General features: G+C 33.1%; 7 protein-coding genes, 2 long non-coding RNA genes and 1 pseudogene across 18 annotated transcripts in view; 4 read left to right on the forward strand and 6 right to left on the reverse strand.

The window, feature by feature from the left end:
• Positions 1–310: 310 nt before the first annotated feature.
• LOC148623268 (uncharacterized) lies at positions 311–2339 on the reverse strand. The gene is made up of 3 exons (XR_015919402.1): positions 2251–2339; positions 966–1973; positions 311–451 (listed from the first exon to the last, which is right to left on the reverse strand). It is a non-coding gene; the product is annotated as an uncharacterized LOC148623268 (long non-coding RNA).
• On the forward strand, positions 1152–3419 carry LOC148623269 (DNA polymerase epsilon subunit 4-like). Its single transcript, XM_088564989.1, has 2 exons — positions 1152–1254; positions 2620–3419. Exon 2 carries the CDS (start codon positions 2692–2694, stop codon positions 3151–3153), a length of 462 nt encoding a protein of 153 aa, XP_088421115.1. The 5' UTR covers positions 1152–1254; positions 2620–2691; the 3' UTR covers positions 3154–3419.
• A 7671-nt stretch (positions 3420–11090) lies between these two features.
• Positions 11091–34872, reverse strand: LOC148623270 (molecular chaperone MKKS-like). Of its 5 annotated transcripts, XM_088564992.1 has the most exons (9): positions 34673–34840; positions 33800–33997; positions 33125–33261; positions 19139–19201; positions 18494–18695; positions 15062–15998; positions 14294–14466; positions 12158–12268; positions 11091–11556 (listed from the first exon to the last, which is right to left on the reverse strand). In XM_088564992.1, the coding sequence occupies exons 6-9, from the start codon at positions 15990–15992 to the stop codon at positions 11128–11130; spliced, it is 1644 nt and encodes a 547-aa protein (XP_088421118.1). In that variant the 5' UTR covers positions 15993–15998; positions 18494–18695; positions 19139–19201; positions 33125–33261; positions 33800–33997; positions 34673–34840; the 3' UTR covers positions 11091–11127. The 5 variants fall into 5 exon arrangements, with proteins under 5 accessions (XP_088421118.1, XP_088421120.1, XP_088421116.1 ...); XM_088564994.1 differs by lacking the exon at positions 33800–33997 and having other exon boundaries at positions 34758–34834; XM_088564990.1 differs by lacking the exons at positions 33125–33261; positions 33800–33997 and having other exon boundaries at positions 34758–34872.
• A 1139-nt stretch (positions 34873–36011) lies between these two features.
• Positions 36012–37269, reverse strand: LOC148623271 (uncharacterized). The gene is made up of 2 exons (XR_015919403.1): positions 37110–37269; positions 36012–36234 (listed from the first exon to the last, which is right to left on the reverse strand). It is a non-coding gene; the product is annotated as an uncharacterized LOC148623271 (long non-coding RNA).
• A 65-nt stretch (positions 37270–37334) lies between these two features.
• On the forward strand, positions 37335–67352 carry LOC148623272 (uncharacterized). 2 transcript variants are annotated; one of them, XM_088564999.1, is made up of 11 exons: positions 37335–37399; positions 40511–40600; positions 40789–40876; positions 42974–43057; positions 45641–45732; positions 45864–46030; positions 52166–53446; positions 55617–55701; positions 56086–56134; positions 62433–62533; positions 65639–67352. In XM_088564999.1, the coding sequence occupies exons 1-11, from the start codon at positions 37367–37369 to the stop codon at positions 65717–65719; spliced, it is 2151 nt and encodes a 716-aa protein (XP_088421125.1). In that variant the 5' UTR covers positions 37335–37366; the 3' UTR covers positions 65720–67352. The 2 variants fall into 2 exon arrangements, with proteins under 2 accessions (XP_088421125.1, XP_088421126.1); XM_088565000.1 differs by lacking the exon at positions 65639–67352 and adding an exon at positions 63833–65638.
• Positions 67353–70646: 3294 nt separating this feature from the next.
• On the reverse strand, positions 70647–74681 carry LOC148623273 (calmodulin-alpha-like). 2 transcript variants are annotated; one of them, XM_088565002.1, is made up of 6 exons: positions 74575–74681; positions 73288–73390; positions 72694–72724; positions 72150–72293; positions 71103–71345; positions 70647–70805 (listed from the first exon to the last, which is right to left on the reverse strand). In XM_088565002.1, the coding sequence occupies exons 2-6, from the start codon at positions 73288–73290 to the stop codon at positions 70777–70779; spliced, it is 450 nt and encodes a 149-aa protein (XP_088421128.1). In that variant the 5' UTR covers positions 73291–73390; positions 74575–74681; the 3' UTR covers positions 70647–70776. The 2 variants fall into 2 exon arrangements, with proteins under 2 accessions (XP_088421128.1, XP_088421129.1); XM_088565003.1 differs by lacking the exon at positions 74575–74681 and adding an exon at positions 73710–73732.
• Positions 74682–86539: 11858 nt separating this feature from the next.
• LOC148623274 (centrosomal protein 128-like) lies at positions 86540–120348 on the forward strand. Of its 3 annotated transcripts, XM_088565005.1 has the most exons (32): positions 86540–86662; positions 86889–87139; positions 87416–87483; positions 92884–92970; positions 93179–93256; positions 94789–94973; positions 95416–95488; positions 95759–95878; positions 96188–96277; positions 97372–97446; positions 97648–97765; positions 98174–98337; positions 100141–100406; positions 100787–100961; positions 101374–101493; positions 102575–102706; positions 102980–103054; positions 105133–105219; positions 105835–105894; positions 107212–107298; positions 107682–107779; positions 111634–111700; positions 111982–112047; positions 112653–112681; positions 113016–113085; positions 113431–113508; positions 113911–113961; positions 114273–114444; positions 114981–115030; positions 116525–116641; positions 117730–117837; positions 119254–120348. In XM_088565005.1, exons 3-32 carry the CDS (start codon positions 87445–87447, stop codon positions 119401–119403), a joined length of 3087 nt encoding a protein of 1028 aa, XP_088421131.1. In that variant the 5' UTR covers positions 86540–86662; positions 86889–87139; positions 87416–87444; the 3' UTR covers positions 119404–120348. The 3 variants fall into 3 exon arrangements, with proteins under 3 accessions (XP_088421131.1, XP_088421132.1, XP_088421133.1); XM_088565006.1 differs by lacking the exon at positions 111982–112047; XM_088565007.1 differs by lacking the exon at positions 102980–103054.
• Positions 120349–122315: 1967 nt separating this feature from the next.
• LOC148623275 (iron-sulfur cluster assembly 2 homolog, mitochondrial-like) lies at positions 122316–131958 on the reverse strand. The gene is made up of 4 exons (XM_088565008.1): positions 131856–131958; positions 127479–127554; positions 126634–126752; positions 122316–122552 (listed from the first exon to the last, which is right to left on the reverse strand). Exons 1-4 carry the CDS (start codon positions 131915–131917, stop codon positions 122378–122380), a joined length of 432 nt encoding a protein of 143 aa, XP_088421134.1. The 5' UTR covers positions 131918–131958; the 3' UTR covers positions 122316–122377.
• An 877-nt stretch (positions 131959–132835) lies between these two features.
• LOC148623276 (uncharacterized) lies at positions 132836–134518 on the reverse strand (annotated as a pseudogene).
• A 1854-nt stretch (positions 134519–136372) lies between these two features.
• The window catches only part of LOC148623277 (calcium-independent protein kinase C-like), a 38724-nt gene continuing 30917 nt past the window's right edge, over positions 136373–144179 (forward strand). The window contains exons 1-2 of one of the 2 annotated variants that reach the window (XM_088565010.1): positions 136373–136908; positions 137095–137158. In XM_088565010.1, coding sequence (XP_088421136.1) covers positions 136582–136908; positions 137095–137158 — 391 coding nt within the window. In that variant the 5' untranslated portion in view covers positions 136373–136581. The remainder of the gene's footprint in view (positions 136909–137094; positions 137159–144179) is intronic. The other variant, XM_088565009.1, reaches the window with a different exon arrangement.

Raw genomic sequence — 144179 nt, forward strand, 5'->3', positions numbered from 1 at the left:
AGTGAAATCACCACATGGATATCAATAATGGGCAAACCACATACCATTAAGCAATCTATAAAAAGGCCCCAAAACAAATAAAGTATAACTATTTACAAAAGACCATAATCAACTTAATCTACAGAAAACAATGAAGTAATTTTTTAGCTCAGTTGATAGAGTGACAGCTTGCAGTGCAAGGGATTCTAGGTTGTATTCCAGGATGGTACTGTCAAGAAGTATACATGGCTGATATTGTATACATGTATGAAAGTGACTTTTACTTTTGAAGCACAACACATTTAAACCTTGTACATTTGCATAAGAAATATGATTTTGAAAATATTTATTTTCAAACTTCAGCTTCATATCAGCTTTCATTACAGTGCAAGCAGAGATTTGAACAGCATTGAAGATCATCTAAATTATACATGTATGAATTCTTTTCGGTCATATATATGCCATGGATGACCTGGAAGTATAAAAATCAGTAATAAATATACATGTACGTAATACTCATATTAAAAGTTATTGTGATTCATGAATCCTGTATTGAAGTAGACCTCTAAGTAAACACTACATTATAAGGCTCATTGGATGTTTTTTTTTCTTCAAACAAAACATCCCATTATGCTAAAATATTATGTCTATATTACAACCTTCATGTAAGTGTCATGGGAACTATAGTGCTACATTTTAAGTGATAAACACATATGGCATCTATCTACATTACACATGTAGAAATAATACAAATACATTTCTAAAATAAATTGACTAATGAGAGTTTCTAGTGAACAATCAAAAGACTTTGAAAGTGGGGGTCCAAGCTATTAATTTTCTCATTTTTGCAAAAATTTTCCACATTACTTCCAACATTTCCCAACAAAAGAGGTGGTTCCTACCTTTGGAACACCCCAAATCAATATTAATTTTTTTTTCAAAAAAAAAGGCATAAAAATATTGTATACAGAACCTCAAATACCTACACAATCTATTATCTACTTCATTTGAACAGAGCTTCCTGTTATGTATGACTTGTCTGGTAACTTGTATCATTGGTAGGTGAACATGACGGCTGCATCCAAAATTTTCTGGAAAATATCAAAACATATTTCCTTTTAATCTGGAAAGAGATACTGAAAATCAACATGGATAGACTTTTATCATGCTGTGATGACTATGGTATAATTGTACATGTTCATGACAACATACTGTGCAAAAGAAATCTGATGACTGATAAAACTAGTTCCTTATCCTTAGTTACTGATATACAATGTAAGTCAACAGCTTGTATTTATGGATCTGTTAAAAAAGTAAAAAAAAAAAATAGCACGATAAACTTCTTAAAAAATTGAAAATTGTGTCATATACAAGGTCATACAAATGTATATGTTAATGTTTAGATTAATTTCCAAATCATACAATTCATGTAGTTTACTTCAAGTTATGTATGAAATTTTCTCATATGGCTTACATGTACAATACATTGGAACATTAAATATTGCTTTTGATTGCTCTTGGTCAACTGTTCAGCAATACTTGTTTCAGTGGAGTTTCCTTGACCTTGTACATGAATTTATTTTTGTTCTCAAAAATGAAATATGGGGTATTGTATACACAAATAACAGATTCTTGTAAGGTTTTGTATGTGTTACCCTCATCATGTTCAACAAGTTTGTATCATAGACTGTTTCATTTAAATGAAAATCAACAATCATTGACTCAACGACAACTCTTCATGTCTTAATAAAAATGTTTGTATGGACTATGGAACATGTATACAGTACACATGTAAGGCTTAAGAAAGTTTCTTGTGTACCACATCTCCTGTAATTTGAACTGCGCTCATTTACTGGCAACAACACATGATTTAGACAAATTATAATAAACAAATACATGGTATATGATAAACACTTAAGTTATTTATCATAATTCTTCATTATTGTAACTGTGTTCGAGCTAAATAAAATATTTGTATTTTCATCATGGCGGCACTGTAAACAATAATGAATGCATATCATTAATGTTCGTTCATTTTGCTAATCAATTTTTTGATATATAAAAATATAAAAACAAGAAAATATAGCAAACAATTGAAATAAAAACAAACTGCCATGGTCGAAATGAAAAAATATACTCAAATAAAACATTAATTTAGCGACAAATATGCCGAAGTTCATAAGCAAGCTGCTGATAAAAAACACAATGGAGAAAATTTTCTCAAACTACGATTTTCAGGTTCATTTGTATTCACCTGAATGTGTCACTTACATTTTGGTGGAATATATGTCCATATGTGAGTACACGAAACTCAAATTCAGGCGACCCCCCCCCCTAATGTGACAGCATGGTTTTTCACAAAATACCGTTCGGAAGTCTGATTTTAGTTCAAAGGTCATGTAAAAGTCCGAAAATTCTGAACTCTTGTTTCCATGGGCTGCCAGTGGGTGAAACAAAGGTTATTTTCTAGACCGGATATAAAATGCTGTAGTCTAACTTATTCGATCTCGGATATTGAAAAAAAATCCGAATTTCATGTTTCTGTATTATAACAACAGAAATTTCTCTTTGATTTAAAACTTAAATGGAGATGAAATGTTAAGCGCAATATTTCCTTTTTATTAACTTGTTGACACCAAGGTCGAGCTGTACTTAGTTCTAGTCCGGATTTAGACACATTCGCCTACGACATTTGTTCCGAATTTAACAACCATGGCGGGAGAAGTAGGATCAGCTGGGGAGGATTTGTCAGCCAAAATATCACTGATCGAAGTTGAAAATTCAATTGACACTGAATACAAGCATAATGACAATATTGGTACCGAAGAGATCGCAGACAATGCACACATAGAGGAGGAGAGTCACGAACCTGATTTCCCTGAAGGCACAGAGAATGCGGAAAAAAGGTCAAAATTACCATGTAATGATCGAATTATACAGCTTCCACTATCCAGGATCAAAGTTATTATGAAAACTGACCCAGATGTAACATTAGCAAGCCAAGAAGCAGTTGTTGCTATTGCAAAAGCAACGGAACTTTTTATTGCCGGACTTTCAAAAGATGCTGTTACAAGTACACTGAACAGTAAACGAAAAACACTACAGAGGAAAGATCTAGATTCGGTCATTGATACTCGTGATGGCTATGAATTCTTAGAGGGGGCATTAGAGTAATGTTAGAAAAATGTAAGATTTGTGATTAAAGGTAAATGATCACATTGATATGAATTTCAGAAGGATGCATAATTCTATGCTTAAACAATTATATTTGTAATTCTCTTCAACATTTGAATTGTACAAAGCTTCGTACTCACTGTGACAGTAATTATTTTGTGCACCTGTGGTCGTTATTTGTAGATCCAAGTGTACTTAATTGGTATGATGTATTCTAGTGGATTTTTAGTCCACACAAGTTAGTGAAAAATAAAGAATGAAAATCATTTGGTATATACATGTTTATTGATCTATGCATGTTTGATTTGCAATAATTTTTCAATGTATCATTTTCAGCTCACCTGCTATTGCCTTCACTTGGTGTCCTTTGTCATTGTTTGCATATGAATAAACATTTCCTCTGAAACTACAGTACTTGACTAATGGAAACATAACTTGATATGAATACCCATGTAAGAGTAATTGCCCATTTTTTGTTATTTTTACCATTTTTGGGTACTTGCATGTAAATGTGTAAATGAGAACTACATTGTTTATACAAGATGATGTATATCAGTTAGATTTAAGGCATTTTTAAAATGCACTATTTTAAAGAAGGCAAGAAAATTATGAAAAATCGGAAAGGAATTGAAATATCATTTTTATTAATTTTTATTAGTTTTTCTTGGGAGGAGGGGGTGCTATTTCCTTCATATTTTTTTTTCAGCTCACCTGGACCAAAGGTCCCAGTGAGTTACACAATGTATGCCATCACTTTGCTTCAATCAATTCAGTGTTGACCTTGAACTTATCACATTTTGTTCAACTACATGAAAACCCCTTAATCAATTTCAACGAAACTTGGTAGAAATGACATATTTAAAAGCTTTACTTTAAAGTTCCATTTGATCAAACAAGGTGGCCACCAGAGGCTCTCTAAGCATCTGATTGGCCAATTTCTAAGATCAACACTTCAAGATCTGATTGTGCAACCACAGGTGTCAATGTTTTGAAATTTGATAGGGTTTACTATCTCAATGCCCACTGAAACTACATTTTTTGTGGCTCAGGTAGCTGCAGCCCCTCAAAATGCCATAAAACCTATGGGAAACATGTTTTGGCCTCCACCATGTCCATTTTTTGTATGTCTCCAATGGTGACCAAACTTACCCAGTGTAATATGATATTTTGACCCTTGCGAAATATTGACCCTGAAGTTAAAATATCATATATCTTAAAAAATTTTTAGGTTAATTTTTTGAAATTCTACTAGAGTGGGTGCAATGTAGATATATTTTGTGGTGAAATTGGGGAGACATTAAAGTTTCAACCAAAAACCGCATTAATCTACCCCTGACAACCCACGCTTTGCTAATTGCAATGGGGGCGCACACCTACCACACCCGGCCTGAATCCGTCCCAGAGGGGGTTAAATTATGGCAGTAGGGGGTTAATTTATCGCATGGGAGGAGGGGGTAAAAATATCACAGCAGGGGCTTAAAATATCATAATGGGGGGTTAAAATATCACAGCCATGGGGTTATATTATCTCAACAAGGGGGTTAATTTATCGCACCAGGGGGTTAGAATATCAGTTTTGATACGTTCATTGGGCAACTTCCATTTGCACTTTTATTGTTTAATGAAGCCATAGTTTTGATTAGGGTTTTATTCATAATATAAAGAGAATAGGTATGGTGAATACGTCAAAGAGAAAACAACCCCACCGGGATGAAAATGTCAGCCCAAAGCTCTCCATTAGTCTTCAATGAACGACGAGGAAGTCCTCATAATTGCAAGGCAGGCTGCAGCTGGCCCCAAACCATCAGGTGCAGCGAAAGAGTTGCCCATATATAGTCAAGAAACAAAAATGAACTAAAGGTGAAATCGAAACAAGACATACAGAGGCAAGAAATTCCTGACTTTGGACAGGCGCAAGACATACGGCGGTGTTAAAGCGATTTGGCGTGATTACAACCTCCCTCTTTAAATCTGGCCACTCGGGGCAGCATATTAAACAAACACACCTAAAAAATCAGTTAAAAAATGTCTGTGTCCCTTGTTACAACGGAAATTAAGAAACTAAATATAAATTACACAAATGTACAAACTAAGGAATACTAGCAGTTAATTGACATGCCAGCTCCAGACCAGGTTAAACCTACAAAAAGTTACGTCCCCATCGTATGTAAAATCAATCCCAATTCTTCGACGGGGTTGAGGACCACGGTATATCATAAGTCATACAAGAAGGACACAACTCATGTCATGCTAAAAACTGCTTTTAAATATAGTGGTTAATTTCTATGTAAAGACCCTTTGAGCGAATCAATGTTAATACCACAAAATGCTATCCTTAGACAACAATGTCTTACTTATATCCCTTACGATTGAGCCTATTCAACAGTTTAGTTAATTTATTGGGTTAGTATATCCGTGCTTTCTGTAGAATATTACCGTTTAACAAAGGGTGAGAGATTCCCGCACGTGTTAATCCTTTACAAGTACATCTGTTTTTTGAGAACGAATTCCTTGTATCGGTCGAAAAACCTTGATGCAGTAATTTCCCGGTTATATAAAGATTCCTTTCGTTAAAATCGGAAACATTGTTACAAATAAGAGAAAACTGAACCGATTGAAACACCATAATTTATGATGGTAACAAGTGGACGTCGCCATCTAAAAACGGATAGTTGACAATAGGGAATGAAATACCATCCCTTTTATCGTAAGTTCTAGTTTTAATTAAGTTTACCATTATCGGTATGAAAACTAAGATCAAGAAACACACATTCTTTAATATCAAAATTAGCTTTATTCACAGACAGCTATACAGGACATATATCTTTAGTATAAATATTGAAATCGTTGTTTAGAGCCAAAATATCGTCCAGATATATAAAGGTGTTTATTAAGTTTTCTTCTAAATGTTGTTTGGAAGGGTCTGTGTTCATCGTAGCCATAAATTGTGATTCGTAACAGTATAGAAAGAGATGCACAATTGGTCCGGACCATGGGAATCCCAATAACTTGGCGATAAACCTGATTGGCATATGCTGTATAGACGTGCCAATCATTCACCGTACCTATCAAGAGGTGTATAGTATATGAACGTATAATGGCAATGTAAGCCTTAATCGAGTGCACCCCTTTTCATGCCATGAACTTGAATTACACGAAAACCCAGAGACCGATTTCAATTTGGTGTGGATGAGCCTTTAAGAATGATCCTCTGGTCACGGAAATGTAGTCACGACAAGCTATCTGAGCTTTCTTAAATTACTAAATTTTAGAGATGAATTCCTTTTGAAATCATAAACTGCCAATGTTTCGAAAGCTAATAGGGTTGTTGAACTCGTCTACAAACGATTCAAAATTTTACCCTTTATCTAAACGAACTGCAACAAAAAATATTTTAAGTTCTAATCTATATAGTTCATGGGCTGGGAGGGTCCACCGTGCACCACCACTCATCAACTTCATGGTGATTTTTAGGTACCTTTATACCTCCCATTACCGAATCAATTTGTCGCCAAGGAATATTCTCGGATTCTTTTTGCGACTCAATTGTATGAGCACCTAAGCCCTCCTGGGATAGCACGTGTTAACAAACTAAAAAGTTTAGGTATCGTCGTGTAGCCTATTTTCTCAGCTTTACAATGAATTCAAGAAAGTTGCAGTAACACTTAGGGTTATGGGGTAAAATGAAAAAAAAACGTACCCCTACCCTGCCGAAAAATCGTTTAAATTGACATTGTTCAATATCAAAGCACCTAGAGTATTTATGCTTCAGTAAAAAAATGACTGATTTGGTATTTTAGTATTATCACAATTTCCATTTCTGGGGTTCTTTGTGAATTTTGGCGATTTTCGTAGTCAGAATTTATCAAAAAATATAAAAGATGGGATTTTCGATTTTTCGGTCAAAAGTCACATAAACTCGACTCTACAAGTTATTGCTCAACTAAAACGTCTTAAATTTGGCATCATTCGATAGATAATTTAATTTTCTACATAACTGAATACGAAAAGCTAATTTTCAAGAAAGGATTTTCAAAAAAATGGTTAAAAATATTACCCCTAACCCTAGAAAACTGGTCTCAGTATCAAACAGAATTCTCATTCAAAGCATATTGACATCGTAGAACTCATATTTCAGGCATTCATAATTAAGATGATGATATCTGATCAATTAAGGCGCTTAGATTTTCCTTTTGGGGTGACAATTACTATAAAATCGGAAAAAGGGGAATGTTCTGAATTTCAGAATTTTCTTCTATATCACCCGATATTGTCTTTTTTAGATTACCGTAATTTAAACAAGCTTTTGTATGATACGGTACATTAATATAGTGTCTTAGCTTCAAAATGAGCCTACGTAATAAATATTTGAACATTCCAAGCCAAGTTAGGTGGAAAATTGCCACCCCCTATCCATGAAAAAAATGCCTAAACATGAACTAAAATGTTAATTTTTGGCATATAAACGGTGTACAATAGACATTTTGGGTACTATTGTTTTCATTATCGATGTATTCAACATTTGGACTAAGAAATGTTCAAATATTTATTACTAGGGCTCATTACAAGGCTAAGACCCTACATATTTGCAGTTGAATATACAACAGCTTGTTTGAAGTACGGTATTTGAAAAAAAATGCCAATTATAGGTGAAATAGAAGGAAAAATGAATATCCGAAAATTCCTCTTTTTATGAAAAACTATTTATTATTTATTATTGTCACATTGAAACTGAAAATACGCGCCTGAAATGTAAAGATATGTTGGATACATCAATAATTAAAACAATAGTACCCATAATGTCTATTGTACACCGGTTATATGCCAAAAATTAACATCTTAGTTCATGTTGAGGCATTTTTTTCATGGGTAAGGGTGGCAATTTTCCATCGACTTGACTTGGATAGTTCAAATATTTATTACGTAGGCTCATTTTGAAGCTAAGACACTATATTAATGTATCATATCACACAAAAGCTTGTTTAAATTACGGTAATCTAAAATAAAAGACAATATCTGGTGATATAGAAGAAAATTCTGAAATTCCCCTTTTTCCGATTCTATAGTAATTGTTACTCCAAAAGGAGAACCTAAGCGCCTTAATTGATCAGATATATTTGGAACATCATTATTTTAATTATGAATGCCTGAAATATGAGTTCTACGATATCAAAATGCTTTGAATAAGAATTCTGTTTGATACTGAGACCAGTTTTCTGGGGGTAGGGGTAATATTTTTAACAATTTTTTACAATCCTTTCTTGAAAATTAGTTTTTCGTGGTTCATTTATGTAGACAATTAAATTATCTATCAAATGATACCAAATTTGAGACATTTTAGTTGAGCAATAACTTGTAGAGTCGAATTTATGTGAATTTTTTACCGAAAAATCGAAAATCCCATTTTTTGCATTTTTTGATAAATTCTGACTACGAAAATCGCCAAAATGCACCAAAAGAAATCTCAGAAGTAGAAATTGTTATAATACTAAACAGAAATTACCAAATAAGCCATATTTACTGAAGCATTAATACTCTAGGTGTTTTGACATTGAAAAATATGTCAATTTCTGCGATTTTTCGGCAAGGTAGGGGTACGTTTTTTTTTTAATTTTACCGCAAAACCCGAAGTGTTACAGCAACTTTCATGGTACCATTGTAAAGCTAAGACACCGGGCTACATGATGATACATAAACATCTCAGTTCACTTCGTTCTGTAGAAAGGAGTTCGTAGAATAAAAAAAAACTATAAAAAAAAAATGATTTTTGCCTCAACGAGGTATAAAAAGTAGCCAAAGAAATACAAAAATGCTTCAGTTTATTTTTTGGCGACAAAAAGATTCGTGAATGGGAGGTATAAGGGTACCTGAAAATCATATTTTGCTTGATGAGTGGTGGGGGGTGCACGGGGGTCAGTCCACGTTCTAATAGCATTAAGATCCAAATAAACGCAGAAAAAGTCTTAACAAAATCTATAACGAGTGGAAACCTCGAAATTCCTATGAAAGGGGAGATAACTCTGTAAAAATGGCTGAAAAAAACAATAAAATTTTATACAAAATCATAATTATGCCTTATCTGATAAGTAAAAGAGTAATCGAGGGAACCAAGGTTATAGCGGTAACCAAAAGAACGTAATCCAGGGACAAAGACCAGACATGGAAAACAGACATACACAACGAAGAACACAGAGTAACTAAAAGCATACATACAAAATAACAAAAGCAAATGAGCAACTCGGACTCCACTAAAAACTGGGAGCATGGACCAGGTGCACCGGTAGGGTAAGCGTCTTCTGAAACACCCGCCGAGTTGCTCATAAAAAGTCAAATCCGAGGTAGACGAAAGAGGAAAGGAAAACTAAAACACGTTGAACAAATCAGTTTTGATGGCGCAGATGGATACACCGTAACGATCCACGAGTTCATGATGATGACCATAAAACTTCTGTAGTGATGACTTCAATCTTGTAGCAACATAACCCTGTTCCAGAAGCCTATTTGTTAGAGTTCTAGCGATACAAAAAGTCTGCGTAGTTTCGGCAAGCTCTTGCATAACGTATGAGTTGTGATATGAACACTCCATAAGTTTCGATATAAAAATACATTTGTTGCAATGTATGGCGCGGTATCAGGTTTAAAAAAAATAAGTACTTATGCATATGCTAAAATCGAATTCTGTAAATGATGAATTATTTAAGCATTTGCTTTATTCGAATTAAGGATATGCTTTAATATTTTAGCATATGTAAAACTTCGATTTAAGCATATGGAATTAATGCTTATTTTTTACCCTGATACCGCGCCATAACAATGACGTATTTTTTTTTACATTTCCCTATAAAAGCAATCAAGAATTAGTGAAACAATACTTTTGTGTCAAGTTAATCAGTAAATAAAAATAAATAAATATCCATTCACACCATGGCTGACCCAAGCGGTTAACATTTTGTACATCCATCTGCACCATGAAAACTGATTTGTTCAACATGTTCTAGTATTCCTCTTTTTTCGTCTACACCGGACTTTACATTTTATGAGCAACTCGACGGGTGTTTCTAGAGAAGCATTGGACGCTAACCCTACCGATACACCTCGTCCATGCTCCGCATTTACTTTAGTAATTTCGTATGTATTCTTTTGGTTATATATAAGCCATTTAGCATCTCATATTTTGTTGTTCCTTCTGAATAGCATGGGACTTCCTGGTGAAAAATATCAATACCAGCCTTCCAGTCTTACTTTCCTTTCTCCTTCCGTAAGTTTTGGCATTTTTCTCAACTGTTACATTTTATTGTATGCAGCTTTTTATTAACATTAGAGATTTTCATGAATAGTAGACTACTGTAAATATCCTTGTTGCATATTGTGCAATAATTAAACTCTACATGAACACAGCTTAATTTCACTTGATTACAGGGTTCAAATTCAAACCAAATGTAGACATGACTTAAAATTAAAACAAGATTGCATCTTGGGTAATTTTTCTAGCTTCAAGAGTAATTGCATTTTTAGCTAGTAGGTAAACAGTTCTTTTTGATCGCTACTAGGGTAAGTGTACATTTTGTACGGAAGCCCCTTGGTATAATAGGTAGATATTTTTTATAACTTGTTATTACAACTAAGCTAACTTGTGGTAACAACTAACAAGTAAGCTAAGTTGTTATCACAAGTAAGCTAAGTTGTGATAATAATAAGTTAGAAAAAAATCTACCTATTATACCGACAGGCTTCTGAACATTTTCCTACTAGGGTAATTGCTCTTTTAGCAAGTTTTACTATTGAAAAGTAACCTATACTGTATAAACATGACAGTAAGCATGCCTCTTTAATTAATCATAATTTTCTCCATAACAAAATGGCACACTGGGTCCAGATAGATATGCCTACAGAGATTAATCACTGAAAGATATATATTTGAAAAACAATACAAACCATATGATTCAAAACATGTATTGAAATAAATGAAAACCACTAGCTTTCCTTTTCATTAATATACAATCTGGTTGATAACACAGCATTAGCAGTAAGGAATGCAGTTCTCACACCATTTAAACACATATCTAGTTGATCAATGACCATTCCAGAAACACAAGTATCAAAATGTTGTTGAATGATTTCCTCTTTAGCTTGTTTTTCATTAAATATTGTTTCTCCAATATCAGTTAGTACTGAAACATCACTGCTATACATCCCACAACTACAAGTAATCTCCCCTTCATTCACTTCCTGTGGAACCTTCCAGAAGTGATGAAAATTATTATCTGTTTTTCCTTCTTCTGAATCCTTAACGTTAGTTTTGGCTATTGACAGCAAACTTGTACAGCAAGCTTCAAGTGCTGTTATTACTGAAGACTTTGAATATTTGAATTCTTTAACTAAGTTTGATAACCCAGACATTACCTAAAACAAAGTCATCTATCATTAGTACAATAAGACAGTAAAATTAATTTAAAAAAAAAAGAATAGATATATTCAACCCCTAATTGCATCCATGCATAACAAAACAAAGTCATTTTTTGAGTATTGCACTACATCAAATCCTGCCTATTTGGTGCTTGATGTTACTACTCCAAATCCAGTCTACTGGAATTGTACTGATGAATTATTTCTAATGCCGGTAGTTTTGAAGGTAATGTCATTTTTAAATATGTTCTGAGCTAGCCTTCAGTAACTGCAAGCGTTATTAAAAATATCTCATTTTGTCTACATGAGATATGTTGAGGTACACATATTCTCATTACCTGATATCTGAGATCATGTGCAGCCATACTAACACATTACCATGTATCTGAAATCATGTGTCGCCATACTAACACATTACCATATATCTGAGATCATGCGTCGCCATACTAACACATTACCATATATCTGAGCTCATGCGTAGCCATACTAACACATTACTTGATAACTGAGATAATGAGTGGCAATAGTAACACATTATCTAATATTTGAGTAAATGAACTGCCACAGTAACACATTGCTTGATACCTGAGATAATTACCCGATATCTAAGATAATGAGCGGCCATAGTTTCCCAGCATCCTCCACCTGGCAGTACTTGACATCTGAATGTCAATCTCACTAGAGAATGTAGTGCACAGCTGCATACAGCCTAGGCAGTAAAGACAAAATCTATTAATGCAGTGCAAATTTGCAGACAGCCTTAGCAAATAAAGACAAAATGGATTACATGAGGAGCACAGCCGATACACATAGGCAAATGTGAAGTTTCACAGGTTGTTGTGCTAGGTATACACCCACTCACACAGGTTGTTGTGCTAGGTATACACCCACTCACACAGGATGTTGATATTAGACAGCAATCAAAATTTATAACAACCTTGTGGCAGCTAAGATTTTTTGTGATGAAAATATACTCTATCAATCCATATACCGGTTGCGAAAAAAAAAAAAACAAAGTCTCATGAAATATGAAGACTCAAATAGCAACAAAAACTATTTAAAAAGTATATCTCATCTACGGGTATATAAAGCCACATACCAAATTTGAAATAAATCCATCTATTGAAGCCAGGATGATTGTAATGAAAACTCAAGTAGAAGTGGAGATTCCTATATACCATCCCCTTGTAATGTGGGGGTATAATAATGACAGACAACAGCACAATACAGCATCTACCAAAATGGTCAAGTATTCACTTGACCCATCAATGTTGCACTCATGTTTCATGCTAATACATATTTCACTGATTAGGAGCACAGTATAATGAATATCAAACAAGAAATAATGTGAGCAGTCTTACCAAGATCACATACCACTTCAATAATTAATTTGGTTTAACATTCCATGGAATAACAATTAATTTGGTTTAACATTCCATGGAATAATAATTACTTTGGTTTCACATTCCATGGAATAATAAGCTTATCTTCATACAACACATTTTTTATATACCATCAAGACTTTTATTGAATTCCATCAAAGAGTTTAATGTGAATCACTTGGTGCACAAATTATTACTTAAATTCTTTTAAGGGATATTGAGTTTTCATTTATTAACTTGGTCACCTTTGTGAAATGTTTTTGATGCTGCACCAAATTGCACTTGGTGCAGTTTGCACCAAGTATATGTGTGTCGAAGATTTCTGTTATAAGGATCCACTGTATCATTATATTAATTTATCATATTGTTGCAACCTAGGTATGCAGAATTCAAGATTGCTATTTATATAAATTATTGTACTCCAATCTTTATCATTATTTCCTACACCAGGGACCCACAAAAAAAGTCAACTCCCGTAATAGTTTGGGCTATTAATATTTTAGTAAACAGAAATTAACATGTGGCTTTCCATATAACCCTTGGTCTTAGGAGATAAAAATTATATAGAATGAACTGTAGAATTCTAAATAAAAGGAGATAACTCTGTAAATGACACTCAAATACAACAGAATCTATTGGGTTTTCAATGTTGATTATCTTCGAAAAGCAGACAGATTGGAATGAATAATTGTACATTTCATCTTATAGACCCATAATGCAACTTCGTAACAAAAATAAAAATGTATAGCCTTTTTTGGGATGTATTACATATTAAAGAGTATGAATGATTCTTACAAAGACTGATATTTTAAATCTCTGTAAAACTCTTTAGTGTGATAAAGTATCATGCTTCAAATGTATGATGCTCAATAGAAAATTTTCCAATCTGATTAAAATCAGCTGTTAGGATACACTACATTGCCTTACACTCCCTAAGGCAGTGTAACGTATCCTAACAGCTGATTATAATCAGATTGACAATTTTCATATTCACCATCAATGTCCAATCTGGTGTAAAATGGTTTATAGTTCTATACTATTTGAAGGATAAAGAAGAGAAACAGTTATATGTATGAAATATGTCACAGAACTTAGCAATATTTGAAATGCTACTACAATGTGTCGTTCAAAAGTTCTTTTTAGTAATTAATTCAAGTTTCTAGATCTCATCTCCAACACCTGTTGACCCAAGTTGACCTCAATATAAATGAAAAACTTTCCTGGAATATACATGAAAGTGGTCTATCTTCATTAAAAAATCTATTGAATGGCTAAAAAGAACTTGGAAGCCAGACAAATAAAACACAAATTGTATTTCTCAAATTCATTGCTATTTAAGGTTCAAACCTTACCTTTAATTCTTGAACTGATTCTTCATCCTGATTTGTCAGTAATAGAGTAGATACTCTGGATTTCTTATGCCTTAGAAACATAAAGCTCTTCTGGTTAATATGTAATAGTTCCATAGAATCAAGGTAACCAAGCGCAGGTGAGCACAGTTGAAAACATCTCAATGGTTGACAGGCTGAAAATAGTGGTTATATCTAGATTTGATTGTTACACACACACACTGCCATTGTCACAAAAGCATTTAAAATCAATTTCCATGATTAAATTTTTCTTTTTTTACATTTCAAGCAATTGCAATCATTGTATCAGCCATGGCATCCATTCTTTTTTTAAGATGTTAAAACAATAGCCTTTACTTTAACCAAGTTTCAAATTTCTAAGACTTTTTCCTTATTTATTAACATTTTAAAACTGAGTGTCTGCCATTTGGGGTTTTTTAAATATGACATTGCACAACTTCAAATAGTGCCTTATTTTGGTGCCAAGCTTAATTTCATTCAATTATAAGCCAAGAACACTAGTAGACAATTAGGACAAATGAAGAATAAAACAATCTTCTCCAGGAGAACATAATTACCCATATATATTGATTTTTCTTGGGAAAAGTGGTCATTGAAGGAAAATGACACTTTATTTAAGTAGAAATCAGTGAAAATCTGATTCTTCTACACAAAGGAAATTTCAGCCATATTTCAAACCTAAAACTTTTTTTTATATGTAAGTCCATGGATACTATATTTTGTGGATAGTTGATGTGATGTGATGTTTACCTGTCAATTTATGAACAAGTTGAAACATGGAAGAACCAAGACGATCCACAGGTAGAATGTTCTCACTATACAGGAAAGCTTTCACTCTTGGATGAATCACTTTCTGACAAAACACCATGTCAACTTTTTTTTCTTTACAATCAAGGCAAAAATTCATAATCATCCCCAATGAGGTATCTTCAGCTAGTAATTTACTGGAAATCTCATACTCATGATCTGTTATCTCCTCTGTGTCTCCTGTCATAGAAACTATCACCAAGACAACTGTTAAAGGTGATGATTTATTTTGCAGGTTTTTTACTTTATGTTTTGGGAGTTGATAAATTGGGAGAAGTAAACCTGGAAATAACTTGGTATCTAATACTAATGACCCTGTTTCACAAATAATGTGTAAATATTCTTCCCAATTGTCCAGCTCAACACTGTTCACAAATACTTTAACTAAAAGCCTAGATAGATTATTTAAGTCTTGATTATTCAATCTACACAACGGCTTCGTATTTAAAATAGATTTTACAAACATTGTGACATGCTTAAGACTAGCCACATCTAACTGAATCATGTTACTACGTAAAAAATCTACAATAAAAATAAGAAATCTGTCTAACAGTTCTGATAAAAAACATATGTTGAGTTTCAGGAATTTTGTCACTAACATAACAGTAAGCATTATAACAAAATGTCCTCCATCACTGTAATGTTGAAGATGACTTTTCACTGCTGATATAATCAGGCAGTTAACTGGTTTTGATACAGATATTGTTGATATAAGGCGGCTTGATGTTGATGTCATGGTCATGTGACCACCAACAGAATTTTGAATCATCTGAACACATCTTTTTCTACTTGATGTTGATATTTTCAAAAGAAGGTTCAAAGATTCAATAATAACTGGATCTCTTAATGACTGTAAGTTACCAATTGAATCCATAATTTCCTACAAAGAAGCAGACGATATATAAATGAAACAAAAAATATTTGGAAATACAGAATGAGAGCTCAGTAATTTTACAATAGATCATCTGTTTGGTGCAGCTTGATAAGACCACTGACGTGCATCCTTGAAATATTGCACTGGTTGCTAAAACCAAGACTCTAAGGACCAGCCACAATGAAAATATAACTAAGATAAACATATTATGTCTATTCAAGTATCACCCCAGCTAAAAATCATGCAAAATTTGATTTATGGTTGTAAAGCCTACATATTTTTATTTTTGGTCTTTTGTTTGAATTGCCAGAGTAAACAAAAATTAACATTCAGTTTTTCAAATAACCCTTGTTCTTAGAAGAAAAAAAATATATAGAATGCACTGTACATTTTGAAATTAAGGGAAATAACTCTGTAAATGACTCAAATACAATAGAATCTATTGGGTTTTCAATGTTGATTATCTTCTAAGAGCAGGCAGATTGGAATGAATAATTACACATTTCATAATATAGACCCATAAAACAACTTAATTACAAAAAAAATAAAAATACGTAGCCTTTTTTAGGGTGTATCACATTTTTCAGATTTGCATGATTCTTACTAAGTCTACTACATGTACTTAAACACAAATTTTGATTTGCTCAATCATATTTTGACTATCTCAGCCACAAGCATGGACTGTTATATACACTCTTAAAACTTCTTTTTATTTCATTTTATTTATCAAAGCATATTTAGTGTTAAAAATAGACTGACAAAACAATTTGAAGGGTTGTTGTGGCCAAACTGTAATGCTCATAGACAGATAAAGTGTTTCAATAGACTGACATAACAGTTTGAAGGGTTGTGGTAGCCCAACTGTATTGCTCATAGACAGTTAGGAAAGTGTTTCAATAGACTGACACAGCATTTTTGAAGGATTGTGGTACACCAGCTGTATTGTTAATCGGCAGATGAAGTATTTCCATGAGGTATTTAGTGTGTAGCAGTCAAAATTACTGAATGGTCATATCAATCATTATTTTGTCTTGTTGCATTTGGGCACACATAAATACATTTGTATACAAAGTTATATAAAAGATAGAACCACCTCTGAATTTGATTTGCACATGTGACTTACATGTATTTGACACATTATAACTTTCTGACACCGAATGAATGGGGTCAAAAGACTTGACAAATTTAACTATTATGATAACGATCCAAAATCTAAACAGACAATAAATAACACAAAGATTTTAATTTTTGTTGACAAAAATACTAAATTTCAATTTTAAACCCATTGGATCTAAATCGAACATTAAATTACATGTGTGCAAGGTCAGAGATATAATATTAGAAAGCACAAATTAAAGACTTGAAATTAAATTAATCAAACTCCATTGGAAATGATTAGAAAATAATCAATTTATACCAAGTTTTTGAAAGTACTTGATTTTGCCCCTTTTTGGCTACACGTTTTTATATACTTGTAGTTGGGCCATTATCACCCAAGTTCATTCCCAACCTGTCAGACAATATCACAGATATCAATACACTTATGCTATACATGTATTTATTGAACAACCAGGATGGTATAAAATTCTGCCAGCATGGAAGATCTTTTCCCTCAGCAGATACATTTTTGTACATGACAACATTATCCTTTTCAAAGCAAAGAACAAGGAATAATCGCACCAAACATCAACCAAGATGATATATTTTGGGATAGATCCAGAAATTTGTGAAAGTGATGGGTTAAAAAATTGGGCCCCAGGCAATTATTAACTCATTTTAGCTTTAGTTTTGTGCAAAATCAACATATTGTACAACAAAAAGGGGGATTCCAACCTAGCGAACCCCATGAATTCCCTCATTGTATTTGGAGATTTTCCAACTGTATGAGTATTGCAGAGTGTTAGTGTACTTTCTAAAATGTTGTCAAAGCTATTTTTGATGGTGGCATAGATTTCAGTGATTTCCTGATCCAAGCAGAAGATTCCTAAAATTTCTCTCAATAAAGCATGTATATTCTAAAAGAATTAGCAACAAGAAAAAAGACTGTCAAGTAATTATCTGGAAATCATGAAAATCCTTGTTTCTGGCCCCCTTTTTGGCTCCCAGTTTCTAAAATGGTCAAGTTTAAACCCCTAAAATCAATTCCAGTCTGAACATTGTGGTATAGAATATTGTAAAACAATATCATAGACATTCCTTTGTTTTTACTGAGTAATACATATAAATTCTAAGAAATGCTTATTTTTGACCCCTAATTCTATAACAGTTGAGATTATATGACCCATAACATCTTCAGCAACCTTCTTTACATGGTCTGGAACCTTGTTTAAAAATTTTTATTACTAATATTCAAGTTATCACATGAAAACCAAGTGTCTACAGGAATGTTTGTTTTTGCCCCTTTTTGGCCCTTAAATCCATGGTATGCATTAGCATATCAAGCTACTAGAATGAAAAATTGACTTCTTGAAATTGTTTTTATGTAGTCTATTATTTCTTACCTTCCTCGTTTAATTGCCTCCCTCTTTTTCTTTGAAACTTTTTATTCTTTCAGTATATCTTTGTTCTCCTGTACTAATCACCCACGATTCATAATAAGCAAATGGAAAAGAGAGAAGAAGTCCAGTTCCAGTCATAATGAAAAAGGACAAAACAGCATTTTTCCTCACTTTAGTAGCAAAATCTAAATATCTGGATTTAAATCTAAAATAGAAAAAAACACAGGTAATACTTCCACAATGGCCTTCTGAATATTTGTACTGAACAATTTAACATTCATTAGTAGAAATTAGTGTTTAGCAGTACTAAAACAGTTTTAGACTGTCTGAAGGTCAAGGTTCGGACATCAGACTGTCTGAAGGTCTAGGTTCGGACATCAGAAGAGTTTTAGACTGTCTGAAGGTCTAGGCTTGGACGTCAATAGAGTTTTAGACTGTCGGAAGGTCTAGGTTCCAACATCAGAATAGTTTTAGACTGTCTGAAGGTCTAGGTTCGGACATCAAAATAGTTTTAGATTGTCTGAAAGTCTAAAAAAAAAGTGTTTTGGTTAAAATCCATTGATAACTTTGACTCTAGTGTTCTATAGAGGAGGAACATTTATGATAATAAACTAATTTAATTATGATATTATTTATAACCGCTGTTACCTGTGCATTCTACCAACAGCTTTAACTTTTCTTATCATTCTGTACATGCTTTAACTATAACAACTGAAAAGAAAAGAACCAAATGATTTACCATGCCTATAGTTCTTGGACACCTATATGTAAAACAATTACTATCTTTAAAAAAAGATAGCCGACACAGTAAAATTAATTTTGTTCTTTTTACTTGTAATTTTCTACATTTCATCCAAGAAATAACACCTGGCATGCAATTTCAATTTTTGATACAGGTTTTTTTTCAAACGCCACTAAGTTGTAAGTATTTGACCAATCAGGAAAAAGAATTATGATCAGGTGACTTGCGTTTCCTTAGAAGAGCGTCTTTAAGGTCAAAGGGTAAAAAGCGAAACTATACTGACTGTGTCGGAAAAATAAGAGTCTTGAGATGGTCCCCAGTAATAGATTGGCAATTAGTCAAAGCAGAGAGGATTCAGTAGTCAGCAGAAACAACCTTAACAGGAAAGTTAAACAGCAAGAAAATAAGAAATTGACACTTATCAGAATAAAAAAAAAAAAAAATAGATACTACACTTAATTTTTATTGCTGAAAATATATATGGTTTTCAATGCATTCATTCAAGTTTTTTTTAATTCTTCATACAATATTCTTCAAAAAGTTAAAAAAAAGTTTTATGTTATTACACATCGGGCTGTTCTGCTCGCTGTTCTTCAAAAAAAACATTCATTCAATATTGAAGCATAGCTTTTCTAAGATAGGAGAGGCAATCATTATTTTGAATTTAAGCAAAGCTGTCAGTTTCAAGACACAACAATGAAATATTGAAAACTTCAGGAAAAAATTTGATCGGACAAAGTCACTCCAAGTCTACATGGGGAGGTGGGGGGAGGGGGTAATTATACTTAAACTGGTTGAATGTTTTAATATTACATTTTTTTCTTATCTCATCACTTCGTGCCAAAATTTTTGAAAGAGCTATTGTTTTTTACTTTTAGTGATACCTATTTAACTGGTTTTATTTGCACCATCTGGCGGATAGAACTGCTTTGTTTTGTTTCGGGTAAGACTACAATTCCGCCAAATTTTTCCTGTAATTAAAGTAGAGGTTTCATTAAGAACCGGCTACTGTCAAAATGTAGACAGTTCAAAAAGTGGAAATGGATGATTCAAAATCACAATGGGACCCATCCCCCCTTTGATACATTTTGAAGGTGTAGACGGTTCATTTTCTCTATTAAGCCTGTTCATTGAAAAGACTATGAAAGCCCTGAAAGTACCTTAGTGAGCACGCTCACATACCCTACACATCCCCATGTTGGATACTCAAGTAAATTTGTTAGTAAGAGAAATACATGTAGAAGGACCATGATAAAAAAGGAATTAGAGAGTTTCTTCACTGAATTGGGCATTAGCAAAATTGCAACAAAATAAAATTTTAAAAAGACTTTTGGAAAGTAAATATCGTAGCAGAACAAAACATACATCTGACCTGAAACTTATCATGGTGAACTTATATACCAAAAATCAAGTCATAATCTGCAAGCGTTTAGAAAAAAAAAGGCCGAAAAAACAGTGGTTTCTGTGAATTTAGCTTGTAATTTCAGTAAAAATCATTGGAGCAGAACTAAACACACACATTTCCAGTAACTTATCATGGTGAATTCATATTTTAAATGTCATGTCAATATCTGCAAGCATTTAGAAAGAAAGAATTTTGCTAGGTTCAAGGCCCATAATTTCAGTAAAAATCATTGCAGCAGAACGACAGTTAAACTTGATCTGTAACTTATCACGGTGAACTTAAATACCAAAAGTCATGTCAATATCTGCAAGCGTTTAGAGAGAAAAAGTCTGGAAAACTTATTTCTGTGATTTTGCTAAGTTCAAGGCCCGTAATTTCAGTAAAAATCATTGAAGCAGAAAGAAAGTTAAATTTGACCTGTAACTTATCATGGTGAACTTATATACCAAAAATCATGTCAATATCTTCAAGCATATAAAAAAAGTCAGGAAAATTGAAAATGGGCCCATGGACTGACGGACTGACAGATAAATAGACTGATGGACAAAGGCAATAAATTTAATAAAATAAGTTGTCCAACAACTTTGACTCAAAAGGGCTTTGGTAGGACTTCTCATAAGGATCATTTCAGAAATTGAAAGTTTCTATCTATCAAAGTTTTCCAGAAAGTGGCTGAAAACTGTAAAAAAAGAAGTAATTTTTCCCCTATCAAGGACAATAACTCTTACAAGGAGTCATCTGAAAACTTTTATACCTGAAGACTTTTGTAGTCCTAATAATAATCATAACGGCTTTGGAGATATATGTGAAAAACTACTGTCTGACCCATATGTTCTATTTTCAGTAACAGCAGCCATATTTTTCAGCAGACCAAAAATCCCCATGCTAGTTCAATTTGACCACAGATAGCTAAACACTTATATTCAGTTAGAATTTGACTAAACCTAAGGGTTTTGGAGATATATGCGAAAAACTACTGTCTGACCCCCATGTTCTATTTTTAGTAACAACAGTCATGTTTTTCGATGGATCAAATATCCCAATTACACTTCTATGCAGGCTACCCCAAGAAACATTCATACCAAGTTTGGTTCAAATTGGTGAAATAGTGTCAGAGGAGAAGATTTTTGAAAGAGATAATATGGCATGATGGATTAAAATGAAAATTTGACCACAGGTAGATCTCATCAAGCTTAACACTTTATTTTATTCAAAATTTGATTTAACGGATTTGGCGATATATGTGAAAAACTATTGTTTTACCCTTATGTTCTATTTTTCGCAATGGCGACGGATCAAAAAACCCAACACAAGTTCTATGTAGGATACCACAAGGAACATTCATACCAAGTTTGGTTCAAATTGATCAAGTTGCAAAAATAGCGAAAAAAACATTGAAAAAGGGCAATAACTACAACATGGCTTAACAGATTAAAATGAAAATTTGACCACAGATAGCTCTCATGCTGAACACTTTTACCCTGTCAGAATTTAGTTAAACCTAACAATTTTGGAGATATAAGGGAAAAACTACTGTCTGACCTCTACATTCTATTTTTAGTAACAGCGGCCATGTTTTACATTGGATCATTTCTATACAGGATACCCCAAAGAAAATTCATACCTAGTTCGGTTCCAATTGGTCAACCAGTGTCAGAGGAGAAGAGTTTTAAAAAATTGTTAATGACGAAGACTGACAACGACATACGACGGATGATGACAAGGACGGAAGCCAAGTGATAGCAAAAGCTCACATGGCCTTAATGACATTAATGCAGGGAGACAACCAGTAAAATAACTTGAGGCTCTAAAGAGCCTGAATCGCTCACCTTGCTTAATAAGCTATTTTTTGCAACAGCAGCCATGTTTGTCCGTGGATTAAAAATCTAAGTAACAACCATATCAACTTTCATCAAATTCTGTCCAGCAGTTTCACAGGAGAAGATCTTTTTTAAAGTAATAACATCAAAAATAGCAACAATAAAAAAAATTTAAAAAGGCATTTTCTGCAACATGAATTAACAGATCTTCATGAAAAAATATTGACCGCAGGTAGATCTCATCATGCTGCATACTTTCAACCTGTGGCAGAATTTGGATAAAACGAACAGTAGTTTTGGAGATATGGTAATGAAAAAAACTGCTGTCTGACCAGTATGTTTTATTTTAAGTAACGGTGGCAATGTTTGTCTACAGATCAAATATCCAACCACTACTTCTATGCAAAATACCCAAAAGGGTCATTAATACCAAGTTTGGAACTAATTGATCCAGAAGTGTCAGAGGAAAAGATATTTACAAGATATAACATTAAAAATAGCAAAAAAACGTCCAAATTGGGCAATAGCTCCAAAATGGGTTGTCAGATTTACACAAGAAATTGTCCACAGAAAGATATATCAGCATGCTGAGTACTTTTACTTTGTCAGAACAATGCTAAACTTAACAGTTTTGGAGTTAAATGAGACAAACTGTTGTCTGACCCCTATGTTCTATTTTCAGTTAGGGCAGCCATGTTTGTCTACAGAGAATAAAATCCCTCATCAGTTCTATAAAGAACACCCTAAGGAACATCCATACCAAGTTAGGTTCTATTTGGTCAAGTAGTGTCAGAAGAGAAGAGCTTTGAAAAATTGTGAACGACTATGGATGCCAAGTGATGGCAATAGCTCACATTTTCCTTTGGACAACGTGAGCTAAAAATAAATCTCCTAAGAGGCATTGAGTCTCACACCTTCAAGTGGAAATTTTCTTACACTTCAAACATAAACAGTCCTTGTAGATGGTAAATATTCTGACAAAATACATGTCACATCTGGAGAATCCCATACTGTTCTTGTTTATGTAAACTAGAAATACTGTGAGCAAACTAACAAGGAGAATACCCCTGCTTCAAATGCAGTCAAATGTTAAATATTAAACTTACAGGTAAAACAGTTTTACCCGTAAGATACACTGTTTCCTTGGCAGTCCCAACAGTAACCTTCATGCAAGTCTACATAAGATGCCCAATCTTTCTATTTTGTTTTATTATTATATGTTCAAATGTTCAATGAGTCTTCCAAGCAACAACAGCGAGAAATCCAATATGCTTTGATTCCAGTCTGCATTTGCATGTTTTACAAAAAGAGACATCAACAAAATTATCATCTCAGCTTAGCATCAAAACAACCAAATTCTTGAAACAAAACTTGAAAGTAACATAAAAAACTGTATAGGAAAGAGCATACACTTCATTTGTTAGTTTAAATACAGCTACCACATCAGGGATCCACAAACAAAAACCAAAGATCACCAACCAAAAATGGTCAAGTGCAGAGCAGCAAGGTACACCTGTAATAGACGTGCTCCAAAATTTAAATTGGAAAACACTCCAACAATGACATACTAGAACACAAATAATCTTTTCCTACAAAGTCATCCATCATCTAGTAACAATCTACCTAAAACACTTAATTTGACCCATATACAAGAAAATATACACACATTCATTCAGACACATACAAATATTTCTTGTATCTAAGAACAATAGTACAATGGAACCACCTGCCTACAGTACAGTGTATAACATCCTGCCTGCAGTACAGTGTATAACATCCTGCCTACAGTACAGTGTATAACCTCCTGCCTGCAGTACAGTGTATAACCTCCTGCCAGCCAGTTCAGTGTATAACCTCCTGCCTGCCATTACAGTGTATAAACTCTTGCCTGCAGTACAGTGTATAACCCTTGATGGAACCTCCTGCCTGCCAGTACAGTGTATAACCTCCTGCCTGCCAGTACAGTGTATAAACTCCAACCTGCAGTACAGTGTATAACCCTTGATGGAACCTCCTGCCTGCCAGTACAGTGTATAACCTCCTGCCAGCCAGTACAGTGTATAACCTCCAGCCAGTCAGTACAGTGTAGAACCTTCTGCCAGCCCGTAGAGTGTATAACCTCCTGCAAGCCAGTACAGTGTAGAACCTTCTGCCAGCCAGTACAGTGTATAACCTCCTGTCTGTCAGTACGGTATATAACCTCCTGCCTGCAGTACATTGTATAACCTCCTGCCTGTCAGTACAGTGTATAACCTCCTGTCAGCCAGTAGTGTATAACCTCCTGCCTGCCAGTACAGTATATAACCTCTTGCCAGCCAGCACATTGTATCACCTCCTGCGTGTTAGTACAGTGTATAACCTCCTGCCTGCCAGTACAGTGTATAACCTCCTGCCCGCCAGTATAGTGTACAACCTCCTGCCTGCAGTACAATATATAACCTCCTGCCTGCAGTACATTGTAAAACCTCCTGCCTGCCAGTACAATGTATAACCTCCTGCCTGCCAGTACAGTGTACAACCTCTGGCCTGCAGTACAGTATATAACCTCCTGCCTGCAGTACATTGTATAACAGTTGACGGTTCAAACTCTTCCATAATAGTTAAAAACTTAAAAAAAAAACTGTAAATGTCAAAAGCTCATCATAAATAAGTCACTCCGTAAATAATTGATTATATGGAAATTGTAAATATGCTTTCAAAATGTTATCCCCACACTTGTACATTTGTAGATCAGTGCCTGGCATGATCTTACTAATTCAGGAAGAATGAAAAATCGAGAGAAACTAAATGAAGCTTAGTCAATGAATGACAACCTAGTTGATACAAAAACTTCAGGAAAAGTGAAGCAAATCTTTGGGGCTCTCCATGGGATTTGAAAGTTGTAAAGAGAAAACAAAAGGAGGAAAAGTAAATGTCAATATGAAGAATGTAAATAGCAAAATACATATGTCAAAACATTTATGAGGTGGTGATTTTAAAAATTGTTTACAAAATTTGAAATGTATCTACACAAATGCTGATAGGTTTTTTAAATAAGATTGATGAGTTAAAAAACACATATTTGATAGGCAAGGATAAACCAGACATTTTTGCAATAACCGAAGTGCTACCTAAAAACAGTCAGTACAGCTTTAACTTAAATAAAGCAAAACTTGATTTTAATTACTATGAACTATTTCCAAGCAATTTCCTGGGAAATGCTAAGTGAGGTGTACTTACAAATGTATTAATGTAAGAAAAATATTGAAAGCTGTGGAAGTCAGTGTGAATAGTGATTACAGAGGGTATGTTTGGATAAAGGTAGATCTTTGAGGTGACAATAAACTGTTATTCAGATGCATCTATAAGTCCGTCTTCAGAGGCAAAAAACTTATTAACATTAAATGACATTACTAGCAAAGCATGGAATATGAACTTTTCACATTTAGAGATTTTAATTTCCCTGATATAGACTGGTCAGAGTTTAGTTGCAAATTATGAAGAAATGCATAAGGATATTGATAATACAGTAATTGGGACGACATGGGTCAAATGAATTCTTTTGTGCAAAGGCTCAGCACTGCTATAGACAAACATATACTGAAAAGCAAACCAAGGAACACAAAAGGTACAATTCTACTTAGTAAGGAGACTGTTCAGCATTTAAGCATAAGCATAGATTAGGGTAACATTATGCTGGTATATCGAAGATCTTAGTAAGGAGGGAATGATAAAAATCATTGCAAGGAACAGGAGAAACAAGTAGAATCTGGAAGACAACATGAACAAACAGTAAAAACTTGCATTAAACACCAAGTCAGATATCAAACCAGTATCACAAGAAGAAATACATAACTGTTAAAAGTACTAAATACATCAAAATTGCCAGGCCCAGATAGAGCTCATCCGAAAATTCTGTTTGAGTTGAGGTCCTCCATTAAAGTGGACTGTTATACATGATATTCCAAAAGTAACAAGCTCCGCCTACTCTCTATTACGGTTCAAAATGTCAACAAAACAGGGTCTCTTGTGGAAAATTATCGAAACTTCAATAATAAATGTAATTTTGTAGCAAATTTGGTATCAGCATACAGGTGTGACATGCACAATTTCAACTTGAAAGTCGTTACAAGCGGTTGAAGGGCGATTCATCCGCGGTACCGCTAAATCTCCAACTTTTTGTATGGCACATCATTCTGACCGCAACCCGTCATATCAATATCCAAATAAAAAAGAAGAGGGTTGCAGGGTCAGAGGAAATTTGGACTAGAGTACCACCTATAGAAGCCTCAAGGAAAAAGAATTGGGACAAAAAAACAATTTTCAAAATTAAACCCGCAGTGGAAATCAATCCTACAACGTCACAAGTATTGGCAAAAGACCTCAAACTGAGTGAAGAAGAGAAGGAGCCAGATCAAGCCATTTATGAACTAATTGAGTGGGAAACCACCACGAAACTTTCTAGATATTCTTATTACGAAGGATTTCAAATGTATGAATACCTCCCAAGAGCACCCCTGAATATAAAGAAATACAGCTAATATAATTAAATGATGTCATGCTACAGTGCCAGAAAGCTAACATTATAATTTACTAACATTTTAATTTTATAATTTTCATCTTTATTTATAACTCAGTTTTGTAACATTCTTATTCCTACTTGCATATTTTACATTTAATCCTGGTCACAGGATATTTTATATGTAATCCTAGTCACAGGATATTTTACATGTAATCCTGTTCATACGATATTTTACATATAATCCTGTTTATACGATATTTTACATTTAATCCTGTTCATAGGATATTTTACATTTAATCCGTCTGATTATGGACATGTTTGCAATAGACATTTGCATACCCAATGAACTTGAGTCTTCCATCAGTCATAGTATGTCAGATGCAAATAAAGATGATGTTAATGATCAGACACAAGTTAAACTAGTAGAGACTCAACTCAGTGATTCTGAGCAGACAGTCCCCAAAACAACCTAAGACAATAAAAAATAGCAATGTAGAAACTGAATAAAACAAAACTGACACTGTGAAAATGAAATCATACTCTAAGGAGTCTGAAGAACCTCCACATATGCATGAACAGGCAGACAACAATAGTACTAATGTGTCATGCACAAAGTCATGCAACAAAGTTAATGATGACTCAATGATTGAGTGCAGTACATGTAAGTGGGTAGACACACTACCTATGCACGGACCTACCGGTATATCAACTTTATATACTTGTTACTACCTCTAGAAAATACACATGTAAAACATGTGCAAATGTACCAACAGATTTTGATGATAAGTGGAAACCACAGGGTAACACACAAAACAAGATAACAGATAAAATTTATGGGAAAACACTTGAACTGATTACACGTATCGAAAAATCAGTAACACAAACAATTTCCAATATAACAGTGGAAAAGATGAAATCATCACACAACTTAAATCTGAAGTTGAAGAACAGAAAAAAATTACAGCCCAGGCGCTCAATTTAGACAGTAAACTCATGAGGTTTTATCCGCAAACTTGAATATTACACAGTTTAACAAGGACATTACAGAAGAACTAAAACATATAAGTGCTAAACTAACAGAAATCACAAAAGATAGTGAAAATACAAAGAGCGAGTTAAAAGCAATGACACAGTTGCTTAAATCAACATCAGAAGCATTTGGACAAACTACTAAAGCCTGTTTATCGATGTCAAGTAACACAGACACAATCTCGAAACAAATGAAAGTCAGTTCGAACATTGAAACTATGTCTGCAGGTACATGTATTATGTCAAAACCATCCAAGACTAGTACAACCAACCGATTTGAGGTCCTGTCTCAGATTGATGGTACCGATCAAAGTTCATGCAATTACAGCAGCAGTGCAGATAATGCAAAACAAAAAATTATCATTGTTGGTAATTCACATGTGAAGAAGATCCGAACTGAAAACTTCTTAAAAAATTGTTTAGTCAATAAAGTAGAAGCTTTTGCTTGTCATGATTTTTTAGATATGATAGAGAATATTGATATTGACTATGATCTGATATTTTTACATATGTTCTCAAATGATATCAGAAATTCTGACCCAGATAAATGTGTTGGTGAACATATGGAGGTTATTGAAATGTTACTTAAACATTGTCAATTTTCTAAGATGATAATTTCCCTACCTTTCCCCAATCTCAAAGACAAAACTCTGAATGAGAAAATAGATAATTGTATTATTTTGATGAAATACAGATTTTTGAATAACAGTCATGTGCAAATCTGTCATCATACTTCACTTACAAACAATGGAAATCCTATTTGAAAATTTTTTGCAAATGATGCTGCCTCTCATTTGTCAATTCTGAGACTTAAGATCTTTATCTCAAGTATTAAATCTTCAATGCGTAAAATGCTGAATATTGAATCTGAACCACCAAAGAGGTCTAGGTATGTAAATCAGAAATCAAAGTTCAAAGGCAGTCCAAATGTTCGACAAAAAAACCAAAGTACACCATTGCCTTCTGGGGTTAATTATCATGATATTCAGAGCTCTCCCATCCCTTTTAGTCAAAATTACTTTTGTCAATTCCCTGGTCCCGGGTTTCCACAATTTGTAAACCCCCCTTCTTTAATACAGGTATGATGCTACCATCAAACACTACTAATATGTTCATTTCTGGAAACTAATAAATATGGACATTTCAAAGAGAAATTATGATAAAGGGTATTGACTTCCATTGAATGTGTATATCAAGTGGGAGTATTGTAAAATGAACGATCAAAAATGTCAAATTCTGATGACTTATAAATTTGGACATTTGAAAGAATGATACTTTGGACGTTATTGTATTATGTATATAATTGTACTAGTATTTTCGGTTGGTTAACTGTGTAAGGTAAAATATATGAATAAGTAATAACTGTATATGACTACAGAAACATCTTCTTTTTTTTTTTTCCTTTTAATTTTCTTGTTTATTATTAGTGTAATTATATTTTTTGCTTATATATAATATCAAATAGATAGTGTTTGGTGCTTGGTGCATTTAGCTGGTGAAGCACAAGATTATTATTTAGCTTTTATTGTATCCAGCAAAAGGTTGTACAAATATATGGTTATTTACATACACAAGGTACAACTCAAGGAACCTAGTATGCTTTTGTAGTAAGTCATTTCCATTCACAATATATTATTGGAGTAATACAGTGATATTACTAACTAAATTAATAATTGAAATTAATTTTTTTTATAATTAAATCATTAGATATTAATATACTGATAATGTGATTAACAGAAAACAAAAAGAAGCACTTGTTAAGCTGCTTGTACTTTAACATGTATTACATATGTTGTTCTTTCACTGAATGACAGAGTTATCTCTCTTTGAGAACATTTTATATTATTTTATTCATTCATTTGACAAAATTCTATGGGTTGCCTTGATGTTTAATGATTATTTTATTACATGGTGTATTTACCATTGGGTTGACATATAAATTATGTTTGTGAAAAAGAAAAGTTTACATATTTCAAGTTGGAATATAAATGGACATAAGGTTAAGGGTTTCAATAAATACAGTGACAGTACATTCATTAGGGAAATTATGAATAAAGATATTATATGCTTACTTGAAACTCATTGCACTCAGCAAGAATCACTTTCTCTACCTAATTACAAAGGTATGCATTTGAATAGACCAAAAAATAGAAAATGTAATAAAATATCTGGAGGTATATCAATTTTTGTAAAAACTGATATTAAAAAGGGAGTAAAATTTTTGGAGCACACCTGTAATGACTATATTTGGTTGCAATTGTGTAGCTCATTTTTTGGCACTGAAGAAGATATTTTTATCTGTTTTATGTATAATCCCCCAGCCAACTCATCATATTCCCAGTCTTTAAAAGAAGATTTATTTGATATTATTGAAAAAGATATTGCTAGATACTCAAAAAAGGGGCAGATTACCTTAATGGGAGACCTGAATGCTCGTACTGGAAATGAACCAGATTTAGTCATTGGAAATAACTATGATAATAACATACCACTTTTTGAAAACTACTCTCTAGATAATGAAATAATGAGCCGTTTTAGCCGTGACACCACAGTCTTGACCAGAGGCAGAGCTTTAAATGATACATGTATTGAATCAGGTTTATGTATATTAAATGGCTGTTGTACTAGTGACATCACTGGTCAATACACCTGCCATAATTACAGAGGCAGTAGTACAGTACATTATGGTATCACATCAGAGTCACTTCTGAAATATGTTAAATTTTTTCATGTACATGATTTTAAACCAGATCTTTCAGATCACTGTCAGATATCACTTTTATTCGAAGTTAAGTGTACACTTCAAAAGTATGATATGCATCTAAAACCTGCACCATTATGTTTTAGGTGGAATGTAAACACTAATTTTATATATCAACAAACTTTGACTTCTAAAAATTACCAGGACAGAATTAATTTTATTACAACTAATGACTATAAGGAAGATATAGAGTGTACGGTTAACAACAGAAATTATGTCCTTTGTGATGCTGCAAGTGTAGCCGGTTGTAATTTCAACAAGAAAAAACATAAACATAGCTCACTACCTAAAAAGCCTAAATGGCATGATACTTCACTTGTAATTATGAAGAGAAATTTAGATGATAAACTGAATTTAATGAAAAAATATAATAAAGACCCAGTAATAAGGGGAAATTTTACAGTTCTTTGAAAATATACAGGAAAGTTAGTAAACAAAAAATAAGAGATTTTTATAGTTCTATTATTAACCAACTTGATAACCTTCGTGACAGTAAACCTAGAGAATATTGGTATTTGCTTGGAAAACTGTCGCATGATAAAGATAACATTTCTGAAGTATCACCAGAAGACTCGTATAATTACTTTTAAGATTTAAATAATGTAAAGGCAAAACATGCCCTAAACATATCTGAATTGCTTAAAAATGAAGAAAAAAAGAAAATTGTTTCAGAACTTCTTGAAAAAGAGATCATTGATAAAGAAATTATAGATGCTGTCAGCTCACTTAAAAATAATAAATCTAGTAGCTATGATTCAATACTTAATGAAATGTTAAAAACAGTATTAGTTATATTATAAAACCACTAAACTTAATCTTTATTTTAACTAAGGGAGAGTTCCCTAAAATTTGGGGTCAAGGAATTATTGTCCCAGTTTTTAAAAAAAGGCACTAAAGATGACCAAGCTAACTACAGAGGTCTCACAATTGGAATGAATATTTGTAAACTATTTACTAAAATATTACATTCTAGACTTGATAAATTTTGTATTAGCAAAAATCTTATATGCTCTGAGCAAATAGGTTTTTGAAAGGGTAAGCGAACCTCAGACCATATCTTTGTTTTGAAAACTTTATTGATAAATATACACAGCATGAAAAAAATGAACTATATATCTGCTTTGTGGATTTCAGGCGTGCTTTTGACACTGTGAGACATGATGAACTATTTTACAAATTGAGGAAAAATGGTATTAGTGATTTATTTTATAAAGTTATAAAAAATATGTATTCAAATATTGATTTATGTGTGAAGATAGACCCCAGTAATACAAGTCTTAATTTTTCATCTCATATTGGAGTTCGACAAGGGGACAATTGAAGCCCAAACCTATTTAAGATATTTATAAATGATATACCAGAAATTTTTACAGCAAGATGCTCTCCTGTGTACCTTAATGATACAAAACTAAATTGTCTGATGTATGCAGATGATCTTGTCCTTTTGTCTAAATCACCTGAAGGTCTTCAACAATATTTGAATCAATTAGAAGTCTACTGTAATACTCGGGGTCTAGAGGTAAATGTAAGTAAAACAAAATCTGTTGTTTTTAATAAAACAGGAAGATTAACTCCTTTATCATATAAAATAAATGGTGAGTTAATAGAAAATGTCATGACCTATTCATATTTAGGAATAGTTTTTTTCTAATTCTGGCAGTTTTACAGTTGCCAAACAAACTTTACTAGACAAAGGTATGAAGGCATAATTCAAAATAAGAAAATGCTTCCAGCATCATAAACCAAAGGTTAAAACATTATTGCATATTTTCGATCATACTGTAAAACCAATTATTTTATATGGAAGTGAGATATGGGGCTCATCTTCAACAGTTAAGTCCACTGGTCAAATTGACAAACAATTTAATTCTTTATGTGAAAATTTACATGCAGAAAAACTACATGTAAAATTCTGTAAATATGTTCTTGAGGTTGGAAAACGTTCCACAAACATAGCAGTTCTAGGTGAAATTGGAAGATTTCCTTTATTATTAGAAGTATTTGCTAATATGATTAAATATTGGGTACATATTACTAATTCTGAAACTACAGGCCTTTTAAGAGAGGCATACAAAACTGCAAAAATTTTACATGAAAATAATAAAACCAGTTGGTTCAGTAGTATCACTTATATTGTGAATTATTTTCATTTAGATAAAAATAATAATATATTTTCTTTTAAAACTTCACTTAGAAAATATTTGTATAATAAATTCTGTAGCAAATATACTAAAATCTGGAAAACTGATCTTTTTGATGATAGAAGAAATTAAGGCTCTAGTGGAAATAAACTCAGAAGTTACAGGCTTTTTAAAGATCAATTGTGTTTAAAGATTATTTGGAATGGGGCACCTATACACAAAGAAAACTACTTACTGCTTTTAGAATTAGTGCCCATCACTTAGAGATTGAGACAGGGCGGTATAAAAATATACCACCTGAACAGAGATTTTGTAATCTATGTAAAACAGCTGTTGAAGATGAAATCCACTTCCTTCTAGAATGCCCTATAACTATGTCAATAAGAATAATATCTTAAATAATGTGTTTGATAAAAAGTTTGAATAACAAGGAATTATTTATCTGGCTTATGTCTGCAGAACACACCTATATATACCAGATGCTATATAATTTAATAAACAAATTGTATCTAGTTACATGAAAAAGGTCGCTTTATATATTTATTTGAATAAATCATATTTATGATTAAAGTGACAGTTAATATTTATATATATTCTTTTTTCCAAATATTATCCACTGCGATTTGCTCTGCCTCTTGTCTCTCTTGAGTATGGTCACTGTGTTTATTGAAAACATCATCAATGATACTTGTTTCTTCATGTTAAAAAAAAAAAAAGGAAAGAAAAATGCAGCTATTATATGTATTTGAATTTGTATCAATTTATAACTTTTGGCTATCTGTACATTAAATTTTACATTGTACAATTCACTGCCCTGTAGGGCGCTAAATTAGCAAATGAAGAATTTGTTTGTCATGGTTTTTTTATACTGGGTGCGTTCACAGTATCGCCATTGGTATTTATAGCTTACCATTGGTAATTATTTTTACCATTTGCAAGACATTGGCACCAACCTTGACCATTGAAAACTGCCATTGGTCAACATTTTTGCAGGCAGACCAGAGTCGAGTAAGCATTGACAGGTCACGTGGTTTTATTTTTTAAGATGGCGTCCACCTTACCTATACCAACTATGCAAGATTTAAGCACCCAGCTTTTCCCAATACAGCTACCAATTAATGGAAAAAAATTTTAAATTTTTAGTCAAGGGTGAAACAATAAAGGCTATTGCTGATAGTATGTATAGATATATCAACGTAATAAAAAATATATTAGTATGCCAGGAATAAACTTACAGAAATTTATTAAATGTTCACATTAACTGACTTTAATGAATTCGAGAATGTGATATTCTAGAGTTTTATAATAATCCAAAATGTTTTTTAATAAATGTGTGTATTCGATTACATATTTTGGCAATGTTTGACATCAAGTCCCATTGCACATTCATTGCCCTCTTTATAAACGCCTAACAGGATTAATTGGTATTAAATATTCAATAAATTTTCAATATAATAAAAGTAAATATGGTTTTGGGTATTTTTTCACACTGTGTATTCATTAAAATTAAGATATTTCTCATGTATTTGTATATATTAATAGTGAGTTACAGACCACTAAAAGTGAAATTCTACTCTAGTTAAGGCTTGTAGAAACCATTTACATTACTGTTTATGCTTACCAGAATTGCACTGAAGTCAGGCTGTATTTTTTCTATTCTGTATGTTAGATAAGAGTAATCAAGGGAACCAAGGTTATAGCGGTAATCAAAAGAATGTAATCCAAGGACAAAGACCAGACATGGAAAACAGACATACACAACAAAGAACATAAGGTATCTTACCTAACCTAATTTAATGGTGTGTTGAAATTGACTGACCTGTCCACGCGTTTCTCGTGAAAGAATAACAATCCTTGATGAATCTTACCCATGTTTTTTTACAGGTAATACAGATATTTTCGTAAATGGTGAACGTTTAATAAGCCGTAACCACTTCGCCGACTTGTCTTCTTCAGGGGTATTTTAGTATAGGGGAGAGAAACCCATTGCGAAAGGTGTGGAAGATTTTTGGGTATTTAGTTATACCATTTCTGAAACGGACCTTTTTACTTGACTGACTAAAGTGCTTTATCATTACTATCTGACGGGGTAGTATAGACACAAATTCGCCGTTCTAACAGCCTGTGACATAGACTGGTTATAAATATACATTTCATGCTTCTTTACATAAATAAGGATTTTATTTTAATCAATACATGACAAATGTTTTTAAAAGATAGATGTCAATATTCCCATTTTTCATGCCTGGTCGTCCAAGGTGGTTTTGTTCTTTCAGTTGTTACAGTCTGGCATTGAATTAAAAATTGGACGATTATATACGTAAACTAAATGAATGGAATGTATTTGGATGCAGGGGTTCGGAAATGCCCCTGCATCACAATACATTTTTTTCATTTTTTTGTTCATATAAACATCCAATTGATTCAGCATCAAGTTTTAAAAAAAAGAAATAATTTGATCATGTAACTTTTACACTAATTTTGGAACCAAGTTGCATGTTTAACCCAATAAGACATGTACTTTATATTCCTAACAGTAAGTATTATATAGCCTCTGAATTCCACTGAGTCCGTGATTGAGGTATTTCGGCTTTAACGGGACCAATATGGGTAAAAATCAATGACATCTTTATTGAGAAGTTGTGAAGGATATTATAACAGTTTTAGGTGTACATCTTGAAGACTACTAGATTTTTCAATTTTTTGTGAGCAAATTTTGTTTTTGTTTTGGTTTAAGTAGTATAAACAGGCTCTTTTCCTTTGTTATTCATTTGTGTCTTTATTTCCTCATTAAGATATAATGCCAATACCTTAAACAATCAAATACAAACTAAAGATGCAATCAGAAAGTCAACATGAAAAAAAAAATTGAAGAGTACACATGTTTAAATGATGCATATATATACATATATGCATGCATACACATAGTATACATGTAAGTTTTATTATGTGCTTTCTCCATTAGCGTTTGCCCCGGAACTCAGGAGTTACACTTCTGCATTGCATAACACGAACATGTTATTGTCTTGTGAAATTGCATGTATCGACTTCGATTGGTGTCAGTGGTTTTCCTAAAAATACTTCAACAACTGGAGATTTTTAAAATAAAACATAGAGTCGACTTGATTATTTTCCTTTTAATATAAACTCTTGTAGTTTTTTTTAAAAGATTTTTTTATATTTGCTTTAAATAAGTCTCATAATTACACCAAGATTCATATCACAGGGTCTGTCAATTAATACTTGTCATGTCTAATATAGTCATTGACCGGGCTAAAACTTTATCACAAATATGTCCACGGTATGGCAAGTTAATTCCAAAGTTTATCTTCCTCCACGTACGACCTGAAACACAGAAAATTAGTTTAATCAATAAAGAGGATGAAATCACTCAATCAAACATATCTACGTTCTGATATGTTAGAATGCATCAGTCTACATCATGGAAAAAAGTCCAACATATTTAAGCATTTAATAAGTTATTCATAGTGTAATTATCCTGTTCGTCTAACTTAATTTATTAAAAATACCTTTAAATTCAATGTGAACATATCAAATAGTATTATGCAATATTTTGATATGCAAAATTATCAGTAGTACCACATGATTTGACACTTCAAACATTTTACTGAAAATAAAAAATATATATTGTCCATATAAATGTAAATAATATAACTATAACATTATGATTTTTACATTAATTGTTCAAAGTAATTAATTCACGACCACTAAGACAGACAATTCTGTCTGAGCTGAAGGCATTAATTGCCATTAATTAAACAAAGGGGAACAATTTGTAAACAAACATTAATTTGTAAAGAGCTTATGTTGCTTGTTATATTGTACATATATCTGCCGACTTTAAATAAAATTTACTTACTAACTTACACAAAATAAATTGATCTTTCCTGATGGTTTTAAAACGACCAAATTTATTATTAACACATTTCTATACAGATAAGAAGCCATAGATATTGTCACGAAAGTGAAATTATACGGAGATATTCAATGTTATTCCGAAATTTTTTTTCTGACAAAATTTGTCGTTTGAACTCTCCGTTACTCCCCATTATAACCAAAATTTCAACTGTTGATTTCGGTAATATACTTCATTGTACAGCTATAAAAAATAAACAGTCAAAATCTGTAGGCACATATAAATTTCCTTTCCCATAACCAGCCTGATATATGCATGAAGTTAACAGAAATCACACTTTTACCTCGCAATTCTACACCTACTTTGTGGATTCGCCATCTTGGTATCCTGGGTTGCATGTCCCTCTTGTAACCTTGCTGGGCCTCGATGTAATATTGTAGTTTGGATTAAATCATAGCATTTGTGTTCTTGAAAAACGTCGAAGAGACTTTATTTTCCAACTATATTTCTCTTGTGTTTAGTATATGTTCTATGGATAAGTCCAGAGAAAGTATTTATGTCAGGGGAAGTAATGTAGAAACCCGCCTTTTCTTTGCTAGGATGGGAAACAATTTTTTTACAAAATATTTGCAGGTAAAGCATCAACTTAGCATAATATATATATATTCACCAATTAAGTAGCAGTCTTTAAGACAAAAATCAGACAGGAGATGATTCATTCGTGTCAAAAACCCACCAATTACTTTTTTATTTCTTTAGAAAGCAATGAATGCCAGACAACTCGGACCGTGACAACTGGGATCGTAATACAAGAGAAGTCGGACCGTAGAACAAGACAACTCGGACCGTATATTAAAAGTATAATATAGTGACAAAACTTTTCATTCAGCCATCCTGTATTGTTATAACATACTGTCGGTTTTGGGAGCTTTAAGTCTGTTAATTGCTTCGAGTGTATTTTTATGGCAATTAGAACAGTGCTAATTGTACTTATATAACAATTCTGCAATAATTATCCTGTGGTGATATGTGACATAACACATTGTAGCGTGTTTCAGGTTAGGTCTGTTGATTGGCACATGTTTTTATGGTCAACTCTGAGTAGGGAATGGTCTGGTCTACGGACAGTCTGGTACTTTTTGCGTCTGGCTGCTGGTAGCTATCTGCTCTCTGTAGTCTTTCTGTTTAATGCGGGTACAAGCTCTGTGAAAAAACTTGTTACAGCAGTGCCAAAGGACTGACTCCTGGCGAAGTCGTATAGCCGAAGAACACTGTTTGCAATCTACTGACATTGTTGAAAATATGATGACTAAAATCTGTAGATCTTACTTTTATTGCATTTTTGTGGCTTGGTCAAGCCATGGAACTAAAAAAGTTGAAATGGGAACACTGCTCATGTGTAATCATACAAGCTAAATAATATTTTCTTTGATCTTCCATATTAATTAATGTATCATTAATTCTGGGGGTGATTATGTCTGATTAATGATAACAACTTTTTAAAGATCTTTAATTTGGTATTGTCTTCATTAAAATTAATAGATTATGGAAAGTTTACACAATATTTTTGATTTCACCTAATTAAAAACTCTGCAAATTGCATGCTGCTAAAACTTGAAGTCAGAAATGTCAAGTCGTAGATACATGTCTTATATGTGGTCATATAAAATAATTTTGTTTTAAAAAGGGAAATGTCATTGAAAATTCTTTTAAGAAAATTATGGATGAAAAAACATATCTTTAATATAGTTTTCTATCTTTTAAGTTCCCATATTTTATGAAGTTTGTTATTCTGGCATTTGGACTGAGTTTGGTTTTACGGTCCGAGTTGTCTTGTCATATGGAACAAGTTTTCTAATATGGTCCGAGTTGTCTTGTCACACGGTCTGCGTTGTCTGGTTACCAAACCAGTTACATGTCGCATGTCTAATCCCTTTTGGGATTTGGCGCTGGAGATATTTTTTGGTCAAAACACTCCGTGTCTGATAGTCAAACTATAAAAAATTCTTATCAACAATAAATAAACATAAGCTCTATTGAGCTTTTAATTGATATAAAATACAAATGTATAACGTACAACAGAGCATGTATGCAAATAAATAGTGGACAATATAAGAGATACAAATGGTATGGTCTAAAATGTGTAACTTGTACCAACTTTTTCCCATACCCAACTATTATTGTGCCAGTTTCTTCATTATTACATGCTCTTTCCAGCTGACAGTTGGTACACATTTACAAAATGACATGATGGTTGGGCTAGAATTAATGATTTTTAAAATGTTTGTTGAAAAAATGATTTGATTCGATTTTCTGTTTACTAAAGGTCTAAAATGTGCAACCAGAAATTCCTGTACACAAAAATCAGTCTGGTATTTTTGTTATCTCTAATTTAATGCATATTTGACATTAGAACATCATAATATATCAAAATTTTCATTGATGATAAATTAAAATTTGAGTTACGTTTTTAGTTTATTTGATTTGTATACGTCATCATGTATGTGTTTGTTGTTTAGGCTTTGGGTTTAATTGGTAGTTGGGTTAATTTAGAACAATTAGGTTTTAATATGTGTCATAAATATTGAAGCACCTCAGAATATGTTAATTTCACAGCAGATTGGTTTTCCACAGTTTTTTGCTGTCATGTTTGTAGATATTCATTTGATAGTTGGTACATGGCTTATCATGACAAGTTACATATCTAGTTCAAACTGTTCTGGTCCATTGAATATTTTTATGAATTATGATCCTTGGTTTTTGAAAACTAATGCAGACTTTTCATCCAATTCACGCCATCCAATACTCTCAGAATGCTTGTTTTTCCAATATTCATTGCTTTTCCGATGATAATTATTCTTTTCATCAAATACAAGTTCAAACATACATATATATATGTACATACATGTGTAACTGTCTAGCATAACAGGTGTAATATTCTATTTTACAAAATTAGTCACATTACATAAAAGGGAGATGGGTAAGGCTTTATAAAATTAGTTTAACCCCACCACAGATTACATGCTCAATCCACAGGCTGGATATGTTAGTCATTGGTGTGTCTTTGTGTCGTTGTATTAATTTTTATTAGCTCACCAGGCCATTAATACAGGTCATGTGAGCTATTGCCATCACTTAGCACCTGTTATCGTTAACAAGTGAAACTTGGTAGGATTGTTCCCTATGATATCCTGCACAAAAGAATGCTTTGATTTTTCATCCATTGAAAAACATGGCCACTGTTACTAAAACTAGACCACAGGGGTCAAGCTGTAGTCTTGGGTAAATTTTCATGAAAATCTGTTAACTGATGTTGAAGTTTTTTGCTGATTTTAATGTTATTTTCAAAAATCTTCTCTTAAATTACCTGACAGATTGCAATGAAACTTGATAGAATTGTTTCTTAAGGTATCTTGCATTAATTTTACGCTTCAATTTTGATTTGTTCAAAAACATTGTGGCAGCTGCCAAAAAAAAAGAACATAGGTGTCATACAGCCAGATTCTGGATTTCTGGAGCCTCTGGTTTTTATTTTAAAGAACTGTTGTACTGTTACTGTACATTTTAATTTTTTTGTGGGCCTTTCAGAGCTTACTTTAACATGTTTTTATTTGTTGATAGCATTTTGGAAATTTCACAAAGTATTTAATATTTTGCATTATCAGTTATATACATTGTACATTGTGCCTTTGTTGTGTTTTTCTTTTTTTTTCACATGTATAACTTACTGTATCTATTTTTCAGATTGGAGAAAAATTGATGTGCCATTTGGAAATTTATTCTTTAGATGGGAATAAATCCAGAAGGAAATGGCTACAGAGGCATCAACTTAAGGTATGACTAAGCCTCATTCTCACGTCCAATACCTTACATACTTGCACAAACAAATTCGCACATGTATGCAAGAGTAAATATGTGTAGTTACGGCAAGCTCTGGCATGTATTAGTGGTGATATAAGGTGCTGAAAATATGATCATGAATTAATTTATCATAAATTTATGAACATGACACTATTTTGTAGGAAGTAGAGCAGCTATTGTATGAACCCATAAAAGCAAGGCTTGAAGAGGAGACAAGAAAAGAAGTTAAAGCACAAAGCATTTTAACTGGTATTTTCTACAGTTTATTGTACCATTGACTCAGATAGATGGGAAGGGGTAACTATTGATTCAAATAGATGGTAGGGGGATTGGCCATTGACTCAGATAGATTTGAGGAGGATTGGCCATTAACTCAGATAGATCAGCAGGGAGACTGACCACTGACGACGATAGATGGTAGGGGTTACCCATTTAGTAAGATAGATTGTAGGGGTACCCATTGACTAAGATAGTTTGTAGTGGTACCCACCGACTCAGATGTATGGTAGTGGGTGCCCATTGATTCAGATAGATGGTAGGGGGTACCCATTGACTCAGATAGATGGTAGGGGATTCCATTGAGTCAGATAGATGGCAGGGGCAGTGCTTTCATTAAGAGCTGGTACCTGATACTTTTACCCGGCTACAGTAGCACCTGGTACCGGCAGAATAAAATTAAAGCAAAAAAATCATGAGGAAAAATCTAGTAAATAGATATCTAAGATCGTTCTGTCTGTAGACTATGTCTCCAAAATTGCGATTTCTAGTTTTTATTATTGGTTATATGGGTGCCTTCGTCGAGGTCTGGGTCGGGATCTAATCAGTAAAGCGCTTTAACCTGCGACGATTTAACCTACAGTGTCCATTGATAGAAAACATGTGGTGCCTTAACAATGTCAAAGCAATCACCAATTATTTTGTGCTGAATAAAAAGCTAAACACAGGTGAAGATTCTATGAAAACGTGTCAAAAAAATGCTGTTCTTATTTGGAATTGTCCCATACCCGTCATTTTTCCTGATATTTGTTGTGATTTGTGCAGACATTGCAGGAATTTTTAGTGTTGACAGCGAGTCAACACATGAAACAAACTTTTACAGAATATTATTTAAGGGATGACCATTCGATTCGGCACGGAGGGGGAGTTTTGGTAAAAATATTGTGGCAACCCTAAGTTTGAAAAAAACATGTCTGGCCTTTGCTCCCAAGAATATGAAAAAAATATTGGATCTTTGATTCAACACTACTGTAAATAATAATAGAAAATAAATACATTGTAATGTTAAAAAAATTATGCCTGTCTAAAAGTCAACCAGTCTTAAACTGCCAGCCTTGTTCTTTTTCAGAAGCAACAAATTTCTTATCAGACTATAATTTTTAGACCAACATTTCACAATAAAACACATGCAATTGCACTACATGTCACAGTAATAAACAACAACAAAGTTTTATTATGAAAATTATTCAGTCAGCACTAGGAACCACCACATGTTATGGAATTTCATTTAATAAATGTTTAGTTTTGTTCCTATGCTTTTATTTGCATATGTTAGTGTTCAAATTTTGTAACAAGTAAATAAAAGCCTAAGAACAAAATATGACATTTATCAAAATTTCATATAAAATGGCATAGTATTAAACAGTCAAGAAAGTTTATCAACATTAGTCTAGATTTGGATCCAGTGGGAATTTTGGGGAGCTCCTGGGTTTCAGAGGTTTGAGACTAAGTCAGTTATGATTTGTCATATATCTTGATTTCAAATTCATATATTTTAAACAAAACAAGCAAATATTGCATACTTAATCCCTTATTTTCAAGTCAAAATTTAAATCTCAAAAAGGCTAACATCCAGAAGCCTCCCCTGGGCCCCTACCAGGACATTGCCCTGGACCTGTTGGGGGCCTTAAGCGGCCCCCAGACCCCTTGCTGAATTTATTTGGTACCTCCTACTTTCTGTATAGTATCTTCTGCCTGAAAAATTAATGAAAACCCTGTAGTGGCTACCTGTTGACCCAGATAGATTGTAGGTGGTATCCTCTATACTCACAATGTAAATCTGAAATATTATAGGGGATATCCTCTATACTCACTGTGTACATCTAATATATTGTAGGGGATATCCTCTATACTCACTGTGTACATCTAATGTATTGTAAGGGATATCCTCTATACTCACAGTATACATCTAATATATTATAGGGATATCCTCTGTACTCACAGTATACATCTAATATATTATAGGGATATCCTCTGTACTCACTGTATACATCTAGTTGCACTTGATTTTGTTCTGGAGTTTTTTTCTGTCATTATGTACCTTTGATTGTATTCATTCTATTATTGTAGGAATTACTATTAGACTTGGTTATGTTTTTAAGAAGAAATCAGAAAACCATACATTGATACTGCCATCAGATTCTGGTGATGAAGGTAAAGTATTGACAATGTTGTCAGTAAATGATTCTAATGATGAAGGTGAAGTATTGACAATGTTGTCAGTAATTGATTCTGGTGATGAAGATAAAGTATTAACAATATTGTCAGTAAATGATTCTAATGATGAAGGTGAAGTATTGACAATGTTGTCAGTAAATGATTCTGGTGATGAAGGTAAAGTATTGACAATGTTGTCAGTAAATAATTCTGGTGGTGAAGGTGAAGTATTGATTCTATTGTCAGTAAATGATTCTGGTGGTGAAGGTGAAGTATTGACAGTGTTGTCAGTAAATGATTCTGGTGGTGAAGGTGAAGTATTGTCTCTATTGTCAGTAAAGATTCTGGTGATGAAGGTAAAGTATTGACTCTATTGTCAGTAAATGATTCTGGTGGTGAAGGTAAAGTATTGACAATGTTGGCAGTAAATGATTCTGGTTGTGAAGGTAAATAATTGACTCTATTGTCAGTAAATGATTCTGGTGGTGAAGGTGAAGTATTGACAGTGTTGTCAGTTAATGATTCTGGTGGTGAAGGTAAAGTATTGACACTGTTCTCAGTAAATGATTTTGGTGGAGATAAAGTATGGACACTATTGTCAGTAACTGATTCTGGCGATGAAGGTAAAGTATGGACACTGATCTGATGGTGAAGGTATAATGTTGACATTGTAGTCAGTTAATGATTCTGATTGACTCTGATCTCAGCAAATGATTCTGTTGGGGAAGGTAAAGTATAGACACTGATATCTCAGCAAATGATTCTGGTGGTGAAGGTAAAGTATTGACACTGTTGTCAGTAAATGATTCTGGTGGTGAAGGTAAAGTATTGAGAATGTTGTCAGTAAATGATTCTGGTGATGAAGGCGAAGTATGGACACTGTTTTCAGTAAATAATTCTGGTGATGAAGGTAAAGTATGGACACTGATCTGATGGTGAAGGTATAATGTTGACATTGCAGTCAGTTAATGATTCTGATTGACTCTGATCTCAGCAAATGATTCTGTTGGGGAAGGTAAAGTATAGACACTGATATCTCAGCAAATGATTCTGGTGGTGGAGGTAAAGTATTGACACTGTTGTCAGTAAATGATTCTGGTGGTGAAGGTAAAGTATTGAGAATGTTGTCAGTAAATGATTCTGGTGATGAAGGCGAAGTATGGACACTGTTTTCAGTAAATAATTCTGTTGGTGAAGATAAAGTATGGACACTGATCTGATAGTGAAGGTATAATGTTGACATTGTAGTCAGTTAATGATTCTGGTGGACACTGATCTCAGTAAATGATGTAAAGTGTTGACATTGTAGTCATTGAATAATTCTGGTGGACACTGATCTCAGCAAATGATTCTGGGTCTTATTGTGACTGGAGGGGTAAAATTATTCCAAAAGGCCATTTGAGCTATTAGCCTCCCTTGATCTTGGTTTTCATCGTCCTTCATTGCTAGCAACCCTCGTCCATTTGTCTGTCAGTCCTGCAAGTTTTCCCACAGTAACTCAAAAAGGCTTGCACAAATCAAATAGAAACTCTGGGAAAGTGTTCATATCTATAGTGTAAAGCTCCCTTTAATTTTTCTAAAATTCCAATTTGTTTTTGAGTTATGGAAATTTATTCATGAAAATGGGAGTATTTCCAGTTTTACAATGACGCAAAGAACTCTTTTCAATAATTAAAATTATGGAAAAGTGTATATATCTATAGTAGTAAGGTCCCTTTAATTCTAGTCTTTTTGTTTTCAGGTTAGGGAAATTTAATGATAGCAGGGGGAAAGTGGGGTTCAAGTTTTCACACAATTACTTAAAAACACACCAATTATAATGAAACTGCAGGAAAATGTATATTGTTGTGAAAATCTGTTGACCCTTGTTGGAGTTATTGTATTTTTTTACTTTTCTTTTTTGGCTTTTTTCATTTTTAAAGACCAATTCCTCTGAAATCTTAAGTGACAAAGTTGTGAAGCTTTATAGGATGTTGACTTCAAAGCTCTTTTCAAATGATCCAGTTTTTGTGTTGCTCAAATGGTTCAGTGGGAAGCATGAAGAATTTAGGTATAAGGGTCTCTTTTAATTATTAACTTTTTTGTTCCAAATGATACTACTAAATGATTTCAATTCTCCAGGTGAGCAGTTCAGGCTCTTTAGTTGAAAAATGTGTCACTTAATGCTGTATAATATTAAGAGTCTCCATTAAAGAAGTTTTGCCTTTCAACTGCAGATTAAAAGTTTTTGTGTTTCCAGTTAAGTGATTTTTGCTTTTACAGATGTCTTCATCAATCTTTGTACCCCTTGTTTTGCAAAGTCCTTCCGTACATACTTCCATTTTACAGAGGAGTACTGAACTCTTAACCATTACTGCTCCCACACCACTGAATGGACTTGAATGAAAATTTCAGATTGTTAATCATACATCAAAGATGTGCACCTCCTATTTCAGATCTTGGCCTGAATGGGGTTTTCTTTTTTTTTTTTTCTTACCTTTGATAAATATAGGAATCTTTCTTTTATCTGCAACTTTACCTACGTGGAATTAGATGAATCTTGTACAGATTATTTATTGAGTTTTCTTTATTTTTGTACAGATTTATACCACAATGCTTACAATATATATAGAGAGAAAGTTGTTGTGTTTGTCAGTTCATTGGAATCACAACAAACTGGAGGTGTTAATAAGGTAAATCAATTTTTATTTGAAATTGGCTACATCTTACCTTCATTCTTGACAGACAACAAGTATTTAGCAGTTTTAAATTTTGATATACTCCTGTAAGCAGTTTGAACTTTCTATTTATGCTTTTTTTTCAGTTAGTTAAAGCTCTTCATGACTGTTGTCCTTCACAAGCAAGCCCAGTCAGTATAAGTAACTATTTTACCAAGCCATCAAGTGGTAATTATAGTAACAAGTGTGGTGATGGAAAGAATGATCAACGTCATGCTCCTTGTAAGGAAAGGAGGAAAGCAATTAAAAATATGTAAGTGTTTCCATAATTAAGTTTTTTTTTCTAACTTCATTATTATTTGGTCCTCACCTTTATCTTATTGATTCAAATACTTATTGGTGAATTCCTGCAAACATTTTTATTTTGCAGTTGTGTAATGGTCATTGTCATCTGTAGACATTTTCTTGACAATAACTTGAGTATACCGTTAAGTGTTTAGATCCCTTCGAAACTGTTTCTCAAGATGCTGTACTCCCCAGGAAAGGCTGGGTTTGGGTTTGATTGGAACTATTTAGAAATTAGTGACCCAAAAGAATCGGCTTCTGTTCTTGTCAATTTATTATCCTGTGTCAAACATTTAATTGCAGTCTATAACACAGCTGTATTAAGCTTGTATTGTGTGTTGTTCCTTCACTAAACTGTTCAGGGTTTGACCTTTGTGATGGTATCAAGCTGTGCATTGTGAGGCATTTTATTTATTATATTCTCTACAAGCAAAGTTTTGAAATATGGTGAAATAACCCTTTTTAGACAAGTTGTATTATGGTATATCAGTGTCTGTTGGTCCATCTGTCAGTCCATTGTACTCTTTGCACCACAACTCAAAAATGCTGCCACCATTTTTCGTTAAACTTTGGTAAACTGTTTATTTATAATGATGTAAGCTTCCTTTTAATTTTTGTAAACTTCTGATTGCAGGATTAAGAGTTTTTGAACATACTTATAAGAAAGGGAGGTTGGATTTTTCAGTTTTCAGATAATAATTCAATAGTAGTTACACCCATTTTCATGAAACTTTTGAAAATAGTTATATTAATGTTAACTATACTTTCAATTGTTATAAATTTCTGATTTTCCATTTTAAAGTTATTGGACTTTATTCATAAAGAAGGAGGATCTCCCATATTTGCATTATAACTTGAAAATGCTTAAAAACATTTCCATGAATCTTGGTTTAATTTTTATGCGACCACAAAAAATTTGTGGTCGTATAATATTATAGCGCAGTTGTCGTTATCTGGGGACAATTCATTTCTGTGTGATAACTTTAGCTGTGGTTGACCAATTGTTCTGAAATTTTAATATTATTTTTACTAATTACCAAAGAAAGGTACCTATATAATGTTGACTTTGTGGCCCCTGCCATTTTAGAAGAAGGGGCTGAAAAGGGGAAAAATTGGTATTTTATTAAAACCCATGTAAAATGTTGTTTATTTTTTTCCTATTTTAATTCTCCTTGGCTGAAGGCCATGTGAGCTTTTGCAATCACTTGGCGTCCATCGTCATCCGTCATCCTCATCGTTAACAATTTCAAAACGCTTCTCCTCAGACAGTAGTTTTTCACATATATCTCCAAAATCATTAGGTATAGCTAAATTCTGACAGGGTGAAAGTGTTCAGCATGATGATATCTATCTGCTGTCAAATTTTTCGGTTTTAATCTGTTAAGCTGTGTTGGAGTTATTGCCTTTTTCAACGATTTTCACAATTTTTTATGTAATATCTTTCAAAAATCTTCTCCTCTGACACTATTTGACCAATTGAAACCAAACTTTGTATGAATGTTCCTTGGGGTATCCTGCATAGAACTGATGTGGGGGTTTTTGATTCGTTGAAAAACATGGCTGCCATTACTAAAAATAGAAGATAGTGGTCAGACAGTATTTTTTCCACATGTATCTCCAAAACTGTTAGGTTTAGCTAAATTCTTTCAATAACTGAAATGATCCACATTATTAGGACTACAAAAGTCTTCAGGAATAAAAGTTGTCAGATGACACCTTGTAAGAGTTATTGTCCTTGAAAGGGAAAAAATGACTTTTTTTTTACAGTTTTCAGTCAATATCTTGAAAACTGTGATAGATTAAAAGAAACTTTCAGTTGTTGAAATGATCCTTATGGTAAGTCCTACCAAAGACTTCTGGAGACAAAATTGTTAGATAACTTCTTCTTAAATTTATTGCCTTTGAAAGGCAAAATTCAACCAGGTGACCAATACCGGCTCCTGGGAGCCTCTTGTTTGCTATTTTTAATGTTATTTCTTTCAAAAATCTTCTCCTCTGACACTTCTTGACCAATTGAAACCAAACTTGGTATAAATGTACCTTGCGGTATCCTGCATAGAACTGAAGTGGGGATTTTTGATCTGTTGAAAAACATGGTCGCTGTTACTAAACACAGAACATAAGGATCAAACATTAGTTTTTGCATTTATCTCCAAAACCATTAGGTTTCGCCAAATTCCTTGAATAGCTGATCAAAATTGTCAGATGACTCCTTGTAAGAGTTATTGCCCTTGAAAGAGGAAAATTAATGGTTTTTTTTCTTTTTTTACAGTTGTCAGCCAATATCTTGAAAATTATGATAGATAGAAAGAAATTTTCCATCTTTAAAATGATCCTTATGATAAGTCCTATGAAAGTCTTCTTGAGTCAAAGTTATTGGACAACTTCTTTTTAAATTTATTTCCCTTGAAAGGCAAAATTCAACAATTTGATAGATTCAGTCTCCTGGGGAGCCTCTTGTTTATTGTGTTCCTTATTTAATTCTGGTAAACAATTTGTATCAACAAATTTTATGTGTTTTGGACCGTTTTCAAGTTATAGGGGGTCAAAATATAACAACGCCAAAGAAATTCATATTTTAGCTCATCTGGCCAAAGGCCATGTGAGCTATTGCCATCGCTTGGCGTCTGTCGTCGTTGTCATTAACAATTATACAGAACTCTTCTCCTCTGAAACTACAAGACCAATTGGAACCAAACGTGGTATGAATGTTCCTTGGGGTATCCTGCATAGAACTGTTGTGGGGATTTTTGATTCTTCAAAAAACATGGCGGCCATTACTAAAAATAGAACATAAGGGTCAGACAGTAGTTTTTCACATATATCCCCTGAACGGTTAGGTTAGCTAAATTCTGAAAGTGTTCAGCATGATGAGATCTATCTCTGGTCAAATTTTGGTTTTAATCTGTAAAGCCATGTTGGAGTTCTTGCCCTTTTTCAACAATTTTTGCCATTTTTAGCTCACCTGGCCGAAGACTCAAGTGAGCTTATGCCATCACTTGGCGTCCGTCGTCGTGGACAAATTTTAAAAAATCTTCTCCTCTGAAACTACTTGACTGACAGGTTTTAAACTTGGCATGATTGTTCCTTAGGGCGTTCTGCACAAAATGACGGTTGGGATTTTTGATCCATGAAAAAACATGGCCGCTGTTACTAAAAATAGAACATATGGGTCAGATTGTAGTTTGTTGCAAATAACTCAAAAACCTTCAGCAAATTTCTTGCATAGGGTAATATTGTTCAGCATCACATGAGGTGGACCTATGCCAAAATTTTCAAAAGATTGGATAACTGATGTAGAAGTTACGGCCCCTGAAACAGTTTTTTGGCATTTTTCGCATGTGCAACTTTGAAAATCTTCTCAAAATCCATTGCACGGAATTCAATGAAAGTTGGCATTTATGTTCCCAAGGGTATCCCACACAAAATAGCTGTTGGGATTGTTGATTCATGAAAAAACATTGCCGCCGTTACTAAAAATAGAACATAGGGGTCATATGGCAGTTTTTTGCAAATAACTCAAAAACCGTTGCCTTTAGCAAATTTCTGGCAAGGATAATATAGTTCAGCATCATGAGACGGACCTTTGCCAAAAATAGCACAGAATTCAGTGAAAGTTGGCATTTATGTTCCTTAGGGTATCCCACACAAAATGATTGTTGGGATTGTTGATTCATGAAAAAACATTGCCGCCATTACTAAAAATAGAACATAGGGGTCAGATGGCAGTTTTTTGAAATAACTCAAAAACTGTTGCCTTTACCAAATTTCTGGCATGGGTAAAATTGTTAAGCATCATGAGAAACACCTATGCCAAAATTTTCAAAACCATTCATTGACTAATGTAGGAGTTACGACCCCTGAAACAGTTTTTTTTTTGTTTTTTTTTTTTCACATATACAACTTTGAAAATCTTCTTCTCTAAAACCATTTAAGATCATTGAATGAAAATAAGCATAATAGTTCTTTAGTGTATTATGCTCAAAATGACTGTTGTGATTTTTAATCCGTGAATAGATATGGCTGCCTATACTGAAAATGGAACTGAGGGGTCATATGACAGGTTTTGGAAAAAAATTCAAAAATTGTTGCCTTTAGCAAAATTCTGGATCATGTCATGAAAATGCTATGAAAAGCATTTCCTGCATTTGACAATTTAGTTGATTTAAACTTAGCCTGTCTCATTCCTCAAGTTTTTCTATTAAGCAAATGGTTTACTAGGTGAGTGATTCAGGCTCTCTTGAGCCTCTTGTTATGTTACTTCTTTCAAAAATCTTCTCCTCTGACACTACTTGACCAATTGGAACCAAACTTGGTACAAATGTTCCTTGGGGTATCCTACATAGAAGTGATGCGGAGATTTTTGATCCGTCGAGAAACATGGCCGCCATTACTAAAAATAGAATATAGGGGTCAGACAGTATTTTTTGCATTTATGTCCAAAACGGTTAGGTTAAGCCATATTCTGACTGGGTAAAAGCGTTCACCATGATGAGATCTATCTGCGGTCAAATTTTCATTGTAATCTGTTTAGCCATGTTTGAGTTGTTGCCCTTTTTTGACGTTTTTTTTGCTATTTTAAATGTTATTTCTTTCAAAAATCTTTTCCTCTGACACTACTTAACCAATTTGAACCAATTTTGGTTTGAATGTTCTTTGGGTATCATGCATAAAAATGGTGTGGGGATTTTTGATGCGTCGAAAAGCATGGCCGCCCTTACTACTAATAGAACATATGGGTCAGACAATAGTTTTTCCCATTTATCTCCGAAATGGTTAGGTTTAGCCCATTCAGAAAGGGGTAAAAGTGCTCTGCATGATGAGATCTATCTGCAGTCAAATTTTCATTTTAATCTGTTAAGCCATGTTGGAGTTATTGCCCTTTTTCAAAGTTTTTTGCTATTTTTAATGTTATTTCTTTCAAAAATTTTCTCGTCTGACACTATTTTAGGCATAAAATTTGTCTGACTCTTTCTTATCAGAGTTATTGCCCTTGACAGGGGAAAATGATGTATTTTTTCTTACAGTTTTCAGCCAGTGTCCTGAAAACTATGATAAGATTTAGACTTCCATTTCCTGAAATGATCCTTATGATAAGTCCTATCAAAGTTTTCTTGAGTCAAAATTGTTGGACAGCTTCTTGTTTAATTTATTACCCTCGAAAGGCAAAATTCAACCTGGTGTGGATTCAGGCTCCTGGGAGCCTCTTGTTGTCTGTCCATGTATCTCGTAACTATTTAATGGCTTGATAACTTGAAAGGAAGTTTAGGCACCATATATGGAGGATGAAAAAAGATGCTTTATAAAAAAATGGTTATAATACCAGGCAAGTAGTTAACTCACACACAGTTCTAGTTCCAACATGAACAGGGGCAGATTTAGGATTTTATGAAGGGGAGGCATAATTACAAGAATCAGTATAAAAGGAGACTAGATTATGACATGGTTAATAAATGAATATGACAAATTGCCATATTCAATACAATATTGAACAGGTTAGGATTGATTTTTGTTTTGTTTTTTATTTGTTTTCTTCGATGTATGTCCATCACACCCTCACCTGGACCCGCCCCTGATGAAGTGACTCTCATAAGGAGTTTTTGTAGGCTTCCTCTCTGCTAGGGTAATTTCATCAATAAAGATTCTTTCTCACTTTTATGGTTTTCAAGATATTAAGTAAAAAATGCAAAAATTGTCATTTTTGGCCTTTGAAGGGCAATTATTCGGATGAGGAGTTATCATGCACTTAGACAAAATGAAGACATGACAAAAAATTAATTTTAGAAGTTCTCTGATATGATAAATTGTGATATCAGTGAGTTTGTCCTTTACTGTTTTCCCATATTGTTTGTTCAATGAGTTATTGTCCTAGAAAGCCCAAAAATGAAGCTTTTTGCAAACTTTCACATGATGAAATGATCCAAGTGTTAATTGTGTTGAAGTTTTAGGTCTTTAATGATAATCTATATAGTTTAAGCTTTAATAAATCTTGAAATTAAATTCAAAAGAAAGAAAAAAATTGCTTCTATCTTTTGCATCTTTTGAATTGTATTACAATTTCTAATATTATATTTGTTTGCAGCAAGTAATATATATATTTTAGGGTTGGAAATGCAAACAAAGCCATTTCTAAAGCAAAGAAGGACAAGAGAATAGCTAAGATAGTTCATAACATGAAGGAGATAGAGGAAAATATTTACAATGATGTTACAGAAAGACAAAACAGTGCTGAATGTAGTTTTCATAATTTGGAATCTGCTTCTAATGATCTACAGATAAAACATCAAGATACTGATGGTTTCAATGTGAATTATGGAACATTAGAGAAACAATCTGCTTGTTTTGTAGTCAAAGGCCCCCAGTCAGAAGTTACATGTACATGTATCAACTCTCTACAGTCGAAGGTTGATTATATAGACATTGAATTAGACTGTAATAATGAGGGCTTCCCCGAAAGGTACAAGCCAATCATTGGACAGGATAATGAACCGGAACATATCAGAATAGCTAAGAAAGGAACTTCTCATGGTCAATCATGGACTTCTACAGTTTACACAGTAACTGATGATCCTAAATCTGTCTGTCATATTAACTATGATAACAAAAGTTTTTCTTCAGGAAACAGTACACCAACATTTTGTAATACCACCTCTACAGACTTTTCTACTAAATTCAAATCAAGAGTGAATTATCTATACCAAAAGTGCACAAATAGTGCCAATGAAATGCCTAATATTTTAAACATCAATTCTCCTTCATTTGAATCCCACCCAAATGTAATAAAATTAGAAGAGGACTTTTCTACAGAATCTTTGGAAAGTGGTGATTGCCCAGAGAAACCTCCTATGTTACCACAAGAAGCCAGTAATGAAACCACTGATGTCCATGTTGGTTCCTCTATGGACCAAACTCCTATGTTAGTTTCTGATGGAAGTTCTGGGTTTCCTAAAACTTTCACATGTGATGATACTGGTACCAAGAATGAAATGAAGCAGTCCACAGATGGCCAAATTCCTGTAGACCATCAAAGTCAAAGCTCCTTTGCAGATGATGAGTCTAGTGATTCAGATTTACCAGACTATGGCTTTGTAACTTATAATTCACGAAGGCGTATGTCACTGTTTCAGAAAGCATTGGATATTTGTGAGCATCTTCAGTGTGAAAGTGAAGAGAGTGATGTCCCTCCACAGGAAACAGTAATGCAAATCAATCGTAAGAGAACTAGACATGTTTTACCAAGTTTTACTCCCACCCAATCAGATGAGGAATTAGACCTAGCCAAAACTGCAAAGAATCAACATGATGATAACTTTAATGAAGTCAGTGGAGGTGGAATCCTTTGCACATCTGGAATGGTGATGGATAACAAAATAGGCATGGTTTGGTAAGTCATTTCTGTATTAGAACCTTGTCAATTTTTAATGAATGGTAAAAATTGCCCAAATTCATTTCCTGTTTACTTATGGAACAGGAATTTAGTTTACACACTATTAAAATGCATTAAAACTTATCTAAGTAGAAAATGTTGGACAAGTTTCACTAGTAATTAAAAGAATTCTAACCAAATGAGTAGACCCTTTATGGTCCCAATACTCTTACCTGATATACAAGTATTTTATATAATAAACCAAATGAGTAGACCTTTTATGGTCCCTATACTCTTACCTGATATACAAGTATTTTATATATTTATCCAAATGAGTAGACCCTTTATGGTCCTTACTTGACATATTTTATATATTAAACCAAATGAGTTGACCCTTTATGGTCCCTTACCTGATGTATTTCATAATTCCACTCATGTTTCTTTACACATTACACAAACAATTCACTAAAAAGGATAGTAGTTTGAACACAACCCTCCATTACCAGTACATGTAGTATCCCAACCCTCCATTACCAATACATGTATTGTTCCAATCATCCATTACCACTACATGTAATATCCCAACCCTCCATTACCAGTACATATAGTATTCCAACCCTCCATTTCCACTACATGTAGTATTTCAACCCTCCATTACCTGTACATGTAGGATCCCAACCCTCCATTATGTGGGTGTCACAAGGATAGGCCTGAAGCAGTGCTGAGCTTGTCATAGAATGCTACTAAATAGCACTCAGAACCCTGGCCTGGGGCTTGGGCACTCTGCTTACAAAGCAACAAGGTTTTGTGCCCCAGGTGGTTGAATGGGGTAACCCTGGTATGCTACATGCTGGGTTGTCAGGCCATAATACGTAAAACCTGACCTCAAACCATAGTGGTACAATGTGTTAGGAAAGAATCCATGTTCCTTGCACGTTAAAGAACCCTGCTGTGGTATTCGATAGGAGTAGGAACCTTGGTGCTTTGCAAGAGGAGGCTAAATTGGCCAACCCTACCCACTTCTCCATATTTCCTGTAGCAATCAAAATTTGTCAACCCTGTTGTCCTTGTGTCCCATCCAATTCTTAGCTCATCTGGCCAAAGGTCAGGTGAGCTACTGCCATCACTTGGCATCATTCGTTGTAGTCCATTGTTGTTAATAATTTTTCAAAACTCTTCTCCTCTGAAGCTACTTGACCAATTAGATCCAAAATTAATGTTCTTTAGGGTATTCTGCATATAACTGGTGTGGAGATTTTATATCTGTTGAAAAACCCAGCCGCCATTACTAAAAATAGAACATAGGGGTCAGGCAGAAGATTTTTGCACATATCTCCAAAGCCGTAAGGTTTAGCCAAATTCTGACTTGGGGGGGTAAAAGTGTTCAGCATGATGAGATCTACCTGTGGTCAAATTTTATGTTTAATCCATTGCGCCATGTTGGAGTTATTGCCCTTTTTTAACTTTTTGTTTTTGCTATTTTAAATGTTATTTCTTTCAAAAATCTTCTTTTCTTACACTATTTGACCAATTAGAACCAAACTTGGTATGAATGTTCCTTGGGGTATCCTGCATAGAGCTGATATGGGGATTTTGGATCTGTTGAAAAACATGGCCGCTGTTACTAAAAATAGAAAATAGTGGTCAGACAGTAGTTTTTGGCATATATCTCCAAAACTGTTAGATTTAGCTAAATTCTTTTAATAGCTATAAGGATTCTGATTATGAGGCCTACAAAAGTTTAGGGTTAAAAGTTGTCAGACAACTCCTTGTTAGAGTTATTGCCCTTGAAAGGGGGAAAATTTTTCAGCCAATATCTTGAAAACTATGATAGATAGAAACTTTCTATTACTGAAATGATCCTTATGATAAGTCTTAACATATTCTTCTCGAGTCAAAATTAACTTCTTGATAAATTTATTGCCTTTGAAAATCAAAATTGAACCAGGTGAGTGATTCAGCCTATAATATAATTTTAATTCTGCTGAGGTTACTCATCTGCAATATTATATGATTGATTCTTTTGTATTTATTTGTAGTGTCCCAACCTTACATTACCAGTACATGTAGTGTCCCAACCCTCCATTACCAGTACATGTAGTGTCCCAACCTTACATTACCAGTACATGTAGTATCCCAACCTACAACTTTTCAGTACGTGTATTTTTTTTTCGGGGTTATTTTTCAGTAAAATATCAGAATTGACGCCAGACCAGCTGAGATACTTAGTTCTGAAGAATAAGAAGTACCTTAAATCTATATTCCAAGGACTTGTAAGTAGGAAGATTCATTTTTGTCTTCCCTTGTACATAATTTTAATGTTAATGTATGTAAGATTGAATTATGTCTGTTATATTCTTAGTGTGAATATTGCATTTGTTAAAACCTCTACATGTCTTACTGGAAATACAAACTATATTTAGATTCAACCTGTCTTTCCGTATCTCTGTCAGAAATATTTTTACAATAGAAGTTATTTACCCACGTCTGTCCTTTTGTGGGATAGCGATACATTGTATGTTGCAAATTAGTTGGACTTACCTATTTCAATTTTCAAAACATGACTAGTTTTATTATTGAGATTTTATCTCTGTGAAGTCTGAGATCATATTCTTACTCTCCAAAGTTTGAGGTTAAATTTCTTTTAACTGTTTTAGACTGAATCAAGAAGACATATGGATTTCAAGAAGGGTGGCAGAAGTAGACGTATGTATAGCAAGGGATATGTCATGGTATTTTGTACTTCTTGATTTACAGTTAGTTGGCATTTTAATTAACCCCAGGTAGAGGGTATATGATCTGTCCAGCTATCTGCATCCAGTTTTTATATACCTTTCTTTTCAGAGGTGACATATTATGGTTTCCTTCTGTCTTCATACAATGCTTTAAAACGCTTCCACCAATTTTTGTGAAATTTTGGTGAATGGTTTGTTTTGGTTGATGTGAGCCCCCTTTTGATTTTTGTTTTTTTAAGAATTTTTAGGTTTTTTTTTCAGGTCTTGAACTTTACTCACACAAATAGGGAGACTTTTTGTTTTGTTTTGTGATTATTATTATTTTAAGATTTATGAAGTGAAAGTATGATGATATTTATCTCTGGTCAAATTTTTGTTTTAATCTGTTAAGTAATGTTTGAGTTATTGCCCTTTTTTTATTTTTTCCCCTGTTTTTGTCTCACCTGCAACGAAAGTCGGGCAAGGTGAGACTTAGGTTTTGGCTGCAGCATCCACTAACTTAACATTAAGATTTCTAGTCAGTTCATTTAAACATGAACCCCTTATGGTAGTTTAATGATATGTGGTGTGTAGATGCATTACGGTCATTGCATTACAAATTCATGCCAATTTTATGCATATACCCCCGCAGTCATGCTTTGTTGACTTAGAAAATTTATTGTTAAAAGTTTAATATTAAGGTTTCTTATTGTACATGTAGACATTTTTATTTTAATTCTATCTTTACTAAATCCCTACTATCTCAATGTGATGCAATAATCCCCAGCTACTCAAATGTTTGCTATTCATAATCACATGTTATTTTAATACAAATTTTCCACTTGAAGTATTTCTCATCTTGCACTTGTCAGGTATTCAGATTCCTCAGTCCTTTCCTTTTTCATAATATTACATACATTTAGTCATCAGATATGTTGTAATTATGTGACCACTTTTTATACCCTGCCTCCAGAAAAGTTTAGTTGAGTGTTCATCGATCTATCACTGGTGTATTTTGTAGTGGTAACACAAAAATGATAATTTTGTAATGTCATATTATTAAACAAAATATGAAAGCAACACAAAAAATAATACTTAACAAACACACCATTATATTGACAATATCAAACAGGCGAGACTTATCTCTGTGATTACAGTTTATTTATGTTATTTTCTTTTAAAAAATTTCTCCTCTGACACTACAAGACCAATAAAAACCAAACTTGGTATGAATATTCCTTAGGGTATTCTGTATAGAACAGATGTGGGGATTTTTGATCCGTCAAAAAACATGGTCACTATTACTGAAAATAGAACAAAGGGGTCAGACAGAAGTTTTTTCGCATATATCTCAAAAACCATTAGGTTTAGCTAAATTCTGACCAGGTTAAAAGTGTTCAGCATGATGAGATCTATCTGTGGTCAAATTTTCATTTTGATGTGTTAAGCCATATTGGAGTTATTGCCCTTTTTCAACAGTTTTTTGCTACTTTGAATGTTATTTATCTCCAAAACCGTTTGGTTTAGCCAAATTCTGACAGGGTTAAAAGTGTTCAGCATGATGAGATCTATCTGTGGTGTAAATTTGGTGAAAATCTGTTGACCCATGTTGGTGTTATTGTCCTTTTTGGACACTTTTTGCTGTTTTTAATGTTATTATTTAAAAAAATCTCCTCAGATACTACTTTACAGAATTCATTGAAAGTTGGTATTTTTGTTTTAAAGGGTATCCTTAACAAAATGACCATTTGGATTTTTGATCTGTTATAAAGCATGGCCACTGTTACTAAAAATAGAACATAGGGGTCAGACAGCAGATTTTTGCATATATCTCCATAACGGTCAGATTTCACCAAAATCTGACTGGGGTAAAATAATTCAGCATGATGAGATCTATCTGTGGTCAAATTTTGGTGAAAATTTGTTTACCCATGTTGGAGTTATTGCCCATTTTGGATGGTTTTTGCTGTTTTTGATATTATTACATTAAAAAATCTTCTCCTCAGAAACTATTCTGCAAAATTCAATGAAAGTTGGCATTTTTGTATTATAGGGTATCCTTAACGAAATGACTGATTTTTGATTGCTGAAAAAAACATTGCTGTTGTTTCTAAAAATGGGATCAGACAGCAGATTTTTGCATACTTCTCCAAATCTGTTAGGTTTAGCCAATAGCTTTCAATTGCTGAAATGATCCTTAGTATAAGGCTTACAAATGTGCCCAATGAATCTAATGGAGTCAAAATAGTTTGACAACTCCTTGTTGGAGTTATTGCCCTTAAAAGGCAAAAATTTAACAGATGAGCGATTCAGGCTCCTGGGAGCCTCTTGTTTTTTACAGTTTTCAGTCAATATCTTGAAAGCTATGGTAGACTAAAAGAAACTTTCATTTGTTGAAATGATCTTGAAGGTAAGTCCCACCAAAGGCTTCTTGAGTCAAAATTGTTGGACAACTTCTTGTTAAATTTATTGCCTTTGAAATGCAAAATTGGATAGGTGAGTGATTTAGGCTCCTGGGAGCCTCTTGTTTGACATTTTTTTCACTATTTTTAATGTTATTTCTTTCAAAAATCTTCCCCTGTGACACTACCAGACCACTAATAACCAAACTTGGTTTGATTGTTCCTAAAGGTGTTTTGCATGGAATAGATTTGTGCATTTTTTTATCCTTTGAAAAACATGGCATCTGTTATTAAAAATAGAACACAGGGGTCAGACAGAAGTTTTTCTCATATATCTCAAAAACTGTTAGGTTAAGCCAAATTCTGACATGATGATATCTATTTGTGGTCAAATTTGTGTGTAAATCTATTTAGGTCTCACTAACCACTTCTAACGTTTCCATTACTTTACATGTTAAAAAAGTAATTTTCAAAGTCTCACTGTGAATTCCCAGGACAAATGACATCTTAAAGCTGCATACCGTTGCGAAGCTTGGAAAATAAGGCTTCAAAAATCATTATGCTAATGGTACGATCATAGTAGAAATTCTTCACAAAATTTACTTGAATAAATAATACTGAAAATCCACATTTTTACCTGTTCTGCTAACTGACAGCATGGAGGCAAATTACTCACACATGTAAACAATATTCATACACTTTTATAGTTAATTACATATATGATTTTAAAGTACACATTCTCAGCTTCATTTTGACTACTTTTAATCATAATACACACAAATAATGCACTTACAATGCATATGTCTAGGTTCAGTGTGTTTTTGGTACTACATAGGGGAGTGGCCATTTGACCCGGAAGTGGTTAGTGAGACCTTAAAAACATTTTATGAGTTTTTATGTTTTTCTTTTTTTACATTTTATGAAAGCTTGTGGTATTGTGAGTCTAATAAGACCAAAACTATCAAAATCAGACATAACACTACAAAGAAATGGTCATTTTTATATCATGCCCCTCAGTGATATTTTCCCTAAATTACTAAAAAATTACAATTTTAACTAACTTGTCACACCAAATTGATACCTATGATAATTCAAGAAGTTGTAATAGTAAATATCATTTATCATTATGAAAAAAGAACAGATTTCAACAATTTATATCATACCTATTTCATTACTGTGTGATTCTTAGTCTGTGCTGTGTGACTATTTGAGTACTTTGAATATCCCAAGCAGTGACGTTGTGTATTTCATGGATGACGTCAAGTTATGAGTCACTGTTACTGATAAAAATCTTGTTGCTATGTTGTTTTTTAAAATACCTTGCACAATGCACCTCTTAAAATATAGCCAGATTACCAATATCACTATACTGATTTTATGGGAAAATGGAAATAATGACCAGGAAATGCAATTTTCCTCAAATCATGCATTTCTCTGAAATATCCCATAATTTAATTTATGGTCTCACTAACCACTTCTAACGTTTCCATTACTTTACATGTTAAAAAAGTAATTTTCAAAGTCTCACTGTGAATTCCCAGGACAAATGACATCTTAAAGCTGCATACCGTTGCGAAGCTTGGAAAATAAGGCTTCAAAAATCATTATGCTAATGGTACGATCATAGTAGAAATTCTTCACAAAATTTACTTGAATAAATAATACTGAAAATCCACATTTTTACCTGTTCTGCTAACTGACAGCATGGAGGCAAATTACTCACACATGTAAACAATATTCATACACTTTTATAGTTAATTACATATATGATTTTAAAGTACACATTCTCAGCTTTATTTTGACTACTTTTAATCATAATACACACAAATAATGCACTTACAATGCATATGTCTAGGTTCAGTGTGTTTTTGGTACTACATAGGGGAGTGGCCATTTGACCCCGAAGTGGTTAGTGAGACCTTAGCTATGTCAGAGTTATTGCTCTTTTTAGATGTTTTTTTTGCTGTTTTTAATGTTATTTCTTTAAAAAGATCTTACCCTTTGACACTAATTGACATAATTTAATAATAGGTGATGTGATTGTTCTTAAGATTTTAGCTTTGGGAATTTTTATCCTAGAATAAATAAGGCTGATTTTACAAAAATAAAATTCTGCTTATTCAACCAGGGGAGCGATTCATGCTCTTTAGAGCCTCTAGTTTCTAGACCAAAAGTATCCAGAACTACCGTTTGCCAGAACAGCTAACAAATATGATGTAGGTGTCAAAATTTGGTATATCTGGTGCTGCTGTAAAAAAATGTTTCCTTTAATGTGACCTTAATACCAAATATCAGGATGACGGTGTACATAAAAAAAATGACTATTCTTGTTTGTAAACATTCTTCATAGTTCTTGGTAGAGATTCCTCATACTTTGTAACAATTAATTTCAAATCATCTTCCAAATATACAGAGGAAGATGTTTACAAAATGCTGGAATTTTTAATCGACAACATATTTGTCCAGTGTGGTGGACGTGTTTTTCAACAAACGGTCAGCATTCAAATGGGAATACATTGTGCTCCTTTACTTGCTGACCTATTCCTTTATTCTTATGAGGCTGACTTTATAGCTGATCTGATTAGAAAGAAAGAATATCGTTTGGCTAGATCCTTCAATCTGAGTTTCCGCAATGTAGATGACATATTATCTTTAAACAATCCTAATTTCGGGGATTTGATACATCGCATCTACCCAAAAGAACTGGAGATAAAGGATACTACAGACACTGTGAAGTTAGCCTCATATCTTGACCTACATTTAGAAATCGATGGTAAAGGAAAACTATTGACCAAACTTTACGACAAACGTGATGACTTTTCATTCAGAATTGTCAACTTTCCTTTCATCTGTGGCAACATCCCTTCGGCTCCTGCGTATGGAGTGTTCATATCACAACTCATACGTTATGCCAGAGCTTGCTGAAACTACGCAGACTTTTTATATCGTGCTAGAACTCTAACAAATAGTGTTCTGGAACAGGGTTATGTTGCTACAAGATTGAAGTCATCACTACAGAAGTTTTTAGGTCGTCATCATGAGCTCGTGGATCGTTACGGTGTATCCATCAGCACCATGAAAACTGATTTATTCAACGGGTCATAGTTTTCCTTTCCTTGTTTGTCTACCCTGGACTTTATTATAGTGACCCAGACTCAAATGGCTCCAATGATAGTTAACTTCAATTCTAAGGACTTCAGTGATAGGTGACCAGTTGGTGACTAAGGTTTTAATGACTTCATTTTATGGCCGTCATCATGAACTCTAGGATTGTTATGGCTGTATCCATTTGCGCCATGACAACTGATTTGTTCAACATGTCATAGTTTTCCTTTCCTCTTTTGTCTACCCTGGACTTGACTTTTTATGAGCAACTCATTTACTTTTGTTACTTTGTATGTATGATTTTAGTTACTTAATGTTCTTTGTTGTGTATGTCTGTTTTCCATGTCCGGTCTTTGTCCCTGGATTACATTCTTTTGATTACCGCTATAACCTTGGTTCCCTTGATTACTCTTTCACTGTGTTTCAGGTGGCACTTTTTTTTATGTTAGATGAATGTTGAATTTAGAATCGAGATCTAATTGCTATGTTAAATATGGTTGCTAATTTTAGTCTAGATTCTGTCAAGCAAACCTATTTGTTGGAATCAAAAAAAACATATGAGTTGTAAAGTGTTAAAAATCAATTTCACGGGTACTATTCATGGGGCTTTTATGTTCACTGCAAAAATTTATGCTTTTACAGTCATCAAAGATCATCTAATTGTATTGTTTTCTTACTCATTTGTTGTTCTTTACTTTTTGATTTTTAAAAATATTTGTGTAAAAGGTTGTTATTAGAAACTTAAAAGTCTTAAAGCTGTACTTGGTATTGCTTTTCTTTCAGAGTTACTGAATCATCAAGTACAACTAGGATTGTTTACTGAAGAACAGATGGATGTTATCATGGAAACACTAATGTCAATTTTCTGTAAAAAGCACCACAAGGTATCTTACATTTTTTGGGTTGTTTCTGAAATAGTTAATAATTATGTACTTTAGGTCACAGTTTTTTTTATTTGTTGGTTTATGGATTGATTTTTCCAGTTCGGAGAAAAAAAATTGGAATTTCAGTTTTCAATTATTTTTTTTTACTGCCACAGACTACAAAAAATTGGCAAGTGCTAAATTGTAACATTTATTTTAAACAATAAGGTTACAGACAATGCCTGCTTCTAGTTTTGTTTATAAAACAACTTGAGAAAGCAAAGTCAGTGAGAAGATAGAACGAAATTGCTGCATAAATTTCACCACTTCAATACAGGTTTAAGGGTTTTGGTAGTTTAGGAAACACGATAACACTGGCTAGAGATGATGAAATTGAAAAGAATGTAAAAACAGTTCCAGTAATTGATTTAAGGGTTTAAAAACCACATTTTTATTCTGATGAGGAAATAGATAAATAAAGGGGAGATAATTGGCGGGAAAATCAAAGCTATGAAGTTTTGTATGGAAATATGCAAGAGAGCTTATAAAACAATTGAGAAACATAATGTGCTGACTTCTTCTTTTTAAAGCCATTTCACCAACCATAATTATTGAAATTTTATAAACAATTTTTAAATCACAGAATAATTTCAAAGAGAAATCATAGTGAAACAAGACAAGTTTTATTGTTTTCCAATTTATGACAAATTACTAGTTTTTAATGTATTTTTTTTTGTTAGATAAAAAAAAATCATAAGTCAATTTAATATTTTTGAAAGTTTTTTAAAAAGGTAATGTAGTCTTTAAGTGTATTTGTTGTATGAAAATAGAAGACAAATGTAAAAAAGAAGGTTTTTTTTGTTTTTTTTTCTAACTTTAATGAAATCAGTCTGCATACTCATTTTTTTGCTCCTGAATGTCGTTTTTTTTTTTATCAATTTAGATCGAAGATCAGAATTGATGTAGCAGTCGCAAGAGCCTTTAGATTTGTAAAACCTGTTAGCATCTGCAATTATCTTGCACTACCCCAGGAAAATAGTCCCATTGGCTGACCTCGTTAGGTTCAAATGCAGATAGTTAGGTCCACTTTATATGTATTTCTAATACATCATAATTAATTTGATGCTATTTACACCAATGAGCAAACCCAATAAACAACTTTTATCGCAAACTAAATATGCTGATTAATTTGGTTTGAACTGACAACGATTCAACTAAAAGTAGTTGACATCTAATCTCTTATCAGTACCTGTTTATTTCTATGCATTTACCTGTATAACTGTTATATATTCAAATTGCCTATAAATACTTTATTCTTAGTAAAAGACGCCAAGAAGTTAAATATATAAACCCCTGTAGACGCATACATAACCATTTGATGTTAAGCTAGAAATGAAAACCCTGTGAGATTATAAATAGTCATCGATCATAGAAATGAAATATAAAGAGGTATGTTGAGTACCAATTGGAAGAACTGTCTTCAGATATTTCATGCCAGCCTTGGCGGATAAATACACCAAGTATTTAGACAAATGGGTCTGTGGTTCAGATCAAGAAACTTACACAAAGATCTTTATGGCAGGGAATACACTTCCTGTTCCAGGCTATTATTTGCCGCTCTTTTTTACCAATCTTTTAGCAAAAGGATCGTATAAACCCCAAAACCATCCTGATGTATCGCCCACAGTATCATGTATTTTATTACGGTTACTGCCTCGTGACATCAGAAGCCTGGAGATGACAAACAAAAATAAAACTTCGCTTAGACAATGGCAGCATAGGAATTTCGAAAATGCATTTTTCAGAAATGATGTCTGTGGTTTGGTGATGTTGCTTTCTGAAATAATCATTCTAATGTATGTGTCTCTGGTATTAGGGCCCCGTGCAGGTCCGGGGGTTAAAAGAATAGGCTTGCAGCAGCGCTAAGCTTGTCGTAAAAGGCGACTAAATAGTGCTCAGAACCCTAGCTGCGGGCTAAGGTGCTCTGCTCACAGAGCAGCTGGGATGTGTGCCCCAGGTGGTGGAATGGGGTACCCCTGGCGTGTTACATGCTGGGGTTGTCAGGCTATAATACGGAAAACCTGGCCGCAAACCATAGTAGTGCACCGTGTTGGGAAAGATGCCACATTCCTTGCATGTTAAAGAGCCCTACTGTGGTGTTCTCCCGGAGTAGGAACCATAGGGCTCCGCCACAGGAGGCTAAATTGCCCGACCGTACCCACCTCTCCCTATTTCCAGTGGCAATCAAAATTTGTCGACCCCATTGTCCTTGTGTCCCATCCCTTTTTCATTTCATGTTCATTTTATCATCAATTTCATGTTCATCATCTGAATATAGCTGAAATATTGCTGCTCGGACGTTAAACCCCAACAAACTGGTATTAGGTGTCAAGAAACTAGCGTGTTTACATGACACATAGATGTCTATGCAATAACTTGTAGAGCTTGGGCTATAAAGCGTAGCAATTGACAAATGTAGCTAGTTGACAGGGACATGTTTATATCAATGATGAATGATCTGCATCATGAAAACAGATTCAACGTTTCATGTTCCATCCTATTTTGTCTACCTTGGACTTGACTTTTTTTTAGCAACTTAGCAGTTGTCTCTAGAAAAGCAGAGGATGTTTACCCTACCAGTGCACCTGGTCCATGCTCCGTTTTTAGTGGAATCTGTGGTGATCATCTACTTTTGTTACTTTGTATGTAGTATTTTGGTAATTTTATGTACTCTGTTATGTGTGCCTGTTTTCCATGTCTGGTCTTTGTCCCTGGATAACATTTTTTTTATTTCAATTAGAATCTTGGTTCCCTTGATTACTCTTTTACCTGCATCCCCTATGATAAACCAATATTACTCAAACTTTGCACAATGATTATATACATAATGAAGATGTGCATCTCCCATTATGGAGAAATATGATAATTTTTTTCCTACATTTTTAGCATGTGAACTTATCCACTTCATGTTTTGAACAGTACCTACTTTGTGTAATAAGTAAGAACAAAAAATATAACCAAAATCATTCAAGTGATAAGCCCTCTGCCTCTTGTCATTTTAGGGCACATTATTTTAATCATCAAGAAAAACTCATTCTTCTCTGATAACAAATGATCTCGTTTCAGTACCTTGACTATGTAATGAAAGTGTTGTTACCTGAAACATTGGTCAAGATCCAGTCAGTCATAGTGAACCAGAAAATATGATGGCAGCCTTTTCCAACCAGGAGGAGTCTCCTTATAATTCTCATTGATTCCCTATCTGGAGGTTTTTGTTTTGTCATGATATTATAAACTTGGATATATAATGTGACAGACTTTTCAGGTTTTTATTATTTATATTCTTCTGTTTCAACATAGTATATTCTGGAGATCAGATTGTTTTATGAAGATTGTGGATGAAAAGTGATTGTCAATATTAGAATTCTCACTTTACTATTTGAAGTAGAGATATTATACACAGGCAAATATTTTTCACATGAAATTCACATGAAATTAACATGATTTTCATGTGAAATTCACTAAACGAATTTCATGTCAACATTTCGTGTGAATTTCACATGAAGGCTCCATTCACCCGAATTTCACATGAACTCTGTCACTTAGTTTATTTGCTCAATTCGTGTGAAAATCATGTGAAATAATTTTGCCTGTGATACATACGACCCTCAATATTTTTGTGGTAAAATGGCATAGCTCTGTCATCCTCCATGTCATAATCTGTAAACTTTTGGTTTTCTTGTGATAACATGAATATTTGTTGGTTAATCTTTATAAAATTTTAAACAAGTTTCCAAACTACAAAAGGAAGGTTGGTATTGATTATTGGGGTTATTGCCCTATCCATTTTAGAATTAGGGGCCAAAAAAGCATTTCATAAACTTGAACTATGCATCTCCAGTAAAAGCATGGGAATATCTATGATGCTAATCCACAATATTCTATACCACAATGGTCAGCCTGGTAATGATTTTAGGGTAATTAACACCAGAACATTTTAGAAATTAGGGGCTAAAAGGAAGGCCAGAAACATGGCTTTTCTTGATATCCAGACAACAACTTAACTATTAGTGAATGAACCTTTTTTTTAAATTGTATTACAAGGTGCCATACGACCAAAAGAAGGCTGGGGTTGATAGAATTAGGGCCAAAAAGAACCTGAAACAAGTATTTTCCTTTTCATTTTATTCCGAGAATAAAAATGAATGGATTTCATATAAAGTATATACCACTGGATTGATTTTTGGGTTGTGACTTGAGCAAAGTAAGAAAAAAAAGAGACCAGAAATAAATTTTTGATATCTTGATAATAATTTGAGTACAAAGGAATGAATCTCTTTGAAATTCCACAAGTGGCATACCCCCAAAGAAAGGTTTGGATTGATTTTGTAGGGTTCGACTTCAGACATATAAGAATAAGGGGCCAAAAAGTGACCATTTGAATTCTGGTCAAATTCTAATCCTGTGTCAAATATCTAATCATTTGAATGGTGTATCCATACTTGCCCCTACTGTTCAGGTTACAACCTCTGCAGTTGTATTAAGTTGTGCCATGCAAATTATTTTATTAAATTTAAAATAACTTTATTCACATTTAAAGCAGTTTGAGCTGTGAAAACTAGACGTCTAGTAATATTTGTTATGTTTGAATTTTTTGTAAACCTATCACATACAGGTGATTTATAACCTGGTACCAGAATTGTTCTGTTGATTTATAACCTGGTACCAGAATTGTTCTGTTAATTTGACAAACTAAGATGTTTTACTGATATCAAGTTGTAGAAATTGTTTAGTATTGTAGTCAACATGTTTTTAAGGTCATTAAACATGTTTTGTTAAATTTTGTGATTTTTATTTTGCTCCAAAAGATAAGGAGTAAACTGTTTTCCCCTTCTTCATGTTTCCATGTGTCTGTCTTTCCATAACACTTTTCTCGGTCACAGTTTTCTCAGCAAATACTGTAAACCTATTTATTTTGGGGGTACTAATTTTCACTATTTTTGCAGTGGACAGATAAGCACAAAAATTTGTACTCACAAAATGGTTTTTTTTTACTCTATAAAACACTAATCATATTTTGAAACCATTAAAGGTGATACCTGCAAATATTTAGCACTTGACAGAATTTGCAAAAATTAATATGTTTACAGCACTCATCACAGCAGCTTGTAATTTTATGGCATTATTCCTGTAGGTATGCTATATGGTAGGATCCATTTTCAGAAAATTTAAACTTCTTGTTTACTGAGGATTTTTTAAAAAATTTTTGACTTTGTATTCTTGCAAACACTGCCAAAAATAATGAACAAACCCTACAAATTGGTATTCAGTCTAGTATGTTTCATCATGTAAATGAGTGAAAGATTTATCAGATAAGGCAGATTGTGGCAGCTGTTACTAAAATAAAAAACAGAGAGGTCAAAATGCAATTTTTTGCAAATAACTCAAACACTGTTGAATTTAGCAAAATACTGATGGAGGATGATATTGTTGACCATCAGAATACAGAGACCTATGCCGAGATTTTCAAGACGACATGTCATCTGATGTAGGAGTAATGGCCCTGAAACAGATTTTTTTCGTGATGTACAACTTTGAAAATCTTTTCTGAAACCATGCAACAAAATTTAACGCAAGTTGTCTGAATTGTTTGGTAGGGTATCCTGCACAAAAGTGGTCATTTAAAATTTTTCATCGGTCAAAAAAGATTACTAAAAATAATACAGGGTAAAAATGTTTTTTTGCTGTTTTTTCCTCAACTATAGATAAATAATGAAGATGAAAGTTACTCATATGATAAACATAATATTCTTAGTTGACTTGCATTAATGAAATTTTTTTTAGGCGGCCATTCTCAAAATGGCTGCTATTTTTCAACCCACTTTCACCAGTTCAGATTCCAATGATTTTTGGTTTCTTCAGGAAAGATTGTGTTCTCAACTGAATGGTAATGACAAAAGTGTGTTCTTGGTGGCCATTTTACCTTCAATTTTTATACTTGCTTTGATTTCAAGGATATTTGGTTTATATGATAATAAAGGTCTGCTGAGTTGAATGGTGATGATGAAAATGTTGTATAGCCACAGTTTAACTTCATTTTATGTGGGTTTTTTTTCAGCAAGCATGGTAACAAAACATGATATCTTTACTTACTCAGCTAATAGGGCATGGCTTACCAAGTGAGCAATTCAGCCTCTTGTTTTGGTGAAAAATGGCTTTTATGATACACCAATGATGATCAATTACAAGTAACTGATAGATGATGTGATTACTTCAATGACGAGGATGAGCTGGTTCCTTGACAGTTGTCTGAGATAATGTAATGACTTCAGTGATAGGTGACTAGGATTCTAATGACTTCAGTGACAGGTGACTAGGATTCTAATGACTTCAGTGGTTGATGACTGGGATTCTAATGACTTCAGTGATTGGTGATCCCATTCTGATGACTTAAGTGGTAGGTGACCAGGATTCTAATGATTACAGTGATTGATGAATAGGATTTTAATGACTTCCATGACAAGAATGAGCTGTTTTGGTGACAGTTGTCCAAAATGATGTAATGACCTCTGTGACAGGTGACCAGGATTCTAATGACTTCAGTGATAGGTGATCCCCATTCTAATAACTTCAGTGAAAGGTGACTAGGATTCTAATGACTAGTAATTGGTGACCAGGATTATAATTACTTCAGTGATTGTTGGCTAGGATTCTTATGACTCGAGTGATTGGTGACCCCCATACTGACTTACGTGGTTGATGACCCCATTCTTTTCACTTCAATGATTGGTGACACCTATACTAATGACTTCAAAAATTTGTGGCTAGGATTCGAATGGCCTTGGTAATAGGTGACCAGGACTCAAATGACTTCAGTGGTAGGTGACTATGATTCTAATGACTTCAGTAGTAGGTGACTAGGATTCTAATGACTTCAGTGATCAGTGACTAGGATTCTAATGACTACATTGGTAGATGACTAGGATTCTTATGACTTCAATGATTGGTGACTAGGATTCTAATGACATGACTTCAGTGATTGGTGACCATGATTCTAATGACTGCAGTGGTAGAGTGGTAGGTGAATATGATTCTAATGACTCCAGTTATTGGTGACTAGGATTCTAATGATTCAGTGGTATGTGACTTCAGTAATAGATGATCAGGACTCAAATGACATCAGTGATAGGTGACAAGGATTTTAATGACTTAAGTGGTAGGTGACCAGGATTCTAATGACTTCAGTAATAAATAACCAGGATTCTAATGACTTTAAAGATTGGGGATGGTGAACCCAATTCTGATCACCAGTGATAGGTGTCCCCCATTTCAATTACTTCAGTGGTATGTGACCCACATTCTTATGACTTAATTGGTGATTGGTGACCAGGATTCAAATTACTACCATAATAGGTGACCTTTATTATAGTGACCCAGACTCAAATGGCTCCAATGATAGTTAACTTCAATTCTAAGGACTTCAGTGATAGGTGACCAGTTGGTGACTAAGGTTTTAATGACTTCATTTTATGGCCGTCATCATGAACTCTAGGATTGTTATGGCTGTATCCATTTGCGCCATGACAACTGATTTGTTCAACATGTCATAGTTTTCCTTTCCTCTTTTGTCTACCCCGGACTTGACTTTTTATAAGCAACTCGGCGGGTGTTTCTAGAAAAGCAGAGGACGCTTACCCTACCGGTGCACCTGGTCCATGCTCCCAGTTTTTAGTGGAGTCCGAGTTGCTCATTTGCTTTTGTTTCTCTGTATGTATGATTTTAGTTACTCTGTATTCTTTGTTGTGTGTGTCTGTTTTCCATGTCCGGTCTTTGTCCCTAGATTATATTCTTTTGATTACTGCTATAACCTTGGTTCCCTTGATTACTCTTTCAGTGACAAGTGACCAGGATTTTGATGACATCAGTGATAGGTGACCAGTTTTTATTATTTCAGTGGTAGGTGATCAGAATGCTATTATCATTGTAATGCCTGGTGACTAGTTAAATATAATGACCATTGGTACATTTATTGTATGTTACAATAAGTGAATATATAGAATTCATGGACATGTGACAAAGGGGGTATACTTGCTTGGTGTCCATCAGTAGTATATAGTTGAGGAGATCCTAGTGATATAGTACATCATTCCACTATTTATTACAAATAAACTTACATTTTGAATGCTTAAACTATTTATATAGTGTAAAATAACAAAAAAAGTTTTTTCTTGATCGACGCTAAAATCATCATCATATTGACGCCTTTACTTTCCTACCAATACATGGGCAAATTCTGGAAAAGAACATAGATGTATAGATGTCTTACTTTTGTCACAACTGGATTAAAAAAAAGAAAAAAACGAAATATATATCATAATTATATCAAGTATTTCACAAATGGTCGCTTTCTTTGCATCATGCGTAATTTATTTGATATTTTGGAAAATCGTTTGTGTCTAAATAAGTCTCTTCTAAATAATTTAGAGTGTCTTTGAAGATTTATCACAATTTCCTCTTTATATGTTTTTACTTCAATTCGCCTCATCCTTTATGTCATCACCATAATCGCCTGTTCGGTAACAGTAATTACCTTCGTAGTTGATTTGTCCGTCCCCGGTCAGATCTGCCTCTCGGATCATCTCGTCTACATCTTCGTCCCTGAGTTTTTCTCCCAGATTTGTGAGAACATGTCTGAGTTCAGCTGCACTAATGTAACCATTTCCCTCTTTATCAAACACACGAAATGCTTCTTTAACTTCACCCTCACTGCTTACATCTCGTTGGTGGCGTTTGAACATAGCTAAGAATTCTGAATATTCAGCAAAACCTGTATCTGAAAAACAAATTATTAAAGTTCTCAGCAAAATTATATCTTGTTTTCAGGAATTTTCCTTAACACGCCTCTGACATGCCATCTGATTGTTAAAGGAACGGATGTGGTGAAACGCAACAAATGCACCATCGTAAAACATTTTTTAAAAAATGTATACACACCTCTATTATTTGAGAGAATAGACAATGCTTTGCGATTAAATCTAGTAAGGGCAGTTGATAAATCCTTCGAAATTTGTTTGAAAGAATGTGCTTTACATACTATATTTCCATAAAAACTGGGTGAGTGCAACACCATTTTTAATTAAGAACCTGCAAGTTCTATTATATTTGTATTAAAGTTTTGTATCGGTAAAAAAAAGTAAATTTTTTTAGAAGTTTGGTGAAATTGGTGCAAAATCTGCATGGGGAGTATTGGCGTTTCAGTCATTTGCGACAATGCCTGATATGTAAGTAGTTTTGGCACTTTGCCCATCTTAATTAATGGTAACTAAAAATTGTGTCGTATGACACACGTGAATTCAAGGATTTTTTTAATGAATTGTGGCCGTTTTTGTTTTTGTTTTTGTTTTGTTTTGTTTTGTTTTGCTTTTGTTTTGTTTTGTTTTGTTTTGTTTTTGTTTGTTTTCAGTGATACTGCTGTATATATGATCATCGATTTTGAACCTTTTCAACGTCCATGGTTGGGTATTCTTTTGGAAGAGAACATCAATCGACCGTCTCCTTTCTTGTCGGTCAATATTCCTCTGAGTAGGTTGAACTTACTTTTAATGTTAACCAGTATTCCTCTCTGAGTTGAACTTACTTTTAATGTCAACCTCTCTGATCATTTGTTGTACTTCTTCTTCTGAAGGATTCAGCCCCAGTGACCGAACAGCATTGCCAAGTTTGTCAACCGGAATTCGGTTCTTGTTTTGTAGGTCAAACAAACAAAATGCCTCGCGTACCTCTGAATTCAAAACAACACGTATATTATATTAATCACATTCACCTGGTCTGTATGTGTGTTGTTGTTGTTGTTGTTGTTTTTTGTTTTGTTTTGTTTTGTTTTTGTTTTTTTTTTGTTTTTGGCTTTGGCTTTTTTGGTCGTCTTTTATACGACCGGAAAAAAAATGTTACAAATTTAACGTTCTAACATCTTTTAAATTGATAATGCTGCATATTTTATTATATTCTAGTAACCCTGTCTCTATTGGATAACAAAGGACTCTCGATATCTGTATCTAACCAGCCGTTATCAAACCATGGATCGTGCTCGTGTAATTGGAGGTTAAATTGTTTAAGGGCCTTCAATACAAATATTTCTTCCAATTGCAATTTTAGCTGGACGTGGATTCAAGCTTATGTACCTTTGAGTTGTTCCTCTGACAACTTTTCGCCCTGAAAAGAATAAAAGACATAATATAACACATTTTACGAAGTCTTAACATGAACATCGCGAGTTGCAATAGAATGGTACCTTAAATTTGTACATTTGAGAGTCTTGGGTTTTCGACATATTATTAATAGAGGAATTATATTGTGATGCTAAATGGGCCAATATCTCCGTCTTCAAAGAAATGCAAGTCCTATTGACAAATATTGGCAAACAAAACAGAAGGACAATTCCTGAAGACATGGCAAAAAAGTGAAAACGGGTGACAAACACGATCCACATACACAATGTAGATGATAAAAAAAGACAAGATAGCACACACACAAAATCTAAAGCACTTAAATTGTAATTAATGAACTCCTATAAAATGAAGAATGACATTATGTGCTCCTGAAGGGTAAGCATGTCTTCTTTCGCCAGCGACATCAGGCACAAGGGCGGTTTATCAGTCCGGTAAGACTATCTAACAGAATACATTGCATATCTTGTCTCATTTGTGAGGTAGAAAGTTCGTATCGGCCAATGGCCATGGAACTTTTACTTTATCAGAATACCAGAAGAGTCTTACCATTGTTTATGAATATTTATTGAAACCCAGTGTCTTCAACGTTTTGGTCACAGCTATCAGATTTCTTTTATTTCAAAGTACTGTTGAAGATTTTTAGTAGAGTCTGTTAAAATAAAACATTGAAGAAATATGTTGTATATTTTCAAGTTTCATAGATCATGTCGAGTGGACCACGATTATTTATTAAACTCGGAAATCAAGTTCTCGCGTGTTGTCCACAGGGGCTTCCTCCCACTATCAAATTTGCAGTTCACCTCTAGAGTGGGAGGAAGCTCCTAGGGTTTCCAAAGCTTTTTCTGCCTATAAAGGTTTATCTTTGGTTTTCCTGTGAATGCCTAGGTTCAGAGAAGGTTATAGAAATACACGTAAAAATATTTTTTATATGCATGCTGTTGTAAATTATGATTTAACTTTCTTGATACCATTAGAAAGCTGTGACACTGGCCTTCATGATGATATCTGTAAACTGTTATCTTCTTCGTTCCGTGAAATGTAGCAGTTTAAAGAATAAAAAGCATATAGTTTGGGTTTTTGCCTCAACGATGTATGAAAGTAGCCAAAATAATAGAAATGTTCTAGATTATTTTTTGACGACACATTGATTTCTACCTGAAAATCATTTTGGATTTGATGAGAAGTGGGTTATCTCAGCCCACCACTTATATAATGAATGAATAAGCAGAACTAGACAGTACATTACCCAATATCTTGGTTGACTATATGGTAAAAATGAAAAACACTGGAGTGAACTCCATTTAAGCTAGTAAGCTCAACTCTACTGCACTTTTTCGATATTTCTGGACCCGCTACTTCCTGGACTTTACCAAAACTTGGTAGTAACTCGGACTTAACCAAAAAGTCGGGACATGACAATGACTGATTATCAGATAGTAACCATGATTTCACGAGTGACGACAGTCCTAGTACGTGCTGGATAGTAACCCGGACTCCACGAGTGACGACAGTCCGGGTATGAACCTGGTAGAAAATTCGGATTCTTTGAAACCACCATATAGTAACCATGACTGAACATGGTAGTAATCCGGAATTCTCCAATTAGTCAGAGTATGAAACAGATAGTATTCAAGTGTCATATAAGTATGGGATGTCTTTGGCATAATAGATTGTAGTTGAAACCAATACTAAACAAGTCTTTTCTAAGGGTGCGAAATTAAATAATTATTGGGTAGAGTACTGATTGGGCGGCTGTCGTACAAATGGGTAACATAGCCATAAATTGTTAAATTCTACACAAACTTTAAAAATCAGATGAGGTTAGAAACTTGCCTATTGAAACGTCCTATTAAATTATCTTCTTGGTCTCCTTTGAATCATACATGTGTGAATGATAACACACACGATTTGTATGGTCAAAGTACAATGGTGATAAACGTCGAGACTGTTTATATACAATAGAGGATTTTTTTCTTGTGTATTTCAATTCAATGTAAATGAAGTTAATAAACTCAACTGCAGGATGATGGTCTTTCAATTTAATATAGTTAGCTTATTTGATAATATATATGAAGATAGATGTGCGGCACTTAAATTTAGAAAAGTAATGTTGTGTGTGTGTGTGTTTGATAAAACAAGTCTAAAAGGCCTATCTTTGTATTGATATGTCGGGTTGGTGTCAGAACGATGTGCCATACAAAAAGTTGGAGATTTAGCGGTACCGCGGAGTATCGCCCTTCAACCGCTTGTAACGACTTTCAAGTTGATATTGTGCATGTCACGCCTACCTAGTTCGATTCCGGAATCATTTTCCTGTATACTGATACCAGATTTGCTACAAAAATTACATTTATTATTGAAGTTTCGATAATTTTCCACGAGAGACCCTGTTTGGTTGACATTTTGAACCGTAATAGAGAGTAGGCGGAGCTTGTTACCTTTTGGAACATAACGGAGCAGAAACGATTTATAAAACCGGAATCTAACAGAATATTTCAAAATTCCGCTGAAAAATTACGTGCCCGCTACCCTTCCGTTCCAAAAGTAACAAGCTCCGCCTACTCTCTATTCAAACTCCAAAGCAGCTCCAGTTCCGTACCGTTGACGTTCCTCCACAACCGAAGTGTATTCACACGAACTACTTCAACAACTTGGCACAGTGGTTTATGCATATTGAATCATTCAATCGTATGGCAAAGGAGGGAGATATCACAATGATCGTGCCAAATTTGCTGTTGTCCTTGCCATATTTTTACAAGCATTCATCATTGTCAAAATATTTAGTTGAATGTATCAACTACTGTATTCAGGTGGAATGTTTGTTAACCCCATTACAGAAATTGCGAGTGTTAGAAGGTTCTTTTGTCAATGTTTGTGGAGGCCATAACAACAATGTTGAAAGCGACTTCCTGCAAGAGCATTCAGTTCGCAATCAGAAAACTCTTATAAAACAGTTAAGGGCCAATAAAACGAAAAAGGCCACCCAGAGAGCTTTTGGGACAGGTGGCGCTATTGCTGATATAGCTGAAAATATTGGGAAATCTTAAGGAATAAGAGAGAGATCATCTTAACATACTAGGACAGTGTCACAAGAGGACAAAAATGTCATATCAGCAATTTTAGAAGACATATGGCAATACAACAATTCATCATGTTTACATATGGAGTAAATAACCAAATAAAGATTTGAAGTACATTATATTTTCCTGTATTACCTGGTTAGCTGACTGCATTGAGAGGCAGCACACTCGCTTTGCACTCATTATATGTGGTATTTGTAGTAGATGACGGACTGGGGGGGGGGGGGGGTTCTTAACGCCATTGGCTATCATTTGGGGTCTCTCACGGATGGTGTAAAGCATGGAAGCGTTTACACAGTTCCTGGGCATAATCGTACCTGTAAATATGGGTCATGGTGTATTCGGGGAAATTAGTTGTCATGTGACCACGTTCACTCATTACGAGAATTATCACTTGATTTAATATCGATCCGTGACCTAGTGATCCAATTTGTGATCTACACGCTTTATAGTGTACAGCCCACAGCAAGTGCTGAATCTTTGACCCAGCAAAGTACATTTTGGGATAAAATCAACACTTTCCAGTGCATGTAAGACAGATAGGTAGGTCAACTTATTGGTGCATTCCAGTCAATTGATGAGAAATCTCCAAGGCCGAAAAAAAAAATAGTGTTTTGATTCCGATCACCATTCTGAAATTTTGTAGGGTCGGTAGGTAGGGATTTATTTTTATTTAAAACTTTTGAAATGAAATGGGTCATTATAGTGACACCAAACTCAGAATACAATTGAAACCAAATATGAAAAGACGAAACAACTAATAATTTTAAACTTAGTCCACTGCCTAATCTCTTTTGGGATTCGGCGCTTGAGACATTTTTTGTTTTGTTTTTGTATTCAAATCAAAAAAATATCTTAAGTGCCGAATCCCAAAAGGGATTATCCACGACCATGAGTACACTAACGGTATGTGTGTTTACAATCGATTCTAAATAGAAACAACTAGTATTTCTAACACTGTTTTTCCATCTAGGACAGAAAAAACACATATGGCTTTATATTCTTTTTTTCTAAAAGACAATCGACAGACTTTAATTATTATTTTGTCAATATCACAAATAAAAACCTTTTGGGTAGGGGGTCTTAAGGAGGGTGGTAGGTGGCCTGGAACGGATGGTCTATTTTTTTACTCCAGCAGTGCTAGAGGTTGTCTGGCAAGCTATATTCTGACTTAGGTTGGGGTATGGAGGAAAAGAATTCTAACCTCTTACATTGTAGTAGTAGTAGTCTATATATATACAAATAATATGAGGTTTGGGTTTTGTGTTTTCAAAAACGGTTCTGAAATCGATTTTTTAAAAATATTTATTTCAATGGAAATGTGCTTATAAAGCAGTCCAGGAGGTAGGTATAGATTCTTCGAATTTTAAAAAGAACACAAGTTGAATATGGTCCATATTTCTTCACATTTTGCTGGAGGAAAAAAACTTGGGGTTCAAGGTTAAATATGACCTTCCCTTTTACATATCTGTTAGGAGTTTATGTTCCATACACGTACGCGTATATCATGTATATGAACTTTTCGACGTTTTATTACAAAACATATTGCACTGAGGAATCTGTTAATATGAGGTAGTTTTAAAGGAAATATAGTTTATAAAGCACGTTCTTTTAATTCTTGTGAAACAATGTCTGATGGATTTATCAACTGCCCTTAATAGATTTATTGGTAAACGATACGATTTTCGAATTATTGTCTATTCTTTGAAACTCATTTTTACAGACATATTCGACCCCTAACTGCATCTCTGCGTAAAAACTAAGTCATTGTTACTCGGAAGTCATGTGACTTCTGAGTATTGAAACCATCCGATTTCAATCTAAAGGACTTCCGGTTGATAACCGCCTTAAAAGTCCGGCCACCACGAAAGAGATCTGGGGGATGAATACTAAAATATATCAAACTGATTATTTCGTTTAAATAAATTGCCCGTTTTTACTGCATACGACTAAAATTATATTTTACACATATATAGAAGTTTGAACAATATTTTATTAATGCATTTGATATCCATATATGGATTCCACGTGACTGGCTACCTTTAAAACTAAAAATAAGTTGTCAAGATTACACATTGAGAAACAAAATAAAAACGAAACGAAACAAAAAAAAAAGAAAGAAAGAAAAGAAAACGAAATTTAAATTGAAATTTTGAATCATCAGTATAGTGTGGGTGTGTAGTTCTGATCCCGTTGTAAATATTTTTTTTTGAAATACAGAAAGAACAAATTACCATCAGCGGATTATAAAGTTTTTAAAATACCTATAAATATTTCACGACTTCCGAGGTTCAACGCCATCGCCATCGGCACTTTGATTTAGTATCGCACTAAACGTATTCTGCCTGTTTAGTACTTGACGTTACTACTCCAAATTCAGCTCACTGGAATTGTAGTCTAGAGTGGCCGATTATTTTTCTAATGCTGGTAGTTTTGATGGTATTGTTTTTCTCTAATATGTTCTGAGCTAGCTTTCAGTAACTACGAGCTCTAACAAATAGGCTTCTGGAACAGGGTTATGTTGCTACAAGACTGAAGTCATCACTACAGAAGTTTTATGGTCGTTATCATGAACTCGTGGATCGTTATGGTGTATCCATCAGCACCATGAACACTGATTTATTCAACGGGTCATAGTTTTCCTTCCTTTATGAGCAACTCGGTGGGTGTTTCTAGAAAAGCAGAGGACGCTTACCCTACCGGTGCACCTGGTCCATGCTCCCAGTTTTTAGTGGAGTCCGAGTTGCTCATTTACTTTTGTTACTTTGTATGATTTTAGTTACTTTATGTTCTTTGTTGTATGTTTGTTTTCCATGTCTGGTCTTTGTCCCTGGATTACATTCTTTTGATTACCGCTATAACCTTGGTTCCCTTGATTACTCTTTCTTTAAGTTGATATTTCATTTGTCTATATGCGGTTAATGTTGAGGTATTCTATGGAGAGAATTGGATGTGTTTGTGGATGAATTTTATGGTGTGTTTGTTTCAGTTTATTTTTGACTTTACATTATAAAACCTCAGATTTCATGCGCCTGTCAACAGTCAGGAGATGTTGGTCATTACTATGGAACGCCTAAACTGTCTGATGAGATACACATTTGTTTACGTGTTGTCAATTTTATATTACTTGCTGTGGTTTTATAATTACATGTGGTCATTTTGTATTTACGTCATGTAGGAACATCTTTACATTATGTCGTTTTGTCTTTACGTTTTGCCATTTCGTCTTTACGTTCTGTCGTTTTATGATTACGTTATGTCAACATATATTTACGTTATGTGGATTTATCTTTTTGTGCAGTGGTTTTCTTATAACGCGAGGTCGTTTCATCTTTACGTTATGTCGATCTCTAAATACTTTATGTGTATTTTCATTTCTTTACGTGCAGTGATTTCTTCTTTACGTGATGTGGTTTCTTTTTTAAGTGATGTGGACAAAAATTTAGTTACGCAATAACTCAGTAGCCATGGTATGGGTGCCTTTCCAAAACTAAAAGCAAAATACTATGTTTTATAAAATATCAGGCACTTAGACACTAGCACAGGATGAAATCATTTATGAAGGAGGTGGACAAAGGGTAAAAATAATAACACCCTTTTCGATTCATCAGCTAGCTGATGCTAAGGAGATACCCAATAAGACAGAGTACTGAAACATTGCGGATATCATTCTTCATTTAAATTACACCTGTTTACCATTACATATATGTATAAATGCTTAACTACATTTGAACAATATATCCACCAAATTTCAACTTTTAATATTAAGTTTTACAAAATTTGACCAGGTTAACTGTGCGTCAAATGTAAATGTATAGTGCACCCAAAGGTAAATTGGGTTTTGGAATTCATACATTCATATATCTCAAAGAACGGGAGATAAGGGACATTACACTGAGACAATGAGCGATCCGCCTCATATCTGTACCTACTTTTAGAGGTTAACCAATGAAAGAAGACTCATCACTATATAATAAGATACAATTCCTTTTATCGATGGGAGTGACAATTTTTATATCACAGCTCGCTTGGATTTTTGGTACCGTGCTAAATTTAAAGAATTGTGTTTAATTTTTTACCAAAATATCAAAAATGAAAAAAACAATCCTTATAATTTAATTTCTAATTGATTAAAGTCAAAATTGATCAAAGCCTTATATAGTTTGGAATTGTTTGAAATCACAGTACCAAGTTTGTTTATGGAAACCTATATATCGGGTATCGAGACAATATTAACGTTAGATGTCGCCGCAAGACGAAATTGATCACCGTGAGAACGTTCATCCCGAATTGGAAATTATATGTGCAACTCGGTGACTTTGCCGTTGCACCTTGTCCATGCTCACAGTTTCACAGTATTTTGGGTGCCAATTATTCTTAGCTTCTGTGTGTATTCTTTTAGTTAATTTGTGTTTTTGTGTGTTTTTTTTCTGTTGTCTTGCTCTAGTCTTTGTCCCGGGTCTTAATAACGCCGTTCTTCGTCTAAACATGATGCTGTCATCGAATGTTCTATACAGAACTAGAAAAAGAGAAAACGAAGACTCGTTATGTAAAAGCTCCATTGAATATGAAACTATTCGTCTCCGGAACCTGTAAATATTTATTGGGGTTTGGACCGATGTTGTTAATAAGTTAATATTCTCTTTTATAAAAAAAAAACTTTGTCCTATCTTTTAAAATGTCCTTTGTCAGTTGTGCAATAAAGACAGTGTGTGTTTTATCTGATATATTAGAAATAAGACATGATTCTGATTAATGATACAATTACAGTATCATTGTTTGTTACATAAATGAGGTTTAAATTTAAACTTTCATTGTAAGGATAGATGTTTGAAAAATGAAATTAAAAACACTTTACCGTAGTAAATGTCTCGCTTATGTCAAATATAATATAAAGGAAAGATCAATTATCAAACTTTTTCATATTTTTTTCATTGATAAATTTGTAAAAGAGTTCGCTATCACATTGATGTTGAAAATGATGAGGTGAAATGTGTGTGTCAGATTGTATTTTGCACCGGTCCTAAGCTCAGAAGTTTCATTCTCTCTATCACGAGATGGGCAGCATAACTATTACGACGAGTCCTACATAATTCATGGATCAAAGTACGGGAAGAGGAAATGAAGAGTGCTTATTATATTCCCGATTTATCAACAGATTTCATGGGAGAGGCAGATTCTCCTCCAATGTTCTGGGGATTACTTGATTTCTCCACTCTCGATGTTAAATTTTAGATTTAACCCAATCGCTGAAGCTCGTGGGTTGAAATCTTAAAATTTAACTATCTGGAGTGGAAAAATCTTGAAATCCCTTCGAGACTGAAATATAATCTATATTTATCCTTGCGTACAAGTACGCGACACCCGTGACCGTCACTATACGCAAAGGAAATTCCGCTAGCAGAGCTGTATAAACATGCATGTGATATACAAAATAAATAGAAAGTGAGAAAAATAAAAAAAATCGCCAGAAAATTCAGGACAATGAAATCGGAGACACACTCATAAGAAGTAAGTAACCAGGTAAGTAATATTTATTTAGATTCCGATGATATATACAGATAAACAAAGCAACACAACCGACACTATATATAACAGAACATTACATGGACTTAATTAAGCAGAAACAGCACATTCATATAACATTATATCGTACTACTAGCTTATACACATACTAGCACATTAAAATAAAGCACAATTTTAGTCTTCCACATTACACTGAAACACACATACGCACATGGAGTCGTGTGTATATCATGAACCAGAGGCTCAAGAGAGCCTGAATCGCTCACCTGATTAACCATTTGCTTATTTGAAAAACTTGAGGAATGAGACAGGCTAAGTTAAAATCAACTGAATTGTCAAATGCAGGAAATGCTTTTAATAGCATTTTTATGATCTGAACCAGAATTTTGCTAAAGGCAACATTTTTTTAATTATTTAAAAAAAAACCTGTCTTCCCACCCCTATGTTCTATTTTTAGTATAGGCAGCCATATCTATTCACGGAAGAAAATCACAACCGTCATGTTAATCACAACCGTCATGTTGAGCACAATACACTAAAGAACAAATACGGTTATTTTCATGAAATGTTCTTGAATGGTTTTAGAGAAGAAGACTTTCAAAGTTGTACATGTAAAAAAACACAAAAACTGTTTCAGGGGCCGTAACTCCTTCATCAGTCGACTAATTATTTTGAAAATTTCTGCATGTCCGTCTCATGATGATGAACGATATTGTCTTTGCCAGAATTTCGCTACAGACAATGGTTTTTGAGTAATTTGCAAAAAACTGCCTTTTGACCCCTATTTTCCTTTTTTTTTGTAACGACGGCCATGTTTTTTTCACAGATGAAAAATCCCAACAGTCATTTTGTGTGGGAAACAAACTTTCATCGAAAATTTGTCCAAGACGAGACGACGGACGCCAAGTGATGTCATAAGCTCAATTGGCCTTCGGCCATGTGAGCTAAAAAAAAGAAAAGAAAACAACATACATACAGACAAGCATTTTCATATAAGCGAAGATAATGCAAAAGTATGGATAAAGAATATAAACATGAAAATAAGCTACATTTGAGTTACAAAAAACATTTTTGCCTCCTCCCCCCCCCCAAAAAAAAATACCACACACACACATAGATTCTAAACTTTTTATGTTTACATATCTGAAGTCCTGTATGAAAAAAGGTTGAGCATATTTATGCATATTTATAATTTTAAAAGTCTCCGAGACTATAGTGTGCATCCTTGCTGTCAGAATCATTATAAATTGGTATGCAGGGGAATGATTTTTTTCTAATTTGTTTTTGTTTTTTTTTCTGAATTTGCCTACATTGCTACAGATGGGTAATAGATAGTAATTAAATTACCGTCTGTTAATTTTTTTCCTGTCGCTTTAAATTATTTACTAGCCTTGCAGCCTTTTTACATGTTTCCTATAAAATTTAGTCGAAAATCAATGGCAATAAAGTTGTTTACATATGAAATTAAAGGTGTTTTCTGTCTCATATTTTGCTCTCTAAGACGTAGGTGTTGGGTCAATCACCAAGCTCAGGCTTGCGAACAATAAGCCAGCGAACAAAAAGCCCAATCCAGCTATACAGCTAGTGAACAAGAAGGCAGCGAACTAAAAGAAAGCGCGGGAAAACTCCAATACCTAAAAACCATAAAACACAGCAAACCCACTACGGACCATGTCATGTTATTACATAAAATGTTTGCGTCATCGAATAATGTCGTGATAAAATTCTTGACAGTATTGTTTATGTACGTGCTTCTCATACATTTCAAATTGCTTTATTGAAAATGAGTTTGAAAACTTTTAACATAAAATTTTGAATGCTATTTCTTGAATTAACATTGACTGGATCTGAAAAGGACAGAATATCCAGCCTACTTAATATTTTTCAAATGATATATTTCCTATGTTAAAAGAGATCGAAAATTCAGTTCATTAAGAAAAACACGACAAGTCCTTATTTAGTGTTAATTTTGGACCCTGGGTTAGGTCGCACTTTGTAAAACTCTGGAGCTGACACTGATTACTCTATCAACTTTAATTACTAGTATATAACTGAATTAAGTTACATAAAGACAGAATATTGTCAAAAATAAGCAGATCCACTTCTATATAGATACAAAAAATACATCCCCCTTTTTGTAAAAAAAAAACAAATATAAACACACAACCAAACCATACAAACCAACAAACAAACAAAAAAATAAAAAGAAAGAAAGAAATAAAAACAAATAATAATCCGCTACATTTAAATTTCACTCTTCGAAAAAGCATTTCTATAAAAAATTAATTCTTAATTAGGATCATCCTCCCAAGCCAGGGTTTTGAGTCCACCCTCGCTCCATCAAACCCCTGACATCAGTCATTCATATTTAGCGGGTATCGTCCAGCGCCATCTAGTGAGTTACTTCAATTTAACCCGGATCCAAAATCCAATCAAATCACTCGTAATAGAAACTCTTCGATAAAACGTACAAAGTGGCTACACATAACGTCATTTTTTAAAGACTCTAAATAGAATCTACAGTTATCATTTTTGCTCATATTGCATCATTTGTGAAATCATACAATTTTCATTTACTATGTCGGATCGTCCATTACCTCGTATTATTGTTTACCTTTCCACAGACATTTTATGTAAAATCGATTTCCATTGGTGCGTCTCACCCGGAGAAGCAACCAATCAGAATTGGCTAAACGATACCCGCTAAATATGAATGGTTGATGTCAGGGCTTTGAGGGAGCGAGGGTGGACTCAAAACCCTGACATGGGAGGATGAACTAGGATGAGAAAAATAAGATTTGTGTGTGGTATTATCGTGATTTTGGGGGGACTGGTCCATATGCGCATCCTAGAAATTTGTCGGTTTGCTCAGCCCTTAATTGTCCGTAAAAGCTTTAGCGTACGAAATATTTTATGACTACTGGACGACGGGTCACCTGCATGACACAAACTGACAAATTTGAAACCAGACTGCACAAATGTTGGCAAAAACATCATTTGGGGGACCCCTCTTCAAGGTGCCATAAACAAATTCCTACGCAAAGCTTATACATGCCAATCAGGGTTAGGTAGTCACCATATCGGTTAATTCACCACCAAATTTCCAGGGGGTGCATATGAACCGTTTTTTCAAACTCGGAATTCAAAGTTGGAAAAAAGCGTCATGTGGGGGGCCTTCTTCAAGATCCCATAAAAAATTTCCTGCGGCAAATCTTTTACTGGCCAATCGGGGTTAGGTAATCACCATACCAATTAATTCACCACCAAATTTTTAGGATGTGCATATGAACCGTTTTCCCAAACTCGGAATTCAATTTTGGCACAATCATCATGTTAGGGACCCCCCTTCAAGGTACCATAAAATATTTCCCACGGCAAAGCTTATACATGGTTGTATTATCAACTTGGTTCTGTATACTTATGGCAAGGAAAAGCATCAACATCCGGTTTGTACCTGCATTTTCAGACGCTGAAATTGAAAAAAAGCATAATGGCAGCTTCATTTGCGTATACTTGTATATATGCGAATGAGAGCCAAACCAGTCTCGGAAAATATTTGCTAGTTTCGATAATTAAATACAAACCAAATCATACCTTTTCCAAGATATAGTTGGCCTTATAGTCTGCAGTATGGCGTCCAGATGTTTACGAAAATTACGTAATTAAAATTACCCATAATTCTTGGATCATAAAAATTGCGAAACGAAAGTAATCGATAAAAGAAAGATTCGAAACGAATCAATTCGGTAAAATGAATCAAATCGTAATAAAACATAATTAAACGATAGAAATCGAAACAGGATGAAGAGAAACTAAATTGAATATAAGAAATATTTTAAATTACAAGAACCAAAATGTTTATCCGTACCGGACAATTCGACCCAACGACATTTCGGACCATGAAAACCAATAATTCCTTATGAATGCTAGACATTTCGGCCAATAGGCATATCAGATCATGACAATAAGTATAATGCGTTAGGACACACATCATTACAAAAATTACCATATTTGAAGGTTATAAATATAATATATCAAATCTGAGGACAGAGCTGACAAAAATTATCAAAGTTGTTTTTATTAATGTTTCTTCGGGAGCGTTAACAGGTTTCACCTTCATCATATTACAGGCCAATCAGGGTTAGGTAGTCACTATACTTAGTTCACCACCAAATTTCTTGGTTGTGCATATGAACCCTTTTCTCAAACTCGAAATTCGGAGTTGGCAAAACGCGTCATGTCGGAAACCCCTCTTCCAGGTGCCAAAAAATGTTTCCTTCGGCAAAGCTTTTACGGGCCAATCGCAGTTAGGTAGTGAAGATACTTAGGTCCGATTCTAATTTAATTGAACCTATATATTTAAACGAATTTCACCTTCTTCAAAAGAATTAATGAGGTGTTGTATTTATACCTTGGTTTAAAGGAGACGTGACACATTTTTTTTTATAATTAAAAGGTTCATTCCCATTCCAACTTTTGAAATTTCAGGTAATACAGGTTAAAAAAAGTTGGATAAATGAGATTAAAGGTAATCAGAACAAAGGATTCTTAATTTGAGCGTGGGTTAGATGACTATTGAAATATGACAACTCTTAAATAAAACCTGGATATTTTATGGATATTTTTTCAGTACTTTGTAATACATGTAATAACCATCGAGTGTGATTTTTGTTTCTTTTCTCACATTTTTTGTACTTTTAATACATGGGAGTAACAATTTTGTATGACAACATTAAGCTGTTTTTATTTGCATATTCATTTTATGGTAAAGTTGTATTTTTTTTTCATATGTTCAGGAACTCCAATATTGTGATCTTGGTAAAATACCGATTTTCTGCAAGACCAACAAGTAGATGTAGGTCTACACTGCAAAATTCAAGAACCCACTGTAGGTCGCTCTTCAGTTTTGTTCTCACATTGTTATAAAGAGGACATACAAAAAAGTAATGGTGAGCAATGTCGTACGTTATTATAATTTTCCTCTGCAGTAACAAGTTTTTGGTATTATTTTTGTTTTCTGTTTGTTTGTTTTAACATTGAATTGTGTTTTTTGTACTTATCCTGAATTGTAACTGGTTGTAATTATTATTATCTGGATTTTATACCAATAATTTGAATTTGAATTTGCTTACAAATCTTTCAGTGTTTTTATCTACGGTGACTATCGACCAATTATTTAACTCGTTATATTCGCCTTTCGACAGGTGCGTGATGGCGGTCTTCGATGTAAACAAACATGCCCAAACTGATAATTTGTGAATTTTATTTTTACCTTAATACAACATCCCTCAGTGTTGAGCCGACTTCATTTATAAGTAATTAAATTAAAACATTTTTTAATCAAGTGTAGCATTATCAACTCACTATGAAGCACGTTATCCAAACGTAAATAACTCGAGATTAAGCACTGTCTCTACACTGAGTGTCATAGTTATCTCCCATGTTGTATCTATATTTTAATCACACTTTTCTTTAATTAGAGAGTATTTGCTAATCAGGTTATGCTAATTAATTTTTTGATTATCAATTAATTTTAAATAGACAATAAGCAATTATGGAGTAGATGGTTTTGAACAGATTTCCCCAAACACGATCTGCCACCATCTGAGAACAAGCATGGGCATGACACGCTGAACTATTTGTAGTGACGGAACCATTTATAAAATATATTGCTGGATTATTATTTGCGGTGATTTCATCACGATGTATTAAGTGCAGACTGGTTAAAGGAAACAGAGTTACAGAATTAGTGGACAAAATTTCTACTAAACCCTCAAATTATGCAGCATTTGGTAAGATTTGTTAAGTAATATCATCTCACATTAACATTGCCATTTTCAAGTTATTAGATGGATTTTTTATATTTGTCTCAGACATGTTTATGTGTTTTTTTTAATCTCATGCTTGCAAATTTAATTAAAAAAAATCATACTGCACTCATAAAAAAATGAACTATTGGTAATAGCAATTTTAATTGTTACTTAAAAAAATATTTAATTCTCCCAATTACAAACAAATATGAATAGATTGCTATATAAACCAATGTATGCATGTATAATATTTTGTAGAATCTCAATGAAACTGTGCAACGATAACCATGGATGATAGAGTTTATAGATTGACAGACAACTTACAGGTACTGAACATTCAAATCTGTTTACTTAAGATTTTTAAATTAAAGGAATCATAAATGACGTCAGTATTAGAGTTGGCAATTGCCTTATCCTTCCATCTGTCTGTGTACATGTACATGTAGTACACTTTTCTTTCACAGATTTCTTAGCTTCTGATGGAGGGAATGCCAATAGATGTGCATCACCAGCTTTCGTAATGATTTAGCTTTAGTGACTATTTATGAATGGTGATCATCATTCATGTCTTTTTGGTTTTAACCCATATGTACTGAAAAAAAAACTGTTTCTTTGGTAACCTAGTTTTAATGTCCAAAAGATTTTTTTGGTATACCCATATTCCCAGGCTAAAACTATCTTTATGAATGAATAAATTGTTAGAATCATCTACAAAGGGGGGAATTCTCTTGAATAACAGACTTTATGTGTGTATGCAGGGTTTTTTCCAGAATTTTGAAAGCTTTAGTCACTTGCGTGAGAAAATGAGGACCATTCTAATGGTATATTTTTTATGGTATGGTATGGTAGTATTTGCATCTGACATAAGATATTTCAGAATCATCTGTTATTTACAGCTCTATTTTAAGGCATGGAATGAAACTTAAATGTACTTGTACATTGCATATGAATAAAGCACATATTTTTTTTTCATTACCATGCAAGCATGTTTTCCAGAGAATCCAAATAGCATGCCTGAGATTCAATTAAAAAAAGAAATTCCCCAGCTTTTAAGAATAATAAAAAAATAGAAATCCCTTTACACTCTTATACATTAATCAGGAACATACATCCCTGGCATTATTTTAAATGTCTTTCATATCTTACAAAATGCTGTTTTCTGCATTCCAACCCTTTGTAGAAACACAAAAATACATCTAGCACAGTGTAGGTATATAATTGCCTTAGCATGCAACAGTGCTACATTGGGCAGATGTAAATATTTTTAAATAAGTATTTCCCTATTGTTGCCTCGTGAGATTCTATTTTTAGCACAATTTTCAACTGTGCTTTTGGGATCCAGACCGAGTTAATGACAAATTTATGTCATTAGTTTTCAGTTATATTTAGTATTGGTCCCTGAGGAATAAATAGATATCATATATTTTCAAGAACGTAAATATTGCTGACTTGCAACTACAAAACAGTACAATAAAAATTCTGTAAATAAGAGCGATTCTGCAATTTGCATGAAAGAACAGTGGACTTGCATAAACATAATGTAGGGCATAAATCGGACATTTTTATATTTAAACAAGGTATGAAATTAAGAGATCTTTTATTAATGTGAATCTCTCTTTATTGTGAACAAAAACAACAAATAACAAGTTGCATTGTTTCTGACATTGTAGTGTCGAACTTCCAGTCTACTTTTCGGGAGAAGAAAACAAAATATTCCATTATGTATCATTTTGACAATTTTTGCATGAATAACATATCCCATTTGCTGATATATTCTATTTTCTGACATTCAATCATACAATAAAATTTGTTCTAAGTACATGAGAAATGGTTTTGTGTCTTGAAATATACAATAGCGATATATACAATTGTAAAAAGGAATTTAAAAAAAAAATAGCACTGAATGAGTCATGCCTGGCATTTATCAGACTATTCTGCAAGCCACACTGAATGTTCTTTATAAAATGAAGATGTCTGAGGTGCAAAAGAATTACAGATAATGTGCAGTAAAGATTATTTTAGTTTTTTTTTGGTTTTCTGATCTGCCAACCTGATTTTATCAATTGGCATGAAAAAAATGGGAATTTCTAATGTTTTTACTACCACTGACCACAAGAAATTGTCATTGACAAAATGGAAACACCTCATCAGGGTTATAAATAAAGGGAAGATAATTGGCAGGAAAATAATTTTAAAAATGACAAATATGCACACAGCATGTACAGATCTCGTGAAAAAATTCAATTAAAAGTAATTTGTTGTTGGACTAGGCTCAATACAATCTGTGTAATTATCAGGGTCAATTTTATTTCTGATAGTGATGATCAAAATTTTTGTGTCCATTGATGACTTAGTTGCTTTTTCCTGGAGTCTGTGGAAATTCTGATGAGTGTTTCAACTTAATGAAATGATTAAGCATATTGCTTGTGTTGCCTGTGTTTGTTGTTCAAAGTTACATGTACATAGTTTGCATTTAACACGTTTTTCATCTGCACTTCTCTTAAAATGAGACAAAGCTTTAGACAGCGTCATTTTCACATATTATTGCTACGATCATTTCAGAATTACTACAATGCAGACAACCATGCCGTAAAATCGATTTTTAATAAGATGTTTTGAGAACTATTAAAACAACTTTCAATGTTGTAATTAGCCTCTGGTCAAATAACCTTTGCATGTCTTAATTATTTAAGGAATGACTGTTATATTTTTTTCATTCTTTGAAGAAGCAGGTTATTTTCAAGTGTGCATCACAGGCATTGAGGTTATTGTCAAGTGTGCACCACAGGCATTGAGGTTATTTTCAAGTGTGCATCACAGGCATTGAGGTTATTTTAAGTGTGCACCACAGGCATTGAGGTTATTTTCAAGTGTGCACCACAGGCATTGAGGTTATTTCAAGTGTGCACCACAGGCATTGAGGTTATTTTCAAGTGTGCACCCCAGGGATTAAGGTTATTTTCAAGTGTACACCTCAGGCATTGAGGTTATTTCAAACAGACCAAAAAATATAACAGTTATTCCTTATAATCTAATATAAGTATCAATATTCAATGAGTAAATCATTGAAAAAAGGATGACATTACAGTCATGTACAAAATGTGGTCTTTGAGATGATGGACAAATCTTTTTATCCAATCAGAGAGTGTGTTACTTTTGAAATTGGATTATATAATGGCATTAGGATATTTATATTATCTGTTGAAACAGTATAAATAAAACCTAAAAACTTGTACAGTTAACATAGTAGTGTTTTTGGTACAGGTATTCATTAATGTGTATGGTTAACCATGAATTACATGTTAGTTTTCTTTGAAAATCCAAGTAAATGTTTTTATTTCAAATTAAATAAGTATATGCATGTAATGTTTTACGGGCTACCATTTTTTTTCTGTAAAACTGACCTAATTTCTTCTTCATTAAAAAAGGTTTCTTGTTGCTTTTGGAGAGACATACAGCAAGGACTAGGGCAGCCCTTTTTTCATGAGATTTCTTCTTTAAATGTCTGTGAGTTGTTATGAAAAAGACCGTAGCTGTCCCTTCATTCTGTGATTTCCTCCCAATTTGTTTGTGATTCTTATGACAAAGACAAGAGCTGTCCCTTTATCCTGTGATTCTCTCCTGATTTGTGTGTTGGTTGTTATGACAATGACTAGAGCTGTCACTTCATTCTGTGATTTCCCCCCAATTTGTTTGTGGTTTTTAGGACAAAGACAAGAGCTGTCCCCTTCATCCTGTGATTTCCCCCCAATTTGTTTGTGGTTCTTAGGACAAAGACAAGAACTGTCCCTTCATCCTGTGATTCCCTCATGATTTGTTTGTGGGTTGTTAGGACAAAGACAAGAACTGTTCCTTTATCCTGTAATTCCCTCCTGATTTGTGTGTTGGTTGTTATGACAATGACTAGAGCTGTCCCTTCATTCTGTGATTTCCTCCCAATTTGTTTGTGATTCTTATGACAAAGACAAGAGCTGTCCCTTTATCCTATGATTATCTCCTGATTTGTGTGTTGGTTGTTATGACAATGACTAGAGCTGTCACTTCATTCTGTGATTTCCCCCCAATTTGTTTGTGGTTTTTAGGACAAAGACAAGAGCTGTCCCCTTCATCCTGTGATTTCCCCCCAATTTGTTTGTGGTTCTTCGGACAAAGACAAGATCTGTCCCTTCATCCTGTGATTCCCTCATGATTTGTTTGTGGGTTGTTAGGACAAAGACAAGAACTAATCCTTTATCCTGTAATTCCCTCCTGATTTGTGTGTTGGTTGTTATGACAATGACTAGAGCTGTCACTTCATTCTGCGATTCCCTCCTGATTTGTGTGTGGGTTGTTAGGACGAAGACAAGAGCAGTCCCCTTCATCCTGTAATTTCTTTCCTGTTAGTGGGATAATGACTAGGGGTTTATACAGCATAAATGAAAACTTGAACATCCAGAACTTGTAATTTGAAATATTTGTCCTTTTAAATTCAACATAACATTGCTAAGTTTTATATATATATCAGTCATTTAAAAATATGTTGTCAGGTTTATATCATAAACAGTAGGTAAATGGCTGGTGTTTATAATTTTAAGTTAAAAATCTTGTTTATTTCCTTTCAGAACAAATCAATCAATAACAATTTAAAAGAAATTTAATGAATTTAGATTGTTTAATCTATAAAATTTGTATGAATTGGGAATGGATCATTTACTACATGGATGAATAAAGTATTGATATGGTAATATAAGTGGTTATCTCAACCCTGTAGTTACCGTGATAGTCCAAACACCATGCTACAATAAATTTGGAAAATATTTGTGTACATATAATTTTGTTATATAGTAATACCTCACTGAGAATAATATTGGACTTGCGAGATATGACAATAGTCACCAAATATAAATGCAATTACATTTATATTTATATTATTTGCAAAATTATTCCCATATTGAATAAGCAAATATCGAATAATTATACACATAAAAACAGTACTACAACTGTATATCCTGATGGTGTGGACTGCTGGTGGAGCACTCTTCACCAACACTGACCTGTATATCCTGATAATGTTGGGTGGAGCACTCTTCACCAACACTGACCTGTATATCCTGATGGTGTGGACTGCTGGTCTTCACCAACACTGACATATTTCAGGCAAAATGTCAATATTTTCAGTTAATGAATGGCATAATGAGAAAGTATTAGATATCTGTAAATAAACAGGACTTAAATCCTTTATACACATCATTATATAACTATCTATATCCAGTTGTCAATGAAGGGTATACTAGTATTAAATAGTTAATGTATTTTATATCTAGGAACTTTACCTACATGTACAATGTACACTATGATACCCTGTAAACTACATTTCAGTAATTTGGGGAGAGCATAAATATGTTGAAATAGGTCAAATTATTGTTGATAAAAGGAAATGTATTAGCATTCACTAGGGTATGTAATCACAATTTCTAAACTCCAGTATTGAAAAAAATAAGTTATTGGGTTCCAGGCATTGGGTTTTATCAATTGGAGAAGGGTATGTTTTAAAATAAAACTTTTAACTTGTCTCTATAATATTTCTGTATGTATTTGGTTTCTTCTTTATAGAGACAAATATTTCATTTTAAACACATTATAGCTGCTCCATCAGATTTCTATAACCTGTTACACTAGAGATTAGCATAAATTGATGTGTTTTTCTGTGACAGATTTTACCTGACAGTTTATTATATTGTACATAGGGAACGACGAGAAACCTGAGGTCATTGGATCGTATGTTAGATGACTACAGAGATGTAACTAGAGATCAGCGCAGTTCTGTTGATAGGGTAATTATTACACTCCCTATTGATATGAAGAATTCTTAGAAACTTTATAGCATAGTACTTCACTCTCATTTTGAGCTGATTATTTTTGTAACAAATCAGTAATATTTAAGTTAAATATAATGTGAGAGAGCTGTGTGTTACATGTACAGCTACATGTAGAAAAATGAATTCCTCTACTGATGCAGTCTGAATGTTTCTCTTTAAAAAGTTGAGGGATGAAGTAGCAAGAACTCATGATCAAGTTCGACGTGAAAGAGCACGCAGTCCTGTTTACAGAGATTATGGAGTAAGTAACTTAGGAACATATAGACTGGTAAAGGTTGTTGTCATTCACACTTGTAATATTAGATAGTATTTAAATTGAGTTCATTCTGTTTTATCATGGATGTTTAACATTGACTGGTAAAAACTTATATGTTCCGGTATTGATATAAAAATGTACATTTTATGCTTTAAATTGGAAATTTTCTTTCAATTCAATGATTTATCACTTGGCTTTAATAATGGATGATTTAAACCCCAATATAATAATGACAAGTCCATGCTGATTTTAATCTGTAGGACAGTACAGGACAGGTAGTTAGTCTATTTTAGAAGAGTTTTATAGATTTGTCTATATTCTGTACAAAAACAATTTTATTTAGTCTTTGGTAGAACTACACCATGAACATTGGCTAGACAAATGTAGCTTACAACTATATATTGTTGCTAGATTGAATCCAAACATTGAAATTGGTCTAGCAATATGGAATTATTTCTTTTGTAAAAAATCATTAAGACCAACGACTCATCACTAATTACAATAGAACATAACAGAGCTCATAGACAAAAACTTTCAATACTTTTGTAAAAGTTTTTCTGGTGAAGGGAAATTTTTTTATGTTAATAATACACATCATGTCACTTTTAAAGTATAGTTCTGCCTAAAAACCAGACAGGGGTGATTCATCATATCTTCAGATAATCAATGAAACTGTATAAATATGTTTGTTAGGTCCTAAAAACAGCTCTTCCTATGTTCATGTCCTTGAATCTGCTACTTACCATGAAAAATTTGTTGACTGGTTATAGTGTAAAAATTCTGGCAGGAAGTTTTCCTGTATTTTTTCTATAGTAAAACATGACCAAATTTTAAGTTTTAATATATCCAGTGAACAACTTTTATTTGATCTAATATTTCCTAATAGTTTTTATGGGGCCTACAGAAAGATTTGCATTAAAAACATTTGTGATTAAGACATACATGAATCACCCATTATAAGCCTCTGCCTGGTTTTTAGACAGAGTTGTACTTTTAAAAGTATTTTGAAGTAGTCATTTCCTCACTGCACTATTTAACATATTGTAGCACATTTTCTGTTCAATTGGTCATTTTAATACCTCATTGCTTTATTGATGTATAATATAAGGGTGTTCATCCATCCTTCCTTCAATTTTTTCTATCTGTAATTCCTTCTTTCCTTCTATTACACAGGAGGGTACCCATCTCTTACCTGTTAATCCTCCTACATCACTGAATGGAATTTAATGAAACTTTCACTAATTCTCTATTACATATTCCCATTGTGCACCTTCTATCTTAATTTTGATCCAAATCTATTTTGAGGTTAAAAGATGCTTCTAATTCAATGGGGGAGTAGGAGTAACAAGTATGTGAGCTTTGCTCACAGTCATTCTAGAGATTCTGTTATTTTGATCATTCTATTATGATGAGAGTCTCTGTCTATATAAAATGATTTCATTTACATTTTAAATGAAACAATTGTTTTCTTAATGTTTGTATTAACATAATAAAAATTATATTTGATTACAATTTAGAGCGACAGTGAGCTAGATGCATCTCCCAGGGTAACTCGACGTCGTAAGAAACGTAGCTCCACAGTACGATTTGCTGATGATATGAACAGAGAGCTCCATCATTTAAACAATTCCTTACGTGATCTGTCTAATGACCACATAGATTTGGACCATCAGTTTCAGTCAGAAGTTGGTAGAAGAGAGAGGTAAGTCATTGGACTGTATGCTTTGGTGTTCAAGGTGGGATCTGGTTTTATATATGTGCATGCAGTCTGCTGTAAATTCAGAAATTGTTTTTTCTGAAGGCTTGAAATTTACAACATTCATCAAGAACTCCCTAAACACTGTTAAGACAGCAGTGGAGAATTATTGGTATCACACTTAGAAAGAACCGTACAGAAACACAATACCTAAAATCACATTTAGCTCTAAAATAGTGCCTATAATGAATACAATACTTTCTGAATGGATGGTCTGTACTATATATCAGTAAGTTCTGAATGGATGGTCTGTACTATATATCAGTAATTACATTGGTATTTTGATGGAAGTTATTATCAAACTAATTTTTTGTACTGATGTATTTTTCTTGAAATATTTCTGAAAAGTTTACAGAAATTCAAATACATTTTCTACTTTTTATTTTAGAAGTGAGTACGAGGCCCGTAGAACAATGAGAGATATCTCAGAGACCTTGAAGAAATTACCTCAAGAAGACCCGGTCAGTTCCTCAGTACTAGCACTGCACTACACTGTAGCAAATCATTGTTTGATTTTTTTCATCTAGTTCTAAAGTTTTAATTAAAGCTGCCATATGATTGCATACAGTAATATATTTGTTTTAAAAATGGTTAAAAACTAAATTTTTTTAATCTAAAGATAAAAGTCCACATTACATTTATATTTTAACATAGTCAAGTATAAATTAAATCAACAGAATGAAATTATAAATATTTCTAAATCTTATCAACATCATAATATAATTTGTCAGGTTGCTTCAAGAGTTGAACGGAGGTTAAACACAATACAGAGTGAGTTAAGAATGGACAGAGACAGAAATGCCTATGATCGTTACGATGAATTAATGAATTTATCAACTGATTTACGACAGGTAGGATGAAAAAATAGCATTATTTATTGAAAGTTCTTCTTAAAAATAAAAGGATAGTTTTTCTAATATATAATTTGGCATTTTTGAGCATGTTAACTGTTAGATAATAATAATTTGATACATATTTAAAGTGAGTGTAAAGGTTAATACATTTTTGTATACAGAACTCAAGATTACAAAATTTAAACCCTGTTTAACTTATTACTTTTAATTTTAAAGCATGTTGCAGCTGGGGTAATAATATTATCTATATATATAACTTGATGTGAAGGTTTATGGATTGCACTGCAATATATATGGTTTTTGTAGGCTTTAAGTCACCATCAACATTTATCACAGCAAGCAGCTGATGACAGAATACGTAACCAGTATCTACAATCTGAAGCCAATAAACTACGAGTAGGTTCTCAATAATGTCAGGGATTACTGTTACTAAGTTTAGTTGTCAGTATACTTCAATTTTTAAAGCTTTGCAAAAATAATTTGAAGAGTTCCTATGTTTTAAGAGAAAGAATCAGTCAACTGCTTACTTGTAGACCATTTCATTTATCATTCAGTAATGGTTATACACATGGAAGTCAATCCTGCTAACACTAACACTTTTCACCCACAATCATTTAAACAATCGTCTATTTTGCAGCAAGTTTTTAAGTAGATGAAAATTGTGATTATAAAATGATAATTTGGAAAATAAACTGACAGTGAATGGATCTGTATGAAATTTTAATACAAGATTCCCATAAAATCACAAAATGTTGGGATTAATTTTGGTAGCAAATAGGGACTGAAGTTTTTGTCAGTTTAAACAATAGTATGGTTTATTTTCCAATTGACTTTCCAATTCATAATTCTGAAGAGAGTGAAGTAACTAAATATCATGAATTAGCTGCTTTGTTGTGTACTAACACCGAACTCATGACCGTTCCGATCTTATACTGGATACTAAAGTTTCATAAAAAGCCATTCAAGTTATGTTTTATTTCATCAAATGTTCTACTACTTAATTATTAACCACTTTTTTTTATCAATTATTGCAATAAATGTTATGAAAAAAAAATGGCATAAACTATTTTTTTAAGTGTCAAAAATCTATTAGAGGTGTTATCCATTTCATAACTTTCAGGATTTGTATGATTCTGTTGATAAATACCACTTTTCTACCCTGTATACAACACTGCCAAATAAACGTATTGAAGTAAAGTTGTTATATTTAATTAAATGGTCCTTTGACAAATCTGGCTCTCAATTCATTTCTTGACTACAATGCATTGATTGATACATTAATTGGACATATTTGTTTAGTAATTGAGTGTTCATTAAATAATTGATCACAGTGTACAACTTTACAGTTATTTTTTGTGTAAGAACTTTTAAAGAGCACACTGAAGGTCTCCCATCTCTGTTTTATTGTCTTGAGTGTCTTATGTAAGGATTAAAATGTTATATTTTCTGATTGTGAGTTGGTCTGTTGATAATTTTTTTTATTGTTAAAGGTTGAATCTGATCTGGAAGCATTGAAGAGGAAGTTAGACCAGAGTGAAGGAGGCAAAGCAGCTTTACAAGCTCAGGTATGACAGTCTGTTAGCATACTGATTAGTATGTATATATTACTTGATTTTGGCATACTGTTTGTCACACAATCTTTCCTAACATTTTTTTCCTGTAACTGCTTATGATAGTCAGTTGACAGATGTTTTATATATGTATACATGTCGATAGGATTAGAACACACAATACATGAAGCATTATTCTTCTGACTATGTTTTCAGGTGGATGAGTTGAGGGTCCAGTTAAACAGAATAGAACATGAGAAAACAAGACTTAAACAGCAGATGGATGAAAGTCGTTATGAAGATGATATTAGAGAACGTAGAAAGAGACGTTCAGGTAAGCTATCATTCCATCATCTCTTGATATAACCAGGTCTTCATATTAATGAAATCTAGTTCTTCTTTGAAGTATTGTCCTTGAAAGTCTAAATTTGAGTATTTTTTTTGTTGCTTTTTTTTTGCAACTATCAACAAAAACATACAGACTGTAGTATTCAGTTGAAACATGTGCTCAGCATACATAAATTTGCTATTTTTATATCATTGGTATTTTTAATGAACAAATTAGGGACAGATATAGCAGTGAATAGATAGTTATGGCCAATATTGTTAACATTGAGAAATCATGTACACACATACATTGTATTAGTTTATAGAAATGGATACTTGATTTACTTAATGTGTAGCGTAAGTTAGACTGAAATATGATGAGTAAAAACTAATAAGTAAATGTCTTGATTTTCAGTTGAAGAAGAGAAAGACAGGGACCGAAGGTTAATGGAGAGAGAGTTACATGATTTACGGGGTCAGTTGACTCGGTCCATTAGTGCTGGAAGTGAAATGGAAGAATTAAGAAGGGGGATTGATAGGAGTGAACGTCAAAGGGCTCAGCTTTCTGATCATATTGAGGTAACATATCTTATTATTGGTCAAATAATTATACCCCCACTTTCAAACATCCATCTTTCAATCTGTTTGTTCTTCCACTTCTCCTAAACCACTGAAGAATTTAATTGTATTGAAGAGATGCACAACAGAGTTGCTAATATCTAGTAATCCTTTTATACCACTGATTTTTTAACAGAATGTCTTTTAACTTTCCATATTTGTATCCTCACAACTCAGATAAGGGTAGGGGAACCCATTTTGTATCCATAACTCTTCCATAACAACTCGATGAATATTAGTAAAACTTGTAAACAACTATTATCAGGTTGTGGTGGTGGGAGGAAAAAGTCATTTCATTTGATATTTGTAGTCCATTTAAAAAGAAAGATTTTTCAGAATTACGGTATGATTATTACCTAATCAAAGGTAAAACAAACCAAACAAATAGTCATATTTTAGGATTAACATTCCTGTTTTCATTTCTTCAATAATGATATGTAATCTTCATTAGTCAGAATTCATGCAAAAGAAAATTTCAGGTGCCAATTTCTACTTTAAAAATTGTTATAAAGTGATAAAAAAAAGTATGCCCAATGCCATATTTATGACAGACATAATTGATGAAAAGGTAAAAAATCATAAACAATTAAAAGGTGACCTGGAAACTTTAACTGGAATTGAAAGGTTTAGTCCTTTTATTATCCATGGAGTTGATTGAATTCCACACTATCCACAAAAACTTGTACCCCACAAACAATAATGAATCCACAGTATTGTTTTCAATCCTATTAACTCTGGGTTTCCCTTTAGCCAACTGTACCCTTTGAAGACTGGTTAGAAGTTTCTATTATATGGGTTCATGGGGTGGGGTACTTTTCTTACATACTTCATTGTACTTTTATTGTTTTGGAAGTAATTTCAGAGTTTTTCAAAAAGTGTATGGACTTCTAATTGGTGGATTTCATGAGAGCATTCAAGTTTTCATTGAAAATTTTACATTATTGTAGAAATTGAAAGAGAGAAATACTGATACCTAATGACAATAGTTTTTTTCCACAGTATAATGATTTTGTGGGTCTTATATTTACACTTCAGATTTAAATGAGTTTTTTTAGCTCACCTTGCCAAAGGCCATGTGAGCTATTGCCATCACTTGGCGTCCGTCATAGTCGTTAACAATTATGCAAAACTCTTCTCCTCTGACACCATGATCAATTGAAAAAAAACTTGGTATGAATGTTTTTTGGGGTATCCTGCATAGAACTGATGTGGGGATTTTTGATTCGTCAAAAAACATGGCCGCCGTTACTAAAAATAGGACATAGGGGTCAGACAGTAGTTTTTCACATATATCTCCAAAACCTTTAGGTTTATCCAAATTCTTTCAGTCGTTAAAATGATCCATATTATTAGGACAACAATAGTCTTCAGACTTCTTTTAAGATTTATTGCCCTTGAAAGAGGAAAAATGACTTTTTTTTTTAATAGTTTTCAGTCAATATCTTGAAAACTATGATAGATTAAAAGAAACTTTCAATTGTTGAAAAGATCTTTTGATAAGTCCTACCAAAGACTTCTTGAGTCAAAATTGTTGGACAACTTCTTGTTTAATTTATTGCCTTTGAAAGGAAACATTCAACAAGGTGAGCGATTCAGGCTCCTGGGAGCCTCTTGTTTGTTTGTAGGCCTAAAGGAAATTATAGACAGTATAAAAGTTATGATTACATGAGGGAGTTGGAGTTTTTGGATTATTTGTGAAGCTTATTTGTGCCAATTTTATGTATGAGGTCAAGTTTTGGTAACTGTAAATATTCTTTATTTCAGACATTAACAAAAGATCTTGACAACAGGGAGAAACAGGCGGCTAAATTGATAACACAACTCAAAGAAATGTCCGACAAATTTGAAAATTCTGATAGGCAGAAAAATCAGTTACAAACACAGTTTGATGATGTAAACAATAAAGTAAAGGATGTTACCAAAGACTTAGATAAAACTAATAATGAACTGAAAAATACACAGTTATCTTTACTGGAATCTGAGAAGAAAAAAGATGAATTTAAAGCAAGGGCTCAGGAAACTGTTAGACAGTGAGTTGATTATTTTTTATTCTACTCCTGTTGGAAGGAGATTGCCTCTGCCTTACGGTCTGTTCTCCATTTTACTCCTGTTGGAAGGAGAGTGCCTCTGTCTTACGGTCTGTTCTCCATTTTACTCCTGTTGGAAGGAGAGTGCCTCTGTTTTACGGGCTGTTCTCTATTTTACTCCTGTTGGAAGGAGAGTGCCTCTGTCTTACGGTCTGTTCTCCATTTTACTCCTGTTGGAAGGAGAATGCCTCTGTCTTACTGTCTGTCCTTTTAATTTTTTTAAATTTATATAGACTAAGTTCATTGTTTTCCTCGTCTTCATCATTTTCATGTGCACAGCATATTTTTGTGATTACAAGTTGTGTCGTTTTATGTCTTTTTAGATGGAAAATGAAAGTAAAACAATTAGAGCGTGAAGTTGACAGGCATAAACATGGTGCTAATCAATTAATACAAAGAAATGAACAACTAGTCAAAGATTTGGAGAATCATCGGCATCAACTTCACCATAACAGCATGCAGATGGAAAACATGAAGAGAGAATTAGGAGATGCTTTGGTAAGTCTACAATATAATATCAATGGAAAATATCAATGACAATTTTAGATACTTTGGTACTGTAAATTGAGAATTTTTCATTTCATCTTTTTTTAAGTGGTTTTCTCATTCTTTGGCAAGTTTACTTCCACACAGCTTTAAAATTCTTTAGATAGTTCTACAGTATTCTTCGAAGAAAAAATTCACAACAGTTTAATGATCACATTACATAGCCGACTGTAAACTGTGGCTAAAATTTACAGTTAGACTAGAGTAAAATAGCATGCAGATGTAAAATAGGATTTTCGAATGTTAATGAGTAAAAATAACGAAAATAATAGAACTAGGTTTTGATAGGAATGTAAATCTTCATGTAACAAATAAATAAAACAGGATAGAAAATGTTATTTTTACAAGTTGACTGTATTAATAGGCTGTAAGGGCTGCCCAAGATGAACAGATTAGGTTGAAAGATGTGGAACTCAATGAATTAAAATCTGTCAGAATTGATATGGACAGAGAAGTTAGGGACTCCCGTACTGTTGTGGAACGGGTATGTATAAATTGTTTCTCTGTACATAGTCTTAACAGGTAAACAGTCTTATCATATTTCAAATATCTCACTAAATAACCATAATTCAGCTTACAACTTTGTATTTGTGTTAGAGTGATATAGATGTATTTAGTTGCACTCACTTTGATTGGGAACATTTTGTTTTATTATGTCAATCCATCTAAAACTACTGAATGGAATTTCCTAAAACTTGGTAGGTAATGAGGACACCATATGCAATTGTGTATATTAACAAACAATGTTGTTTCCATTGATTTGTTGCAGTTATACACATTTTAATTCAGAAATAACACTTTAAAGAACCTGTAACATAGGTAGCTGGATGTAGAAAAAATGTCCTACAACATATTTATTCCAAATATTGTGAAGTTTGAAGATAATTTAGCTTTCGCTGAAGCACATGTATTTCATAGAATTAGGACAGGTTTTTCCCCATTCATAGACGTGTGATACATAGACTTCTTGTACTTGTAAATTTCATTTTGGACAGGGGAATTTGTCCTTCCACAATATTCAGGAGATTGTGGATAGAACAATTACTTCCAATGTTCAAATGCATCGAAACTGACTTACAAAAGACATGAAATAATATTTTGAATAATTATATGTGTTAGACTATAAGGGACTTATGTGTGTGTTTCTGCTTTGTGAACGAAGTTAAGGTCAACATCTAAGGTGCTACAATCTGATAGTATATTACATAGATGTTATCTTGAATCAGAAGGTGATTCAGAGGTCAAAGAGCTTTAGTTTCATTTTTGTTTGATCCACAGGACCTCAGTTTCAGAGGTCCAGTTGTGTCAACTTTTGCTAATCCACATTTTACTTCCAATGTAAATCAACAGATATTACTTAAGATAATTCAAAGGTTTTAATCACTTCACTATAATTCAGAGAAACTGTTTATAAGAAAGATTTGCTAAATAACAGTAAAAGATATGCATTGTAAAGCTAAATGAATTGTATCATTTTCAAATTAGTTTGTAGTAAATTCATTGGTGTTATCAGCAGCTTTTTTGGATTGTAAATCTTTGAATAATACCTGATGTTTCATCATTAGATGGAGAATGAACTACACAACAATGCTGCTAAGTTGGCATCAGTGACAGAAGAAAGAAATCGATTAGAAGATAGAATGTCATCTTTAGAGGCAGCCCATCTGTTGGCCCAGGACCAGGCCAACCAACTTCAGGTCAGTTACACAGCTGTATCACCTTTTTACAAAGAATCTTGGATAAAAAGTAGAATGTAAGGTATCTATAGATTTTATACTATTGAATGTATAAATTGATTGATAAATGAAATTTATTTCATTGTGATGAAATTGAACAAGGTTACTGTTGAGAATTATTTGATACCGCTATCTTGTTTACACATGCTGCACTAGTGCACAGTTTGTTTCACACGTGCTGCACTAGTGCTCTGAGTGACTAACTAACCAAAAATCATCATCATTCAATTGCAGCAAGAAATAAAAGAATTGAGTTCTATTAAAGCTGAGATAGCAGCCAAATTAGCTGACACCAATGGGAAACAACATGTATGTGCTGCAATAGTCACAGCAAAATGTCTAACTCGTCAAAAATACTTGTGTAGTGACAATTAGAACATAATATAATTTTGAAGCATCTTTTTCATAGACCACATCAGGTTTATTTAAGAATGACATAATGTAAATTGTTTTCACAATTGTAAAATTAAATAAAAAATGTAGATTGAAGACGAGTTAGACATGTATTTGTCTGCTGAGTAGATGATATAGATACCTGCATGTTTCTGCCTACAATCAGTTTCATTGATTTTAGAACTGTGTATGCATGCTACCAAGTCTCATTTTACTAACTCATTTTATATTGTTTTCTCTATTAATATTTTGGCTAATTAAAATGACTTGCTACACTTTCATGGTTCTCGCTCCTTGAAAGATTTTCATCTGACATGTTCCATTTAAAGTGGGTTTTTTTTCTCTTTGTGGGCTTGCTCACAGTATTTCTCGATGTTTTTGGTTTTTTTTATCATTATTGTATTTATTGCACTCCTATCTTATGACAATCACACCAGCCACTTCATTTAAAAATGAAAAAAAAAGCAGTGATGAAAGAGCAATGTTAAGTCTGTATGATAAGTCACCAACAAAAGTGGTAACCACAAGATCTGAATTTGATAGAATGATTTGTCTATGGAAAGTGTTCATTTGAAGATAAATGATGAGAAATGAAACCCTCTCACAAACCCACTTTATTTTTCAGGCAGGAAGGACATTTAGCTATTAAGTTATGCTTGCTATTATTCTTCTGTTTTTTTTTTTGTGAAAGGGACTCATTTATTCAATGTATAATACTAACTGTTGCAGATGAAATGTGGATCTCTTCATTTCCAAGGATTTTAGAAGCAAATGTTAGCTGGATTTTTAGGGTTTATCAATTACAGTGTTTTAGGGGGATAAAATTTGCCAAGATTGTTTGGGAGATATCAGCTATACATGTATTTATGTGGATATTACTGTTTTTGACAGTAGTTGGTTTGTGTTGGGGACACATTCAGACTTTTAATAGTGCTTGTCAAAAAATGACCCAAAAAACTTTAGGATAGGCACATATAATTAGGGTGTGTAGGGTTAGTGGAAACACTATTTTTTAGGCATAACAAGAAACAGACACATGATCCTGACCCAGCATGTTTTCTTTATATAGTCTGTTATAGGGTCATAGAATTGTTTTTTTTCATATTGGTCCTGTAATATATTCAAGGACAGTAATATCAGGGCATGAACATATCCATTTCCTGTTTCCTGGGGAAAGAAATTTTATATGCATGAGACCAAAATAATCTACAATACCTAGGAATTTTCATACTTAAATTGAGCCCAAGATAGCAGTATTTGTTCAGGGCAAAATGAAGGCCCAATATAGCTGCACCAGGCCCAATGTGACTTGTCAGAGGACATTTTACATGACCAATATGAAAAAATATGTGCTATGACACATTTATTATCCAGTTATGTAAAATAAGAAATAAACAATTTCTACACATATGAGTGGCTCTACAAGATTCATCTGTTTGTCTGAAACACTTACATATTGTGCTGTATTCAGATATTTTTTTGCAGAAAAAGTAATTTTTAAATTGTTCATATGTTCCAATAATATGAAAACAATTTCGAAAATGCTCGAACTTGATAACATATTGAGCTAGATTCCATGCTTTTTTTCCTATTGGTTCTGGACATATTTTATATAACTGGTTGATTCTCCTTTGACACTCCATATTACCTTCACTTTGTTATATAATTGCCTTCAAGGTTTTTAATTCAAAACTTTCTATAACTTCATTTAGTGTTTGTTATTATAAAAATTGGTATTGTTATTCTCTGTATTTAAGTATTAGTACATGTAGTAGAATTATTTACAATATTTGTTTGTATTAGAACTATTTAACATATTTGTGTTGAAATTGTAAATTCTAAAAGGGATTTCTGGAAATCATAAAATAAGAATCTATTGTTTATTTATTGATAATAGGCCTATTACTTTTTTTCCTTAAAAAAAAAACTTTTGGATATGTTTTTTGAATTACTAATTGAATAACTTGTCAAACATTACCAAACATTGATTGTAGGATTTGAAACAGAATTATGTTGAGATTCAACATCGAGAGAAGGCTGCTAGAGAAGAAGCCAGACTTTATCAGCGACAATTACATGAGGTAATTAAAAGATGTGGCATGTTACTGTATAACCCTTGATAACATTCTGAATCAATGAATTCTGTGTTGTCTTATGTTATCTCCATGATTTTGCTGTATTTACCTAGATAGGATGTGACCCCAAGATGCTCATAGACCATGCTATTTAGGGAGGGATCACTCCTGAAAATTTTGCCACTACACATCCTTATTTTGAAGTAAACTTTGATCAGTTATTGAAAAAGAGTAGAAGTCTGACATTGAAATCTGAAATTTGGTGACTTCTTTGGGCTATGGCTTTTGTTTCTCAGCCACTTATGGATCAGTCCTGATGATAGACATGGGATGCATGTTATTTCCCTTAAGATTGAAGTGTCTGCCTGTTTTAAGATGACGAGAATGAACATCAGGCCATGACGCTGTTTCCCTTGCCATTATGGAAGAGTAACGTCAGGCCATGAGAGGAATCACTACATATATTGTAATCTAGGCTTAATGCCAACCTATGTTTTGTCAGTAATGTCTATACATTCTTGACATTCAACTTATAAATTACAAATGTAACATAGAGTTAAACAAACATGACATCTTTGTCCAACTCTCTGGATTTAATTTAAATTTGTATTCTTACCACAGGAGAGAGATAAACATAAAGAAGAAGTAGAAAGTGTCAAGTTGGAACTGAATGAAGTTAAGGTATAGTTACAATCTAATTGAAGTTACTTCTGAGATGCTACTATCAGCTTAAATGTCTACAAATAGAACATAGCATTAAGTGATACATATAGAACATACCTTAAATGTCAACATATAACAGACCTTTACTTTCCATATATATAACATACCTTAAATGTCTACATATAGAACAGACCTTAAATCTCCACCTATATAACATACATTGAATGTCTACATATAGAACAGACCTTAAATCTCCACCTATGTAACATACCTTAAATGTCTACATATAGAACAGACCTTAAATCTCCACCTATGTAACATACATTGAATGTCTACATTAGGATGTTTTATCAGGGATTAAAATAAAACACATCATCGCACTGAGAATGATTTATTGATGATGGTAATGGCAGGAAGTGTTTTTGTCCCCCGCGACGCATTGTGAGGGGACATGGAAATGCTGGGCATCTGTCCATCCGTCTGCATTTTCTGCACTTTTTTTTTGTTATGCTTTTACCGATAAGTTTGTTTTTGGTATGTGGCTTACTATGAGAAGTTACAGATTAAGTTCAACTTTGGTTACGGTTGATTGATTTTATGGACGTTATGGCCCTTGGACTTAGAAAATTTCAGTGAATTTAAAGTTCTTCACTTTTTTTTTTCGCGGGGGACATTGGAACACTGTTCTTTTATAAGTTTAATACCTCACATCAATGGAATAATGTAGCAATTCTTACTGTACCATGTAAAGCATGGGAAATAAATACAAGTTGTTTCTTTAAAACACTGGTGCTTTTTTTTTCAGTTCTTAGCATTTTTATTAAACTGAAAAAGTTGTATAAAAATTCTATAATTGAATGACGCTGTTGTCATATCTTGAATAAAAGGGAATGGATCTCAAGCATACCACAAGGTGCAATACCTAAAGGATGGTTTGGACTGATTTTGAAAGTTCTGATTGGTACCATGTAGAAATTAGGGGCCTAAATAGGGCTTTTGTGGAATAACTTGAATATAAGTTAATTGATCTATATAAAATTTTGGAACCTAACCATGAAAGGAAGGTCAGTATCAATTTTGGCCCGAACTGTTTTGGAATATAAGGGTCCAAAAGGGGGCAAAAAACTAGTACTTCAAAGAATATAATTATATTACTCCAGTATCAAGTTTGAATGGAGTGTCCTTACTTTACCCAACTCTTCAGGGTTCTATTTCTGTGGTTGTATACAGCTGTGTCCTGTGAATCATTTTATTGTGAATTCCTGTGCAAGGTCTGTTTCAAAATTTGAATAAATGAATTAAGTTAAATGTGTTTTTTATTTTGCTTGAACACAGGTTCGAGAAGCACATATTATGCAAGATATACAGAGAAAGATGAAAAGGGGCCATGCAGAGTATGAAGCCACTATTCAGACCTTAAAGGTAATGCTGGCAGAGCATGAAGCCACTATACCTAAAAAATGTCTTGAAAGCTTGTTGGAAATCCTCATTATTTATTAGTATACAGCATATATTAATGATTCTTAAAGATGGGCCCATAAAAATTATCAATGCTTCTGAATATTTGTAACATGATTATGGAAAATTTATTTTGGGCGTTAACTGATAATCTGAGATAAAACTGCATCCATATCAGGGGAAGTAATCCAAGATCATAAAGAAAATAAATAAATAAAATAAATAAAAAAAAAATTGCCATTCAACCAAGAAATACCGTTCTGTAGATCATGTGTTGTTTTATCCTAAGTAACTTGGTTATAAGAAAAACCACAATATATCGATAAAGTGAAATAATGTGTTTTAAGATGGAGTTGTCTGAGGAAAAGTCATCACATAAGATATCGAAGAGAAATGAAGAGAAGAATAGACTAGAATGTGACAAGTTCGCTATTGATGTTGCTAGGTTAGTATCAACAGTATAAATACTGCTGCACTTTGAATTTTCGTTATACCAAAAAAACCTTTCTGGTCCAGAGAAAAAAAACAGGTATATATACAATATGAACTTCATAGTAGAGAAGGACAAGTAATAAGAATCCTTCAATATGATGTTAAATTTGGGGTATATTTGATTCAAGTATTATTTAACATAGGTTACTTTCTTAATTATTGAGAAAGGCAGCTACTTTTTGTGTTAATATTGTTTTATGATGTTGTTAGTGTGAAAACTTCTGTTGTAGTTAACTAAATGTGAGGAAATTTTAATATATTTTTACTTGCTGCTTAAGGAAGTATGGCCTCATTATGACATCATTCCAATGAACTGATGCCACAAAACATTCTTTTTCCACCTATTTATATATTTTACTCTTTTATGAACAATTTTTATACACTGTCTATGACGGGACATATTATGGTATGCTGTTTTCCATCCATCCATGCGTTGTCCACACTTCGGACAAAAACTCAAAAACACTTTCACCAACTTTTATGCAACCTTGGTGAATTGTTCATATCTTTTGATGTAAGCCTCCTTTGGATTTTTATAAATTTCAGATTTTTCTTTTCCGTGTTATGAATTTTTTTACTTAAAAAAAGGGGGATTTTCAAGTTTTCTGACAATAACTCAAAAACACTTTCACCTACTTTTATGAAACTGTGGTGAATTGTTCATATCTATTGGCGTAATTTCCCTTTTGATTTTTATAAATTTCAGATTTATCGTTTTTGTGTTATGAATTATTACACTTAAAAAATGAGGGATTTTCAAGTTTTGCACAATTCATCAAAAAACACTTTCACTAACTTTTATGAAACTTTAGTGAATTGTTCATATCTATTGAAGTAAGACCAAAAATAAATATGTGTGTTTACTGTCACATGCTGAAAAAAAAATAGGATCGGTAGGTCAGATTTTTTTTTTGGTCGCCATTGTTGTTTAATACAATAAATACCAGTACTGGTGACTGAAAAAGCAGGAATTTCAGAAAATTGCTGATAAAAAAAGTTGAAGCGATAAAATGAGAGTTGATCAGGTGACCATAAACACACATTTTTTTTTCTGAGCTCCCTTCCGATTTGTATAAATGTCAAATTTTACGTTTCCATGTCATGAAGTTTTACTCTTTAAAAAAAGGCGGAAACTGTCAAGGAAATTTTATTCATTTAAAAATCGTTGAAAACGGACCATTTGTTATGATAATCAACTAATAAAGATAAAAGGTACTTGGTAACCTTGTCAGAAAAGTGTGTTTTGAACAAGATAGAAATGTATGGGTGAAAAAATCAAGACAACAAACTTAGTTAAACTTGAGGTAGCCTTGATAGTGCCAAATTTTTTTGCATTTTTTTCATTACTTTTTTTGGGGGGTGGGTGGGTATTTGACAGGGCTCACAGTATTTCTAGCTGATCATATACATTCATATGAATGCGCAGCTCTTCATTATGTTATAGCAAGGAAGTTGATATATTTAGGCAATATTCATAGCCTAATACCCCTACACCTATGTTTCTTTTAAAAAGTCTGTTTTATTTTTAATAGCATTGAGCATTTTCAGGCTAAAGGAGCCCAAATTAGGGCCACACTTTTTATACAACCACCAAAGGTTTTGGAGTTTTGAACATAAGGGGCTAAAAGGTGAAAATGGGTGTTATCATTAGATTTGATAGAAAAAGTTAATTGTTGATCTGATTGTCAATGTGTTTATTTCGAAATCCTGCTTTTAAGTAATTGTTAAAGGGGTTCAAAATTAGGCCACAGGCAAAAAATATCATCTTTTTTATTTTTGGTCTGTTATAAAAAAAAAATTGTTGGATTCCTTATGAAAATCCCTGCCTACATTATTCAATCAGATTTCAGATATTCTTATGGGCCTAAGGAATCCTGTCCCAAAAAAATCCTTTTTTTTATTTTTGTCCTATTTTGAAATTTGTTTAAAAATTGGATTCCTTATGTAAATCCTCTTATGCACTTTTCAATCAGATTTAAATCTGTTATGTTTAAAGTAAATCGAAGGCAAAAGTCTTTGATTTACACCCGTTAAGAAGGCAAAGGTCTTTGATTTACACTCGTTAAGAGTGCAAAGGTCTTTGATTCACACCTGTTAAAGAAGGCAAAGGTCTTTGATTTACCCCAGTTAAGCAGAACTTATTTCACCTTTAATTGAATATCAAATTTTGTGCTATATTGTGTCCAAACCACAATTATGTTGTGTTCATAATGAACTGTAACTCCCTCTGCTTTTGTGTGTCAAATACTAATATTGTGTCCACATTTGCCCCAAGTGAACAGACTTCAAATGATGTAGTTCTATCAAGCTTCATCCTGCAAAGCTCTTTTTTCCATTAGATTCTTTATAAAAAATCCTTGTCTGCAATTTTCAATCCGTTTTGGAGATATTAAGAATTTAATACCTGTACGAGTGCAAGAGCAACCAAGGGAACCAAGGCTACAAAAAAATGTAATCCAGGGACAAAGACCAAACATGGAAAACGGACATACACAACAAAGAACACAAAGCAACAAAAATCATACATACAAAGTAACAAAAGCAAACGAGCAACTCAAACTCCACTAAAAACTGGGAGCATGGACCAGGTGCACCAGTAGGGTAAGCATCCTCTGCTTTTCTAGAAACACCAGCCGAGTTGCTCATAAAAAGTAAAGTCAGGGGTAGACAAACAAGGAAAGGAAAACTATGGCCTGTTCAATAAATCAGTTCTCATGGTGCAGATAGATACACCATAACGATCCACGAGTTCATGATGATGACCATAAAACTTCTGTAGTGATGACTTCAATCTTGTAGCAACATAACCCTGTTCCAGAAGCCTATTTGTTAAAGTTCTAGCGTGATACAAAAAGTCTGTGTAGTTTCGGCAAGCTCTGGCATAACGTATGAGTTGTGATATGAACACTCCATACGCAGGTGCTGAAGGGATGTTGCCACAGATGAAAGGAAAGTTGACAATTCTGAATGTAAAGTCATCACGTTTGTCGTAAAGTTTGGTCAATAGTTTTTCTTTACTTCACAGTGTCTGTAGTATCCTTTATCTCAAGTTCTTCCGAGTAGATGCTAGATGCAAGATAGGGAAATCTCAGACGCCCGAGAGTAATATTCAATCATTTTATAATGAGGCTCTACCAAGTTAGAGAGCTATTACATCTTATCCGGGGTGTCACTAACACTTAGTTTTCCAATAAAAAAAGCCTGCATTTAATATCTAATTGTGATGTATCAGGCAGGTGATACAACACAACCATGTGTAAAATAGAATTTTATTTCAAAGACATGTAAAAGATTGTTCATTTACTTCTTATTCAATTGTATCAATTTTTTCATGGGAAAGCACAAATTTTCTGTCTCCACCTGTGGGTGAGATAAGGAAATCTTGTGGGAAAAAGGGTTTAAAATGGTCCATAAAAGAGCCCTGAAGCAGAACTTTTAACTTGCGTTGAATTTCAGAATATTGTGCAATAATGTAGCAAAACCAGTTGTTGTGTCTCTAACCGCAAGTCCCTATATTTAAGTGTGTCAAAAACTTTATTTTATGTCAACACTTGCCACAATTGAACAGAGTTCAACTGTCTGCGGTCATATCATGCTTCACCAAGCAAAGCTTTTTACTGTCCCTGGTCATGTCATAATTTTTGCTATTAGCGCAGAAGCATTTTATAGATTTACTGTTAGAATATCATTTTAGGGAAGTTAAGACCAGGTATTACAAGCATTTAATTTCTCATTTAATAACTTTTCTGATTTTATGAGTGTTTTTTCATGTATAAGTAATAGATTTTCATTATGTTTTTTCATAAGATATGAGGAAGAGAATGGGCGTTTAATGAGAAAATTAGAGAAAATTCGCCAGGAATATGATACTCAGGTAAGTGTTTGGGGTTGTTATTTTGTTTGTGTTGGGTATTGAACCCCAAACTTTGCCAGAAACTATGTTTATTTAAATTTTCTTCATCATTTGTTCCATTTAGCTTTGTTAAGCTTTTAGAGCTAAATCAACCTAAATATGCTAACAAATAAATAACTTCTACTATGGGGAAGTGTAAAGATATGATATATATTTGAGTTAAGACAGTTTGTATTCAATTAAACTTTTTTTCCCTCTCTATTTTTACCTAAGTCTCTTGCAAATTGTTTTGTGAATTTTAGGGGCCCAATTCTGGCAAACTTACAATGTCGCCACATATAGGCAGAAGGAAGAAGCGTGGTTGCCTAGTCAGTATAAATCATCATTATTAGTGCTGTCAAATGCTTTTTTGCAATATCATGCCTCATCCTTGTCAATTCTTTTTCCATAGAAACCAGTCATAACTAATCATGATTGAAAAATTTGAATTATCTGCCAATAACAGCATGTTAGAAAGTTTTGCATGGCAAATTGAAGTGTTACATGTCTATGTTAGACATGTAATTTGTCATACTTCTTTGTAATAATAGGTATATTTTTATGTCATTAGAATTCCATCATAAAACCATTTTAACTTAGTAACAGCCTTATATTCCATTAAAACTTAGATGAGGAATGATCACATGTATTCTTATGACCTTCAGAGAGTTGTTGAGGTCACAGTGGCACTGCATAGATTTTAGTTCTGTGTGACAGGTGACAGACACACACAGGAAATGGCTAATAGTTTGGAGTGTAAATAGCATATATGTTTGTACTTTGCCAATGTGTGTCTTTTATGATTTTTCTATTAAACTGTTCAGCAGAAGTTGAATTGATGTTTTGTTACATACACTTTCCATTATGATAAGAAGATATTATGTTACTGATATTTTAAGAAGATATTAATTATTGGTCATTACAAATTTTACAGACCCAGATGGCAGAAAGTGACATTTCGAGGTAATTATTATTGATACACCTTTTTTTCCCTTCAAAGCTATTTTCGGATCAGCAAACTTAAAAGTTGCCTATTTCCAAAGTACAAGTATGCAGATATTAATATGGTATGTTAAGGAAACTTATGTTGACTATTTAATTACTCAGGCAGGGAAGTTCGATGCATCTTATGTAAATAATATTGTACATGTAGTGTTCTATATTATATACAAGTATCAACAAGTAGCTTATTATCTATAGATATAACATATAAATAACTATTAATTTGTTTACACATTTATATGATACAGTAGCTTTTTATCTACATGAAACATTGATTTGGACATAATTTTTCTAGAGTTAAGAGGGCTGAGGAAGAATTGTTTGTTGTACAAAATGATGCCAAGAGATTTCAAGCTAATTTTGAAGTAAGTAATTTAAATTAACCTAATTATTATTAATTGTTATGTGGTGCTACATTCTTGAAAAGTTATTAAAACTGGAATTATGGTTTTTGAACTATTTGCAGAGTGTACTTTATTCACATGTTGTAGATGTGGAGCAATAATAAAACATCATCCACTTTAGGATCTGAGAATGACTTTTTTGTGAAACTTTTGTTGTCATGATGTGAAGATATATATATGATACTTGTTGAAATACATGGAGGAAATTCAAGGTTGACAAACCTTAATTATACTTTCATTTACAAAGGAATTTATTTACTAATAGTTGATTTTAGAGACTGATATGGAGTCATGACTTTTTTCCAGGGTTTACTTCATGATATGATAGTTGAAATGGACTCAGTGATGGAAATATCAGCCATGGGAACCAGAAATCCTTATCAAGTAAATGCTATTAAGCTGACAATATATTTAGTGGTTCAGACTATTACATTAATGTTTCTTGTAAATCTGATTTAACCTTGCAATTAGCAGACATAATCTAAACATTTAAATTGCTTCATTGTAAATGGAACTATTTATTTACACAAAAAAATAATGTATGTTGTGTAGTTAGTCATATGTATGAATAAAAAATAAGTAAAAAGTAGCCACATTTAAAAGGTAAAAAAAGAACTAAAAACAAATAAAATGTGTTGAATAAGATATGGAGGCTCAATGTTTTGTTAGGGGCAAATAACACTGGATATAAAAAATAACTCTTGCTGTCTACCCAGCTGAGAAAAGTGAAATGCTTACATTATAAAAGTATGAATTATGGCTTACAATATTTGATCTTTTTAACAGCCTGTATCAATACCATCAGATGGACCTAATGCTACCATAGCTGATATTAAGGTAACATTATACAACATTCAGTCAGTGAACATTTCATCATGTTTATTATTTAACAGACAATGATAAATAATTACGAACACTATACATGTATCATTTTGATTTTATATATTTGACAGACTTCCTGATGTAATATTACTTTGTTTTATCTGAACATTTAAACAGCTGTCAAGACTTCTGAACAGTCCTTATAAACAGTTCTAACTTTATTCTTCCAGAATACTTACTTACGGTATCTATTTATGGTAATTGGGCTGAAATGCTAAATATTACTATTTATGTACATTATACTGAATCAGTTTTATTTTGTGTAGAATAAAATGAAATGGCTGAGAACAGACCTTAGAGATAGGCTATCCAGAGAACAAAAATTACGCAATGATTTACGAGAAGCTATAAATGCTAGTGAGAATGACCGACAGTTTCTTCTTTCTGAACTTGGCAAGCGTGAAGATGTCCTAGATGAACTTTCAGTTGTCAAACAAGGTACATAAGACCTTAAGGTGTTGATAACACTCTGATTTATAAAACTTTTAAACAGAGCAGAACCCCTAACATACTTATACAGCTTTTTAGTTTCAAAGTAATTTTTCGATCACCAATTATGGTACACAATCAGTAGTTCTACATGAAATTAAGTACCTTCAAATGTGCATGTAAAGTTTTTGGTAATTTTAAACAAAATGCAATAATGATAGAGAATTATGGTTTTGGTTAATCTACCAACAAATGAAAATCATGATGGAATCACTGTCAGTTTAACTATGTAAACATTGTAATGCTGGATGTAAAGTTCATTGGATTTAAACAATTCAAAATTTAGAGAGTTATTGATTAATTATACAATTGAGCCATTCATTTTAAATTATTTTAACATTGGTAGATGGCAATTAACTTGTAGTTCTATTTTTGTTTCGAATTTGAATGGTATTATGTGAGGCTGAGTGTGGTTGTATCATACAACCAATTGATTGTAAATAATACCTTTATATGTTGTACCTATTTTGGACTTCTTGTTTTAGAACTTGCTAAAAGAGAAGTTGACAGTCAGCAGGCAGTAGAAAATCTTAAGGTAATAATTGGAACCTTTTGAATAATAGAATTGTTTTTCTTCTCAATAAGAATCAAGTGTTCTAATTATTTTAAATTTCAATTGAAAATTTTGATTCACCACCCATAAGACAGTGCATGAACAAATTTAGTTATAAAATAAAATACAAATGCCGCTCCAAATAAGAGTTACAGGATTTAAAAGAAAGTGGCAACAGGGAATGTATCCAACAATCCTACCAAACTGTGAAAAAAAAATAGCCAAAGGCAGTCCATGGGTTTTCAATGAACAGTGAGAAAATTCAAACCCCTGGAGTCTGCCTTTGACTTGCTCCTGAAACAACAAATACACTGGTTTTGTGAAATGACCATCTCAACTTACACATATATATACAAATAACGCAAAATTAACTTTTGAACAAGGTGTGTAACTTCACCTCAATTCAAAAGAGGTTAATGTCCAATGTTAAAAATAAGGAACATAACAAACCAATCAATTAAAAGATATTTTTTATTTACGCAAATAAAAGTCATTTAGAATACAGAACTTCAGCCTGCCCTGTGTTGTGAGGGTTTCGTGGTTGGGTGGCTTTGGGCTGACATCCTGGTTTGATGTATTTACTATACCTATGCTAGTTATACAGTAAATAAACTTCCTTTCATGTCTTTGAATAAACATGAAAATAGAGCATGTTTTCATCCTCAATCATACTTTCACAAACTCAAACACTCCTTTGATCTTTGTAACTACCTTTTTCTAATGGAGTACTACTTGTATAAACGTTCAGCTCTAACTTTTGGTAAATATTTTTCATTACCATAACTAAAACCCTGTGTGTTTAGAGAATAGTAATAAACAGTCTGTCCTATAACTGGTCTTCATTTAGAATAAATCAATGATGTTATTGTAACTTTGGTTGTATACTGATATTTAAGAACACATAATTTGTATGGAAGTCTCATATACTGGTACATTATTGCCAGCTAGATAACCGATTTCCTCATGTTTTGTCATGAAGTCCGATAAAAATTTCCTTTTTCGTCATATTTAGTAGTGTTCTGTTTTTTACTGTTTCCTTTTTATTCTACAATATTTGACCTGAGAAGACGGTCATATTGTTGATAGGTTGTATTACTGTTGTTAGTTATATTAGAGTTCATGATGAGGTTAAGTTTTGTTATGTTCTGTCTGACAACATCAAGACAATAGAACTATGAAGATATTTTATTTCTAGATTCAGATGTTGACCTTGACATGTGAATTAGATCATATCTGATTCCTTTCTGATGATGTTTTACACTTTAACTTCAAAAATTATCTTCCATAAGTTTGCCAGACTTTTATTAGAAAAAAAAAAAGACTTCGTTAAATATTTTAAATTTTTTTCTGTACTTTTTATCTTAAATATCATCATGGTGGAGAATAGATTGTTCACTAAAACAAAACTGTTGTATGAATTGTTATATTTCAGAATGTATTTAACATGAAGTTAATGTAGTTTACATTTTGTTACAGGACCACATACTAGATCTTACAGATGAAATAGAACTTCGTAAAATAAGAGAAGATGAAATCATTAGGTCTCATGCCATGGATAAAAAACATATTATAGATGAAATGGAAGATCTGAAGGTAATTAAACTGGATATAAAAACAAACTTTATTACCAAAAATGTTGGAATAAACAATAAGTTTTATGACTTTTATCTATTTAATAAGATAAAATATGATAATGCAGGATTACCAATATCACTAATTGCATGACAGTGAACAAAATGCTTGTCAAGGTGGGTATATTATGGTATACAAATGCTTGTCAATGTGTCATAAACATCCCTGTTCAGTATACTGTTAAGTATTTATGAAACCCAAATGGGTCTGTGCACTTTTTAGAGAAAATTTTATATTTAGTTTCAGAAGTAGGTGTTCATTGTTCATGTCATGTTTGATTTACTTCAGTGTATTATTTAAAGCTACTTTTTGGTGGCATTTTCTTTCTAAAGTAATTGATTATTAAAACATTAAATGAAGGCTGTTTTTATATGTCAAATACCCTATTTGAATAGCTTTAAAATTTTATTCATGGTTTACGTGAACTTGCTGTACAATTTCATAGAGATCAATAGACTTTTACTCATGTTATATACATTGTAGTTCAACAAAGAGAAAAATGCTTGTTTTCGGCCCATTTCAGACCCTTATTGCTAAATAGTTCGTGTCAAAACCAAAAAAATCTATCCCAGTCTGACCTTTATGGTATAGATTGCTGGTACAAGATCATAGAGATCCATACACCCATGCCAGAATTATGTAGTGAAATTTTATGAAATTGTAGATATTTGGACCATATTCATAAAAATAGTTTTGGTCATAATCACCAAAATCAACACCAACCTTCCTGTTGTGATACATGAACTACTTGTCCCACTAAAACCCCAAGTATCGATGACTCACACTTGGTTGTATACATTATGGTTAAAGAAGAATTGAGTTTTTTTTTTTCACATGTCATGCTGTATCTTTTAAACACATGATCTGAATTGCTTCAAACTTAAAACTGCAGTTAATGATAATGATCTTAGTTCTGTATACTGTTTGATGAAAATCTTTCTTTTTTTGTTCAAGAGTGAAAGTACAGCTATTTGTTCTGTTTGTTTCTAGACAGGGATGGGCATATCATGGAGTCCTATTCAGCTGTTTATATGTGTTCTTTTTTTCAGCACGTACAAGAAGAAAAAGCCAGAATTGAACAGCGCTATTTGAAATTACAGAATACAATGAGGTCTCTTCAAGATGAAATCCAGTCAGCAAACTTTTGTGGTGCAAAGGTAACTACTGGTACATTTACATATTGTTGAAATTCTATTGAAAAGCTTGAAATTTGGATGGAATGTTTCTAAGCAGACATCTTTAAATGAATTTTTTTAATAGATGATTTGCATATTTGCTAAAAAAAGAGTTAGTTAGTATGTGTGTGTGTGGGGGGGGGGGGGAGGGTTGAATCTTCAGGATCAAAATATCTTATGTCAGTGGTTCATGCCTGGAACTTCCCCACTGTTTCTGAACAGATACACAGATAATAGACCACATATAATTCCTTTTATATAAATTGATATCACTTTCAAAATCAGGCACTTGTTCAGTTTAATAATATTCCAGCATTCCTGCAAATAAAATTTAGAGAAATAGTCTTTAATCAAAGAAGATTTGTAGGACTTCTTTCAAGAAAAAATATAGTTCTCAATTATATGGGAAATGCAAATTTATGATTACTGTTTTATTTTATATCATATAATCTTTGAAATTGACTGTGTATGCTATGATTTTCACAATAATCAAAAACGATATGTATATATTATTTATAGCATTTCTTGGACTAAACATTCAAATATATGTACAATATGGTATGTATACGTTTGAAAGTCCTGAAACTTTGTATTGAATTTACCAAGCGTAAAAAAATTATTTATTGTCCAACAGTTGCTATGGGTCATTGTTGTTATGATAACAGTTATGCTTTTTTTTTCCTTAAAAATATTATATGTATGCCAAAAATGGTGGTTTTAATGACTATTTAACTTGATAGATCATTGTTTAACAGTGAAAAAAAAATAAAATGCAAAGTACGGAAGGTGTAATTTACCTCTATCATTGATTATATCAATAAATAAATTAATTCCCACAAATGAAAAACTCCTGAACTTGACAGGTTTATAGCCTTACTGATGTTGCTGTGGTAACCATGTTAAAACCATTTTTCGACAATACAATGTAGTAACTAATGGCTAAAGAGTATGGAAGTATGTCATAGAAATGTTCTTTTTTACAATTGAAAAAAAATTCTATTGTCTTGTTCCCTTATTGTTTTGGCAACCTTATTTTAGCCATTTATAAATATTAAGACTAATATTTCTCACAATCAATACCTTTATTTTAAACACCAGCAAGCCAAATTTAGGTGTTTTGCCCCGATGTTCTGACTTATCTTGTAAGTGCAACTCCTCCTAAAAATACTCCATTCCTTTTGATGAAATTTTATAGGACGGTTAGGCATTAGATGTTGATGTAACTAATGTTAGATCACCAATGCAAAAGAAGTTTAGGGTTTACTCTGATTTAAGTCTACTCCAAGTGAGGACTGTGATTTATTGATTAAATTGAGTATTTAAAGTTGGCTTCCTCAACTAACCAAAAATCATCATTTAAAGGGTTTTGTTTATACCATCATCTATTTTGATTTATAGATTACAGAAATAGAAAATAATATACAAAATTTAAGGAAGACAACACCAAAGAAGAGACGAGTTAGAATACAAGACACATCACGAAGCAGATCAAAATCTCCATTGAGTCGAGCAAAGTCACCCCTACGACCAAAGTCTCCATTAGTATAGTGAAGTTTTTTTGGTAACCAACGGCAGCAGATACATTAAATCTGTACTTTTACCAAGCTCAAAACATTTAATGAATTTAACCCTTATGTCAGACTTCGTATAAGATCAGAGTAAATTCCAATTTTATTGAAAAAATCTAAATCCAAACTTTGCTCATTATGTAAAGTATATATTTTATTTTAAATAGTGAATGAACATGTCTCCTTACAAATTACAAATTGTTTCAAATTAAAATTTCAGTGACTAGGTTCAATATATTTAGGCAATTATAACAAAAGAAAATACTTGTTTAACAGTTTTGTTTTTGTATGTTTTTGTTTTTTTTTCTTCATTGGTTTGATAAAGAACGAAAGAAGTCTGAAATAAAAAAAAATGTGAAGAATGGTTTAAAGAAAAAAAAACAAGACCATTTGAATACTATTGATATATTTAGTGATTTGATTGGTTGTATGAGTTAGTGGCTATGAAGCCAAGCCTGTCTGTGATATTGCATACAACCATTCCAGTATTTGTAGATATAAATCAAATCTTTACACATTATTTATCATTGATTTTCAATTTTGTGAGAATATTTTTGCTATAAAGTGTATCTTAGTGCTGGTTATTTACTGATTAGCAGCATTTATTTATTAATCAGGGTGAATGTTAGTTATACATGTATTGTATGAATTATATTATACAATCCTCTCTGTATGAAATGACATTGGAAGGATTTTTAATTTACACAGTTCTACAAAACAAGGAAATTTGTTAGGTTTAATTCCTGTTTTTTATATCATATTGAAAAAATGCTTTTAATAATTTTAGAAGAGAAACTATTTATTTTAAAACTTACTTTAATACTTTATTAAGTGTAATATAAACACTTTTTTATCTGTTAAATTGATGTGAATGTTGAATGTACGAGTGGTTTTATGTCTAATAAAAAAGTAAATTTTTATTAAATGCCTTGGACTCTTTGAAGAATCTATTGTTAAGATTTGTAATCATTCTGTGGGATAAAACAGGACCTTTCAGATGCATCAAAATTTAATGACATGGCCAAAAAGTTACAACAGGAGCCAGAGATGATCTACATCTATATACACTTATGTTATCACCAACAGATGATCTACATCTATATATACTTATGTTGTCACCAACAGACGATCTACATCTGTATACACATGTTGTCACTAACAGATGATTTACATCTATACACACATCTATACACCAACAGAGACGATCTACAAGTATATACTCATACGTTGCCACCAACAGAGATGATCTACATGAATATATACTTATATAAACCATTCCGTTCCATAATTACTCTCTGTGAATCATGGCGGAAGTGCCACAGACGATGCACACAAAAAGAAAACACATTATCTACATATGTTATATATATATTAAGAACTCTCACTCAGTCAATATGTTATAAATATGGACCTGTTAGATTATATTGACCTCAGACTTTGTCCTCAGGCAATATAATCTGAACAGGTCGATATATAATGTATTGACTTCGTCAAGTCCATCATTGATAAATGTTGTGAACAGAATGAAATCTATTACATATAAAAGATGAGGAAAACAACACAAATAACTAAAGCAGCTACAATATGAACTCCCACTGATGTCAGTGGAAGGAGACAGAGGAAATATTGTAACATATGTTTCTCATGTGTTTTTCATATGTTTAGGACTACCATGAAGAATACATGTTTAGGACTAAAAAATAAGTAAATAAAAACCATATGGTAATAATATATTTTCAATAAGACTTGACATATGAAAATGTATGGTTTTTATATCATTTTGAATTTGTTTCCTTGTGACTTTATTGACACAAAAACTTTTATTTCCATATTGGTCCTAAACAAGTTTTATGGTCGTCATCATGAACATGTGGATTGTTACTTTACTTTTATGAGTGACATGGCGGTTGTTCCTAGAAAAGCGGAGGAGGCTTACCCTACCGGTGCACCTGGTCAATGCTCCTAGTTTTTAGCGGAGTCCGAGTTGCTCTTTTACTTTAGTTACTTTGTATGTATTATTTTAGTTACTTTATGTTCTTTGTTGTGATTGTCTGTTTTCCATGTCTGGTCTTTGTTCCTGGATTACATTCTTTTGATTTCCGCTATAATTTTGGTTCCCTCGATTACTCTTTCTATATGTTTTAATACATAACTAGCATTTTCCTTGTGTAAGTAAGTCCTGCTCCACCAGTAGCACCTGTTTATCACAACTGAGTCATGATTCCACTTATATGTGAAAGCTAACTGAAAATATTTTTCTCACCTGCGAGATAGAAACTTTATGGATTAAATTGTGATGGAAGACAATACAACTTCTGTAATGTTAATTTCAACAAAATCTGACCATACCTAATTTGACAATCTTACTGTATTGCTATCTTTCTTATTTTTGTGCAATCTCAAATCATACCACTTAAGGTGATTTGATCAAACTTATCAATATTTTAGCCCTGCAGAAAATCTGGTATCCAGTAGGATTGAAATTGCATAGTTTACTAAGAGAACCAATTTGTTCATAGTTTTTCTTTTCTCTTTCATCATACGACTTTTTATGAGCAACTCTGCAGGTGTTCCTAGAAAAGCAGAGGATGCTTTCCCTACCAGTGCATCTGGTCCATGCTCCCAGTTTTTAGTGAAGTCCAAGCTGCTTGTGTACTTTTATTGATTTGTAGGTATGATTTTAGTTATTTTATGTTCTTTGATGTGTATGTCCGTTTTCCATGTCTGGTCTTTGTCCCTGGATTACATTCTTTTGATTTTCGCTAGAATCTTGGTTCCCTTGATTACTGGTACTCTCTCACTAGTATCTTGTTTACATTGCTTAAATTTAATAACAGTTTAAACATCCTTAAATAACAACAGCTTGTCAAACAAATGCAATTCCATGGAACATCAACATTAATGTTTAATGAATAAATAACAAAAGGCAGCAAATACATGTATGTACATAATTATCACAGTTTTAATGCAAATGAGGCTCCACAAGAACACCCTTGTTCAGCTTGAGGATTGTTTACTACAGCAAATGCACTACGTATCAATTCCTCATGAAAGTCAATAGTGGATCCTCGGATGAATTCTAGAGAGTCATTGTCAACAGCAATCTTTACACCATCTCTTTCCAACACACTAAAAATATAAATGTCACATGCATCAATACCATTAAATAATTTTTAAAAATAAAATGTTTTGCAGCACACAGCTTGATATGACAGCAGAGGCTGAACCCTTAACAGTTTGGGCCAGTATATACACACAATTCAAGCTTGATACAGTTTTGATTTGGAATTATGATGAGACATTTGAAACAGGATAAGAATTTGACTAGAATAAAAGTGAATCCTTATTGGCCCCTTATTCCACAACCACAAAAATCAATCCTAATCTTTCTTTGGGTGTAAAGCACCTTGTAAAATTGTCATCATCCAGACATCAGGAAAATATTTTTTTTGGCTCTTTTAAGGTTTTTGGCCACTCATTCCTAATCAGTTAAAGTCACAACCCCAAAAATCAATCTCAGCCTACCTTTACTGGTATATCACCTTACAGTATGAATTCAAACAAATTCATTCACTTCCACATGTACTCAAGACAGACTGGACATCAAGAAGATGCTTAATAAATAAATAATAAGATGCTTGTTCTCATTTCACATTTTTGTCCCTAATTCCTAAATAGTTCAAGTCACCACCTCAAAAATAAATCCAAGCCTGCCTTTGGTGGAATTTCACCTTGTGCTTCAATTCAAATAAACTGCTTCACGGGGTGCAGCTAGATGACTGCAGAGGTCAAACCCTGAACATTTTGGACTAGTATGGAGACACCGTTCAAACTTGATACCGCTCTGAATCTTGGTGCAATCAAATAATTGACACAAAATAAGAATTTGACCCAAATTGCACTGGCCCCTTTTCGCCTCCTTATTCCTCATTACGCACCCTCTTCATCAATCCAAGCCTCCCTTCTTTTGGAGGTATGGCAACTTTGGTACAATTAATTCACTATCTTGACATCAGAAAAATTAATCAGTTCAAGTCACAATACCCAAAATCAATCCTTGCAATCCTTTCTAGTAAGGTACCTTGTACAACAATTTCAAAGAGATCAAATCACAATAAATAAGTTATTGCCAAGACATCATGAAAATGCTTGTTTTTGGAACCTAATTTATAAGTAATACCTCAAAAAATTAATCAGAGCCTTCCTTTGGTGGTATGACTTCCTGTAGTACAATTTCAACGAGATCTATTCACATTCAGTTATTGTCTGGGCATCATGAAAATGCTTGTTTCTATCCATTTGGTCCTTAATTCCTAAAGGAATTTAAGTCACAACCCCAAAAATCAATCCCAACCTTCTTTTTGTGGTATGACACTTTGTGGTACAATTACAAAGAGATCCGTTCACATTAACTCAAGTTATTATTATTCGTACATCATGAAAATACTAGTTTCTGGCCCCTTTTTGCCCTTTATTCCTAAATGGTTTAAGTCACAACCCCCAAAATCAATTCCTGGCTTTTTTTTGTGGTATGGCACCTTGTGATTTAATTTCATAAAGATCTGTACACTTATACTCGACTTATTGTCTGGATATTAAGTGTCTAAGGACAATGAAGACAACAGCAAAATACTACTAGGTTCTTAGGGGGGGCCTGGCAATTTTTTTCAGATCAGAAATTTTATTTCCAGCCTGGTGAAAGTCAGATTATTTATTTTCATCATAACCTTGGCTCGATCATTTATTTTCCATACTCATAAAAAAGCCTAATTTTTTCTATGAAAATTCAAATGTACATATCCGGGTTACCAAAATTTGTGGTTTGGGTACTATATCAAAGTATGTGTTACTTTTTATATTTATTATTAAAGACATTATTAAATGAAGTTAATTCTCTATAATACAAGGCATAGTCTCTACTATATTTGACAGGTGGCATTCCTGGACCTGCCCCAAATTTAACGGGAAATGTTGCAAGAGACTTTTTAGGGGACATATTTGCATATCTATGTATATGAATGAAATCTACAATTGCAATATTCAACTATAGTTTGTGGGCTGAGAAAAACATCAACCAAAATATGATTTTCAGGTACCCTTTTACCTCTCATTTATGAATCTTTTTGTTGCCAAAAAATTAAACTGAAGCAATTTTGTATTTTTTTGGCTACTTTTTATACCTCTTTGAGGCAAAAATCCATTTTTAATGGTTTTTTTCATTTTTCGAAACTTCTTCTTTCTACAAAACGAAGTAAACTGACATATATTTATGTATCATCATGTAGCCCAATGTCTCAGCTTTACAATGGTACCAAGAAAGTTGCGGTAACACTTACCATATTGTTGTGGCAAAATAAAAAAAATTAACCCTACCCCACCGAAAAATCACTTAAATTGACATATTTTTCCATGTCAAAACTCCTAGAGTATTTATGCTTCAATTAAAAAATAGCTTATTTGGTATTTTCTGTTTGGTATTATCACAATTAATACTTCTGGGGTTCTATTGATGAATTTTGGGGATTTTTGTAGTCAGAGTTTATCCAAAAAAGCGAAAATAGACAATTTAATTTCCTACATAAATAAACAACTAAAAAGTAATTTTCAAGAATGAGTTTTAACAAAAAATGTTAAAAATATTACTCCTACTCCTAGAAAACTGGTCTCAGTATCAAACAGAATCTCAATTCACAGCATACCGACACCGTAAAACTCATATTTCAGGCATTCATAATTAAGATGATATACCAAACATATCTGATTAATTCAGGCGATTCGATTTTCTTTATGGGGTTACAATTACAATAAAATAAAATTGTAAAGAGGGGAATTTTCAGAAATTCAGAATTTCTTCTATATCACCTGTTATTGTCATTTTTTCAGAATACCGTAGTTTAAACAAGCTTTTGTGTGATATGGTACATTAATATAGTGTCTTAGCTTCCAAACGAACCCAAGTAATCAATATTTGAACTTTTCCAAGTCAAATTAGGTGAAAAATTGCAACCCCTACCCAAGAACAAAAATACCTCAACATGAACTAAAATGTTAATTTTTGGCATATCAACGGTGTACAATAGACATGTTGGGCACTACTGTTTTAAATATCGATGTATCTGTCATATCTTCTCATTTTAGGCGAGTTTTTTTTCAGTTTAAATGAGACAATTATGAGTTTTTCATAAAAAAGGGAAATTCATAGAATTTTATATTTGCTTTCATTTCACCTGTAATCATCCTCCCAAGTCAGGGTTTTGAGTCCACCCTCGCCCCCTCAAACCCCTGACATCACTCATTCATATTTAGCGGGTATCGTCTAGCCAATCCGGGTGAGAAGCAACAATGAAAATCAATTTAACATAAAATGTCTGTGGAAAGGTAAACAATAATATGAGGTAATGCACATTGCGATATAGTAACTGAAAGTTGTATGATGTCACAAATGACGCAATATGAGCAAAAATGATAACTGTAGATCTGTATGAACTAAGTGCAGACTTTTTGTATTGCACTAGAACTCTAACAAATAGGCTTCTGGAACAAGGTTATGTTGCTACAAGATCGAAGTCATCACTACAGAAGTTTTATGGTCGTTATCATGAACTCGTGGATTGTAAGGGTGTATCCATCAGCACCATGAGAACTGATTTATTCAACGGGTCATAGTTTTCCTTCCCTCGTTTGTCTCCCCCGGACTTGACTATTTATGAGCAACTCGGCTGGTGTTTCTAGAAAAGCTTACTCTACCGGTGCACCTGGTCCATGCTCCCAGTTTTTAGTGGAGTCCGAGTTGCTCATTTACTTTTGTTACTTTGTATGTATGATTTTAGTTACTTCATGTTCTTTGTTGTGTATGTCTGTTTTCCATGTCTGATCTTTGTCCCTGGACTACATTCTTTTGATTACCGCTATAACCTTGGTTCCCTTGATTACTCTTTAGTATAATACCTTATACTATTTTTCTTAATTGGATATTTTTTGGTTTAGGGTACTTCTTGTACATATAATGAGAAAAGGTATGGTGAATGTTGAACTTTTGAATCTTGAACATACTAAGTATTAGATTCTAATGCTGGTGATGAGAGGTTACTCATTGAAACATGTACAGCATTCCAAAATTTGCAATATTTATGACTGTATGAATTGAAAATATGAGGACATTGCAACTGCTGGTGAACATTTTTTTTATCTGATAGTTACAAAAACTTACATATCATCTTCATTTATTTTTGTATCAAATTCAAATTTTGTCTGAAAGCCTGAGCATCCACCACCTTCAACCATCACTCTCAGAAAAGTTCCATCATCCTCATTTATAGTTCTTAGTCGCTGAAAAATAATTTAAAAATCCTTTCAAACAAGAGACTCTGGATACAGATCCTTCAATAGCTCACCTGGAAACATTAGAAATAGTAATCTCATCCAGCAGAACTGGAGACTGTTGTGAATCTTTATGATCAGAATCTATTTATCAATTGAAAGTTATTTTTTAAATCTAAAATGTTTTTTTATCTACATATGGTGTCTGATTAATGTTTAAAGATAATAACATAAATATTATTTTTCACCTTTCAAAGGCATTAGCTTGTACAGAGAGCAGTCCTACAACTAAATATTTGCAAGCCTTATAATAGGCTCCAATCATAAACTGAAATTTCCTTTCTGTACCAAAATTAATCCCAACATTCCTTTGGTGGTACAGCACCTTGAGGTAAAATATCACAGAAATCAAACAATGGTTGAAACATCAGGGAAGTGCTTGTTTCCGGTTGTGTTTGTCCCTTAATTACTAACCGATTCATTTCACGACCCCAAAAAATTAATCTTGACTTCCTTTGGGGGTATGCCCCTACAGAAAAGTGTGATAAAATTTCAGAGATCTGTACATTGTGTCCAGACATCAGAAAAGTGCTTGTGGTAAAGGTGAGCTAATGACTAGGCAGCTTTCATTTTTTGTTCCTGTCACAGATGATATTTCTAAATATCTTGCATTCATAAACTTGCTGCCTTACAAACATATCAACTTAAATCAGCTATTTGATCCAGAAAACTTACATTGATGGCACTCTGACTGAGACGTAAAACTTCTTCAGTAGGCCTGATTGAGGAACAGTTTCGTGTTATAAAGACCCTGAAACATAACTCAATCTCAATCATTCTGCACCAGTATATTATGTATGGGATTTGCAAAGAAGAAAAAAATGTCTTGTAAATTTCATATTTAACTGTTCAAAATTAGGTCTTTTTAGACAAATTACCAAAAATTATCTTTTTTTTAAAGTTTTTTCAATGAGTGCTTGTGAAAACTACTGCAGCTATTTAATTGAAATTAATTTCAAACAGAAAAGAAAACTCTGCAGGTTAGGGGTATTTTCAATACATGTGCTAATATGAACAGTAATAAAATAATGACTAACAAAGTACATATGCCTTGAGAAAGTTTGTTTGTTTGTTGGGGTTTAACGTCCGAGCAGCAATATTTCAGCTATATTCAGACGATGAACATGAAATTGATGATAAAATGAACATGAAATGAAAAAGGGATGGGACACAAGGACAATAGGGTTGAAAAATTTTGATTGCCACTGGAAATAGGGAGAGGTGGGTAGGGTCGGGCAATTTAGCCTCCTGTGGCGGAGCCCTATGGTTCCTACTCAGGGAGAATACCACAGTAATGTTCTTTAACGTGCGAGGAACGTGGCATCTTTGCGTTCAGGTTTTCCGTATTATAGCCTGACAACCCCAGCATGTAACACGCCAGGGGTACCCCATTCCACCACCTGGGGTACACAACCCAGTTGCTCTATGGGCAGAGCGCCCTAGCCCCCGGCTAGGGATCTGAGCACTATTTAGTCGCCTTTTACGACAAGCTTAGCACTGCTGCAGGGCTATTCTTTTATCACCCGGACCTGCATGGGGCGCCTTGAGAAAGAAATATAAACATTTCCATGATCAAAAATATACTCCTGTTAGCTGTTAATCATTGTGTCTGCCTGATTGTTTAACATTTTGACTTTACTAAATGTACAAACTAAAAGACTGATTAAGAATCCTCTTTGAAATGATGTATTTTCATTGCATAATAATATTTAATTAATAGTTAGAGGTTGACTATTTTCACTTATTTTCCATGAGGCAATTACTGATCAACTAATTAAGTTCTATTTATTGATTTTTACAAGTAAATTTTTACATTCACATGATATAATATTTTTGTGTTTTTAGAACAGAATTTTCATCATAACTTAAAAGAAGGTTTTTGTAAGTTTTTGTAAGAATCAGGCAAAATGGAAACAATCAGAAACATGCATGTCAAAACCCACTGATGTGACAATTTAATTTCGCTCAAGAATGTTTTTCTGTATTGGAGAAGACCACTATTTATCTCTGCATTGTTGGGTTTGTTAAGAAATTTTTCAACAGAATGTTAGAAAAAGAAAGTTTTTGACAAGAGTTATCTGCCCTTGAAATGTTCATTTTAAGTGCACTTTAAGTCAATTTACCCAAATTCCTTCATTTTGATGGTGCAAAGTCAAAATAATATATTTTTTTTTCAAATTGGTGGGTGTTTTTCATGACTGACATTTTAAAAATTGTCATTGTCAATATGTCTTTATATTGTATATAACTAAAATTCTAAATAATTTCTCTTTTGTGTAATATGCACGAGACATGTTAACCTCATATGAATTAAGTTCTCTAGATTAAAGGCTTGGGAGACACAGATACCCTTAACACTATGTAAGGAGTGACCATTCCCTGTTATACAACTGGGCGGTTAAGGCATATTTTTGTGTACCGTTTTCGGCATTTTTTTTTATTTTCTATTCATCAGGTTTGGGTTTTTTATTTCCTGTTCATCCATGCAAAAGGGTGTCATTGTGCAGTGTTTTCATTCATATTTATTTATTGTTTTATTTTTATTATTTTATGTGCATGATCAAATTTTTACAAAATTATAAATCCAGAAAATAATTTTGTCCTCATGGCTGAGATTGTGACACCATAATTTGAACTGACATTTTTTGGAAAAGTTGACAACCTTAAACTTGTACAATACTAGTATAATATTTCATTTAAATGACTGAATCATGCATATGACTTTCAAAAGCAGATGAACTTATAAAAATATGTTCGCCTTAGTTACAGTGCACCAGGATTGCGGAAAATTATTTTCAATGCATTGTAAAATCATTTTTTATTCACTGTTCTTCAGTGCACATAGCCCTCCTTTACCACCCCCCACATAGTGGTTTTACCGGTTTCCAGTGCAACCTGTTTCTGGTGTAATCACAAATTCAGATTTTTTGTAACAAAGAATGTGACATCTAATAGTATCCTCTGTGAAATACTTTCCACCTGAAACAACTTAATATCAAATTTAATCCCCAGATACTTAAACTTTTTCCATGGCTGTTAAATCATTTCCATACACACAATCTTATCATGATTAAATATTCATGCGTCTGAAAGGATTTCCTTTAGGGTTACTATTACTGTGTAAAAAGTGGGGTTAGGTTCTTTGAGAAGTAAAAAGAGTTCACAAAGTTAGGTGTTTATAATTCGGACAGTTTTTGATACGGCATGTTTTCCAAGATATTTTTTTATATAAGAATAGTATCCAGAATATTTTTTAGACATCAATTACTATCCAGGCCACTTTTTTTAATTAGTATTCAGTATATTATTTTAATGGGATGTTTTACAGATTATTTTTATCCAGTATATTATTTCATGGTTAAATGTTATCCTAGAAAAAATCATAAATAATTGCCAGGTTATCATTTAACAATAAGTTTTATCATGGATGACTTTCAATAACAAAACATTACACTAAACATATATTATTTAACCAGTTTATCCATGTTTGTTTTTAAGTACTGCCTTAATTCCAACCAACTTGAATTGATAATTTTTTCATTAAGTGACAATAATACATGAGAAAATCCAACCAAATTGATTAATAATACTCACAAAGACTCCTATATTTAACTTTTAACATATTTCCTTATGCTTTTAGATGTTACTAGGTAAAGTACTGAGACATCAGTTTTTATTAGGGCACGAACAATCAGATATTTCTTGCAAAGTTTGTTGATTAATTAAAAAAAAATAAATACATTATTCTTATTCACTTTTCAAAAAATATTCAGATCTTCACAGAAATATATTAAGGTCTTCATTGAAATATAAAGAGGGCCTCATAAAAATATTCAGGCGTTCACGAAAATAGTCAGGTATTCATGGAAATATTCAAAGGTCTTCATTGGAATACTCAAGTCTTAATGAAAATATTCAGAATACTTGACAAGGAATTATCCAGAGGTCTTAACAGAAATATTCACAGGTCTTCACAAGGAGTTAAATATATGTACTTGTAACTCCTTGGTCTTCATAAAGTAATACCATTCATAACCCGAATAAGATTGTTATGTTCTTGTTTGTCCGTTGTGCATCTAGAGACCGCAATACCCATGAAACAACTGATCAAACTGAATTCATGAAACTTTGTATACAGCAAGAACATTTTATGTAGTTTTGCATTTTACCAGTGTTGCAGTGTATTTGGGACCAAGTGATGAATTAACAAAATGGCTGTACAACTGCTATAAGTCTTGATAGGATGATCACATACTTCTATTTTCAATACTGAAAATACAACAATTTAATTCATAAACAACAGGAAGAATCACTTAAACACCTGCAAATACAATTTTCTACGGTGAATATTACAGAAAAGGCAATATGAATAATATGACCAGACCGTAAATATAACTGACCGTAATTAAATATCTATCCAAATTGAAATAACAACCTCCGAGAGTCAAATAGAATATTATAGCATAAATACTTGAAAATACAACAGCCGTGTAATAATACAGTGACCTTATACAAAAAGACAGTATAACCAAGAATAATAGTGAAAAGTTAGTACCCGTAAAACTACAACTTTTCACGGGTGAAATCATGCAAAGTTAGTCGTGCATATAGATTTTACTACGTGTAAGAAAACACCAAGTCATTGCGGGTCAAGTCAAATGAGATATGAATGTATATGAATATAAATATATATGAAACAAACATGACAATGATTGTGAAATAATATAAATGAATATATGAGAAAAATATATGAAATAAATCATCTGTGACACCAGGAATTATTCATCTGCTGAATTTTGTTGGAAGTTATGGTCGTTTGAATTCACATATTTCACAAGAAACAAATGTATAGGGTAACGGGAGGGCGACTTAATTTTTTGGGGAAATAAAGCAAACTTAATTTTATATTTGCACCATGAATTGAGATTTTTTTTTCAAATTGGTAATTCTTTAAAGACGGAGTCATTTCTAAGTTTTTATTTCATTTGACAAACATTATATATAAATTGTATCTTTCTTCCAGTATTTTTCTGAGATAATTGATAAACATACCCACTCTTTCTGTGAGAAATTCTTGATACTAAAGCAAGTATTTTGAGCACTCGAGATGTCATTGCGCTATTATCCGTCCCTAAACTATGTATGTCAATTCGTATCTTCGATAACTCGTACCTCGCTTTCTGTATGAGATAATTAGAAACGAAACAAAACATGACAACAACGAAACGAAACAGTTTCGCATCGCCACCAAATAAACAATTTATCACACAGAAGTTCTCGTTTACAAAAAATAAATAACATTGTCAAAAAGAGTCGCTAGAATTATAATACATTGTAATTATTCTGTTTCGTCTTCCACTTAAACATGGTTATCATTTTTTGATCGAGTAAATTAACAAAAATCTATATTGTATACAAAATTGTCAATGGATTATTAACAGAATGTTTTAATCGTACAGTTGAAGGTCTTCATCAAGCAATGGCAAATTCCTTTTCTTTTCTTTCTTTCTTTCTTTTTTTTTTTGAAATACATTTTTATACAAGTCTTCATCAAGCAATGGCAAATTCCTTTTCTTTTCTTTCTTTCTTTCTTTTTTTTTTTTTGAAATACATTTTTTATACAAGTCTGTTCCATTTAATTTGGAATGAACTACCAGCAGCCACAAAATGTCCTAAATCATTAGTTTATTTAAAGAAATGTTGTTTTCAACACTTTTTTACAATGTCGGAAAATTTTAATGAGAAATCTAATTATAGAACATAAAAATATGAAAATTTGTAGTTTGTTATAAATTTTGTTAATCTAAATTCATTTTTGTTGAACAGAATTCAATATTCATGATAACAATAAGTCATTGATAGTACACACTTTATCAGTATATAATATTCAAGCGCTGATAACATTGTAAATAAATGAAAAAGCAGTAAATAAAGTTAAAGTACTCATTATTTGTTTAAAAGAATCATACAATAAATACATAAATAAAACATACAAAGCACAACAGTTCAAGCACTAACCAAAAGATCACAAGTCTACTCTAGATGCAAAATATGAGAAGCAGCCTCAGCAAACTGGACTGGTGTGAGTTTCTGGTTCTGTAGACGAGTCTTTAGTGTTGTCAGTCTGGAGTCGATCTCTCGGTATTTGCGTTTCCTTGGGACAAGTTTACCACCGGCTTGGTACTGGAGCAAGATGCAGGCATGGACAGCTTCTTCGTGCTTTAGTAGTTTCGCCATGTTGAAGATGTTAGGATGCGGAACTTTCACCAGTTTCTTTAGTTTCCCGTGCCAGCCCTCAAGATGGTTGGTAGTCCTTGGTCCCTCTGTTGCATGGTGGTTCCACAGGTCACGGTTTCCATCTATCCAGTAACTGGTAACGTAGTCAGTAAATGGAAGTGTTGGTATGTTGATGTCTTCGATGTCCTCTAGTGCATGGAACCAAACGTCTTCAACTGTGTCGAGTGGCAATAACGGCAGTACAGCAGCATGTCTTACTAGGGTACGGATGTCGTCGTTGTCCTTGTAGGGTACCTGCAAACCATGTTTCTGTGAGTTCCTCCAGATGCATTGGGTATAGTGAAAGAAGCAGCCTCTGATGTTGATTCCTAAAATAGACAAAAAAACATACATTAAAGTTATTGCTAGATAAATTTAAAGTCATAATAATTTACATTTATTAAAACATAATTATTAATAATCATGTTTGAAAATTCAAATTATCTATATTAATGTTTAATTTGTTTTTGCTTCAGTGCTCTCCGATACATTAGTTTTTTATGAATTCTGAAAGATTCTATACAGATATAACAAACGAGAAATATTATCATAACTGGGAAAACTTGCTGCATTTCTGATGGCTACTTCGTAGTCAAGAAAGGGTGTGGTTGGTTAGAGTCTGATGTTGAAATTCTGGCAAGCGTCTAGTAGTAAGGTCAGTAGTCTTGTGTAAACGGGTTGATCTTTTCCTGGTAGTAGACTTTACACGAGTGGAAACATTACACCGTCAACCATGGCATGGAAAGTGTAGAGCTGGTAAAAAAGAGTAGGGCAAGCATAAAATATACCATACTGCGGCAAGATGGGTAAGGTTCTGTCGAGTACTGAAGAGTAGTATGCGTCCGTTGGTGTTGTCGGTGAGTGGGAATTGCTGTCCCGTAGTAGTCTCTGTCCATTCTCCTTGTAGTTTTAGGTCTGCTAGTGAAGTAGGTAGTGCGGGTAGTGTCTTGTGTCGCTGGTTGTAGAACTGGTCTTTACATGACTGGAAGGTGGGTATCTGTTGAACTAACGTTGTTGAATGTAGTCATTTCATTCTCTGTTGCGAAGTTTTATTAACTATTCCTCATAGATGGTGGGTATTCGTCTCTAGCTCTGTCTTTCATAGTTTGGAGTATTGTGTCAACTCTGAATTTGGTTGGGTCTGGCTGGTGGTTGTGGTTACCGGCTATCTTGGTAGGTAGGCTATTGAGAGTATTGATGGTGGCACGGCAGTCACGAGTATCTTTTTTCCAATATTTCAACATTTTAAGTCTATCTTTTATTTATTTATTACCAAGGAAAAGGTTGTAAATTTGGCAAAAATAGTCCCACATTTCTCTAAAACACATTATAATTTTGGTAATAAAATGTTTAAATCCAATGTTAAATCCCAAATTTACCTGTAAAATTAATTAGGCAATAATAACTAAAACAACAAAACCTACTAAAACAACATCCATTGTTCTCTGCATGTAGGAATATCCAGAATATATATTTTTAAAATGTTGGAATAGCCAGAAGACACCAAAACTACAAGTTGTGCATGGTGCATATGAAATCACTAAGTATTGCACATGCAGTCATTTAATTCACTGCCGTCAGCGACTTTTCATATTAAAACAGTTACGAAGCGATGCTAATGAAAATTAATTATCAACGTTTCGGGTAACTGACAAAGATTTTACCAAATGGACAAGTCTTTCAGTTCAAATACATGCAGGGGGATAGGGGGTGAGAAATGCTCACAACACCGTACGGCTAAATACACAGACCCATGTTTCATTGTTTTTAGATATTTATGCCTTTTGTTGTATTAACAAAGGATCATGAGAGAAAACGAAAAAGATCAACTGACGTTTGAATTGCTTTGCCTTAATACACACGTAGGAAATACTTGTAGCACACAATGTTACATTTTGAAAGCTGTCACTTTCTATATACATGTATGCATGTATTCAAAGGACTTTAGTGACTTTTTTGTAGAAATCAGTAAATATGCTATTCTGACTACATGGTCATGTACATGTATAGGTAGGTAATAATATGAGGGGCAAGAATATTTTTTTATCAAGATTGTTTTTATTCAATCTTAATTCAACTATCATGCTAAGAATCCTTTTGAAATATCCAGATGGCCCTCAAAAGGGCCGTTTAAATATGTGGAAACTGACATCTGAGACACAGGTACATGTTCACTGTCCAGGGATTCTAGTCTGCGTCACAGCCGGGGTGTTGACTCTCAAAGGTATAAAAGTTGTTTTCAAGATGAACTGGTGACAGCAACTCTCTGATATCATATGTTCGGCTTGACTTTAGTCCCGGGCGATTTCTCCTGTTTGATGCTGCTCCCGCTACCGTGGGTTCTCGCCCAATTTGAACCTTAGAAGTTGATAGAAGTCTATGTTAATTTTGCATTTTTTGATAACATCTGACTACGAAAATCGCCAAAATTTATGAAAAGAATCTAAGAAGTATAAATTGTGATAAATGCTAAACAGAAATTATCAAATAAGCCATTTTGATTAAAACAAAAATACTCGAGGGGTTTTGATATTGAGAAATATGCCAATTTAAGTGATTTTTTTCGGCGGGGTAGAGGTACACTTTTTCCATTTTACCGCAAAACCCTAAGTATTACCGCAACTGTTTTGCTACTATTGTAAAGTTGAGACATTGGGCTATATGATGATACATACATATGTCAGTTTTCTTCGTTCTGTAGAAAGAAGAAGTTCGTAGAATAAAAAAAAAACTTTAAAAAATTTTTTTTTGCCTCAACGAGGTATCAAAAGTAGCCAAAAATATTGCATTTGCGATGCAAACATTTTCATCCGGGTAGACCCCCCCTTTTTGTACTGTCTTTTTTTTTATTTTTATGAGTCTCGCACAGACGGTACATGTATGATAAAGCTCTTGGTGCTCGATGATTTAGCCAATGCCTACCCCCATATTATATCTATATAAAAAATGATAATTGTTCATATATTTTATTATTTTTATCATCATGTCTCTGGTTAATTATGAAGGAGAAACGTAACTATAGACGCTTTGAGTAACATGTAAAACGCGAACGTCAAAGAAACCACCGGCACTGTCCCGGTGAAAGCACCCTTCACGTGGGGCTGGATATTAAGCAATGTTGCAAAGCGTCAACTTTTTATTAATGTGACTGTCTTTTTTCATGGAAGAAAAAAATAAATGAAAACAAAACAACTTTTGTTGTACAATTTTGATCAGTTGTTATTTGATTTCGCCTGATGTAGCCGATAACTTATTTGTGTATTGAAAAGTTGAAGGTCACTAATTGCAATTTTAGCGCATGCGTAACACCTACACCTGCATATATTCCTTTCCCATTAGTATTGTAAGAACTTCCGTGAAATTAACAGTGCACATAACGGATGATTATTTTACAACTTAACAACAATTAAGGCGATCATTTAGCCATGACACGGTTTCTTTGTGGTACGATTTCATAAAATCATGATGGATTAGTAGCTTAAATGCCATCAAAATACCCAAAATGGCATCTTTCAATGGATCAATGAAATTAAAAATCTGCGAAGCAGTGGATCTACGACCTACTGATTGTGCTACTCGACATTTAGCTGTTCAATTAATTGACCCGTATATATCGATAGATATAGACGATATTCATGTGTACAGAACTTCAACAAAGCCCAAAACATTAAAGCCTGTTTGGAACGAAGATTTTCAGACGGAAGTCCATAATGGCCAAACGATAGGACTTACAGTTTTCCATGATGCTGCTATTCCGCCGGACGAATTTGTTGCAAATTGTTTTATTTCATTCGACGAAATAAAGGACCAGAAAACTAGAGACATGTGGGTAAGTATAGTAGTTAGACTTTTGTGTTTATTTTTTTTTGCTGCTGGACCCAAAAGTTGATATAAACATTTCAAGATGGATGACTTCTGGAATACACAAATTTGTAATCAGTCAGATCTGTAAATGCATAATTATTAGAAAAAAACACACTTTGCATCAAACTTTCTATTCATTTATAAATTTCAGATTGATTTGGAGCCGAAAGGGAAGATCCATGTTACCTTACAACTTAATGGAGAATCTACTGAAGGTATAAACCCATATAATTAACATACATTCTGTCCTAAATTCTGCAAACATAAAAAATGCATTGTGCATTTGTAAGGCAGAATGTTTGCATATAAATTATGTGTTTTATGATATTATTTGATGAGATTTACTGCTTTAGAGTGTAAAAGACTGAATAATAGTAACATCCCATGTGTGTATGTTAATGAGCTGATTCTGTTTATACATGTTGTTTCATTCAACAGTGTATTTTTATGTTGTTTGTTTTAGTGGATAAGGTATGAAAAATGTACATTTATGAGGGCCCATCTTGATTTTTAATTTTTAATGTACATTAGTGCAAGTTAAAGTTTCTACTGTATTATTGTACATTTGTACCTACAATATGCGTGTACCAGTTAATATGGTACATTTGTACCTAGAACATACATGTACCAGTAGATATGGTACATTTGTGCCTATAACATACATGTACCGTTAGATATGGTACATTTAAGTCAGATTGAAGTAATCCAGCTGCAATGAGAGAATGGTGCATCTGTGCATTACAATCTTTTTAATTTACTTTGGAAATCTATACTGGGACTGTTTTCGATTCTGATCCAATTCTCATTTAGCTTAAACAGAAGTTAAAAATGGTGTAATGACAGCTAAAATTTTGTTGCTTTATCACAAGCCGATTTATATGCTGTTTTGAGCATTGAATGAAGTACTCAAGCTAAGAATCACACAAAAAGTAATTAATGGTTGGACAGCATATATATTTTTATTTTTGATATTTTGTTGAAAATTTTTAAGTAAACAGAAAATATTATGTGGCTTTCCATTGACACCTTGTTCTTGAGAGATAAAAATTATACAGAATGCACTGTTGAATTCAAAATTAAGAGAGATAACTCTGTAAATGACACTAAAATACAATAGAAACTGTTGAATTTTCGATGTGAATGATCTACTAAGATCAGAGAGATTGGAATGAATAATTATACATTTCATCATAAAGGCCTATAAAGCAACTTCGTAACAAAAATGAAAATGTGTAGCCTATTTTGGGGTGTATCACATTTTACAGAATGTGCATGACTCTTACAAAGACTGCTACTTAAAAGTTGCTAAAAGTTTTAGAGATGAAGGCAATCATTACCTATGGACGTAAGTAAGTGACATTTTTTTTCATAATTGGTTGAAATGTAAATGAAATGACACAAATCAGACATCTGTAAAAATAGCGATACAAATTGGATTGTTAGCCAAGAATAGTGATATGTATTGGATCGTGGCAGTGGAATCATTACACCCCTAATACATATTGAAGATATGCACCTCCTTACTGTATATGGAGAAGTTTATAATTTTTTTCCTTCATTTTTAGCATGTACTGTAGAACACAGCCTTTTTTTCAGCGTTGTACTGTATGCCATTATAATGACATTACATATGGAAATTTATAACCCAAACTGTTTTTACTTGCTTAGTGTTTACATACATATTGAAAACACTTATATGCTGTCTAAAATATGTTGGTGACCTAGGTTCAGACCTGTATTGGTCTTGTTTTCAATTTGCAGTCGTACTTTGTGTAATGGTATTGTGGTGGTGTTGTTGTGCATATCTTCTGATTGCCATCCTCTGTAGATACCTAGTTTTTGTGCAACAAGTTGAATATTAGTTGTTTGATCTTTATAAAATTTTATAACAAGGTTAGTATTTATTTTGTGGGTTATGGCCAAATACAAGCATTAACTCTGCTTAAAAAGACTTGTTACTTTATACATCTTAAATATTTCATTTGAGAAAGTATTCCTAAGAGAATGGCCAAAGTCAAGAAAACATGTTTGAATAGTTCTATCTTGGGTTAAGGAATTAAAGGAGTCTTGTTAACAGTATTTAGTGTATAATTTATGAATAGTTGTGAATTCATTTAAGCTCTACATTTTGTAATATCAATAAACTCTGTGTCACAAACCAACACTTTACCAAATATTAAATCACAACTTAAAATGTGTAAAGCTTGGATATCAGTGTCAGTAAGATACATTTGTAGGAGGTCATATCAATCTGCATCTCTAGAACTTATATATAGTGTCAATATCAGTAAGGGTTTTAATAGATGGTCATATCAATCTGCATCTCTAGAACTGATATACACGTATAGTTTTGAAAGGTGGCCATATCCAGCTGCATACTGCTGAACTGTAGTTAGGCCATGATGTATTGTTTCTTGAAGTAGTAGTGTTCTATTGAGATTCTGGGTGCATTAAGTAGTACACTTGTCCTAGATAATTTTGAATTACATGTGGTGGATAGAATAAATAAATGAATGTTTGTTTTTATTTGGGTAGATTCATTTACATATATCCATTTAAAGTCAGGAAGAGGTAGTAGTCACCATTAGTTAGTTCTTGTCCATTTTTTCTATAATGTGTTTAGGAAATGATTTTGCTCACATCTCAGGATACTTTAGACAATGATGGAATGTGTGGAATGTTCTGTTTATTGGTAGAAAGAGTAATCAATAAACATGTTCTAAGTAGATTTCTTTTATCAGGAGTGTAATTTAATTTCAATCAACATAATTTTTCCAAATTAAAATAAAGTCTGTCAGTTAAGGTGGTTCAGCTACTTGTTAAAGGCTGTAGTTCTATTTTAAGTAACATTCTGTACTGAATTAGTAACATTTATTGTTATTTATGTTTGATACTAAAAGTTCTCCAGGTGCATAATTATGTAGGAATGGTGCTAACTTGAAATGTTGACTCCTAACTCATGCTTTGAAGGCCATGCTTAGATAATTTTTGGTTTACTTTTTCCTGTTTTTTTTTCAACTTAAAAGATATACCTACAATGATAATAACCTTCACACAATTTTTCTTCCTCTACACTTCAAACATTTGTCATATTTTTTTCTATTAAAATAAGATCCTTTTGGATGTTTGTTAGATAAAAGATGTGTGTACCTTTCCAGGATTTACTTTCAAGAATGAGAGATCCTGGACTTGATTGCAACCTACATGTATGTGAGAGTTCCTCAATAAGAGCTAATATTAAAATGGTAGGTGCAGGACCTACATAGATATTTTGAAGATCCTGCATCATTAATTGAGGGTCATTGAATATAGGGACACAGGGGGTATCCATCTCTCATCCATTACTACACCACTGAATTGAATCAAATCAACTTTTACAGAATCATTATTACTTATTCCCTGCGTGCATCCCGTATTTTCAGATTTTGATTCAGAACAATTTTGAGGTGATTTGATGAATGTCAAATGGGGGAGTAGAGGGGTTTGAAGTTTGTGAGCATTGCTCGCAGTGTATTTGGTTTCTGTTATATTACCCCTTACGTTCATGAATGTTAGATTATATAAGAACATGTAAACAGGGAAATTTTCAATTGCAGTCAAAATAAGCTAAATCTTCCTAATCTAAGCTTGAATTATCTACATCAATAACTCAGTGTTGATACTGTACATGTACCAGTACAGTGGTAATCTTTATCTTCTGTTGATACTGTACATGCACTAGTGTGGTGGTAAACTACCTTTTGTTGATACTGTACATGTACCAGTACAGTGGTAATCTTTATCTTCTGTTGATACTGTACATGCACTAGTGTGGTGATAAACTTTACCTTTTGTTAATACTGTACATGCACTAGTGTGGTGGTAAACTTTACCTTTTGTTAATACTGTACATGCACTAGTGTGGTGGTAAACTTTATCTTCTATTTATACTGTACATGTACTGATAGAGAGGTAAACTTTACCTCTGTTGACACTGTACATTTACTAGTACAGTTGGAGACTTTTAACTTCTGTTGATACTGTACATGCACTAGTGTGGTGGTAAACTTTATCTTCTATTAATATTGTACATGTACTTGTAGAGAGGTAAACTTTATCTTCTGTTGATACTGTACATGCACTTTAAATCTACTATACTACATGTTGTATGCCGTCTGTATATAGTGCATAGTAGTATATAGCAGTAAATGGTTTGGTATCAGTATACTAAAGACACATGTAGATAGAAATTACGACTTATAATAGTGAGATTGAATGATTCAATATACCGGGTATACCAAATGCAAGTTCAGATCAGGTGATTAATCTGGGGGATTGAATTGATGATATAATAAAGAGGTTTCCTGAATAACATATCATGTTTTCCTGTAAAGCTTAAGGCCTAAAAAAATTATGTGTTTACAGTAACATTTCCTTCAAAAGTAGGGTTGGTAGGTAGGGTTTTTTATTTGTAGAATTGCAGGACATCGAAACCTACCGTTTTTGCTGCCTCTATTATGACACCACTGAATACTGAACGTGTTGTAGCCACGGCAATGTTGCTTCATTGTTTTTTTATGAATTTTTTACCTCCACATCAGAGAGAGGGGATTCTGGCAAAAAAATCTGATGGAGACGCTGAAAATCTGAATTTTTATTTTTGACTTTTTGACACCATCAAAAAATTTGGGTCGGCAGGGGAAAAATATGGTTAGTCGGATTACTAGAAACACAGAATTTATTTTTTAGGCCTAAATACAAACATAAACAAATGTTTATACATTGTAGTTTGCTGGACTTTCAACAAATTTTAATTTAGTCTGAAGCTCATGTTCAATATGGTGTTGGTCAATGTCTGTTCATAAGTTTTAAATTATGATTTAAGAAGGAAGAACTAACTCTTGTTAAATGTCTGATACCTTGTTATCATATTAGCCCTGTCATCTCCCACTATCCATAGATATTTCGTCATATCCCTCTATCCATAGATATTCTGTCATATCCTGCTATCCATAGATATTCTGTCATTTCCCTCAATCCATAGATATTCTGTCATATTCTGCTATCCATAGATATTCTGTCATCACCCTCTATCCAAAAATATTCTGTCATCTCCCTCTATCCATAGATGTTCTGTCATCTTCTGTCCATTAATTTTGTGCAGTATGAAGCAATAGATCTTAATGAAATTTAAGTACAGTGTTTTCTCTTCCCATGAGTTCAGATAGTTTTTAGGGTTGTTTCCCCAACTGTAATTGAATGAAGGACAGAAAGCGACAAATTAAAATAAGGCATTTTGGGTGGATAAAACTTAGTGCAAGTTATTTCTCTTTAGACTATTCTATAGGATTTGGTTTTTTTTTAAGTATTAAGCATAGATGTAGCTTGCTTGTTAATGTAAAGTATGAAACTTTGCTTTTCTGTAAGTAGTTATAGGGGGATCTAAACTTTAAAAAGTATATACCTTTTTATAGGACTAAAAAAATGTGGTGTCAAATAGTATCATGTGATTGTCAACAATAGTGATGTCATGACCTGACAATAACTTGTGCATAAGTAAATATAGATTTCTATTTCAATTTGCCATTTAATGAAAGAAATGCTCAGATTGATTTTTGGGATTGTGACTTAAACTGTTTTGGAATTAGGGGCAGGAAACAAGCATTTCCTGATGTGTGGCCCATAACTTAATTTAAAACTAATGTTTTTTTATGAAAGTCACACTGTACCATAAAAGGAAATTAGGGATTTATTTTGGGATCATGATCTTTTGAATTAGGGGTCACAAATGGGCCTGAAACAAGCATTTTCTTGATTTCTGGACAATGAGTTAAGTGAATGGATCTCTTTAAAATTATATATTTAGGAGCTATGAAACAAAAGGAAGCTAGGTTGTAGGTAAGGAAGTAAAGTCCTAAAGAGGCAAGAAAGAAATCTGATTTTATGGCAGTAAATTCAGTACAAATGAATGGATCTCTTTGAAAAATGTACTACATGGTAACATACTGCCAAAGGATTAACTTAAGGAGGCGTTTTGAGATAAGGGACATTTTCCTGATTTCTGGATGAATTTAATGGATCTCATTGAAATTGTACCTCAAGGTGCATTACCACAAAAGGAAGGCTGTAATTGTTTAGGGGATGTGTCTTGAAGTTTGAACAGATTCGAAATTTTGTAATTAAAACAGACATGAAACAAACATGTTACTGATGTCAGATATTAGCTTTATTAAAAGTCTACAGAATTTTTTAAATACATGTAACCATGCTAGCCCATGGCAGACAAGTCAAACTTAGCAGAGTTTGCTTACTGGGTCACCTTATTTTGGATGTTTGTTTCTAAGAGCAAGTGAACCTCATTCTGAGCCAGTACTTGACCATTTTGAACCAAACTTGATATGAATGTTCCTTACAGTATTCTTCGTAGAAATGATATGGGGATTTTGGATCCACCAAGAAACAGGGTTCTCACAAGGATTTTTTCATGGTGAGTCCTGGGACTCATCACTTTTTGAAACTGGAGTCCCAGATGATCTTGGTGCATCCTACCCTTTTCCTGGTTTAAAACTAATTTGAACGCTACATTCATTATTATAGTGTGTACAGAGTACTACATACATTCATGTACAATCATACAAAACCATATCTCACTGCAGTTATGCATGTCATCCATATTATATTGTTTAGAGTAAACTCAGCATCCTTTTTTATTTTATTTGAAAACAAGCTTATTCTGTTTGCTGGCTTCATGACATAACTCAATACGTAATGTGTACTTAGTTCCATGTAACTACATTTATAATACTAACATACCTGTCAACTTTTGGAAATACCTATTGGGCTTTTTATGTGGGACAATGTGTGAACTGACATTTTCTGGACATATTTTGCCATTTGCATGGGTTTTACTGTAATAATGTTTGAATGAGACAATTTCTATAGCGTTATAGTGCCCTTTTCAGTTGAACATGTGCATGCACTATAATAGATTGAAGTTTGTGAGTCCCCCTTTGGATTTCTCCAAACGAATTAAAATTCCGAAGTTTTATAAAATTAAAAAAAAAAAAAAAAATAAGTGAGAAAATTTGTATTTACATTAATTCATTTCTGCTATTTGAGAATACATTGACCAATTATTCTTTTTTCCCATTGATTTCAAGTTGAAGGTAGTATTCAAGTTTTGAAATTGAAGATTTTCAGTACAGAAAATTTTTCCGTCAAAATGAGCCTCACCTTGGTTATGTAACAGTGTGATGC

This window comes from Perna viridis, chromosome 2, assembly GCF_037379345.1.
Source record: "Perna viridis isolate PV_CMFRI_1.1 ecotype Kerala chromosome 2, ASM3737934v1, whole genome shotgun sequence".
Classification (NCBI taxonomy): Eukaryota; Metazoa; Mollusca; class Bivalvia; order Mytilida; family Mytilidae; genus Perna; species Perna viridis.

Coding starts and splice junctions, on each gene's coding strand:
- LOC148623275 (XM_088565008.1), bottom strand. CDS start 131,917: ATGACATCTCGAGTGCTCAAAATACTTGCTTTAGTATCAAGAATTTCT. Junction 127,555..131,855: donor ATTTCTCACAGAAAGAGTGG/GTATGTTTATCA, acceptor GTTATGTTTCAG/GGTCTTTATAACACGAAACT. Junction 122,553..126,633: donor AAAATAAATGAAGATGATAT/GTAAGTTTTTGT, acceptor TTATATTTTTAG/TGTGTTGGAAAGAGATGGTG.
- LOC148623273 (XM_088565002.1), bottom strand. Junction 71,346..72,149: donor CAGAGAGGTTGACATTAAAA/GTAAGTTCAACT, acceptor TTTGTTTTTCAG/ATACAGGTTTTGCTGAATAT. Junction 70,806..71,102: donor CGGACAAATCAACTACGAAG/GTAATTACTGTT, acceptor GTTCTTTTCCAG/AATTTGCCCATGTATTGGTA.
- LOC148623272 (XM_088564999.1), top strand. CDS start 37,367: ATGGGAAACAATTTTTTTACAAAATATTTGCAG. Junction 37,400..40,510: donor TTTTTACAAAATATTTGCAG/GTAAAGCATCAA, acceptor TCTATTTTTCAG/ATTGGAGAAAAATTGATGTG. Junction 45,733..45,863: donor AAACTGGAGGTGTTAATAAG/GTAAATCAATTT, acceptor CTTTTTTTTCAG/TTAGTTAAAGCTCTTCATGA.
- LOC148623270 (XM_088564990.1), bottom strand. CDS start 15,992: ATGGATTCAATTGGTAACTTACAGTCATTAAGAGATCCAGTTATTATT. Junction 14,467..15,061: donor ACTTGTTCATAAATTGACAG/GTAAACATCACA, acceptor CACTATTTTCAG/CCTGTCAACCATTGAGATGT. Junction 12,269..14,293: donor AATCAGTTCAAGAATTAAAG/GTAAGGTTTGAA, acceptor TTTACTGCCTAG/GCTGTATGCAGCTGTGCACT.
- LOC148623274 (XM_088565005.1), top strand. CDS start 87,445: ATGGATGATAGAGTTTATAGATTGACAGACAACTTACAG. Junction 87,484..92,883: donor GATTGACAGACAACTTACAG/GTACTGAACATT, acceptor TATTGTACATAG/GGAACGACGAGAAACCTGAG. Junction 96,278..97,371: donor CTGAAGCCAATAAACTACGA/GTAGGTTCTCAA, acceptor TTATTGTTAAAG/GTTGAATCTGATCTGGAAGC.
- LOC148623269 (XM_088564989.1), top strand. CDS start 2,692: ATGGCGGGAGAAGTAGGATCAGCTGGGGAGGATTTGTCAGCCAAAATA.